Source organism: Gossypium hirsutum, chromosome D04 (assembly GCF_007990345.1).
Source record: "Gossypium hirsutum isolate 1008001.06 chromosome D04, Gossypium_hirsutum_v2.1, whole genome shotgun sequence".
NCBI classification, from domain to species: domain Eukaryota; kingdom Viridiplantae; phylum Streptophyta; class Magnoliopsida; order Malvales; family Malvaceae; genus Gossypium; species Gossypium hirsutum.
Window position 1 is genome coordinate 56,758,673 of NC_053440.1, and position 126,685 is coordinate 56,885,357.

Genomic DNA, 126,685 nt, shown 5'->3' on the forward strand with positions numbered 1-126,685 from the left:
AATAGTTTTTCTTTGCTGATTAGTTTGAATTGGTTTAGAGTCATTTTCTCCTTCTAGACCTCGTATTGGTTTCGAAGTTCATCAACATTTCCTCTCTCTTTTTAGTTCGATTTTTATTGGTGTTTATTTTCTGATTAATTTGAATTGATTTTTAGTTCAATTTCTCGCTCTAGATCTTGCTATTCATTTCAAAGTTCGTCAATATTTCCTTCTTAAAAAATAAAAATTGATTTGTGTTAGTATTTCTTTGCTGATAAATTTGAATTTTTAGTTCAATTTCTCGCTCTAGATCTCGTTATTCATTTCAAAGTTCACCATTATTGTCTTTTTTAAAGTTTGATTTGTGTTAGTATTTCTTTGGTGATTAATTTGAATTGATTTTTAGTTCATTGTGTCCTTCTTGATCTCGCTTTTCATTTTAAAGTTCATCAATGCCATTTTTTTTATTTTGATTTGTATTAGTGTTTCTTTGCTGATAAATTTGAATTTATTTCAGAGCAAATCTTAGAAAAATACTGTTCGGCTTTTAGAATTTCCGGATCTAGTATAAAGTTAGAAGGTCCGGTAGCTTTAACTACTCTTAGTTTTATGAAAATAAAATTCGTTCCAGATCAGGAAGTTTTTTAAATTTGAATATGAATTTAAGATATTGATCTTCCTTGATTCCTTGATTTATGATTATTTTATGAAATTGAACATTGACTAATTTGTTTGGTTGTGTCACTGATTTTAGATCATAGAATCGATTCTATCAGCTTTTAGAATTTCTTGATCCAGAATTAAGTTAGAAGATTGAGTTGCTTTAATTACTCTTAGTTTTATGAAAAGAAAATTTACAGGTCAAGAATTTTTGAAAATTTAATATGAATTTAAGATATTGACCTACCTATTCATTAAATGATTTATAATTATTCTATAGAATTGAACTTTGAGTAATTTATTTGGTTGTGCTGCTGGTTTTAGATTACGGAATCAACTGATTTCAATCAGCTAGTAGAGAAGGAGCCATGGCTTTCGTCACAGAAACTGGTTGTTAAACCTGATATGTTGTTCGGTAAGCGTGGGAAGAGTGGTTTGGTTGGCTTAAATCTGGATTTTGCTCAAGTTATTGCTTTCGTGAAAGAGCGCCTTGGCAAAGAGGTTCACTTTCGGTTTTGTACATTTTAGTCATTAATTTGTCATTATTAAAGGTCAAAGGTTCGATTTTATGCTAACCTCTCGTGAATTACAGGTGGAAATGAGTGGATGCAAGGGACCTGTTACAACTTTCATTGTTGAACCTTTCATCCCTCACAATGAAGAGTTCTACCTTAACATTGTCTCTGAACGACTTGGTTGCAGCATTAGCTTTTCAGAGTGTGGAGGGATTGAAATTGAAGAGAACTGGGATAAGGTACTTTGAGATGATCTAAAACTGGTACTCGGTTAGTTTTTGTTTCTTGTTTCGATTTTACCTTAATAATTTCCTAACTAAGTTGAGGTACCCTTCATATAGGTCAAGACCATATTTGTCCCAACCGGGTTGCTTTTGACATCAGAAACTTGTGCTCCACTTGTTGCAACCCTTCCCTTGGAGGTAATTTTTCCAAATAATTAATGTTTCATTGAGCCGTCTTTGCTTAACTCGAGCATGTTTCTTCGTCTTCATACGGACAACTTCATCAGATAGATTTTCCTACTACATCAGCAAATCAAAACGTATGCATACTGTAACATGCTCTTTCAATCTTTAACTAAATATATGTTGTTTTCATTATAGATCAAAGGAGAAATCGAGGAGTTCATCAAAGTGATCTTTAATCTGTTTCAAGGTATGGCATATATATATCTTTCTTGAATCTAAAACTATTCAAACTGACATTCGGTACTTTGTAATTAACTTTTTTGAGTTCGAAAATGTCAGATCTCGATTTCACTTTCCTCGAGATGAACCCTTTCACGCTGGTTGACGGAAAGCCTTATCCTTTAGACATGAGAGGCGAGCTGGATGACACTGCTGCTTTCAAGAACTTCAAGAAGTATATATACCCCCCCTTTATCAGTAGTTTGATCAATTTATTGTTTCAACATGCTATGTGGAGTATCAATAAAATTCATCTGATGCAATTTCATTTCTTTTGTAGGTGGGGTAATATCGAATTCCCAATGCCTTTTGGAAGAGTTATGAGTGCAACCGAAAGCTATATTCACGGGCTAGACGAGAAGGTATGTTAGATTTAATAGATAGTTCGCCTTGCATGCACAATCTTCTTTTATTTGCTAATCACCCAATTGGACGGGAACCTCGAGCTGTATATGATATAACATATGGACATTTTATCGATCACCCCGAATCCTCTGTTCCGCTTTCCATCTATTTCACAATATATGAACTCTTCTCCGGAAAAAAATGGTTTAAAACATGTTGCAGTTCATTTAATAGCTTCATCCACACGTACGGTATTAACTTAAAAAATATATATTGCAGACCAGTGCATCGTTGAAATTTACGGTGTTGAACCCTAAGGGACGCATTTGGACAATGGTAGCTGGAGGAGGTGCAAGTGTCATCTACGCTGATACGGTGGGTTATTTTCTTTTCACTTTCCGGGTTCTCAATATAGGACTAAAAACCCTGCAATTTTAAGATATCAGTAATGTGTTTGATTTACTTGTGTAATTCATTGCCTGATCAGGTTGGAGATCTTGGTTTTGCTTCTGAGCTCGGAAATTATGCAGAATACAGTGGAGCACCCAACGAAGAGGAAGTATTGCAGTATGCCAGAGTAGTTATTGATGTAAGGAACTCTAGCCCTTCATTCACATCACAATGTTGCTAAAAGTAGAAATCAGGATCTTGTACTTGATCGGTTAATGCTGTCTCTAACTTTTCTTGAAGGCACCACAAAACATTATTTGAGTAATTTCTGATGTAAAACTTACAATGCAATCATAAGCATCTTAAGCATATGATTTTGGCTGTACAAATAATTTCAATTTTCCTTGATAGTGTGCAACCGCAGACCCTGATGGTCGCAAAAGAGCCCTCGTAATTGGCGGAGGAATAGCCAACTTTACTGATGTCGGTGCTACATTTAACGGCATTATCCGAGCCTTGAAGGAGAAGGTAAGCTTCACTATAGTGGTGTTTTCACTGTTTTGCTTCTCTCGTTGTCCGCCTTTACTTACTAATAATAACCGTACGTCCAAATTTATACAGGAATCAAAGCTCAAAGCCGCTCGGATGATGCTATACGTGAGGAGAGGAGGTCCAAATTACCAGAGGGGCCTCGCGAAAATGCGGGCACTTGGAGAGGAAATCGGAATCCCTATCGAGGTATCCATACCATATAGACAAACGATTATTGGTCTACAACATTTTCCAAAATAAAAAAAATTGCTGATATTTTTGTTTCCTATTCGGCGTGTTTCTCTCGTAGGTTTATGGTCCCGAAGCTACGATGACCGGTATTTGCCAGCAAGCTATCCAATATATCAGTGCAGCTGCCTAAGTAGTCGGTTCGGGTTCATGTTCGGTCTCTGTTTTTTTTTTCTCCGTTTCAAGTGGGTCATTTTCATTAGATTTCCCTTTTGCCATGTTACTGAAACATTTGGAATTTATTTGCTGAAAAGTGAACATGAAATCTTAGGCATAAATGGCATTTGTCAGCAATAAAGATCTTAAAAATTTTCTACATCTTTTGTCTCCCCATCTTTATTTTCTTAATGACACTAATAATCCTCGTCTTTCTCAATCTAACTCTAATTTTTTTTTTAAAAAAAATACCCATGCCAAACACATTTTTATATTTAAGTATTTTTAAAAAATTGAACATACTTATGTTAAGCACAATCTTGTATTCGATACTCATTTATGTGGATGCTAATGTAAAGGTCAAAAAGTGAGAGAGAGATCTGGTACGGACATTGTTGTAAATAATTTTGACTTAATCGATAATTTCGATGATTGTTGATAATTATCATATGAGTATAATATAAATTGATAATGGCAATATAATAAAACTCATCTTAATCGAATACATATATATATATAAATGTGCGTGAGACGAACACTCGTATCTACACCTACATCTGAACCCAAGATAGATAAAAATATATATATTTTGGCTATCATGTAGCTTCTCAAAGTCACTTTATCAATTAACCCAATTCTTTCATACCAACCTTCATGGTTTTTTAAAAATATATATTTTTAATAGTATGAATTTTTTTTAAAAAAAATCAACATACTTATCTCGTACAAATATTTATATTCAATACTTACACTCGAATTTATTAAAAAATTCTTTTCTACAAACCAATAAAAAAAACTATTGAAAATACTTATATCATACAAAGAATGAATATATATATCATATTTAACCAAACATTAACTTCTACAAATTTTAAAAGGTTAAATTTTGTTATTAATCTATATACTATATGCAAGTTATGGATTTGATCTCCTTATTTTTATTTGGTCATTTTTAATCATTGTTATTTTCAAATTTTAAAATTTCAGTCTTAATCAATTGATAATTGTTAAATTAATTAAATTAAATTATTTTCAAAATCTTATATGATAAACATAATATCAATTATGTAATGACATTTTCAACTTGCTATTTTCATATATTATTAAAAAAAACCCTCAATCAATGGATTTACCTGCTTATGGTTGCGTTAAGATTGAAATTTTGAAATCTGAAAAGTATAAAAATTAATAATAATTCAATTAGAGAACATGAACTAAATTCACAACGTTTTGCATAATACAAGACTAATATCGAAATTTAACCGAACAGAACTAACAACTACTATTTAGGTTGAGATTAAATTTTAAAATCAAATTTCTTAATTTTAACACTTCTAAGCAGAATTTTAAACACTCCCAAGCTTTTCAAAACAAGATTACATTTCAAAACATCCCTAAAACAACATTACGCCTTTCAAAGCAAAATCCATCACAATCTAATAGTAAAATTTGACAATCACAAAACAAGATTACATTTCAAAACATCCTTTAAAAGAACCCAACAAAAATACCAGAAAAACAAGCATAAAATTATAGCCATGAATAAAGAAGAACTCATAGATGGAGTCCATTGCCTTTGTGTGACTTGCCGGTTTGCCACTGCATTAGCCAAAGCCTCTGCTAGCTAGCTACTCTGTAGGAACCTATCCTCCTCCTCCTCCTCCATGCATGCAGCCATGTGAGTGAAGCACAAGAGAAAAGTGCTTTTAATTCATTGGAGGAAGGTGAATTGAGGAATCCATAGCCCTAAACCCTTTCCATGCTTTTTGTGAAGACCCCATGGTTATGATTGTTTTTTATTCTTTGCTAAAATGATGCTATACCTATGTATCAACTATGATAATCCGATGGGACGTCTCTCACAAGCTAGTGGAGAGAGCTTGGCTCTTGATAGTGGTCTTTAAATAGCTGATAATTTGAGTAAGTGGTTAATGACGTTAGTGTTGGAGAAAAATAGATAGAATATAATTATTATAGTAAAATCAAGTATAAAGATGTTGAAATTAAATAATTTCAGTGAAAATAAAATTATACAAAACTATTAAAACTCACATATGACATCAGCATATAATGGAGTCTTGAAATTTATATATAGTTAAATATCATAAATTTTAAATTTAAATATTCAAGACTCAGGACTTCCACTTTTACTAACAAATCAAGACTTTATCGACAATAAATTGTAAAGATTTGGATACTCGTAAACTTTTGAAAATATTTGATGGCAGATAATATTTAGATCAGATATTATAAAATTAGGTAACGACATCCAAAGGTCATTCTAAAATTAAGTTTGTCCTATTTTGGTTACTTAAAATTTTTTTTCTCAATTTATTCATTCTAACTAAGACAATTGTTCAAACTAGTCGCTGCTATTAAAATTTTGTTAATCTACTAACAAATTACTTACGTGGCATCGACTACAAGTGACATTTTTTAAACTTCTGGCTAAAAATTAGGTTCCAATACACTTTTATAGGCAAAGAGTGGAGGTTGATAGAGTGATAAAAAAAAAGAGGGAGTATAGAGGGGTAGTGGAGGTTGTTATAAAGGCCGGTTCATCTGATTAGGGTGAAGAGCTGAAAGTTATGGAGAATAAAGGTGAAGGGAATATAAGGGTTGAAAGCTAAAAGAGTGTTGACAGAGTGCAGGCTTACTATTCTCGAAGAGTCGGTCCTTTCTTCATCGTTTCTAGAGGTATTTATAGGTGAAAGTTCGTGTACGGTGGTGATAATTACATATTGGATTAGCCATCTGGCCATCATTATAGAGTGCATGGGGGGATGTTTGTGACAAGATAAATTCTGTCATTAACTCTGACTTGATGAGATAAAACAATTGAACCCACGTGATGTTTAGTTACTAACAATTTCATGTTCTCAATGAAAATTAAACCATCCATTGTCCAGGTGATCATCTCGAAAGGGTGAGCTTGCAAATGACCTCTTAACTTACTGGTAACAAGCTTACTGCTCAGACATTTTCTTAACTTACCATATATCGTAACGCGGGTAAAGATCCGTTATTTAACTACACTTTATTTTAATAAATAATGAATTTGATTGTTTATTAGTAAAATGTAAACATTTATAAAACAAGCTTATTGCATTTTTTTTATGTATGCTATGAAAAAGGATGAACAGTGAGAGTGCTTTTGAATGAATGATGGGCTTTACTTTGATTACTGGAATCTCCACTAACTAATGCTAATCTACAATGTGTTTTCAACTTAGATTCGTATCTCCTTGTTTTCCCCCACTAATTCCTTTTTCTCTTTCTTACTTTTATCCATTCGAATCTACTGATTATTTAATTACACAAAAAAAATATTAATATTTATTGAAAGGTTAATATTATTGATAAAACTTGAAACTTTTTGTTTTTAATATCTAAGTTCGAGTCTTATACGCAATTACAATATATGTGTGTCTAGTCTTGTTATGTGTATACGTCAGGTATGAGGTTTGTCCCATTCTTTCTAATATTTGAATCGTTATAAAGTTGCTCAAATATATATATTTGTAATAATTGTCTTGACTTGTATGTACGAGTGGTTAAAGTTTTTGTCAAACACCCGTTTGTAATATTTATAAAAAAATGTATTTATCTTTCAAAGAAAATATTCAATCATACAAATAAATATTGAGTGCATTGATAAAACACGTTATACTCTTGAAGAAAGAATATAAATTCGAGTCATAAAAACAACATTGTTAAAAAGAACAACTACAAATTTCGAAAGTATTGATATTTTAGAAAAATTCTTAAAAAAAAAAACTCATTCCTCTCAACTAAATATTTTATAATTGGTTTTTAACAAATCTTGAGTTGGATCTCTTTGATGTTTGTCTACCATTAACAAATCCTTATAATTTTATAACTTTATCTTGATCCTTCTCGAAGAAATCCTGACTCAATATCTTATAATATACATTGAGGCTAAGCAAGATTTATTTTTTTCTATGGGTGGAATTAAGTTGTATCTTTTTACAATAACAAAAATGTAATTTCACCATTTAATAGTCTATACCTTTATAGTTTTTAAAGGACTAAAACAAAATTTTCTCATTTTTTAGGCCCAAAATACAATCTTACCATAATTAATTTAAAATTTTATAAATAATAAGAGAATTAAAAATGAAAAGTTCCATTTTAAAAAGGGTCGAGGCCCTGACTAGCCCCCAAACTCCGCCCATGAATATGAACAAACATCAATATCGTTGTGAAAGTTTGCGTACCTCTTATCTTGACAAACCAATTTATCTCTCCAACGTTGCTAGCTGGTAATCGATGAAGTGAAATAAGATCTACACTCTACTGACACGATATTTTATTCATCTTATTTAGTTTTAAATTAAAACCCATAATTAGATTTAAGTTTTCTTAGGTTAGGCTTCTAGGTTTTTAGAAGAAACCCTAAATTTTCTTCTGAGTAGGCATGTACTCTTCTTTTGTAGAATCAACTTAGAATATCGAATTAAATTTGTAAGAAATCATTCATTTTCATCTTAATTGAACATGAGCAATTCCAAAGATTAAACCCAATGACTTCATAATAAGCAATAGGTCAATAATTTTGATTTTTTTCAAAATGGTACTTGAATGATCCAATGATTCCATTTCCAATAATTGTTGTTAGGTTTCTGGCAAGGCATGTACATGAGGTTCACATTTTTGGAAAAATATCCAAGAAATGGACCCTGCATTAGTACTAGTTGGAATCATTTCAAGCTAGCTCAATTGATATAAATTAAATTTATATATTTAAAAGATCATATTTCATACGAGAAGTAAAGAAGGGCTTTTCCCTCCCATTAAATCGAATAATATTTTTAAATCCCAAAATTTTATTTTTAGTAAAAAAAATTAATAATTTAATTTTAAATTTTAAATACAATTTTTAAAATTTTGTAACTATTCAAAATTTTATAATTTTATCTCTCAAAAAACAAAATTACTATCTTCCAATCATTTAAAAAATAAAATTCATATACCAAAATTATCAATTTTCCCATATGTAAAAGGACAGTTTCTTTCTATGGGAAATGACTCAATTATAGTGATTAGACCACCCACTCTAGCTTTTATTTCTATTTTCCTTCAGACAAGCAAACAACTTATGTTAACTTTTGTGTTTCTTCCTAATTAAGTAATAAATTTGTCATTATGTGTTTTTGGTAAATTACACCCGATGTCATTAAATTATTAATAGGTTTACATTTTAATTACTCAACTTTAAAAAGTTATAAAATTGAACTATTCAAATGTTTTCATTTAATAAACTAAACTATTTGAAAGTTTTTATTTAAATCACTATGCTCTTAAGTTTTTTTTATTTAAAAAAGTTTTACTAATGAGCTCCAATCAACAATTCAACGATCAGTACAATGGATTAGGACTCATCAACAAGTAGAAGAACATACCTTAGATCCAAGTCGATTTGAGGGTCAGTGTCGAAGATCAAAAAAGAAAACTATTTGGATTTTGGTTCGCAAATTTGTGATGTTCAAAGTTGTTTCATGAAAAAAATTGAATTGTATAAGAGAGGGGAATGAGAGCTTTTTTTTAACAGCATGATTTTGGGCCTAGTCGGAACAGTGGTTTCGGGACCACAAATCTGACGAGGATAAACTTTAGTTTTTATTATATTTTTATGGTCTATGATTTCAAAAAATAATTTCGTGAAAATTTCGTTCGAAAATTTTGACGTTTAGGCACTCAATTTAGTCAAAAGGACTAAATTGTAAAAAATACAAAAGTTGAGATCTACATGTTAGAGGCATCCAATTGTTATGAAATTTTAAATTGGATGTCCTTATATGGTAATTAGACCATTGGTTAAGTTGGTGGACAAAAATGGACTTGGTTAGGCATGTTTCCAAAGTTTTTCATTAAGGGCATTTTGGTCATTTAGTTATTAAAATGAATTAAAAAAATTAAAAGCCAATTTTTGTCCATCTTCAACCCCTAGTCTGAAAATTGCATGGAGAAACCATGGCTAGGGTTTTTCAAGCTTCCAAGCTCGATTGTAAGTCCGTTCTAGCCCCGTTTTTAATAATTTTTACGTTTTTGAAATCCTCGTAACAAGATTTACCTATTTTTACCATTATTTTAAACTAGGGTTCGTGTTTAAAAATTTAACCATGAATGATATGCTTGTATTTTGATGTTTTATGGAAGAATATGAGTGTTTGGAGTGTGATTAACGTCTTTTACTAAGTGATTTTCGATGAAAATGCCTAAAAGGATTAATTTGTAAAAGTTATAAAATATGTTACAAGTGTGTGAATAAGTGAGAATTGTGGACTTCTATAGTTATGAAAATGGTTCGGCTAAGTCTAAAATGCAAGAAAATTGAATAAAAATTATTTTACGAGCCTAGGGGCAAAATCATAATTCTGTGAAACTTTAAGGGTAAAAATGAAATTTTCCAAAGTGTGATTTTTGGACTAAATTGAATAATGTGAGTGTTAAATAAGTTAAATGTGTTATTATAAATCAAGAAAGACGAGAAATTGACTTTGATCAGTTAAAAAAGAAAAGTGAGAAAAAGTGAAATTATGAAAGAGTACATTTAGCAACAAAAACAGTTTAGACAGCAATAGTTGTGTGACTTTGAAAAATCACCAAAAATGGTGGAAACTGAATTAGAGGCTAAATAATATGTGAAATTAAATCTGAATGAGTCTATTTTCACATAAAAGAGACAGAGCAAGCAAAAGAGTTTTATATTACGAGATATTTGAATTTTAGTGAGACGGGGCTAGAATGATTTCGAAATCCCCTGTTTTGACTTTGGAAAATCATTAAAAATTGTAAAAAAATAATTATGAGATAAAATTTTTATGTTTAGAATCCTAAATGAGTCTATTATCAAAAGAAACAAACAAGAACATTACCCGAGTTCTGTACTATGAAATAATTAATTTTTAGTAAAGAAAGGTCAGAACTGTCGAGCTGTGAAATAGGGGAAACTTTAAAGAATAAAATGTACTTATTTGCTAAGAAAAAAATTCTAAAAATTTTATGGTAAGAAGATATGTAAGTATAGTTTCGGGAAAAATTAACGGATCTTAATTTGGAGCTCGGTAGCTCGAGATATAAATAAATTAGTGACTCAGACTCAGACAGATAGTTTGAATTTACATACAGGAAAATAGTGAAAGTATGGATAATGTTGTTTAAGTGTGTTATACACATTAAGGATGTGGAATGCAAAGGGGGAGGAGGAAAATTGGAAAATATATGAATGATTTGTGTATAATTAGTCATATGCTCGATTATGATTGATAAACGATGAAATAGAAATGATACTTATATTTGCGCATGATTGGTCATGGTTTAAGCTCATATGAGAAAATAAAGTTTCATAGTATGTGTGTATGGTATATTTGGAATATGATATGGCTTGAGGTAATGTCATGAATGATTTATGAATTAACACATGTTGGTAAGTTTGATACATGAATAAATGTTGTGCTCATCTATGCTTATAATGCTTATGCTATATTTTTATTTGGTTAACATATTTGGTGTACACGCTTAGGCTTTGGTCAAGATGTGGTTGGATTATGCCACGTTAAACTTATAAGTTATGCATTGAGATGGTAAGTGCCTAAATGGAAATATGCTTGTGATCATGACAGGAGTGGTAAGGTTTAAATTATGTAATCTCTAGTAAAATGGTTTATCACGTGGTTAATTCCAAAAAAAGAATTATGTTTAAATGCATTAACTTGCGACTATGGTTGAATGATATGCTTATGTCTTGTGGAAAGATAATGAAATAGTAAGTTCATATTTGAAGTGAGAAATGACGAAAAAGGGGATGATGAGTTTAATTGTACGTGAATTAAATGGAAATTGCTAGTGATAGGATTTGAATTGTGAGCATGAGAAATTGTGAATTGAATAAAAAGAAATGAAGCATTGAATTGCATGAGTATGTATCAGGTCTCGTAGAACCTATGTATTATAAATATAATATTTTGAGGATAGATTGTGAAGAATTATAAAAGCATATTAATAATTTGAAAGTTTTAATTTAGATGAAATTTTATAACTCGGTTCAATACATTTACAAGTGTATGTGTTCTGGTAATGCCTCGTACCCTATTCCGGTGTCGAATACGGGTAAGGAGTGTTACATTTTCAATTAGTGCATATGATGCAAATAAAGAATGTCATACAATAGCGATTTTAACAATTCAGTGACTTAAACTTTGAAGTAGTTTACTGGCCATATTGTAACTTTTTAAAGTATAGTGACCAAACATTCTAATAATTTAGTGAACATGAAGTGATTTACCCTTTTTTTTCTTCAAAATTTAATATAAATGGTGTACAAATTCATTGTAACTCCAAAGCCTCATTTGCTTTTTATATAATGTTTTTATAAATATAATTTTTCTACCTACAAGCACAAAAAAAATACTTGAACCGATCCAAATATCCATATTTTCCACAACACCTTACTATTCACTTCGTGATTAGATTTGTTTAAGTATAAAATTCTCCTTAAGTTCGGTTTAAGCCAAAATATGAATAATATTTTTTGTCCAAATTCAACCCACATAAATGATATAGTACTCAAAGCTCGACCTCATTTGTCCATATTTTTCTTTCATTTTATTTTTATATTTTAGTACAACGATGATAAATCTTCTTTCATATATATGTTTGTTTTAGGAAATGGAATGCTTTGAGGAGCCTTGAAGACCAAACTTAAAAAGGAAATTGCTTTAAAATCAAGCCCTAAGCTTCTTTCTTTTTTAGGATATTAGAATTGTTGTCAATATAGGAGGATATAAGTTTGAGTGTGGTGAAACGTATTATCCTCCTATTTATGGGTTGGGGAGGGGCTATAAATAGTTTTAACCATTGTATCTAAAAGAATAGATATAACCAGAACCTATAATGAGATTATTCAAAAAAATTTAAATAAAAATTATAATTCTTAATCATTAATGTAAAAAGATTAACTCAAATTGATAAAAAAAAGTAGTTGAGAAGATAAGCCTCACAAAATAGGTTTTGGGTCATGTTTCTGGCTTAATGAATTGATCTTGTTCATATGGGTTGGATGCTTGGGCTAGGTCTTTGGTCTTTTCCAAAGTTACATAATAGTTGGAAAATAGTGGCCAACAATTAATGTGTATCTATTTTAGTTATTCTAAGTTTATTTTTTTTATTTTTGTTATTAAAATTATCAAAATTTAATATATTGAGTTAATAGTTTTTTATTGGTATAACAAAAAATTTAGTCTTTTAATATTTATAGATTTTATCAATTTAGTCCTAAATCTAAAAAAATTAACAAATTTAATCCTCAACTTTACCCATTCTATTAATTTAGTTTTACTTCTTAAAAATTCAAATTTTAAATTTTAAAAAACTTTTAAAATAAAACTTATTTTAAATTTAAATTTTTTATAAGAACACAAAATTTTTTTATAAAAAAATATAAAAAAATGAATATTCATTTTTCTCTTGTTTCTGACATCAACTTTATTTATTAAAATATCGCACTTACAAATAAAATATTAAAAAGAACCTCACAATTAAGCCTTAAACTAGATTTACATTTTTCCTTTCTTTAGCTTATTTTATAAATAATAATTTTCATTATACGTTTTGACCTTGCTCCTTAGTCCTCATCAAATTTGTCAAACATTGGGTATTACTATCACCCACAACCACCAGCATCAATAACCTTTACTCTGAACTTTTTGATTTTCACATCCTTCATCATCATGTCACCTAACTAGGAACTGGGAAACTACCAACATGACCTTCCACCTACTAGGTCTCCAAGACCTCATCTTTAACTATATACCCAATCATGCTATCCTTAAGCACAAACTCAAACACAACAAACTCATTTGGGCAACAGCCTAAAGTCATTGATAATCACCCTTTTCGACCTTTGGCTGTAGTATTCGATCCAATCTGAACATGGGAGTCGTTAATGTTGAAAAAATGGAAAAATTGAATCTGCTTAAGAATTCATGACTTTTCCACTTAATTTTTTTGTTTATAAGATTATTATTTCATTCATAAAATTATTATTTTAATAAATAAATGTCATGTTAGAAAATGAAAAAAATAGTTATTCATTTATTTATAAATATTTTTATAATTTTGTACGTATTTTTATCGAAAATTGAACTTTTAAATATTTTTTTAATTTTTAAAATTATTTAGTTTTTAATTTTTAAGAATCAAGACTAAATCGATAAAATATGTAAAATTGAGGGCTAAATTTGTTGATTTTTTTAGGACTAAATTTATAGAATCTATAAACATTGGAGGGCTAAATTTGTTATTATGCCAATAAAAAAACACAATTAGTGATTTAACGGAAGAGTGACCAAAATATTAAATTTCGATAACGTTAATGACAAAAATAAAAAATTTTAAACTTGAATGACCAAAAATATAATAATTATAATTAATATTTAATTATGTTTTAAGTAAATCATCCACTATTTTTATTTTATTTAATAATAAGTTGGTAGTGCGAAATTGATATTGATTCTTTGCTTAGCGAAAAAATCACGTGATAAAAAATTCTCTACTATTTTATTCCCTACATACTTCGATTATGCAAAGATTCTGGCAATTTACCAATAAAAACTCATTTTTGTAAAAAAATTACCAAAATGGGCCCTCTATTTAATTATTTACCGGAATAGACCATTTTTCGCGAAATTGCGTCCACGTCAGCGCGATATCAAGGTACGCGTCAGGAAATCGCGTCCTTGAGGGAGCGATTTTCTTCCACGTCAGCATTTCGTGCTTACGTGGACGCGATATTGCCGTTTTTCCCACGTTAGGTTTTTTTGGCTTTTAGGGTTTAGGGTTCAGGCTTTTTAGGGTTTTTAGGTCCTGGAAGAAAGAATTTCGACTTGATGTTTCTGATAAAATAGTATAAAATCGCTTTTAGCAGGATGCTTTTTGAGAAGAATTTGTGAAATCGCGGCCTCGTGGGCGCGCTTTTGCTACAGTAGGTCATGTAAGAAATATTTTTTTTTTACTTTTCTGAGCAAATAGTATAAAATCGCTTTTAGCAGGATGCTATTTGAGAAGAATTTGTGAAATCGCGGCCTCGTGGACGCGCTTTTGCTATAGTAGGTCATGTAAGAAATAATTTTTTTTGACTTTTCTGACCAAATAGTATAAAATCGCTTCAAGCAGGATGCTATTTGAGAAGAATTTGTGAAATTGCGGCCTCGTGAGCGCGTTTTTGCTACAGTAGCATGTTTGGGCTGAGGCTATAAATTAGGCATATAATGTTCTCAGAATGCATAAGTCACAGCGGAAACAATTTAGAGAGGCTAAGAAAGTTAGAGTTTCAAATATGAGTGAACGTATTAGTGCTGTTATTTATTACGATGGTGAGGTTTGCCACACCGAGAATGGTGTTATTTTTTTGTTGGAGAATACGGTGCGACTGGTTTTTAACCAGAACATAGATTTGACAGAACTTCGTAAAAGAATTAGGCGTAAAATTTTCGGAACAACGCCAATGAAAGTTCTGTCCATGACGTATCGATTTTGTTCTTCTGTTGATTCGGTGACATATGACTCGTTCGACATAAAAGGTGCTCGTAGCTTGGAGGCAATGGTGCAGACTCATCTTGCTAGTGGAGCACCTTATATTGAGTTATCTGTGCAATTTACATCGCCAACTGATGTACTTAAGATCGGTGTTCGAGATGTATACACGACCCCTGGCCGACAATCGATTAGTGGGTTACAAAATTCGGAACAGCCCATGTTCGGTAGCGGTGTCGAATGCACATCCCTTACGAGACACTCTATCGGTGGCTCGACGTTTGATGCTGGAAATACGTACTGGGGAACGGCATCAAGTTCTAGTGGGTGGCAATCTACATCCAATTGTGGACGTTATGAAATGCCCAGAAGAATGGATGACGTACTCCCTACGACGTCAACCGATGAGGGGACCTCGTACGCTACAGATGATTGTGGGTTAGAAGATGACTCCGATGTGGATCCACCTCGAGAGCCCAGGCCGGATGGTGCAGAAGTTGGCTTATTTTCTGAACCGGAGCCTATTCCAACAGAAGCTGCAGATGCTGAAAGGAGTTCAGATGAGGAAAAAAATCCACGATTCAGAGCATACTCACCTCCAGCCCACATGCATAATGTCGATCTGTCTGCAGATGATGCGTTAGAGTTTCCAGATCTACCACATCAGTCGCATGATGGTACAAGTTCGGGGGTAGATTTCGGTGAACTTGAAGTTGGTAATCAGTTTACCAACAAGGATAGTTTTATTGGTCCTTTGAAACAACATAGCATCAAAAACGGCGTTAACTACCACATCGTTAAATCAAAATCTGATAAGTTTGAGGCGAAGTGTGCGGTGCAAGACGTCACATGTTCATGGAAAATCTACGCCTCGTTAAGAAAAAGGACAGGGTTGTGGGAGATAAAAAAGTACAAAGGTCCACATATATGTGCTACAGGTACAGTATTGACAGTAGCTGAATAATACTTTTATTATGCAATGTTACATTATTTAATGTACTCCATTTATAGGTGTTTCACAAGATCATCCCAAAATGGATTTATCTATGTTAGCTAGCTTGATACTGCCCATAATAAAAGCAGATCCTAGGACTTCAGTGCCGGTGTTAATTGCCAATATCCATAGCCAAATAGGGTACACGCCCTCTTACCACAAGGTTTGGATAGCTAAGCAAAAGGAGTTAGAGAAGATGCATAGTGGGTGGGGCGCCTCATATAATGAAATATGGCAGTGGTGTCAGGTGCTAGAGAGATACGTCCCAGGTGCCAGCACAGACCTTGAAATGGAACATGCGTACTACAACAGCCGATTGCTACGTGGATGCCAAGTGTTCAAACGTCTGTTTTGGACCTTTAAGCAATGCCGAGACTCATTTCCATACTGCAAGCCGTTGGTACAAATTGACGGTACCTCCATGTTCGGTAGGTATACTCATCGGCTATTGCTTGCAGTGGCACAGGATGGTGGTGGGAGAATTCTTTCAATTGTATTTGCAATAACATCGGGGGAGTCATCTGATGACTGGGATTTCTCTCTCTAGGTTAAGGGGGCATGTCTGCCCCCAACCTAATATCTGTGTTATTTCAGATCGGGGCACCGGTATTCTAGCTGCATTTGATCGAGAGGGAAGCTTATGACAGTGCACACACCATAGATATCCATCTAAGAACGAACGACGACAAGTGACCAACATGGGTATTTAGTCTATATCTGTGTTATTTCGTTTGTCAATTTGAATTAGTTTTATTGGTAGAAGTGGTATAAATTATTCGCTATGATCTTATATTGGCAGGTATGAAATAAATAAAGATTGTTTTCACGAGATGTTGGCAATTTTACGTTCAATTAACGCAGAAAGGGCGGACTACATTTGTAACATACGTTTCGAACAGTGGTCACAAGCATACGACGGTGACCTACGATATGGACATATGACATCGAACCTAGCTGAATGCATAAATTCTGTTCTTAAAGGAACACACCATATATCGATAACATCGGTTGTGCGGGAGATATATTTTCGTTTGGCGGCGCTATTTCCAAAGCGAGCAGCAGGGTATGCAGGCCAGATGCAGGGAGGCCATGTATGGTGCAGTAAGGTAGTTCAAGAAATAAACAAGGCCAATGCGAGGGCAAACATCATGCACACAGTGTGTCACGATCGAGACAATTTATGGTTTCGCGTGACAGAGTTTGACAAACCGCACCAAGGTGTTGTTGGCGGGCAATATCGTGTACACTTGCGAAATAGGACTTGTGACTGTGGGAAGTTTGATGCACTTCGTTATCCATGCGCTCATGTTATTGCAGCTTGTCAGAAACTCCATCTGGATCCGATGAGTTATGTGGACGAAGTGTACAAATTAGAAGACATGCATAATGTCTGGAGACACGTTTTCCTACCGGTCCCAGATGAACGTAAGTGGCCGCCCGTAACTCTTGCTCCTTTTAAGCTGTTACCGGATAGAGAATTACGTTGCAAACCAAATGGTCGTCCTTGCTCGACTAGAATACGTAACAATATGAATATCCGAGAAACAGCCAGTCAAACGAAGTTGTGCGGATGGTGTAGGAATCTAGGCCATACAAGTCGATCATGCTCTAATCGTAATTAGTTGAATGTATTTGTAAAAAAATTAACTTTGTACAATTATTCATTGATAAATTGTATTAACTCAAATTATATAAAATTATAAATGGTTACTAAAATTATCAAATTATATAAAATTATTAATGGTTAGTAAAATTATCAAATTATATAAAATTATTAATGGTTAGTAAAATTATCAAATTATATAAAATTATAAATGGTTAGTAAAATTATCAAATTATATAAAATTATAAATGGTTAGTAAAATTATCAAATTATATAAAATTGGGTTAGGGTTAGGGTTTTTAATTAAGTTAGGTTAGGGTTATGGTTTTTAATTAAGTTTGGTTAGGGTTAGGGTTTTTAATTAAGTTTGGTTAGGGTTAGGGTTTTTAATTAAGTTTGGTTAGGGTTAGGGTTTTTAATTGAATTGGGTTAGGGTTAGGGTTTTTAATTAAATTAGGTTAGGGTTAGTGTTTTTAATTAAGTTTGGTTAGGGTTAGGGTTTTTAATTAAATTAGGTTAGGGTTAGAGTTTTTAATTAAGTTTGGTTAGGGTTAGGGTTTTTAATTGAATTGGGTTAGGGTTAGGGTTTTTAATTAAGTTTGGTTAGGGTTAGGGTTTTTAATTAAATTAAGTTAGGGTTAGGATTTTTAATTAAGTTAGGTTAAGGTTAGGGTTTTTAATTAAGTTTGGTTAGGGTTAGGGTTTTAATTGAATTGGGTTAGGGTTAGGGTTTTTAATTGAATTTGGTTAGGGTTAGGGTTTTTAATTGAATTGGGTTAGGGTTAGAGTTAGGGTTTTTAATTGAATTGGGTTAGGGTTAGGGTTTTTAATTGAATTAGGTTAGGGTTAGGGTTTTTAATTAAGTTTGGTTAGGGTTAGGGTTTTTAATTGAATTGGGTTAGGGTTAAGGTTTTTAATTAAATTAGGTTAGGGTTAGGGTTTTTAATTGAATTGGGTTAGGGTTAGGGTTTTAATTGAATTAGGTTAGGGTTAGGGTTTTTAATTAAATTAGGTTAGGGTTAGGGTTTTTAATTGAATTTGGTTAGGGTTAGGGTTTTTAATTAAATTTGGTTAGGGTTAGAAATAAACATCTATTTTATTACATCAAATAATATCAAAATAACTCAAAAAATTTCTATTTTTTTACATAAAAATAATATCAAAATATTCAAAATATTTGTACAAATAAATTTAAATACGACAATCAATGTCTATGCCTAGGGGATTCAGTGCCACATGGCGGCCGTCGACGGTTACGCGCTAGATTCCTCCTTTCTCTAGCTTCTGGCGGCGGTTGTTGTTCTTCCGGCGGGGATTCTGGTTCTTCCGGTACGACATCTGGTTGTCGGACTTGGGACGATGATCCACCTTCAAAGAATAGTGTATGTGGAGGTGTTTGCATTAGGAACGGCGACAGTGTTTGAAACTCATACGTTGGTGGGGATTGGTAAAAAGGAGAGCTCCCCGACGGCCCCCTTTGCGATCCCTCATGCGCCGCTGGCCTATGCATCAGCGATCTGCTCAACATAACAGGAAATGGAGCTGAAACAGGCATTTGGCTCCAACCTGCCATAGGACTCGAAAAAGGATACATATAAGGGTTAGGAAACGTACTTGGCATCATCTGAAAAGGCAGTTGCGTGGGTATCATCGGTTGATTTGCTGCGTCGGGTGACTGACTCGGTGCTCTCGTTGGGCCTGGTGATTGCATGGCCGCTGATGATGAGCCAGGTGAAAGTCTGGGCGTCGTTGAGGGGCTGCCTTCGTCGTCTTGTCGTCTTGGATTTAGAGGCCCGCGCCTTTCCCTTTCGACACGTATTTGCCACTGCCTCTGCTCTAGCGTCAGTAAATATGGTTTGCCATGGATTCTAAACCATGGCATGTATTCTAGAACGCACGCTAACTCCGGAACGATGATTGCTTCCCGAGTAGGTATATATTCATGCCGATCTTCCCACATATCTATGTACCCGGACCAGTATCTCGGCCAATCCGTATTCAATTGCCGAAAGTCGATTTTGTGTTGCTCGTCAAACTCCTCAGGATCCACGAGAATCGGTTGTCTACATCCAAACTGTCGTAGCACTCTGTCTGACTGGTGCGGCTCCACGGTTGCGTAGTTGATCAACATGACTTTCACGTGCCAGACGTTCAGATTTTGTAAGAACTTTTCCGGAATTACTGCTCGAATTGCTGGATCCTCGTATAGTGTCCATTCAAACTATATGAACATGATAGAAATATTAGTTATATACATAATAATACTAAATACTAAATACTAAATACCAATCGACTAACGAATGTATGGAAATATCTATTTGCAATAATACTTACTTCTGCTTCCGACCGTTGGTCCAATAGAAGCTGTACATCTTCAAGAGAGGACGGTAATCTAGCATAACTTGCCGGATGGTTCCACCTAATTAAATAAACTTTTAGCATACTTTTATTTTTAAAAATCTACATAATAATTGTAAAATGTAATATAAAATTTACCTCATTATGAGTGGGAATGTATATGGGTGGTTCAATCGAGGACGTAGAAATGGAAAGCGAAACCGTGCCCATGACTGCAGTAGTGACAGGCAACCTCCGATTTTGGCTCTCCTCGGTCGCTTCGCCCCGCACATCTCCCTATATAATTTAGCCAACACGGTAGACCCCCAACTGAATTCACTGACTGCTCTAAAATCAACGAGTTTCAGCAGCCATCTTAGATGTACGCGGCTCCATGACGTGTCGGACATCAGATAACCTCCAATTATTTAAAGAATGTATGTCCGAGTATATCGGATTCTTTCAATTTCGGTTGAATCTTCATTCGGATCAGCGAATGCATCACGTAACCAGCCCATCTCGACCTTACCTCCCTCCATTTTCTCCGGAATTGCGTCCAAAAGCTCGTAGCACACCGCCTCCCAATTGCTAGATTGGGCAGACCCGGTGACTGGGTGCCCGTCCACCGACAATCCCAATTGCAGATGGACATCTTCTAGAGTGATAGTGCACTCTCCACATAGAAGATGGAATGTGTGCGTCTCGGGTCTCCACCTCTCGATGAACGCACTGATCAGTTTCGGGTACAACTTGCATCCTCGGCCTACCGTCGCCACGTGCCAAAAACCCGCTTCCCGCAGGTAGTTCTCTACCAACGGTGATGGAGGAGTATGCATATTCTGGATATTGCATTCCAATACCCGATCTACCTCCTTTTATAACAAATAATAAATTAATAATTATCTAAAAATGCATAAATAAAAAATTCTTAAATAATATTTAAAAATTAAATTTAACACTTACCATTTTCATTTGTTCCACCGATATGTGATGCTTATCAAGACGAGTCAATGATCCGGCCATTGATGAAATCGGGCAAATTTTTACAATTTATACAAATATAAAAAAATTTAAAATCATTTTAAAAAAGGAAATTGAGAGGAAATTGAAATCAAATATGGATTTGAGAGAATTTTGGAAGGAAATTAAGAGAATTTTGGAAGGAAATTGAGAGGAAATTGAAATTAAATATGGATTTGAGAGAATTTTGGAAGGAAATCGAGAGAATTTTGAAAAGAAATTGAGAGGAAATATGAGAGAGGATTTGTTTGTGAAAAAATAAAAAGGGGTGGGGGTATTTATAGTTTTTTTTTTACCGTTGGGGGGGCAACGATCAAATTTTTGACCGTTGGCTACTGTTCACGCGTGGGAGGAAATCGCGTCCACGTAAGCGCGAGATGCTTACGTGGAAGGAAATTGCATCCTTAAGGGAGCGATTTCCTTCCACATAAGCATCTCGCGCTTACGTGGACGCGATTTCCTGACGCGTACCCTGACATCGCGCTGACGTGGACGCGATTTCGCGGAAAATGGATCATTCCGGTAAATAATAAAATAGATGGCCCATTTCGGTAATTTTTTACAAAAATAGGCTTTTATTGGTAAATTGCCCCAAAGATTCTAAGTATTGTTTTATTTCTTGTTCAAGAGAACAATTGAATTCCCTTTTTCTTTTCTTCTTAGCATTAGTCGAATGCCATGTTTCTCTTATGGCGTTATGGGATTTTTATTTTAAATTTTAGGATTTTTATTAGGATATAATATTTTTTAAGATGAAAATATTGAAATTTAGAATGAAAATATTGATATGATATTAAACTATTAGAAAAGGGATGCAGATGACGTGGCATCACTATTTCATACAATCATTTTCCAAATTATAATTCCTAAATGTTATTTAACATTAATGGCGGAATGTCTTCCTTTTTGGACAAGAGATTCATTCGAAAGTTTGTTTTTGTGTCGGTTAGCTACCACTTGGTGGTTGACGATGTTTTCTTTTTCAACGTTTGTTCACGAAGCAATTGGTCTGCCGACATTTTATTGATAGAGAATGTTTTATGGAGATGTGGTGAAGTTGATTAATTATTTAGTGGTTTGTCGTATTATCATGTTTGCTTTTTACTATGTTAGGAATTTGTTTCTTACCCACTTGGTGGTTGGCGACGTTTTCTTTTTGAACATTTGTCCTCGAAGTGATTGGTATGCCGACATTTTATTGACAGAGAAAGTTTTATGAAGATGTGGTGAAACTGATTAATTATTCAGTGGTCTGTCATTATCATGTTTGCTTTTTACTATGTTAGGAATTTGTTTCCTGCCCTCTTGGTGGTTGGCGAAGTTTTCTTTTTGAACATCTGTTCGCGAAGTGATTGGTATGTCTATATTTTATTGACAGAGAATGTTTTATGAAGACGTGGTGAAATTGATTAATTATTTAGTGGTTTGTCATATTATCATGTTTGCTTTTTACTATGTTAGGAATTTGTTTCCTACCCACTTGGCGATTGGCGACGTTTTCTTTTTGAACATTTGTTCGTGAAGTGATTGGTATGCCGACATTTTATTGACAGAGCATGTTTTTTGAAAACGTGGTGAAATTGATTAATTTTTCAATGGCTCGTTATATTATAATGTTTGCTTCTTACTATGTTAGGAATTTTTTTTCCTGCCCACTTGGTGGTTGATGATGTTCGCAAAGCGATTAGTATATATGCTGACATTTTATGGACAAAGAATGTTTTATGAAGGTCTGGTGAAGTTGATTAATTATTCAGTGGTTTGTTATATTATCATGTTTGCTACTATGTTAGAAATTATTATATATAAGGAGGACATTTGATGAACCGTCGGTGCATCACGCTCGTGCATCATTATAAACCCTAAATAAAAAAATAATGGAGGGCTTATAACAACTTTATTTAAACATAAACTCTAAATCTGAAACCTAAAGCTCTATATAAACCCTAAATCTAAAACTCAATATAAATCCTAACTCAAAACTCGAGAAAAAAATATAATCATTATAATAAATATTTATTTATAAGTCCTCCACTATTTTTTATTGAGTAAACTACACTAGTAGTCACCCAATAATTAGTAAATTTTTTGTTGATCACTCAACTATGAAAGTTATAAAATGGTTACTCAACTATTCAATTTTATCTTTTTAGATCCCCAGTTGGCTAACAGTGACAACTTTTAAAATTGACGTGATAACAACTTTAATCATCAACATTTATAAATTATATCAATTTAGTCTTGATTCTAAAAAATCTAACCTTCAATATTTACACGTGTAAGTTAATCTTTTTAACCTTTTTTTATATTACTGAATGATAAAATATCATAGTATTATTCACCAATAATATATAAAAACAATGCTACGCTCGTTCCATATATTTTAATCTCCTTTTGACTCGTAACGTATATAATCCATATTCAGTCCCCCATGGGTTTACTACTAGTCAAGCACTAAAACCATTGCAATCTTTACATAACGGATGCTCCTTCCTTGTCTTGTTGTATTGCTTGTCTTGGATTCCTTTTCATACGGTACTTATTTCGTGCATGCATTACATGTTTTTCCACTTGTCTTGTTTTCCCTCTTTTTTCATGTTTTTTTCCCTCTTTTTTCATGCATTATCACTTGAAGGTATTATCATTATTTTTTCCTTTATATATCATTCGATGGTTAAGTTTGATGGTTTTTCTAATATCATATTTGAGTTATTTTTTAGTCTAATTTAATGCTTGAACAGAAATTTAAGTTTTGATAATTAATTTTTTAGTATTTAATTTGGATTTTAAAATTGATTAATTGTTAATATTATTATATTTGAATTTTTCATGATTTTACTAATAGAATAAATCTAGTGTTAATTGTGAATTTATTTAATTTTGCGTCCAATGAATCCGATCAACTCTAAAACTCAAATTAAATACTAAAAAGTTAACATCATTACCTTTTGATATTAAAATATATAATTTTGTCAAATATAGATACTAGACAAAAAAATATCACATGTACTATATTTTAAAAAAATCAAATTTAAATATTTATTATTATGTATTTCCACTTAAAGTTATTGTTACCGAATCACAAATAAAAACCCTTTTTATTCGAATAGTTACGACTTTTCAATGAACCAATTCTATTTGATTTTTTTTTCTATTTTCTATTTTTTTCCTTTTTGGGTATTCAACCAAAAACCAAAATTTGTTTTAATTCACTGTATAATCTACTCTAAAGAAACAAATTGCCATTTCCTCTTCCCCTATATATGTATGCATGAATGTACCCATATACCTCATTACACCGACAGTAAACTTATTTGTAGAAAAGTTTGGTTTTAATCTCTTATAAAGAAAAGCCAAGATGGTGGTCGGCTTGGTCGAGACGGCTGTTCCGGCAGCCAAATCCACAGTTTCCTCCGCCGTGAAGAAACCTACTACTCTCTCCTCGGACCCTATCATCAATGTTGCTCGGTTAGTCCACTGCTTCCATTGGTTGCTTTTACGTTAATATTTTGCTTTATTCATTTCATGCAATGTCTTTAAAAGATAACAAAATTTTTACCACCCTTCATGGACTCTAAATCTAGAGTCTAACAATTTTCCCTTGATGCATCCATCCAATGGCAGATATTGAGACTTAAGTTTTGGGGGGTTTAAGTAAAATTTTCAAATAAATTAAAAGACATTATGAAGATTTTCAAAAATTTGGAGGAGCTAAATTAAAATTTTCAACAAGTTTCAAGGGAAAATTGAATTTTTCCAAATAAAATTAGGAGGGGGGCAAGGCCCCCTTTGGCCTCCATTACGGTCCGCCATTGCATGCATGCATTTGCTATGTAATGAATAGTTAAGGGATAATTAAAACCCAAAACTTAACTCAGTTAGTACATTCAGCGGTGATCCTACGATTTACGAGCCGTACTGGAAGAAGATGGGAGATAGGTGTAAAGTGGTTATTGCTGGAGATGAATTCATGAGCTACTTTTGCAATGCGATGAACCTATGTTGGTTTTTGCTGCCGGAGCTCGACAATGCCATTCGGACACTGCATCGTGTCGTTGGGAATGCCATGGTCGATGATGATAGGTTCATCGTTGTGGGGAATGGCTCGACCCAGCTCTTCCATGCTTTGCTATACGCCCTCTCGTCTTCTAATATGCTTGAACCTATTAACGTGGTCGCTGCCGCCCCTTTCTACTCGGTAAGCATACAATTGCAGCCGTTAGTTTATATTATATATATATTTGGTTTTAACGTATTTTTTGAATATATTTTCATATATAATTTTACTTTATTTTCAATTTTTAATAAAATATATATTATATATACAAATAGAAATATCCATGTTTTAATTATGGTCTAATTCTAACCCAGTCCTTGAAGGGTCATTCTGCTTTTTATTTCAGGCTAGAGTCAAATTGATGACGCTATTAATTGATTAAATAGCACGTGCACGGATCGGTGCTGCCAAAACTACGTCGTTTTAACTTTTCTTTACTAACCTCTCTTTACTATTTATTTTACCTTGTAACTTGCAGTCATATCCAGAGGAGACGAAGTTCCTGCGATCGGAGCTGTATAAATGGGCAGGCGATGCAAATTGCTACGATAAAGACGAACCCTACATCGAGGTGGTCACATCGCCGAACAACCCCGATGGGTCGATTCGAGGAACCGTGGTGAATCGTGAAGGTGGTAAAGCCATTCACGACCTAGCCTACTATTGGCCTCAGTACGCACCCATTACTAGCAAAGCTGACCATGATGCTATGCTTTTCACCTTCTCCAAAGCCACTGGACATGCTGGAACTCGCATTGGGTAAGCATCTCCTTTCACATGACATATAAAATCCATCAAACTATTTAGTCTTATGTCACAATTTGGTCCCTAGATTATACTTATCATCCTGGGACAAAAAAAAAGCTTTAAGTATTAAATTCAGGGGTTAAATGATGACATAAGCCATAAGTGCCAAATTAAACATTAAAACAAAACTCAGGTATCAAATTAAATATTAAAACCAAACTCAGGTACCAAATAGTATATTAACCCTAAAAGTATCCACTTTATAATAAGCTCATATTTTTCATCGTAAATGATCTGCTTTTGATAACTCTACAGCTGGGCTATTGTTAAAGACAAAGTGATCGCCGCCAAGATGGTGAAGTTTATAGAGGTGAGCAGCATCGGCGTATCCAGAGAAGCCCAGCTCCGTGCCGCCAAGGTCCTAGGTTTCATCGCCGACGACTGCCGGAATCCCGACGTCAAAGGTGAAAACTTCTTCGAATACGGCCGCCGCCTCATGTCGGAACGATGGGGAAAGCTCCGGGAAATGGGGATGAAAAGCAATGGTGTTTTCAGCCTGCCTAAGTACCTACGAGATTATTGCAAATTCACCGGCGAATACACTGATTCAAACCCTGGTATAATGCTTTCAATAATCTTATGTACTTATTCTAAGTGATGATATAGCATAATCTCATAGTTCTATGTGGTTCATGTCATTACATCTTAATGGAATTTAAATTCATGGATCAAATTAAGAAAAAACTGTAAAGTTTCGAGATTAATGTGGATCGAAAAAGGTTACCAAGATGAGAAAAGTTGACAAATTTAGGGACTAAATTTTAGTTTATTCCTTCATGAAACCTTATTATATTTAACTTTCTTTTCCTTTTTCTGATGCAGCCTTTGCATGGTTGAAGAGCAGGGAGGGTTTGAACTGTGAGAATCTGTTAAGAGATGAAAGCAAAATAATCACAAGGGCCGGGCCGAGTTTTGGTGGTGACTCAACGTACACAAGGGTTAGCATGCTGAGTCGTGATGTCGAGTTTGAGCTTCTGTTGGAAAGGTTGGCGGCCGTCAAAGGAACCGTCAATGGAAATTAGGGTTTATTTATCATATATATATAGAATATGTGCCCTCTTTAATGGAAATTAAGGTTGATCTATAATATAATATGCCCTCGTCAAAGAAGCCATATCAATGGAAATTAGGGTTTATCTATAATAATTGTATTAAAATTTGTAAGTCATGTATGCTAATCTAATTAAGATAAATTTTATTATATTAAACTCCTAAAAATTTAAATTCTATATATCTTCCAAACCCTCAAAAACACCCATCCCTTTTAAAATTTAAAAAATATTTTTAAAGAAACATTTATATGATACACAAATAATATAAATTTATCTTTCTAAAAATATTTTAATATTTTTTATATACTAAAAGATTATATTATATATTTCAAAGTAGGAAAGGGGTTACAAATTTTTTACAAGAGATGAGGTTACATATAAGAATTAAATTTTAGATCTCAAAATATTTTATTTTCACATAAGTTATTATCATTGGACCACAAGCAAATAAAAATTATTCTAATTAATAATAATAATTAAAATAATAATAAAGGAGAGATTCACTTGTATGAAAGTAAATTATAAAATTAAAGTAGTTTTACTTAGTTTTGTTATTTTGTGTATAATTAATATTTTGACAATTTAATCAGTTAATTTATTAATATAATAGTACTTGTTATGTTCGTAAATGTTTTAATCAATCTGATATCACTATTATATAAATTTAAAATACAAAATATATATAAATATTCAACCATTGAAAGCTTTTTCATATAAATTAAATAGTTAAAATTTAAATTTATAATTTGATCTGCATTGAAACATAAAATATAATAGTTAGATTATGATATACATGAGTGAGAAGAAAAATTGATGTAGAAAACAAATAAAGCTTTACTTAAAATAATAAAGTTGGGGTGTTTGAAAATCGTGTATTTTAAATTTAAATATATATTTTAATTCAATATAAAAGACAAACACATTTATAGTAATATTTAGGTTAAAATATGTCATAGGCCCTTACACTTTTCACAAAATTAGAATTTAGTTTCATATTTTTATTTGCAGGAACTTAGTTTATTTACTTTTTAAATTTTAAAATTTGGATCCAATTTGTTAACACTGTTATTTTTTTGGTACTTGGTAGCAGTGTAACTAAAAAAAAAGACTTTGTAATGAATTTAAATTTAACAAAATAATTTCAATAGTATTAACAGTCAGACCTAAATTTCGAAATCTAAAAAGTAGAGGGGTTAAATTTTTAAGAATAAAAGTATAGAGACTGAATTTTAAATTTACGAAGGGTATAGAGACTATCTCATATTTTAACCTAATATTATTACTTTGTAAATAAAATGAATTTTTAGTAATTTCACAACTAAGTTAATCTTAAATCATAGTATAGATCATAATTGTTCGAATCGAACCAGACCGATTGGGATATCAATTTCGAGAGAGGCATCGATCGGCTGATTAACTAATCGAGCTAAAATCGAGTGAATCAATTGAATTAATTATTATTATTTTAAAATATTTTCATAATTTTTTAATTATTTATTTAATTAAACCATTATAACCAATGAAATCAATAACTTGCCCAATTCAACCACTAGTCGGATTCTGAAACCTTAATATAAACTATTTTTTAACCTCATTATAAGTCGGATTCTGAATAATATCTGTCCTTTTTGACATAATGCTTAAAATAGGCATAGTTCCTCTCTAACTAATAAATATAAGGATAACATGCTTCATTACACTCGAACTCAGGTACTCATGCGACAATATATGCTAGAATAAACTAAATTTAGATGATGGTAATAATAAATAAAATAAAATTACCATAAATGCGCCAGCGAGCAACCACGTAGGCGCAATTTTTCAAATTGAGCAAACAGCGTAGTGGATAAAACTCCATTTGTTTCACCTCGTCATCTCCGCAAAACCCACCTTCAACGCCTTAAAAGCCGTTTTTTTTTTTTCCTTACTTTTTTCATTTGCTCCAAAAAAAAAAAAGAGGAAAAGAAAAAACAACGGTCAACAAATTCATCAAAGCAACTCAAAAAAATGCGAGCTCTACTCTCACCAGAATCTTCTTGTCTTTATTTCACTTCAATCAATATCGTTTCTCGAGATCCAAATCCATGCCGATCTCGGACCTCTCTTTATTTCTTGAAAAGAGACGGCGGCTGCCGTTTGATTCGCCGGAAACCACGTTCGACCGCCATGAAGGCGGTGCTTGATTCGGCGACTATAGAGGAGCTAGGTCTTAAAGAATCTGATATGAGAAATCCGGCGATTTCTTCTACTTATCGGAGGTTTATGTTGCCGAAGCCGAATCAAACGGTGTTGGAAGCTCAAGCGAGGATTTGTACTGGACCTACGCAGACTAGACCGCTCTCGGAAGAACAGGCGTTTAAGGTTTTGAATTCCTTTTCATAAGCCACTTATTTCGTGCATGCATTACATGTTTTTCCACTTGTCTTTTTTTCCCTCTTTTTTCATGCATTATCATTTGAAGGTATTATCATTATTTTTTCCTTTATATATCATTCGATGGTTAAGTTTGACAGTTTTTCTAATATGATATTTGAGTTATTTTTTAGTCTAATTTAAAGGTAAACTATTAAAATAGTCACATTTGTTTGCCTCAGGTTACATTTTAGTCATTTATGTTTGAAATGTTACGTTTTAGTCACTTACGTTATCATATTGTAACATTTTTGACACTAAGCCATTAGTTTTTGTTAACAGTGTAACAATAAGCTGATATGGCACATTAAATCATCATTTCAAACGAAAATTTTAGGTTAAATTATAAAATTGGTCCCTATATTTTTTTTATTTTGAGCAATTTAATTCTTTTCTTTTATGTTCTTTTAATTTTCTTTTATTTTCTATTCTTTTTTACTTCTCTCTCTGTTTTCTTCCCTTCTTCATTTCTTTTAATGTAGTTTTTTATTTTTATATTTTCCATTTGTTAAAACTAGTCCCTATACTTTTATTTTTTTCTTGAACAATTTAATTTTTTATTTTTATTTCTTAATTTGTTAAAGCAAATTATCTTTGATTACAAACTTTGTGTGTAAACCCAAAGATCGTTTTTGATCATTGCAAGATGAATAAAATCGATCTTATTGCATTAATCAATACCAATTCTTCTTCAATATATAGTAGAACACCAAGCTAATTTCTACCAAAGACATTAATTTGTTTACCAAATTGGTGCCAAAAACTAGAAATCAAGTTAACTCTAATGGGATCAGAAGGGTTAACCAGTATTATGAGAATCTTGATTGAAATATCAGGTCCAAGCAATTCTATAAAATCACCATAATAATCCATTTTTGGATCCTTTGTATAGCATCAACAATAAGTGTAAAATATCAAAAACCCCAATTCACAATTGTTTACAATAAGCAAAAAAAGATTAAAAAAAATCTTTATTCTGGATTTTCATTGAAGAGCAATACAAAATTGTTACCTAAGTTGAAAAAATATTAAAAACTAATCAAAAGAAAGATTAAATAGAACGTACAAGAAATACACAATACCAAAATAAAAGTATAGAGATTAGTTATAACAAACGGAAAATATAGAAAAACTATGTTAAAAGAAACAGAGAAGGGAGGAAAACAGAGGGAGAAACAGAAGAGAATGAAAAATAAAGAAAAATAGAGAATAAAGATTTTTAATCTTTTTTTTTTGCTGATTATAGACAATTGTGAATAAAAATAAAAAGGAAAAAAATAAATTGTTCAAAAAAATAAAAGTATAGGGACTAATTTTAATAAATGGAAAACATAAAAAACTATGTTAAAAAAATAGAAAAGGGAGGAAAATATAAGGAGAAACAAAAGAGAATGGAAAATAAGAAAAAAAAAGTTAAAAAACATAAAAGAAAAAAAGTTAAAATGATGATTTAATATGCCACGTCAGCTTACCATTATACTGTTAACGGTAATTAACGGCTCAATGACTAAAATGTTACAATACGATAACGTAAGTAACTAAAATATAACATTTCAAACATAAGTGACTAAAATGTAACGTGAGGTAAACAAAAGTGACTATTTTAGTAGTTTACCCCTAATTTAATACTTGAACAGAAATTTAAGTTTTGATAATTAATTTTTTATTGTTTAATTCGGGTTTTAAAATTGATTCAATGAAAATTAATTGTTAATATTATTAGATTTGAATTTTTTATGATTTTGCTAATAGAATAAATTTAGTGTTAATTGTGAATTGTTTAATTTTGATCAACTCTAAAACTCAAATTAAATACTAACTAAAAAGTTAACATCATTACCTTTTGATATTAAAATATATAATTTTTGTCAAATATAAATACCGGACAAAAAAATAACGCATGTACCATCTTTTAAAAAAAATCAAATTTAAATAGTATTAAGCCTAATATTTATTATTATGTATTTCCACTTAAAGTTATTGTTATCGAATCACAAATAAAAACCCTTTTTATTTGAATAGTTACGACTTTTCAATAAACCAATTCTATTTGATTTTTTTTTCTATTTTCTATTTTTTTCCTTTTTGGGTATTCAACCAAAAACCAAAAATTGTTTTAATTCACTGTATAATCTACTCTAAAGAAACAAATTGCCATTTCCTCTTCCCCTATATATATGTATGCATGAATGTACCCATATACCTCATTCAACCGACAGTAAACTTATTTGTAGAAAAGTTTGGTTTTAATCTCTTATAAAGAAAAGCCAAGATGGTGGTCGGCTTGGTCGAGACGGCTGTTCCGGCAGCCAAATCCACAGTTTCCTCCGCCGTGAAGAAACCTACTACTCTCTCCTCGGACCCTATCATCAATGTTGCTCGGTTAGTCCACTGCTTCCATTGGTTGCTTTTACGTTAATATTTTGCTTTATTCATTTCATGCAATGTCTTTAAAAGATAACAAAATTTTTACCACCCTTCATGGACTCTAAATCTAGAGTCTAACAATTTTCCCTTGATGCATCCATCCAATGGCAGATATTGAGACTTAAGTTTTGGGGGGTTTAAGTAAAATTTTCAAATAAATTAAAAGACATTATGAAGATTTTCAAAAATTTGGAGGAGCTAAATTAAAATTTTCAACAAGTTTCAAGGGAAAATTGAATTTTTCCAAATAAAATTAGGAGGGGGGCAAGGCCCCCTTTGGCCTCCATTACGGTCCGCCATTGCATGCATACATTTGCTATGTAATGAATAGTGAAGGGATAATTAAAACCCAAAACTTAACTTAGTTAGTACATGCAGCGGTGATCCTACAATTTACGAGCCGTATTGGAAGAAGATGGGAGATAGGTGTAAAGTGGTTATTGCTGGAGATGAATTCATGAGCTACTTTTACAATGCGATGAACCTATGTTGGTTTTTGCTGCCGGAGCTCGACAATGCCATTCGGACACTGCATCGTGTCGTTGGGAATGCCATGGTCGATGATGATAAGTTCATCGTTGTCGGTAATGGCTCGACCCAGCTCTTCCATGCTTTGTTATACGCCCTCTCGTCTCCTGATATGCCTGAACCTATTAACGTGGTCGCTGCCGCCCCTTTCTACTCGGTAAGCATACAATTGCAGCCGTTAGTGTATATTATATATATATTTGGTTTTAACGTATTTTTTGAATATATTTTCATATATAATTTTCCTTTATTTTCAATTTTTAATAAAATATATATTATATATACAAATATAAATATCCATGTTTTAATTATGGTCTAATTCTAACCCAGTCCTTGAAGGGTCATTCTGCTTTTTATTTCAGCCATCAATTGATTAAATAGATTAAATAGCACGTGCATGGATCGGTGCTGCCAAAACTACGTCGTTTTAACTTTTCTTTACTAACCTCTATTTACTATTTCTTTTACCTTGTAGCTTGCAGTCATATCCAGAGGAGACGAAGTTCCTGCGATCGGAGCTGTATAAATGGGCAGGCGATGCAAATTGCTACGATAGAGACGAACCCTACATCGAGGTGGTCACATCGCCGAACAACCCCGATGGGTCGATTCGAGGAACCGTGGAGAATCGTGAAGGTGGTAAAGCCATTCACGACGTAGCCTACTATTGGCCTCAGTACGCACCCATCACTAGCAAAGCTGACCATGATGCTATGCTTTTCACCTTCTCCAAAGCCACTGGACATGCTGGAACTCGCATTGGGTAAGCATCTCCTTTCACATGACATATAAAATCCATCAAAATATTTAGTCTTACGTCACAATTTGGTCCCTAGATTATACTTATCATCCTGGGACAAAAAAAAGTTTTAAGTATTAAATTCAGGGGTTAAATGATGACATAAGCCATAAGTGCCAAATTAAACATTAAAATAAAATTTAGGTACTAAATTAAATATTAAAACCAAACTCAAGTATCAAATAGTATATTAACCCTAAAAATATCCACTTTATAATTATAAGCTCATACATTTTTCATCATAAATGATCTGTTTTTGATAACTCTACAGCTGGGCTATTGTTAAAGACAAAGTGATCGCCGCCAAGATGGTGAAGTTTATAGAGGTGAGCAGCATCGGCGTATCCAGAGAAGCCCAGCTCCGTGCCGCCAAGGTCCTAGGTTTCATCGCCGACGACTGCCGGAATCCCGACGTCAAAGGTGAAAACTTCTTCGAATACGGCCGCCGCCTCATGTCGGAACGATGGGGAAAGCTCCGGGAAGTGGGGATGAAAAGCAATGGTGTTTTCAGCCTGCCTAAGTACCCACGAGATTATTGCAAATTCACCGGCGAATACACTGATTCAAACCCTGGTATATAAATGCTTTTCTTATTTGCTTGTTATAAATAACACTGATGTTTAGTCCTTTAACTTGCTTTTTCCATATTAGTCTGAAAATTTGGCCCAGTAGTGATGTGTCAGTTTTAAAAAATTGTAAGTGATGATATGGCATAATCTCATAGTACCATGTGATCTATGTTATTACATCTTAATGGAATCTAAATTTATGGATAAATTAAGGAAAACCGTAAAGTTTTGAGATTAATGTGGATCGAAAAAAAGTCAGACACCATGATGAGAAAAGTTGACAAATTTAGGGACTAAATGTTAGTTTATTCCTTCATGAAACCTTATTATATTTAACTTTCTTTTCCTTTTTCTGATGCAGCCTTTGCATGGTTGAAGAGCAAGGAGGGTTTGAACTGTGAGAATCTGTTAAGAGATGAAAGCAAAATAATCTCAAGGGGCGGGCCGAGTTTTGGTGTTGACTCAACATACACAAGGGTTAGCATGCTGAGTCGTGATGTCGAGTTTGAGCTTCTGTTGGAAAGGTTGGCGGCCGTCAAAGGAACCGTCAATGGAAATTAGGGTTTATTTATCATATATATATAGAATATGTGCCCTCTTTAATGGAAATTAAGGTTGATCTATAATAGAATATGCCCTCGTCAAAGGAGCCATATCAATGGAAATTAGGGTTTATCTATAATAATTGTATTAAAATTTACATGAGTTTGTAAGTCATGTATGCTAATCTAATTAAGATAAATTCAATATTTTTCCAAACCCCCAAAAAATACCAGTCCCTTTTAAAATTTAAAAAATATATATAAATATATTTTTAAATAAATATATGATCGATAAATAATATAAATTTATCTCTCTAAATCGTATTTCTGAATTTATCGCTGCACTTATCAATTTTTAATATTTTTATATATAATAAAAGATTATATTATATATTTCAAAGTAGGAAAGGGGTTACAATTTTTTTACAAGAGATAAGGTTACATATAAGAATTAAATTTTAGATCTCAAAATATTTTAATTTCACATAACTCAATCTCACTCATAAACATTTTTAATTCATGTTCTTTTTCTATTGTATTTTCTATTATATTTTATATCAACTAATATTTTAATTTTTATGACACAAACTTCGTGCTTTGACCTTTGATTCTTTTTTCTAATTTTCCATTATTCCATTTGGTACTTAAATAATAATTAAAATAATAATAAAGGAGAGATTCACTTGTATGAAAGTAAATTATAAAATTAAAGTAGTTTTACTTAATTTTATTATTTTCTGTAAATTAATAATTTAATAATTTAATTTATTAATAAAATAATACTTGTTCGTAAATGTTTTAATTATTCTGATATTACTATTATATAAATTTAAAATATAATATATATATAAATATTCAACAATTGAAAGTTTTTTTATATAAATTAAATTGTTAAAATTTAAATTTATACCAAATTTAACATGCATTATCTATGTAAATGAAATATAATATATAATAGTTAGATTATGATATACATGAGTGAGAAAGAAAATTGATGTAGAAAACAAATAAAGCTTTACTTAAAATAATAAAGTTGGGGTGTTTGAAAATCGTGTATTTTAAATTTAAATCCTATCTCGTATATATATTTTTTAATTCAATATAAAAGACAAACACATCTGTAGTAATATTTAGGTTAAAATATGTCATAGGTCCTTACACTTTTCATAAAATTAGAATTTTGTTTCATATTTTCATTTACAAGAATTTAGTTTATTTACTTTTCAAATTTTAAAATTTGGATCTAATTTGTTAACACTGTTATTGTTTTGATACTTGGTAGCGGTGTAACTAAAAAAAAGACTTTGTAATGAATTTAAATTTAACAAAATAATTTTAATAGTATTAACAGTCTGACCTAAATTTTGAAATCTAAAAAGTAGAGGGATTAAACTTTTAGGAATAAAAGTATAGAGACTAAATTTTAAATTTACAAAGGGTATAGAGACTATGTCATATTTTAACCTAATATTATTACTTTATAAAGAAAATGAATTTTTAGTAATTTCACAACTAAGTTAATCTTAAATCATAATATAGATCAAGATTGTTCGAATTGAACCAGACCGATTGGGATATCAATTTCGAGAGAGGCATCAGATCAATTGATTAACTAATCGAGCTAAAAATTGAGTGAATCAATTGAACTAATTATTATTATTTTAAAATATTTTCATAATTTTCATAATTATTTATTTAATTTAACCATTCGAACCAATGAAATCAATAACTTGCCCAATTCAACTACAAGTCGGATTCTAAAACCTAAACTATTTTTTAACCTCATTATAAATTTTGATAATATCTGTACTTTTTGACATAATACTTAAAATACGCATAATTTCCCCCTAAGCTATAAATAAAAAGATAATATGCTTCATTATATTGGAACTCACATACTCATGCGCCAAGATATGCTAGAATAAACTAAATTTAGATGATGATAATAATAATAATATTAAATAAAATAAAATTACCATAAATGCGCCAGCGAGCAACCACGTAGGCGCAATTTTTCAAATTGAGCAAACAGCGTAGTGGATAAAACTCCATATGTTTCACCTCGTCATCTCCGCAAAACCCACCTTCAACGCCTTAAAAGCCGTTTTTTTTTCCCTTACTTTTTTCATTTGCTCCAAAAAAAAAAGAGGAAAAGAAAAAACAACGGCCAACAAATTCATCAAAGAAACTCAAAAAATGCGAGCTCTACTCTCACCAGAATCTTCTTCTCTTTATTTCACTTCAATCAATATCGTTTTTCGAGATCCAAATCCATGCCGATCTCGGACCTCTCTTTATTTCTTGAAAAGAGACGGCTGCTGCCGTTTGATTCGCCGGAAACCTCGTTCGACCGCCGTGAAGGCGGTGCTTGATTCGGCGACTATAGAGGAGCTAGGTCTTAAAGAATCTGATATGAGAAATCCGGCGATTTCTTCTACTTATCGGAGGTCTATGTTGCCGAAGCCGAATCAAACGGTGTTGGAAGCTCAAGCGAGGATTTGTACTGGACCTACGCAGACTAGACCGCTCTCGGAAGAACAGGCGTTTAAGGTTTTGGATACAATTTTGAGATCAGGTTAAGTATTCGTTTGTTTATTTCTCTCTTGGAAATATATGCTTCTGTTGTAGTTTCTCTTAACTTTAGTTATAGAGTTCATGCAATTTATTAGGTTTAATTGTTTTATAGAGCAAGGTTGCTTTGATGGAAGGGATATGGTGTTGGCCTTGTGTTTTTAGTTTTGGAACTTTGGAATTCGGTCTAAAACTATTTATTTGAACTTAGGAATTAGCTCTAGAATGATTTTATAGTTAAAAGCATTTCTCTCTTGGAACTATAACTTCATTTCCTCTCAGAAGTTAGATTATAACGTTAATACTACAATTTTTTGAGGTTTAATTGATTTCTTGAGTAAGGTTGTTTTGATGGGGAGTATGCTTTTGGCCTTTTTCTTTTGGTTCATTTTTGGAACCTAGGAATTTGCTCTAAAATGATTTTTTAGAACTTGAAATGTTTCAAGTGGAGATAGGTTGGTCAAATTTTACCGATTTGGTGTCTTTGTTGAAGCTTTTGAATTCGAAAGAAATTTATTTTTATGGCTTAAGTTAGGTACTGTTTTGTGTATGTTGACAGTTAGGGGGGAATTAAAAGATGAAGAGCAAGTCTCAAAAGCACAGATTGGAGCATTCTTTGCTGGAATGACTATCCGTGCAAATTCCTTTCCGGAAGAGACTCAATGGAGTGAAGGAGAAAGGCGTGCAATGAACTTATTTTGGCCACTTCTCTTACGAGCACTACCGCCTGATGTGATTTTCATTGCTGATCCTGAAGGGTCTATAATGGGATTAGGGAATTCAGTAGGGCCGCAGTTTATTGGGAATGGCACGACAGAAATGAGATTGGTTGGTGCTCTTAGAGAAATTTTGGCAGGAGGTCACCTTGGGTATGAGGAAGTCCAAGGTGTTCTGAAAGATGTTCTTCCATTGAAATTTGAAGATGGAAAATCTACTGGAGTAAGTGAATCATTGCTTTCAGCTTTCTTAATTGGTCAGCGTATGAACAGGGAAACAGATCGCGAACTTAAAGCATACTGCCTTGCATTTGATGATGAACTTGGTATGTGATTTACATGTATTTTATTTCTTGAAACTTGTCACAATGCTGCATTGCAAGTGAATATCAAGCAAATGAAGTTTTATTATATTCTGGCTAATCTGTTGAGTGACCATCAGGTCCTGCTCCAGTTGCTGATGTTAACTCTTTGACCCATTACGGTGAACCTTATGATGGCAACACACGTTTCTTTAGAAGCACGTTGTTTGTTGCTGCGGTTAGATCCTGTTATGGTGAATCTTCCTTGCTTCATGGTGTGGAGTGGATGCCACCGAAGGTAAGTTCTCAGTATCTGTGGCATGTGGATGTTTTTCTTTGTTATGATTTATCCTGGAAAATGGAAATAGATGTTGATTTGTAACTGCTGCAGATTGTCTAAGAACTACATCCTTCTGCTGCTATGAAATTGTTCCTAGTTTCAAATTTTGAAAGTACTATCATAAAGAAGTCTTCCTTTTCTCAGGGAGGTGTAACTGAAGAACAAATGCTGAACTTTATGGGAGCAAACACAAACTTATCCTTGCATCAGGCAAAAAAACTTATTGAGGTTGGCGCACACAACTGTTCTGTCTCTCTCTGCTCCCTCCCTTTTTTTTCCCTCATTGAAACTTTTGAAGTTTTTTTCAGGACGAGGAGGTTGGTTTTGCATACCTAAGTCAACGTGAAGCTCGCCCATCTCTGTATGAATCTAACTGAATATATGTAGTTTAGTTTGTTTTCATCCATATTTTTTGCTCCCATGGTAATCACAAGGGGGGGGGGGACAAGAAGAAATAAATTGTAAATAAAAGTGGTTAAGGATTTCAATATACTTATTAACATTTGAATCCAACTCCAAGTTCAAATAAAATGTCAGTCTTGAAATGGGACTAAAAGCTAGTCTGTTTACGAGTCCATGTTTTCAACTACCGTTGAAATATTCTTCCAGATAATATTTTCTACTTTCAGGTTTTGTGATGATGTGTAATATGTTTAGAAACTTGGTACGTTTTCTGTTACTCTACGTTGGCTCTTTTGAGTAATGCCCTACATATAAATACGATCTTACATCAGTTATATAATCTAGTTCTGAACATCTAAGGCATTGATCTCATTATATGATTGATTGTTCTTGGGGTATAATTCCACATTTTTTCCCCTTCTCCTGTCTCTAAACATTAGATGTAATTATATAATTAATTTAAGAACTGTACTAGTTATGGTCTATTTCTTGATTTTGTCTCCTCTGTATTTTCTATAAATAAATGAGGCTGTTCAGGATCATTTTATGATTTCTGCAGATATTCACTGATTGGATTGAGGGAGCACATAAAGAAACGCCCACCACTAGCAACAACTGAAAAGGTCCAGCAATTTATTAGGGTGAGCACATATATCGACATAAAATTATTTTGTATTAGTTTCATATTATGTATATATTATGCATGTATGTTTGTTTCCAATGGTGCTTAACCTTACTAAAAATTTGCATGACATCTTGCACAAAGAACCTTGTTCTGTACTACTTTTTGTTTTTGCTTGTTAAAACCGTTCCTAAAGTACACTGTGGTGCTTATTCCACAAAGTAAAATGATGATTTTGTAACAGGCTAAAGGGAAGGAATCAATTGTTGCCGGATTTTATCATGAAGGTTACGAGGAGCCTTTGTTAATGCTTATGAAACGAAGAGGTGTACATTCTGGTTTGGTAGTGAAGGTTAGAAATTTACCTTTATGCAGCAACAACAAAACAAAGTGGCCTTTTGGCTTGCCATTGGCGTTATTGACAACTTCATCTTTATAATATGGGTTAAATTTGAAAATATTTTGGTTAAGGAGTAACAAATTTTGCCTTTTACACGATGTTCAAGATACTGTTTAAATTTAACTTAAATTCAGAGTATTCAACAAGTGATCTGATAAAAAACACTTAATATGTGAGACTGGTCTTATTTAAGGGAGAAGAAGGTGCCCTCTCAATGACAACTAGGTTACGATCAGCAAGCACGTCAAAAGGCTTTCCTGTAAACTATTGTTCCGGTTTTTGTTCAGTAGGCACGGAAACAGCTTGCAAAGAGGATGGTTCGTATTTAACTGTGTTGTCTTTACTCCAGTTTAAAAGTAATAAATTCCTTTGTTACTGATAAAATATCCTAATATCGCAGGAGTATCACATCAGAGTTTTAGGCTCGAGGTTAATGCTATGGACTATGGTTTTGAACCAACTGATACACCAAGAACTGATAGATCGGTAAACTTCGAAATTCCTTTTCTATACAATCTCGATCATGATCTTGCATGTCCATTTGTTTCTTGCCTATAGAATGATACAATCGTAGGATGCTCCCAAATCCCATTAGCCTTTTGTTTTATGCGGTATTAAAGTCGCATTGATCTATGTTATCCGGACACCTCATTTTTCTTAAAATACTCGTATCCGACACATATTTGGACCATGATTTCGAACCAGCCGATATGCCAAGAACTGATGAGTCAATAAACTTCAAAATTCCTTTTCTGTATAATCTTTGATCATTATAATCAGACTGTCAATTTATTCCTTGCCTATAGAATGATGCAATTGCAAGATGCTTTCGAATTTGATTCCCATTAGCTTGTTGCTTTATGCAAGCATTACTGTTGCAAAGGTATAAATGAATTATATTCTTTATACTTCCAAATTAACACCCTAAACCATTATGTTATTTAGACTCTTTTTTTTCCTAAAGTACTCGTATTTGAAAATAAATACGGGGCATTGTAAACTTTGAAAAAATTGAGAATATCCATGCCGGACACATACTTATATTTAATGTACATAGTCCGAGCAACTTAGCCATTAAAGTGGTGAAAAGAAAATCCCCCCTCCCCATTTTTTCTTTGTTATTTATATATCCGTACATACATCCATATGTGTGTGTGTGTGTGTGTGTGGATTATTATCCGGTAAACCGGATTTTAACACAAGTGGTGTTAAAGCACTGTCATGTGTCCATTTATTTATTTATATTTTTAAGTATTGATTAAGATCATGTGACAGTTTCTAAACCTTGTTTGTGAAATTAAGAAACTCCACTCGACATTGTATCAAATGATATATATATGTATATAGAAGAACCGATGATCATTTGACCGTGTTTGCTGCAATGGCAGGTATCAAAGAATATAGAGCTGGGTTTGGCTGCTCTGCATGGCCAAAAAGGGCCAGCATACGATCGAATCGTTTTAAATGCCGGAATTGTGGATCATTTACTGGGTTGTGATGGTGCTGAAGACGTGACCATAGCTCTCGATAGGGCCAGGGAAGCCATTGATAGTGGTAAGGCTCTTAAGAAACTCCTAAATTACATTAAAGTGTCTCACAAGTTAAAATGAAACCCATGTGAAACAGTGCTTGCTTCCTGTTAAGCTTCTTTTGTTTTTTATAAATTGGCTTAAGTTACAATTTAGCCTCTAAACTGCATTCAGTTTTTCACTTTGGTATGTAAATTTTTGGTTTCACTTTGGTACCTAAACTATCATATTTATCCTACTTTACCCCAAAATATAAAGTTGCCAATAAGAATATAACATGTGGCACATAAAATAGGACGAAAATAGTTGAAGTACCAAAATGAAAAAAAAAAGTTTAGGTGTCAAAAGTGGGAAAAGAACATAGTTCAGCGGCTAAGTTGTTACTTTCGAGCTTTTCCTTTTTTGGGTGTAGATCTGTGTTGTAAAACTGTTAAAAAAAGGAAATAGAGAGAGAAAAAAAAGGGTGTCTTATAGATTTTCCGTTTATCTGTTTCTTTTTTATTTAAGTTCCCTTTATTTGTTTTTTGAAGTAAAAAGTTTTTTGCTGATGTAAAATTAGTTCCAAAATCCAAAGTTATTGATTAGTTATTTTTGTAATTTTTTTATATACTATCCTGAAAATTAAATTTCTTTTTTTCTTTTTTATTGTCAATCTTGGTGGAATTTCAGGCATGGTTTGAAAATAAGTGGAAACAAAATGTTTAATAAATTTTATATGATAAATGTTTTTATAGAATAGAATTTCGAACTTACACCCACACACGCATTGCACTCACTTAAGCAACCACACAAGCACAACCTTCTCGATTTTAGAGAAGTCTTGACTAATAAAACAAACGTTGGGGTTTTATCTATGATCCGTAAGCTTTATAAAGATTTTACCATTTTTATGTTGACTAGCGAAAAGTTAAATATTCTGGCAAAAAATAAATATAAAAGTTTCTAGTGAGAAAACAATTTTAACATCTGGGTAAAATATAATAATAGAGATAAATATTAAATTTACATGGATTTTGATTTAATAAATTTTGATTGGCTGTAATTATATATACGAAATTTTAATTTTGGCTTAAATATATATATTTAAAAAAAGTAATACATATATTTATTTTTATATTGTATTAATATAATTGTTTGTGTATATAATATATCATCGTTAATAGTATTATTAGGGATCTATAAAAATTAAATAAAATTAAAATATAGGATGATTCGTGTAATTTTGACACTTGTCCTTAAGAAATATAAATTTAATTTTGACATTTCCCTATTAATTTGCTATAATTTATTGATAACTAGGTACCATCAAAATTGTGAGTATGTATTAAAAAATATTCATAATTTTAAAACACAATTATGTGAATCAGCCCGCAAAATATACGAAATTTTGAAACAAATTGAACATAATCTAATAAGATATATATACCCATATTCAACACCAACTCTTAAGTAACATCAAAAAATCATAAAAATAATGCAGGGCGATGGGTATATACCATCTCAGAAGTAATATATATAAAGTATCCGTATTTGATATCGTAACCAACCAAATATTTGAATACAAGTATAAGAATATGACTCACAAATCATATGAAAATTTGAAAATAGAATTGAACATAACTACATAAAATATACCCGTACTCAAGACCAACACCGAGTAACATACCAAAAATTTGTAAAAGTATTGCGATATGCATATAGTATCCGTATTTGATATCGTAACCAACCAAATATTCAAATACAAGTATGAGAACACGACTCACAGATCATACGAAATTTTGAAAAGGAAATTTGAACATAACTAAATAAGATATACCCGTACTCAACATCAACATCCAACTCTGAGTAACATACCCAAAAATCGAAACAAAAAAACCCGAATAACCTAAATAGAAAATTCTGCTGCCGAAGGAGGGTTCTAATCTCATTACATTTTCTTTTCTATAAACAAAACAACTTAAATTCACTCAAAAAATGTAATGAATTGATTTATTAGTAACTTTGAAAGGGTTACTTTTATACCTGAAGAGCAGCTGCAATGGAACCAGAAAGGCTAAGAATTTCAAAAGGACGTTTGCACTTTACCTCTTTCACCGTGTGAGGGCATGAATCAGTGATCCAGAAATAGGTTAGCCCTTTCTCAGGTTGCCCTACATATAATTTTGAGACAACATCAAGATTTAAAGGAATAAAAAAGCTCGAAGTTGATTTGGTAATAATCGAGTTGCTTGACCTATTAGTCAGAGTCGAATTCAATTCGACTCAAATTGACCTTTTCATTTTAATATATTTGTATTTTATATTATAAAATTTTATTTTTATTCTTATTATATTTTAAATTTGTTAACATCGAATTTTTCTAATTTATTGGTGTGACATTTTAAAATAGAAAAGATATTTACTTAGTAGCAATATAACTAAAAAACTAGCATTGTAACGAACTTGAATTTAACAAAATAATTTTAACACTATTAACAGTCCAACTTGAATTTTGAAATCTGAAAAGTAAAAGACTAAATTCCTAGAAATAAAACTACAAAGGATTAAATTTCAATTTTACGAAAAGTATATTGGACTTCTAAAATGCTATTGTAAAGGTGCAAGCAATACCTCCATTATCATGTTCAAAGCGTTGCCACGAGCTTTTAGGGAAAATTCCATGCGTCACATATGCACTTATTTTTGTTGCTCCATTGGCTGCTAATACTTTCTGCAAAACATGGACATTAAGAGATGTTTAGTACACAGACTTGCAGGTTTACAAACCATAAACAATAAAAGGCAAAAGTTCCATGGAAGAACTTGTATTCGAAGTCGGAGTAAATTTATTTTTTTATTAAAAATTTCATCTATTTCTATTATTAAAAGCTGATCGATATATGTCCGTAAGAGGAACACATGGCACAATTATTCTGTTAACCATGCCAATTTTTAACAATAGAAGTGGATGAAATTTTTAATAAAAATTACCAGTTTGTTCTTTGATCTAATAAACATGGACTAATTTTCTTATTTTTTAGTGAAGAAGGGCAAATGCAATTTGCCACAAGAAAATCCGCGTTAGGAGTTTGATTACCTGGCATTCAATCAGAGTGCCACCTGATTGAACCAAATCATCAACAATCACCACATGCCGTCCTGTAGCATCTCCCTCTTTGATGCGTACGATTCGTTGGTCCCCTATCCGAACTTTATTACAAACAATCTGTAATAATTGGAGAATGTTATCCCAGCATTTTTATGCAATAACCGAGTTTTAAGCTGTAAGAATGAGTGAGATATGCACAATTTCATAAAATGAAGCTAAACGGTCCTCTAGAAGATGGATGACTACATCACATCTGTAAAAAGGAAAGGAAAATGCAGCCTCGTGTAATCCCTCTGGAAATGTCCTGTTTAAAGTATACTTCTCGTATCAACTAAATGAGAACTTCCAGATAATATCCATCCATTTTATTTTAGTAAACTGAAACAAGAACATCAGAGAAGGAATGGTAAGGATTACTACCTTTATATGCTGTTTTTATATGAAAATCAGCAGTGCACAACACAGAAACCAAACCATAACATGCAATCTCGTGCACTTATAACCCATATAATTAACAGAAGCCAGAAACATACAATCCTGAGTCTCTTGAACGAATTCTATAAGTTTGCATTTACCATTAACGGACTAACCTGAAAATAAAGCTGGACAGACGGCACACAAGTCTCATTTTGGACTTGAAAAGATACATGCCGAGTAAGAAACACAACTCAAAGATAACCTAAGAGATCACTGGTTTCCAATGTACCATAAAGACTCCTTTATGATTTCTTAAATGTTACGAGCTAAATTACAAGTTTTCAGCTTATTCGGTATCAATGATCTATAGTTACAATTAAGTAAAAGTAGTGTAAAATCTATACAACCACCGATCACTAGTGCAGACAATGAGGTTCAACAGTCATAGGCTGTAGACATGATGATCGATGAAAGACTAAATGTATGCCAAACACAACTACAAATGAAGTAGAGCATCCATGTTATGCAGATGTTACATACAGTTGGAAAATGTTGCAGCTGTTTATGAAATCTTTTCCAAGCACCATCATCGGGAAAAGCAATGGATATCTGGGAAAAGTACGGAAATTATAGCAAAATATTAGAAATTCGAAACTGTTTTAAGTAAATACTCTTCCAACACACAGATTCACAAGTACCATAATCCAAAATAATTTGAATTAAGAACAAAAATATCTAAGAAAATTGATTTTGGTTCAACCATTTTGAATTAGTCTCAATAACCAACAAGATAAATGAAGCTTTGAGAACTTCAAAAGCTTAGAAACCATCAAACACACAATTGACTAGCACACCCGAGGTAGGAGCAAATTATTGCCAACTCTCGCACACTCCACAACACGGCTGCCCTTGTGATTTGAACTCACAATGTAAGTCGTGGAGGTGAACACCCAGGTCACTAGGCCAAGAGCTGGGGTTCAATCCTCCATACTTGAGAATTCTTTATTTAAGGTTTCATTACAACATCAGTCAATCAAAATATGACAAACGTCACAAAAAATAACTATCAATACCCATAAAAATGATATACAAATCAAAAAGGGTATATAAACTTACTTTGTCAGAGTCAGGAAGCTTTTGAAGCCTATTCTTAAGCAAAGGTATCCCACTCTCAAAGCAAGGCAAAATAGTATCACCGAAGTAGAATCTCTCCTAAATACAAAATACATATAAACAGATTAGAAACTTTCTCAAGAAACAATCAGAATAAAACTACATAAAAAACCAAGTCAAAGTCAAAATATGTTGTTGCTCCTTGTACTTTTAAGTTTAAGATCTAATCCTAGTACTCAAAAAGTTAAAAGTTAAATCTTTTTACCTTTTAGATTCAGAAACCATAGGCCGATTGTTTAGACCATTAGTATTTGCAATAGTTGTTGGAACTGGATTGGACCAATTGGACCAGGAACCGGCCAGTATACCGGCCCAGACAAAGGGGTTGAACTGGTATTTTAGCGAATCACTTCCAACGAGTTAAACCAGGACAGAAAACCGATTGAGCAGACAGCTGGACCGGTTTTATAATTTTTTCAATATGTTTATTTTATTTTATAAGTTTTTAAAAATTTATTTAACTAAAATCAGATCGGTCATCAATTTATTTAACTAAAATCAGATCGGTCATCAAAGTCATGGTATTTTCATCAAAATCTGCCAACAATTCTCTCATGCAATCATTTTGACAGTAAGCATCCCTAACATAAAGCATATTTTAACAGAGAATACAAATGGTGTTGACTATTAAAGTAGAAGTTTTAAATTGAAAAAGCATGATACCTGCAAAGCATGGATATCGAATGTTACTAAGCTAGTAGGGCCTCCTCTAGAGGTCGGTATATGGGACAATATCCTAGCAAGAGTGAAAGCCGTGGCAACATCTCCTTCGTCTTCCATTCGCTCCGAAGTTCCAGTTGGGAAAAACGGGAGAACTAGCGTGAACGATGAAACGAACAGTTTCGGCAAAGCATAGATCACCGATAACTGCTCGAAAATCACCGCCGGTGAGCTAAACGAAGCTAGAAAAGCTACATTCTGTCCTCGAATTCCATGTGCATTAGGTATAAACAAGTTCGGAAATCCATCTTCAAATGTCCTAAAAAAAAAAATTTAAATCCAAACCATTAAAATACTTAATTCACAGCGAATTCTCCACAACCTTAACATTGAAATGAAATTGGTTATAAGATTACCGCCAATTTATGCTGCGGAGCTCAATTGCATCTGATTCAGCAGCGATTCTCTTGGCGAGCACCTCGGTCTCGGAGCAATAAAAAAGGCAGACTTTTTTGGCGGGTTTAACGGCGGAACCGGCGACGGAGGCGGCCATTGATATCGACGGAGATGAATTCCGGATCAAATGAACCGATTCTTTTCCGGAGAGGAATTCGACGCTCCAATTCGAATGCTGATTTTCAAAACTCTTGATCTGAGACCGAAACCGACTGCACTTCTTGTCGTTTAACAAACTCGAAAATGATTTAAATGAAGCGAGTTGTGCCGAAATGGCCGCCATAGGCGGGCACACTGTTAATTGATGGTATCTCTTGATAATTTCAGGTTTTAGTATTATCTATTTTTATGTTTTAGAAAATAACCTCTCTCTTTTTTCTTTTTTGATAAAAAAAGGCAGACTTTTTTGAGAAAAGACAAAAGGGTATTAATTGGCATTTATTCTCAAATCCGGAAAAGAAAAAAAAAAGTCGGTCTTTTTTTATCAAAAAAGAAAAGGTAAATTGCACCCATGGTCACTTTTATTTACCTTAGGTTACATTTCAGTCACTTATTTTTGAAATGTTATGTTTTAGTCACTTACGTTATCGTGTTATAACATTTTAGTTACTAAGCCGTTAATTGTCATTAATGGTGTAATGATAAGCTGACGTGGCACGTTAAATCATCATTTCAAACAAAAACTTTAGGTTAAATTATACAATTTGTCCCCATAATTATTCGTTTTGAGCAATTTAATTATTTTATGTTCCTAACTTACTTTCTTTCTTCCTTTTTTTTTTCCATTCTCTTCTACTTCTTCTTCTATTTTTCTACCTTCTTTATTTCTTTTAACATACCAAGAAGTCGAATTGGTAGTGAAGAAAGAAGCATGGTATGGGTTTATGGGTTTTGGATATACGCAAATGATGACAGTCGACTTCCTGCTTCTTTTTCATTGCCAATTCGACTTCCTAATATGTTAAAAGAAATGGAAAATGTATGAAAACAGAGGGAGAAGCAAAAGAGAATGGAAAAAAAGAGGAAAGTTTAAAGAACATAAAAGAAAAAAATTTTAAATTACTTAAAACGAAAAAAATATGGGGATCAATTGTATAATTTAACTTAAAATTTTGTTTGAAATGATGATTTAATGTGCCACGTTAGCTTACCGTTACACCATTAACGACTATTAATGGCTCAGTGACTAAAATGTTATAACATGATAACGTAAATGACTAAAACGTAACATTTCAAACATAAATGACTAAAACGTAACCTAAGGTAAACAAAAATGATCATGGGTGTAGTTTACCTAAAAAGAAAACAAAAGAGATTATTTTCTAAAAGATAAAAATATATAATACTAAAACCTGAAATTATCCAGAGATCCCATCAATTAACAGTGTGACCCCTACCTATGGCGGCAATTTCGGCACAACTCGCTTCCTTTAAATTTTTTTTGAGTTTGTTAAACGACAGGAAGTGCAGTCGGTTCTGCTGTCAGATCAAGAGTTTTGAAAATCAGCATTCGAATTGGAGCGTCGAATTCCTCTCCGGAAAAGAATCGGTTCATTTGATCCGAAAAGAATCAGCATTCGAATAACATGGATGCTCTACTTCATTTGTAGTTGTGTTTGGCATACATTTAGTCTTTCATCGATCATCATGTCTGCAGCCTATGACTGTTGAACCTCATTGTCTGCACTAGTGATCGGTGGTTGTATAGATTTTACACTACTTTTACTTAATTGTAACTATAGATCATTGATACCAAATAAGCTGAAAGCTTGTAATTTAGCTCGTAACATTTAAGAAATCATAAAGGAGTCTTTATGCTATATTGGAAACCAGTGATCTCTTAGGTTATCTTTGAGTTGTGTTTCTTACTCGGCATGTATCTTTTCAAGTCCAAAATGAGACTTGTGTGCCGTCTGTCCAGCTTTATTTTCAGGTTAGTCCGTCAATGGTAAATGCAAACTTATAGAATTCGTTCAAGAGACTCAGCATTGTATGTTTCTGGCTTTTGTTAATTATATGGGTTATAAGTGCACGAGATTGCATGTTATGGTTTGGTTTCTGTGTTGTGCACTGCTGATTTTCATATAAAAACAGCATATAAAGGTAGTAATCCATTACCATTCCTTCTCTGATGTTCTTGTTTCAGTTTACTAAAATAAAATGGATGGATATTATCTGGAAGTTCTCATTTAGTTGATACGAGAAGTACACTTTAAACAGGACATTTCCTGAGGGATTACACGACGCTGCATTTTCCTTTCCTTTTTACAGACGTCATGTAGTCATCCATCTTCTAGAGGACCGTTTAGCTTCATTTTATGAAATTGTGCATATCTCACTCATTCTTACAGCTTAAAACTCGGTTATTGCATAAAGATGCTGGGATAACATTCTCCAATCATAACAGATTGTTTGTAATAAAGTTCGGATAGGGGACCAACGAATCGTACGCATCAAAGAGGGAGATGCTACAGGACGGCATGTGGTGATTGTTGATGATTTGGTTCAATCAGGTGGCACTCTGATTGAATGCCAGGTAATCAAACTCCTAACGAGGATTTTCTTTTTGCCTCCTTCACTCAAAAATAAGAAAATTAGTCTCTGTTTATTAGATCAAAGAACAAACTGGTAATTTTTATTAAAAATTTCATCCACTTCTATTGTTAAAAAGTGGCATGGTTAGCACAATAATTACACCATGTGTTCCTCTTACGGACATACATAGATCGGCTTTTAACACTTGAAATAGATGAAATTTTTAATAAAAATAATTAATTTATTCTTTGATCTAACCTACAGAGACTAATTTGTCTATTTTTTTAACAGATGGGGTAAAGTGTAATACGACTTCGAATACAAGTTCTTACATGGAACTTTTGTCTTTTATTGTATATGGTTTGTAAACCTGCAATTGTGTACTTAACATCTCTCAATGTCCATGTCTTGCAGAAAGTATTAGCAGCCAATGGAGCAACAAAAATAAGTGCATATGTGACGCATGGAACTTTCCCTAAAAGCTCGTGGCAACGCTTTGAACATGATAATGGAGGTATTGCTTGCACCTAAAATGTCCAATATACTTTTCGTAAAATTGAAATTTAATCCTTTGTAGTTTTATTTCTAGGAATTTAGTCTTTTACTTTTCAGATTTCAAAATTCAAGTTGGACTGTTAACAGTATTAAAATTATTTTGTTAAATTGAAGTTCGTTACAATGCCAATTTTTTAGTTATATTGCTACTAAGTAAATATCTTTTCTATTTTAAAATGTCACACCAATAAATTAAAAAAATCAATGTTAACAAATTTAAAATATAATAAAAATAAAAATAAAAATTTATAATATAAAATACAAATATATTAAAATGAAAAGGTCAATTTGAGTCGAATTGAATTTGACTCTGACTAATAGCTCGAGCAACTCGATTATTACCGAACAACGTCGAGCTTTTTTATTCCTTTAAATCTTGATGTTGTCTCAAAATTATATGTAGGGCAACCTGAGAAAGGGCTTACCTATTTCTGGATCACTGATTCATGCCCTCACACGGTGAAAGAGGTAAAGTGCAAACGTCCTTTTGAAATTCTTAGCCTTTCTGGTTCCATTGCAGCTGCTCTTCAGGTATAAAAGTAACCCTTTCAAAGTTACTAATAAATCAATTCATTACATTTTTTAAGTGAAGTTAAGTTGTTTTGTTTATAGAGAAAAAAAATGTAATGAGATTAGAACCCTCCTTCGGCAGCAGAATTTTCTGTTTAGGTTATTCGGGTTTTTTTTGTTTCGATTTTTGGGTATGTTACTCAGAGTTGGATGTTGATGTTGAGTACGGGTATATCTTATTTAGTTATGTTCAAATTTCTTTTTCAAAATTTCGTATGATTTGTGAGTCGTATTCTCATGCTTTTATTTGAATATTTGGTTGGCTACGATATCAAATACGGATACTATATGCATATCGCAATACTTTTACGAATTTTTGGTATGTTACTCGGTGTTGGTCTTGAGTACGGGTACATTTTATTTAGTTATGTTCAATTCATTTTTCAAAATTTCATATGATTTGTGAGTCGTATTCTCATACTTGTTTTCAAATATTTGGTTGGTTATGACATACTTTATATATACTACTTCTGAGATGGTATATACTCATCGCCCTGCATTATTTTTATGATTTTTTGATATGTTACTTAAGAGTTGGTGTTTATATCTTATTAGATTATGTTCAATTTGTTTCAAATTTCATATATTTTGCGAGTTGGCTCACATAATTAAATTTTAATATTTGGCCCGATTACGGTATCGAATTTTTTTTTAATACATACCACAATTTTTTATGGTACCTAGTTATCAATAAATTATAGCAAATTGTAACCCTTCCAAAATAGAGAAATGTTTGAAATTTTGATTCGATAAAATTTGTAAAAAATCAATAACTTCAACTTATGCAAATGAGTCTAGATATAGATGTGAATTTGAGATTAATCCGAAGTCGAACACTTAAAAAATAAATTATATTGCAAGTATTTAATTAAATTTATATTTCTTAAGGACAAGTGTTTACACATGAATCATCCTATATTTTAATTTTATTTAACTTTCATAGATCACTAATAATACTATCGATCAATTAAATATGTATCATTTTACGATGATATATTATATACACAAATAATTATATTAATACAATATAAAAAATAAATGTATTAATTTCTTTAAATATATATATAATTAAACTAAAATTAAAATTTTATATATATAATTACAGCCCATCAAAATTTATATAAATTAAGATTCATATATAAATTTAATATCTATCTCTATTTATTATTATATTTTACCTGGATGTTAAAATTGTTTTCTTACTATAAATTTTTATATTTAATTTTTGCCAGAAAATATTTAACTTTTAGCTAGTCAATATGAAAATGGTAAAATCTTTATAAAGCTTACGGATCATAGATAGAACCCCAACATTTGTTTTATTAGTCAAGACTTCTCTAAAATCGTGAAGGTTGTGCTTGTGTGGTTGCTTAAGTGAGTGTAATATGCGTGTGTGTCTATAGAAAAATTTATCAAATAATGCTTACTAAGCTATTTTAAAATTTATTAAACATTTTGTTTCCACTTATTTTCAAACCATGCCTGAAATTCCACCAAGATTGACAATAAAAAAGAAAAAAAGAAATTTAATTTTCAGGATAGTATATAAAAAATTACAAAAATAACTAATCAATAACTTTGGATTTTGGAACTAATTTTACATCAGCAAAAAACTTTTTACTTTAAAAAACAAATAAAGGGAACTTAAATAAAAAAGAAACAGATAAACGGAAAATCTGTAAGACACCCTTTTTTTTCTCTCTCTATTTCCTTTTTTTAACAGTTTTACAACACAGATCTACACCCAAAAAAGGAAAAGCTCGAAAGTAACAACTTAGCCGCTGAACTATGTTCTTTTCCCACTTTTGACACCTAAACTTTTTTTTTCATTTTGGTACTTCAACTATTTTCGTCCTATTTTTTGTGCCACATGTTATATTCTTATTGGCAACTTTATATTTTGGGGTAAAGTAGGATAAATATGATAGTTTAGGTACCAAAGTGAAACCAAAAATTTCCATACCAAAGTGAAAAACTGAATGCAGTTTAGAGGCTAAATTGTAACTTAAGCCAATTTATAAAAAACAAAAGAAGCTTAACAGGAAGCAAGCACTGTTTCACATGGGTTTCATTGTAACTTGTGAGACACTTTAATGTAATTTAGGAGTTCAGCACCATCACAACCCAGTAAATGATCCACAATTCCGGCATTTAAAACGATTCGATCGTATGCTGGCCTTTTTGGCCACGCATAGCAGCCAAACCCAGCTCTATATCCCTTGATACCTGCCATTGCAGCAAACACGGTCACATGATCATCGGTTCTTATATATATATATCATTTGATACAATGTCGGGTGGAATTTCTTAATTTCACAAACAAAATTTAGAAACTGTCACATGATCTTAATCAATACTTAAAAATATAAATAAATAAATGGACATATGACAATTCTTTAACACCAATTGTGTTAAAATCCGGTTTACCGGATAATAATCCATATATATATATGGCTAAGTCGCTTGGACTATGTACATTAAATATAAGAATGTGCCCGGCATGGATATTCTCAATTTTTTCAAAGTTTACAATGCCCCGTATTTATTTTCAAATACGAGTACTTAAGGGAAAAAAAGAGAGTCTAAATAACATAATGATTTAGGGTGTTAATTTGGAAGTATAAAGAATATAATTCAATTATTCCTTTGCAACTGTAATGCTTGCATAAAGCAACAAGCTAATGGGAATCAAATTCGAAAGCATCTGCATCATTCTATAGGCAAGGAATAAATTGACAGCCTGATTATAATGATCAAAGATTATACATAAAAGGAATTTCAAAGTTTATTGACTCATCAGTTCTTGGCATATCGGTTGGTTCGAAATCATGGTCCACATATGTGTCAGATACGACTATTCTAAAAAAATAAAGTGTCCGAATAATATAGATCAATGCCACTTGAATACCGCATAAAACAAAAGGCTAATGGGATTTGGGAGCATCCGACGATTGTATCATTCTATAGCATCCTACGATTGTATTAAACTTTTTATTTTTTATATTATTAAATTACGTTATTATCTTTAATATATATTATTAACTCTAAACTTAACTATTAAATTAAACTCGATTATATCTCGAGCTTAAAAATAGATGCTTAATTTAGTTTAAATTAATTATCAAGCTCCGAATTTCAAGTCAAATTCACACTTGACAATATTCAAGCTTGATTCAGCTCAGTTTAATTACACCCCTACTCTCATCTCTTCTCTCGCGAAAAACATTCATTGATACCAAATATATATAAATTACATAATTCAAGTACCTCCGCATATAATGTTCTTTTTAAAACCTTTTTAGTTTTAATGTTGAATTTTTATTTTCTTTTTGCAATCTGATACCTTTGCTGGGGTTTCTCACTGTACCCGTATATAAGTACATTTGCTCATGACTTAGATGCTGCTTCTTGCACGATGGAAACTACATGGGTTTAAACATATAAAATTACATCGACGCACTTGAATCCACGCCTTACATTAACAGCTATGTTCATGTCAATCGAGTTAAGACTCAATCGACCTTATTTAATATTAGTTAAGTTAAAAAATCTCTAAAATTTATTACTATTAGCATAACTCTACTAACTCTAGTAGTCTCCCTTTCACCTCGTAAGTTCTATTCTCCCCTCTTTCTCTCTTCTTAATTTATTTTCCCAAATTTTCTCTCTTTGTAAGGAACCTTTGTGCAACTGTGTAAATATATATTAGCACACATAGTTTCAGAGGTAAATATTAAGCAACTTAAAAGAAAAACGGTACCAAAACTTATCATTTTTACAAAATAACAATAAATAACAATTTCACAAAAAATTAAAAAATATATTTTTAAAAAAGTTAGAACTCTCGGATCAGAATCTAATTGACTATGGATTTTCGAGTTCTGATTCAGTGAGTTCATTTTTTAAAAATCAAAGCTGGGTTGATGTCAAGGCAGGGCAACAGAGAATCCGGTCAGGGTCAAGGCAAGCAAAAAACCGCCCCACCCCGTTGCCATCACTAGGCTTGACACACCCGATTACAATGAGTTTCAAGCTTAAGCTTTCTTTAAAACAAATTAAGTACACAACATTTTTAAAGAAGACAACCCCAAAAATCCTACAAACCACTCGAAAAATGTACCTCAAACAAAACGATTTCCCCATTGAATCCCATATCCATTATTCGCATATTAAAAGTTTAACTAGTGTGAACTAAATAGGAGTGTAAATAAAACATCAATGCTCACAAGCTATTTGAGTTATAAATCTAAAAAATTTAAACCGAATTCAATTTAATAATTATTGAGTTGAACTAAATTAAGCTCAAGCCATTGATTAAACTGAATTCAAGCAGCTCACAAACCAGGTCAAGCTTTTCATTTTAATATAACTTATATTATGAAATTACATTTATCTTTGTTTGCTTAATCAAGTTCAAGAGAGCTCCGGTAGCTCGATTATGTTCAGAGTCTAATCAAGCTTAAACTAATTGCTAAAATTGATACACAAACATAATCCAGCTTGGGTAATTCTGAGAAGTTGATGTTCAATCAAGCTCAAATCAAGCATTGAACCTTGAATTTCAAGTCGGGCTTACCAATATTCATGCACGACTCAGCCCAATTACACCCGAAAACAAAAGGCTTATAACACGTACTTAGCGAACCCAATAGTGATTCATTAAACCCATATCCATGGCTTAATTAGTTCTTTATAAAACTTAAATTGCAACAATGCCAAGACACAGCAAAAATAAGCATAAGGCAAAAAACTTATCACATAAAACATATAGTTTGATCCAAAATTAAACGATATTAAAAATCTCATTTCAAGTTTAACTCAAAAAAAAAACGAAACATAACAATAATCTAACAGAAATGTCATTCAGATCCAATAAAACCAAGAACCCTAACCTATGCGGTGAGCACAACAGCACCACCAGCCTCCTTAATTTTCTTCTCAGCGGTCTTCGACACCAACTTAGCCTTGACGACCACCGGTTGGTTCTCCGGCAAAACACCTTTTCCGAGGACTTTAAAGTACCCGAACTGTGTCACGTCGATCATCGGAGCGGCATCCTTGGTGGCCTTGGCTTTCACGTCCTCCGGGATAAGAGACCAGAGCTTGTCGATGTTGACGATGGGGCAATGGAACTTGTTACGTAGCCTGTGGAAGTACCTCATACCAACCTTACCGAAATAACCAGGATGGTACTTGTCGAAGAGGATCCTGTGGTGGTGCATGCCTCCAGCGTTACCGCGACCCCCGGGGTGCTTCCTGTGCTTCCCGATACGACCGTGACCGGCGCTCACATGGCCGCGCTTCTTGCGGTTCTTCTTGAAGCGGGTTGTCATTTTGGGAGGTTGGTGTAGATCTGGGAGAGGCCGAGTGTTCGTAGGCGGCAGAGATGGGAGACAATGAGAGTTAGGGTTTGTGGGGATTATATGGTTGTGGGATAAAATTAGGTTTCCGGTTTTACCCTCTAGGGTTTTTCCATTTTACGGATGTGCCCTTTCGGATTGCTGCGGCTTGTGTGTGTGTCTGTGTGTTTTGCCCTACTAATGAAAGGCCATTTTGGCCTTTGGGTTAATAAATCTCCGTCCTAATAAAATTATCTTATTTTGATTTTTAATAATTAAAATTTTATTTTTTTGTTATTTTAAAAATATTTTTATAAATAATTTAAAAATTACATTTGTTTATAAATTAAGATGAGAAAATGTTGAATGTAGTGTTAATGCATAAGTAATAACATGAAACTTTATCATTAAATAAAACAAAAAATAGTGAAGGGCTTATAAATAAATACTAATAATTTTATTTAAATATGATTAAATAATAATTTATTAAAAATACATGCTTGAACTTTGAAACCTAAATCCAAGATTCTATACCCTAAGTCCAAGACCCCAAACTCTTAAAATTAATATTCTAAATCTGAAAGTTATAATATTTATTTATAATAATTACGATTAATGTTTAAATAAAATTATTAGTATTTATTTACAAGTCATTCATATTTTTTATTTAATTTAATGATAATGTGTTGTGTTATTATTCACTAATGGTACATGAGATTTATACACTGACTGCACATAAAATATTATTCCAATTAATGTATATATTCATTTTTAATCACTTAAGTCATAAACACTTATGTACCAACTCATAGTTGGTAATTTAGTGAGAATTTTTAGGTTTTGCATGTAAAGTCCAAAATTGTCCTTCATTAGTTGAAATGGTTATTGGAGTTGCAATTTGTTTTTTTCTTTTTCTTGGTATGATGATAGGTACTTTAATTCGTTTTATGGTCTGAAATTAATTTTGTTCAGGTTGGTGGTATTATTTAAGTAAAGCTCTCTTAATAATAAGGATTATAATATTTAAATTTAGTCCAAATGTTAAAGAAAGAAATCTACTTCATTTTAGGGGTATGCATAATTCGGGTAAAACCGAAAAAATTCGGTTAACCGACCGAATTCGATTAATCAGTCGGTTAACCGAATTTTTTCGGTCGGGGGTCGGTTAATTTTTTTTATATTTTTCGGTTAACGGTTAAATCGGTTCGAAACCGATCGGTTAACCGATTTTTTTGGTTAAACAAAAAAAATTAATAAACCCAATTACCCAACCCAATTACCATTTACCAACCCAATAAACTAAAGTCTACCCAAACCCAATTACTATTTACCAACCCAATAAACTAAAGTCTATCCAAACCCAATTACCATTTACCAACCCAATAAAACAAACAGCTGAAAATTACTAAAAGTCTAGAACCCTAAAACTAAAACAGAACAGCTAATAGCCTGCTGCCCTGCTTCGGTGCTCCAACTACTGCTCGCTGTTGCTGCCCTGCCATTCGGGATTTCTTGTTGTTCCCTTGCATTAGCCATTAGGATGTTTTTTAATGGTTTTCTTGTTGTTCATTGGGTTGTTTTACGATTCTTAGTTTCAGTATTTCCCTTGGATACTCTCTATCCATGTTATCTGAACTTTTTATTTAGCTTCAAGTATGTGTTAGATACCTGTGTGGAACATATTTAGGCGTGTTGGACTGTTTATTTTACTGATATATATATATCGATCCGTTTTTCGAATCCGTTAAAGATTGAAACTTTTTATTTAGCTATTCGAACTTTTTTATTTTACTTTTCAACTTGGACATTTTCTTTTTAGTGCACTTTTTCTAATTCATTCTTTTCCTAAATTAACCCCAAGTTACTGTCTTTTCTAGAATATTTGTTGGGGTTGAAGATGAAATATGACAATATTTGTGGGGTTAATCGGTTACATCGGTTAATTGGTTAATTTTTAACCAAAAATAGAAATCATATGATTTTCGGTTAATTCGGTTAACCGACCGGTTTAACCGAAAATTTTTCAGTTCGGTTAATGTTTTTTTAAAAAAATCAGTTCGGTTAACGGTTAAAAAATTTTGAAGGTTGGTTAATTCGGTTATAGCTATTTTGGGTCGGTTAACCGAATGCACACCCCTACTTCATTTCTTCCAACCACTTGTTAGTTGTAGTTTAGTTATGCCTAGAGAAGTTTTGTGCTAGCTCCCTTTTGCATTTCATCACTCAGCTACACCTCAACTTTCGACAATTTTTGGGTGTGTAACCCTACATCCTTGTTCTTAGTTTGTAGGGACGACGTCAAGTAGCAAGCAAGAGCCCTTCTCCTCGAAATGGTAATTTATTATTTTAGTCTCTTGAAAATTTTAAATTATAAGTCAGTTTAATGAAAAAAATGCACTTTGGCCCCAAAAATGAAAAAAAAATTCAATTTGATTCCTCTAAAATTCTAAAATAATAAGCATATTCAAATATAAAATTATACTTTGATCTCTTTAAATTTTTAAATTTAATTTTGACCCAGGTATAAACTTTTGGCTAAGTCCCTATTGATTGGGCATATATGAAGCATCATTTAAAAATATCTTTCTAAGAATTATGAGTAGAATAAGGCATACTTTTATGAATAACATAGAACATACCTCAAGCCATCTAAATCTTGATATTTTGAAATATGATTTATGATAATCTTGTTAAAATTCCATTCAAAGCACATGAGCTCTCTAGACTTAAACTTTGAATCAAACTTTATATTCTCTATCATTGCTCTCTTAATGTTTGAATTTAAGTGACAAGAAAAACTCTTAAACTTAATTAAGAGTGGGTTTGGATGGGCAGTACGTTTATATACGGTTAGTGTAAAAATAACGGCGGTGGTGAGATTAAATGTTGTAACGATACTATAGCGTGAGACAAAAAGTAAACTAAATGTGCTGCATCGCACCCCACCGCCCATCCAAACCCACATTAAATAAAAAAAGAGACCAAGAGCCTTTTATACAATACTTTCATAAGACATATCTCATCATAATGTCAATGTATATGCCCTAAGTCTTCCTCCCTTCATATATGAAACATGCATGTACATGAACAAATTATTGTGATTGATTTTGTCAACATTAGGTTAACACAACTTCCATCAATGTACCTTAACAACTTTGATCAATATAAAGATACATGGATTTGGTCAATGTACCTTACATAATTATAAAATGTGTATTTCAGAGTTATAAATTTCATGTGACCATGATCAATACCATAAATTCCAATGATTGTAATAACTCTTAATAAACCAACATTTTTTTCATGACAAAGCTCGTGGCTTTGGCGTTATCATCATTGAATCATCATCGAGGCTATCCACCACATTCACCCTTTCTTCGACAACAATGATAATTATCCAATGTTGATAAACACTCTGCAAAGGATAAAGAATTTTATCTATTTGATAGATGAAAGGTTGCTGGACAATGAAAACGGTGTCGTAAACATTGGTGTTGGTTATCCCCGATGTCATGTTGATGGTGTTTCTTGATGCGGGGACATTGAGAGGAAACCTTTCATCGCTATTTAAAACCTTCTATTTTTTATGGAAAGAAATTAAATTAAAGTGTAATTATTTTATTTTCATTTCTTCAAATGAAAAGAAATTTTAGATTAAAATTGGTAACTTTTCCCAGTTTGGTATCAGACTTGAATTCTATTAAAATATAATGACATGATACTACAATCTTGATCCGGGAGTTCTTAAAATTTCATATAAAATTTAAAAAATACATATTATTTAAACAATTCAATTCAATTGATGATATACCACAATTTTGGAATCTTATCTCATTATAGCTTAATAGAATCAATTTAGAAAAAATCTGCCAAAATTTGGGACTAATGTTGAAAAAAAGTTTAAGGACTAAAATGAGAAAAGTTTTCAAAATTAGGGGCTAAATGCTATTTTATCCCTTCTAAAAATCTTATACCATTTGGGTGTAGAACGGCGCGTGGTGTAGAAAATTTCTTCGATCTATACATGAGAAAAAGTTAGGGTTCATGGGGCATGGGTTCAACCCTCCAAAAAGTAAAAACCAAAAAAATAAATAAAAAGGAAAAAAAAATCCCTTTTTATTCATCTCATAAATCTGATTTTATTTCCTTCAATCAATTCATAAGAAAAAAAATTATTAAAATTTCCACCAAAAATCCCAAACCCTTCCATTAAAATCATCAGAAACGAAAAATCATAATCATACACGCTCTTCAGTTCAAAAAGCAAAATGGATGCGTATCAGCAGCAGCAGCACCGCTACATGCGACCGCCGCCGCCGCCACCTCCGCAAGCATCTCCGGCTGATCCTCACCTCCAACAACAACATTATTACCAGTACCAACCACCGCAACCTCCTCCGAGAGCAGCTGCACCGCCACCACCGGGTTCATGGTACTCTAACCAATTCCAATTCCAGTATCAGCAGCACCACAATCAATCTCATTCTGCGCCGCCACACCACCACTCTCCTTCCCCACAGCAACCGCCGTCTCAGTGGGGTCCGCCTCCTCACCCTGATCATTCTGCTTATCCTCCGCCTCCTCCTCTTCCTTTTCCCCCGCACCACCATAACGGAAGTAACCATTTCGCTCCGCCGCCACCTCCTCCTCCTCCTAGACCTTACATGCCTCCTTCGCAGATTCCCAATACTTTCTCTCATGTCAATCAGGTTATTTGTCTCATTTCCATTTTTTTTCATTTCCCCTATTTTTATTTATATTTCCAAGTAAATAGCTGCTTATTCGGTTCTTTTAATCAAATGACTTTTCTTTGTTGTAACTCTGTTTTCATTCTACAGGAATGGAGCAATCCAAATTGGTCTCATCATCAAGGTGAGTATTAATTTGATTTTCTGGTTTCATTCCCTATTCTCTTGTTATTTTTTTGTCGGCTTCAATAGAATTAGATCGATATATCCATATGTTTAGAGACTGTAGACTGCTCCTTGTGAATGTTAGCATGGTTTTTTTTTTCTCTGAAGGATTCTTATCCCATACATGCTAAGAGTTTATTATTTTATGTTGCTGTATGTTAATTTAAGTACTTATAAACCCGCGGTGAAGCTCAAATGCTGTACTTATAATAGATAGATTGAATGATTAAGGCTTCATTTAAATTGGTTCCATGCACCTCCTTGTTTGTGGTTAAATGGAATGCAAAGCGGTTGTTACCCGTGGTGGCAATTGTTTTAGGGGTTGGCTATTGATTATCCGTATAATATAAGTTGCTGAATGAAATATATAGGATACAAATGTCTGTGTTGCTACCCATATAAGCCATGCGCCCTGGTTGTGGAAGTTAATCTGAACCTGTGCTTGTCTTATTTTATGTTGATGTTGATGGATTTGGCTTGCAATAATTTTCGGTGCCAGCCCACAACAACGTGGAAGATTGGGGAGCCAAAGCTAGAGAATGGGCAAACACTAGGGCTGCCATGCAGGACCAGCCGGTTCAATCACAAATTACTCCAGCTGGCCGGTCGGAGGATCAAAACCATTTTCATGATCCATATTCACAAGCTGTTGATCCTCATTATATGGATGCTCAACAGGCACTGCCAATTTCTAGCTATCAGCAGTTCCCTGTTCCAGCAGCATCTCCTCATGGACCACCAACAACTTATCCGACTGAGACTTTGTCTAACAACTCCAGATCATCTTCATATATTCCTGATGGTTGTCTACCCTACAATGTGAGAGATGGAACTTCAGCAAGGGATCCGAACAGTGGATTTCTTCACCAAGAAAGTTTACCTGCCAGTTCATCTGTTCATCTGCAGGAGGTACCTTCTAGTTATTCTCCAGTTTCAGGTAATAATTTCACCAAGTAAATTGAACTTGCTTGTGAAGCTAGTTCTGAAGGACTGCTTCTATAAACCGCATTTTCTACACCATTCTATACTTTTGAATAGCCTTTTGTACTTCTAAACAGGAACTTTTTAGCAACTATCATTCAGAAAAACTCATGATGTGTAGGGTATGTAGCCTAACTAAAATGATAGCATGGTTGACCGGGATTATTATGACCTGGAAGGGTCTTTTCCTAGTTATTGGATGCTGTTGTGCTCTAAATTTTTATGTCCTTGGTCTGAGTTTAAATTGTCCACAAATATTCAGAAGGAGCTATTCTAAAATACGTACTTGGTTGTTTGAGTGATTGCTTGTTGTTGTGATATCACACTTCAGTGGTCAACCTAATGGCTTTGTTTGTCAGATGAAAAAAATAGAATTCGCGAATGATAGTTAATGTGAAACTAATTCCCTTGTATGATTTATTCTTATCAGTCCACACTGGTTATATAAATGTACCTTGTTATCTGGACTGCTGTCATGTATCAATAATTTTCTTATGTTCAAACACCATGCTCATATTGTTACAAAGTGTTAAATGGATAAAGCAATGAAGAATTTAATGGCATGAAAATGTTGTCTGGAATTACTCTCTTTTTTTATTGGACTTTTAATTACTATTAAATTAGATAACACATATTCTAAATTATGTCAAGATATTATTGTTAGCAGAGAATGAATATTTTTTCTTTCTTTTTCTCTAAACATAGCTACTATATCTATTGAAGTTATTTAATGGCATTTTGTTTTATGGAACATGTCCAAAAGTTTCATTTCTTGGCACTACCATTACTTGTTCACTTATTTAGCTAAAGTAACATGAGTTATAGCTTCTGTTTCTTCTGATCTACCAAATAATTAAAAGTGCCTAGAAATGGCATTTATAATTGTTAACAGAATTGTAAACACGGCACTTCTTGTTGCAGCCTGTTCTGCTCTGGTGGAAACATGCTTATGTTCTTTAATGCATGCCAAAACTAAAAAAAGGCTTTGTTAACATTTGGAAATTGTTGAACTACTTCTTTAGCTCTTACATGCTTGAATGGGTTTGTTCAATTTTTGCTGCTTGCTTTTCTGTTAAGTTATCAAACTACAAGCTTAGTGTTGTGCAATATATCTTACTAAATGAACAGAAATTTTGAGTAATAATTGCACAAGGATGCATATGTTTTACTGGCAATATATCTCTATCACAGTGTGGTTGCTATATCACGTGCTGATGACTTTGATATGATAAATGAATGCTTCAATTTGAAAATCAAAAGGCAACCTATATTTGAATGCCAGAAGATAAAAGGAGGTAAAGTAAATCAGTGGTAATGCAAAGGAAGTAGTACAGAATATGCAATAAGTATTTACCAGTATGCCTCCCAATATGAGATCATTTCTAAAATAAAAATTTGAGGGTAAAAGGCTAAACCATCTGGTTAATAACTACTATACTTTCTCTTGACTTGATGGAACTTCAAATAGGAGAACTTGTAGGGGTTTGAAGTGATTTAATTCATTTCTAAAACTCCCTTCCCCCTTCTAAAAGAACTCACAATTTTTTTTTTTTGGATCACTTTACTATTATGTACTTCCCTCCATCCAAACACACCATTAGAGATTTTCATAAAAAGTAAAATTGAATTGAAAGTGTTCTTTGGCAGGTTATCAGGATTCTGAATTCTGGAAAGCTGACCACTTATGAGATATCTTTTAACTGCATATTGCTGACTAATCTAGTTGTGTAATGTTTCCTTTTTAATGATTGAGTTACGATAATACTAAAGCCTTAAGTTGTCCTTTTTGGTGGAAAGATTTAAGCGGATGATTTTTCTCTGTTAAGCTACTCTTGCTGTCAAAATATCTTCTATAGAGCAGATAGGAGAAGTGCAGCAATTTGGCTTTTCATGTGAATGACAGCCAAGGGCTGCTAGGGATGTTATATGTTGTTTTATTTGCTATTTGACTTCTCTCTAAAATGCCAGGGAAGGAAAAATCTGCAGATCAAAAGGAGCTGTCATATAAGCCATTTCCCTTGCCTATTTCATCAGCTCAAGAGTCGGCATATCATATGCAACCTCCATTGCCTGATACTGGGAGATCAGTGCTCAGTGAGCAATCTCTGTTGTATGGCAATCAGACAGCAGCTCCTGCAGCTGATCTTAGTGATCGCCCTTTAGATTTTGCACCTAGGTTTAATAATGATCATGACCCACAGATGCTGTCCGACTATGCTGCTCATCATGAATCACTTGGAACTGTGAGAGGCGTTGATCCCGTTGCTATTTCATCTTCAATTAATTCCTGGACTCCTCCAGTAGCACCTGATGCAGTTTATCCTCCAGTTCTTCCACCTGGAGCACAGGTCTTCCTTCGAGCATTGTCAGTTATCTTTGATTTATTCCCAGGTTTTAGTATGCTGATATAAAATCCATTTTCCAGCATGACCCGTTGTCAGCGCCTTCCCCTGTTTCTGGACACCCAGCACCTTCATTTCCAAGGTTTCCTGGGCCAAGTTTTCAGCCACACATTCCATCTGCAACTGCTCCTTTTGGTCTTGGTGTGGGAGCTCAACTTCATCCTGCTGCAGCCTTTCCTGGTGATACGTATGGAGCCATTCCTGAACGACCCAAAAAGGTATTGAATACTTTACAGTTGATACTATGTTAAATTTGAAAACTTTCATGATGTCATTGCTGAGTTCTTCTTATGGAATTTTATCCAGGGTCCTGTGCCTAATTGGCTTAAGGAAGAAATATTAAGGAACAAAGCCACTATAGCCAAGTCTTCTCTAGAACAGCCTAAAGAAGAAACAGAATCCATTGAGGATGAAGCTGTTGATAAATCCTTGGCTAAAAATGATCAAGCAGATAGCAAAAGCATTGATTCTTCTAAATCAACTGAAGAAGAGGATGATGATGAGGTTCTACTATTTCTGCCATTAACTCATTGATATCTCAGTATGCCTTAGATGAGTTTTCTTATTATAATTTGATGCCTTTGAGATAAGACCTACTGCTTTTTATTTCTGTAGGATTATGTTGAAGCAGCCAGAACTGCAGCTATTAACCAGGAAATAAAACGTGTTCTAACTGAAGTCCTTTTAAAGGTTTCTGCTTTTTAAGTCCTTATGGTTTATTTTGTGTGTGTGCAAGTGTGCTGTAGATCTAATTCATGCCTTTGATCAGGTCACAGATGAATTGTTTAGTGAAATTGCGACCAAAGTTGTTAATGAAGATGACTCAACAATTGAAGGTAAGCGGATACTGGTGTTTGGATATTTTTTTCCTGGATATTTCTTATGCAAGTACTGAAGTCTGCTAGCTTCGTCTTTAATGCTATATTTTCTTTTCATTTCACCATTTTTTTTTATAACTGCTGAACTACAGTTGACCACAACACTGCTGCTTCAAGTCACAAGGTATCACCATCTTCTTCACTTGCCCCAACTCCTAAGGCTTCTGCAAGGGTACTAGTTCCAGGTAGAGCAAAAGAACCAGACACTGGTGGTGTTACAGAAAAATCTAGTTCAAGCTCCCCTGGCAATGTTCTGGGCCTTGCAAATTATGCTTCTGACGATGAAGATGATGAAATTCAAAGTGCCAAGATACCAGATTCAAGGAGTAATGATGCTGTTCTGCAGTCCAGCATTAGGAAGCTTTCACAGGACATTGATGTAACAGAGAATGGCAGTTCACAGGTCATACTTGATGAGCACAGGGGAGTTGAAAAGAATTTTGGAAGTGATTTGAAGTCTGAAAGCAGAAGAGACACTACTGATGACAGTGCAGATAGGAACTATGAAAATTCATTTTCTTCCAAGTTGATTTCTGGAAATGAAAATAATATTATTAGTCGAAAGCTGCAGGATGGAAATAATGGTTCTAAGATGGATGATATTTTAGGCGAACGGGTTATAAAAAAATCTGATTCTGAGCTGCCTGATGAAGGTGGTGTTAAAAAATCAACAAAATCTGAATCGCAAAGTAGGGAAACAAGAGTAAAATCAGATAAGAATGATCGACATGAAAGTAGAAAGAGTTCTTTCAGTAAAGACCCTGATAGTGGTAGGGAGTTGGAGGCCATTAAGAGTAGGGGAGAGCAGAAGGGAGATGAGAATCATATGAGAGAGGATGAGAGGCATAGAAAACAAAAGATAGAAGATAGAAACAGCTCAAAAGAGAGAGAAAAAGCCAAGGAATCTGATTCAAGAAAAAGATCCAGTCATCATGATGCCAAGGATGACAAGAAAGATGCAGATAGATCTAACAGAGCTAGTGCCAAAGAAGATGTTGGCAGAAAAAGAGAACGGACAAAAGAGGAAGACAGGTCAAGACATAAACGTGGGAGTGACTCAAGCAGGCACAAGAGAAGAAGGTCCTCGTCCATTAGCAGTAGAGGCAGGAAGAGCAAGGATAACTCCAGTGATCATGCTAATGAATCAAGTGATGAAACATCAGATGGTTCTAAAAGGTTCATCATTGACATCTAAAGATTATTTATTCATTCTGTCTTTTGATTGAGTTATTTAGCTTCTAATTTTCTGTTGTGTGCTACAGGAAGTCACGTTCAAGAAAACAACGATCTTCACCTTCTCCTATCAAGTCTAGAAGAAGGTAACCTGTATCAGTACTTTCGCTTCTGTTTATGTTTTGCATATTCTTTTTATGCAGACTGAGCCCTTGGCAGGTTTTGTCTGTTCTATTTGTTTTTGTGCAGATACTGTCATGATAATTATTAGGAACTTAAACTAAAGAAACAATGATGACCTGTTTCAAATGCTACCAAGCACTGAACTATGACTAACTTTCATGTTCTATTTATTGCCTCATAAAGCACCCTGTTCACTTTCTGTTCGATTTGAATTGTACTTCTGATTATTACCTTTTCTGCCTGCTAGTTCTTTTGTACTTTGAGTGAATGGTTTCCACAAGGCTAAGTTTTTAGTTGTGTTGTTAAATTATATGTGTTTGCTGATCAATAGATTGTTGGGTGGTTACTGGCATTATTCTTGTTTGGGTATTTTTCACCATATTCACTTGTCAAGCAGATATTGTATGATCTCGTGACTAAATTGTCTAATGAAGCCTCACTATAAAGATATAATAAAGTGCTTGAATACGTCGTCTATCGTATTTTACCCTGTTAATTGTGGTCCTCTTTATTATTTTAGTGCATTTACTATTGTTGTTCGTACTATATATGGTCTCTTTTGTCATATACTGTACTTTTTTGTTTACAAGTTAACCATGATTAGGGGTGTAATCGAGCTGAGCTGAGTCCGAATGCTGCCAAGCTCGAGCTCGACTCGAAATTCGGAGCTCGATATTGGGCTTGAGCTTGATCGAACATCTGTCTTTAAACTTGAGCTCGACCTCAATTAAAGTTCATTCACCAAGTTTTGTAAGCACAAATTCGAGCTCAAGCTCGGCTCGATTATTGAGTTTAGGGTTAATAATGTAAATTAAGGGCAATAATGTAATTTAATAATATAAAAAATATGAAAAGCTCAATAAGGCTCACGAGCCGTTCGAGTCAAGTATTACTAAGCTTGAATTCAGCTCGATAATTACCAAATCGTGTTCGAATTTTTTTTTAATCGAACTTGAGTAGCTTGTGAGCACCGGTGTCTCATTTATTCCCCCCCCCCCCAACCATGATTTGCTATTCAGACAATTTAACTTTTAATGCTTTCTTATATGAATGTTAGTCTGGTTGTGACTATGGAAATTTTAATCTTCCCTTTTTGTAAGTGAACTATATTTATTCCTTCATATATTTAACTGCTTCTATAGCTACTCCGTTGACTGTCCTCTCTCTCTCACATCCGATTTCATTTTGCATTCTCTAATGCAAATTAGATGGATAATTTGACAACACATTAGTAATGGTGCTATGTTGAATGTTCCAAAGCTCCTTTTTTTAGATTCCCTAAGGGTTTGGTTATTTGCAGTTTCTTAGTTATTGCTTGAAGGTCTTCGGTTTCCATTTTCATTATCACCAAAAGATAAACGATAACGTGTAACTGGCTGGTCATTATCGAGTTTGACTCTGCACAAGGCTGAGTATTTTTCTCGGTTTATATATGTTTTAACTTACCGAATCAGTATGATGTATGTTTTCGTTTCTAGACAAGTTTCGCGGTCACCACATAGCAAGCATTCTCAGCGCAGGCATTCTCCCTACTCTTCTTCTGAGACTACCAGGTATGTTACCACGCATTCTGAAAATTAGATTAAGTGTTTATGAGACATACACAACCATCATCAAATCCGATATAAGAATCAGGTGAAAGCATCCCGGGTTCTGAAATCTTCAACTGTTTAGTTTTTCTCAACTTAGTTTGATTTACAACCTTCTTTTTGCAGGGGAAGGAAGTCAAGGTCGAGGTCACCTGTTCGGCGATAAAAGACGTTCGAAACAACGGGTTTCATTTCGTTTATACAGGTGCACAAGCATATAAGGACATTTCCGTTCTGGGTTGAAATCTGCAATTCACTCGTATCCAGCAACAAATGGGATGCATGATGAAGAGGAAGCCGAGATAGGTATGCCATTATAATATATTTCGACGATTACTGTATCCGTTGCTCATGATTTCAAAATAGTCCTACCAGTAATCCGGTTCCCGAATATTTCCTTCTCATCACCTTGTTCTCGATTTATTATTTTCCCAGTCTGTTCAGCCATATAGGCCATGTAATGTGATTTCTGTTGTAAGTTTTGTACCATCTTCATCTTTTTTCAGTTGCCCCACCCAGTAGCTTAGCTTTATGTAATTTCTCTCTTTGGTGTATAAAAGAGACTTTTTCCTTTTAATGCTAAAACCTAACCTAGCTGTTATATATATTTTTGATAATCTCATTATAAGTTTTGGTCATATTTACTTTTTTGATACAATACTTAGAACTACTCATAGCTTCTCTCTAACCCATAAATAAGATGATAATGCGCTTCAGCGTACTCGAACTTATGTCCTCTTACATTGGTAACAATATCTATGTCAATCGAGTTAAAACTCAATCGGCTAACTTAGTTGTTCTTTGCTTGCCTTCACTTTTGACTATACTGCTTGGTTTCAGTTGTAAACAGGAATCATAAAGCTTAGCTCGGTTTTCGATCATAAACCAGAATAGCAATGCTTATGTTTCATTCAGTGTGTTCCGGTCATTTGTGTTTGAATTCATTTCGGTTAATACAAGTGGGTGTAAGCTTATATTAGTTGGAATAAGATTTTGATATTTTAAATATAATTTTATTAAATAAACTAGAAATCAGATCATAATATATATTTTTAAAAATACCGATAGGTCTGAAACCCTATACTAAACACAGTTATAAGAATGGAACCCATAGCCATCCTAGATTCAAACTCAAGCTCAATTAAATTCGCTAAAATGAGATTAATTTTCACTCTCAACATCATATTCAGATATTTATGATAAGTTCGAGTTTAAAATTGAAATTTTTTAATACTAAATGTATATTAAAAGAAACTCAATTTAGAGTTTGTCAATCAAATATTTTGATTTAGATATTTGAATTAGGATTTAGGATTTATAAGTTAAGTTATTTGAGTTTGAGTAAAAATCTCTTTTCAACTTGAATACAAATAATTTATTTGCAAAAATGTGAGAGGAGTGGCTTGACCACCAATATTTTCCTTCCATTCACACAACATGAAATTGTTTCTGTAATAAAAATAAATTTTAGCAGCATTATTATATAGTAAAAGAGTTTGAGTGCAAGTAAGGTTTTAGATTGGAATATTGTAGATGGAGAAAATAATATGGAGAGTTTTGCCTTTATTTAGATATTCAACTTGATTCTAAATCAACTTGATTGAACTTTAAATTAGGTTTCAATGTGATTATCGAATATTAAAAGATCTCGTATAAAAAAAAGAGAGAGCAAAGAGATTCTTTGAAGAATCCATGTTATCTAAACTCAAGATTTTATAGAAAAAAAAAACAAAATTGGACATGATTTTAATATGTAATTTAAAATTATTTATAGATTAATATTTAATTTTATTGATACAAGTGTCAACAAAGAATGAGATAAGGAGGAGAAGGTGGTGGTGTAAAGAGTGCTACTTCACCTAGACACGCGGAGAGTCGGAGAAAGTAGATAAGGTAGGGAGGTTAAGAGGGTTGAGTGTTGAGAGTATGCAGGGTTGCTTAACGGCTAAAAGTTTGACCACTTCTTTATTGTCGTAAAAGGCATGTATAGGGAAAGAGTGCTTGTTTTCAATTAGAACAGGTCATTAACAAATCTAGGATATGGTGATCATGTGGCCGACCAAGTGGTAAGATCATTGTACGTGGCATGTCCTCATGCATGATACTGCTCTGACATTCTCTTGGCTAAAATAATACAAGGTTGCCAGAGTTTGAACTATAAATTAATATCGTAAAAGGTTTAAGCAAGACAAGTTATTTTTTAATGTTGTTAACTATTTTGATTAAAATATTTATATGAATTTTTTTTAAGGAAGAACATTTTCAACAAGAAAATATTAATGCGAGCATGTAAGTTTAAATAATTGTTTTTACAAAAAAAAATTGTATTACTATTTTAATTAAAATAGTTAAAAATGTTGATTATTTGGATTAACAGATAATAATATAAAAACATAGAGACCAAATCCAATCAATCTAAAATACAAAGACTATTTTAGCTTTTAAAAAAAATGGACTAAATTCAGAAATTAAGCATTATATAGGGACTGAAGCTAGAATTCGACCTATTATGTTTGCGGTCGTATTTATATTGCATGTACGGTTTCCTAAAGCAGGAATTTTCGTCGACTCATTTGGTCCAGTACCAGCTAGGTGTTTCTCTTGGGCTCATATGGCCGATGTTCCCCAAGTGCCTACACTCAGCATCCCGGAGGTGAAACTGAGCTCCTCCTCCGGCGGCCGGAACATGCCGGTGATCGGAATGGGCACGGCGGCCGATCCATTTGATGAAACTGCTTTGAAAGAGGCGATTCTGGAGGCTATCAGTGTCGGTTACCGTCACTTCGACGCTGCATCGCTTTACAAATCGGAGAAGCCATTGGGAGAAGCTATAGCAGAAGCGATTAAGTTCGGTTTTATCGCATCTCGCGATGAACTTTTCATCACTTCCAAGCTATGGTGCACTGATGCTCATCCCGATCTTGTTCTTCCCGCTCTCAAAAATTCTCTCAGGTAAAAAGAATATCTTAATTTGCCATTTGATTCCCTTAATCAAAAGAATTAAAGATTAAATTAGCTCCATCACTGTAAACTTAGCTCTTTTATATACACACAGATCAAGCAGTTAATTAAGGGAGAAAAATTCAAAATTTCAGATTTGAGTTCTTGAAAAGTTCAAGTCACATTCAATTTGGTTATTGTTAGGTTTAAGTTACGGTAGCTTGCATGATTTGAATTAAGTTATTTTTAATTCTTGATTCGAGTGACTCTCAAACACTTCATTTCAGTGTACTTAAGCATTTTTATTGTAAATTGATTTTGAAATATTGATTATTTTAATTCGATATCAATCTTAGATAATTGAGTTTGTAATTGAGCACGAGAATTATATTTATTTTTTACTTGATAATGGAGTTCTAATTAAATAAGATCAATTTTTATTTTGAATTGAGCTTGGGCTTTGATATTAATAATCAATTTATATCTATATAATAATAAATTACGAACCTATATATCTATGGATTAATAATACTCTATATAGATAAATAATAATCTATATAACAAAGTAAAAAGGGGCTTTTTTCAAGCCTCTCTTTTTGCGTGCTGTAACATAGTAATTATCTTTTTATCAATTAGGAGAGATGGCTGAGTGTAATAAAGCGTTGGATTGCTAACCTGTTGTGCGAGTTATTCGTACCGAGGGTTCAAATCCCTCTCTTTCCGTTTCGGTTTTTGGTAGTAGAATAGATCAAATCCTAATACCATTTCTAAAAATGAAGCAAGGAACTCTCCCCTTTCTTATTCTTTGCGTCCAGGATTATGTCCTGGAGCACTAGATAGGAATCTGAAGATGAAGAGAGAAACAAATAATATTACTAGGGTGTAAACAAAGAGTTTAAGAGTGAGCATTTTTTGGAAAAAGAAGAGAATAAATTCCCCCTTTTTATACAACATATCCAAGAGCAAGCGATTTGTTTCTTACATTTATAGAGCTTTTCTGTAGTTAGGGAATTAGAAGCAAGCTTGTTTGAATCTGACTCTTAGATCAGGAATCGGTTGTTGTATCTGTTTGAAGAAGGGCATTGAACCGGTTAATTTAGGAATCGGTATGAACCGGTTGAACTTGGCAGAAAATGGTTGAACCGGATTTTTAATATATTTATTTTTATGATTTTTTTAATGATTTATTTCCTCAAACGAGGCAAACCCATCGGATCGGTAGGAATGGCAAACCGGTGTTCTGACTAGTTCGACCACTATCTAGTTCTGAAACTTTGATTGGAAGTGATAACGATTTGATTCGGAATTAAGGGATTAGAAGTGTTAACGGTTGGTTTCAGTTTGGTTTTGAAAATATTTATGATTAATATGCAATAATTTAATAAAAACAGAACATAAGCAAAATCTGATTTTCGATTTTCTTCACATCTCTAATGGTTTATACAAAGGGTATATATGCAGGATGCTTCAGTTGGAATACTTGGACCTTTATCTCATTCACTGGCCTCTAAGTGCTAAACCTGGGAAAATTGGATTCCCTGTGCCCAAAGATGAACAACTAGCTATGGATTTCAACTCAGTGTGGGCAGCCATGGAAGATTGCCTGAGGTTTGGCCTCACAAAATCCATTGGAGTCAGTAACTTCTCATGCAAGAAACTTGAAAACATACTCTCCTTTGCTACCATTCCTCCATCAGTCAATCAAGTAAGCTTTCTCATTCCCTTCTAATCCTTTTATTATTTTCGGATAAATCTTAGAATGACATTCAAAGTTTGTTTGAATGTACAATATACTATTAGAGATTTGATTCGGTGCAAGTGTACACTTGAAAATAAGTTTTGATTTTGATTCAATTTTCATGTAATATTTGTGATACCAGCATGAAACTGTTTTATGGTTATTTATGGATTTATTTTGTTTTTTTAAAATGTGTTTTTCTTTCTTCAAGTTAAAATTCGTATAATAATGCTTTGTCTAATGAAATTTTAATTTAAAACAAAATATTAAAAATTAGAAAATTTAGACAATATCATATTTTAAAGGTTTAAATGCAAAATTGGCCCTACTATAAATTGAGGTATGATTTTTTTTTTTTTTTTGGTTAAGGTAGTCGCTATCTCACCTACCCCGTGATTGTAGTTAAGCTGTTTTTAAATCTATTGAAGTATGTGAAGTCTTTCCTTTTAGTTTCATGCATCTGAATCAAAATCAAAGATATATGTGTACAATTGCAACAATCCAAAGCCATATTATTTATACTTGGGGCCCGGTGAGTGTCATATATAGGTATACATGTGATATATTTTAAATCATGTATAAGAAGAGTCTTCGGAAGATCATATATCTACACCCGTATCTTAATATAAGTCAGTAGCAGGGATGGCCCCAAGAGGCAAGCAAGGCCCCCCAAAATGGGAAATTATTTTAGTCCCTTGAAGTTTTTAAAATTACAAGTTAGTTTAATGGTAAAAGTACATTTTACTCCCCTCCCAAAAGATAAAAAATTTTCAGTTTAAGTTCTTTAAAATTCTAAAATTACAATCATATATAAAGATAAAATTGTATTTTGACCCATTAAAAATTTATATTTTAATTTTGACTCTCCCAAAGATAAACTTCTGACTTCGTCCCTGATCGGGAGCAAAGGAGGAGTCAAAGTAATATTTAATTTAAGTTTTGGCATTATATTACACGTTAGGTCAAAGTTCCATGCTCGCCTTTTTGAGATTTACTCCTATTATTTTCCATTGATTAGCTTTGGTATGTAAACAAGTGGTTATTTGGTAAATGGAGAGAACAATTTGTTGAATTCAGGTGGAGATTAGCCCTCTATGGCAACAACAGAAGCTAAGAGAGTTCTGCAAATCTAAAAATATTGTGTTAACTGCTTACTCTCCTTTGGGAGCCAAAGGGACTCGTTGGGGAACCAATGAAGTTATGGATAATGAAACACTGAAGGAGATTGCTAATGCTCATAACAAGACTGTTGCTCAGGTTCTTGCTTCTTCTCCAACTAGCTTTCTACAATGCTTTAACTCTGATTTGTTAATTTTTATAGAATTTCTTTTTTCAAAAAAATAACATTTAATCTCTGAATTTGATGACATTTTCATATTAGTCTCGGCATTTGGAAGTTTTTCTCAATTTATTCCCTGAACTTGGATTCTATTATGATGACATGGCACGTTGAGATTGAGCCATGTCATCACTTAGAATTTTTTTGAAGTTTAATTTTTTTTAGATTTCATGTAAAAGAATTTTAAATTTTCGGGATATAATGTGGCATAATCTCAAAGCGTCATATTATCAAACTTTAATGGAATCCAAATTTAAGGGCTAAATTGAAAAAAGTTGCCAAGTTCTAAATTGAATGTGTACTATAAAAAAGTTTAGGGATCAAGTTTAAAAGAAAACAAATTCAGAGACTAAATGCTACTTCATCCCAAGAAAAAACAAGCCATTTGTATGCATTCGAGTCACAAGCATTATGAACTTGAAGATCAATGTTCCCTTTGTAACCTCGGGAACTTCTTAGCAAGCTCGATTGACTACTGAAATATCGTATTTGATTCTTTCTAAACTTGTGATTGATTGACAACCATTTTCGTTTATCCTTCACATAAATTCAGGTTCGAGTTTGGGTTGTCTTTTTTGAAATTGTTTTTCGTTAGTATACTTATTTATAGGACTATCTTGCACTCTTCTCTATAGTTAGGATACAAGTATTCCTTTACCAGTAGTCAACCTATTTCATTTCTCAAGTCATATGCAACTTCAAAGTGACTATTTCATTATATTCTATTTAGATCACCATTCTAATTTTATACCAAAATGAAATGGTCGTATAGTTTTAGAGAAGAGCCATAAACTCCACATCAGTCGTGTACTAGAGCTCGACTAAGATCATGGTAGTTGGCTCTTGGGTACTAGCGATGTGCCATTGAAGACAATGAGCTCTTATTAGAATGGGGAGGATTTTATGATCATGAGAGGAGACATGAGTTTAACAGTGGCTATGAAATAACTTGGTGTTACAATTTTAGAAAAGAGCCATGAATTTTACATCAGCCATTTACTGGAACTCGACTAGGCTCAGTAGCCTGCTATTGGATACTAGTAACGTGCTATTAAAGACAATGGGCTCTAGTTAGACTTGGGAGGATTTCATGGTCATAGAGACGAGTCATGAATTTCGCGTTGACTATGTACTAGAGTTCAAGTGGGTATTTTAGTGTTAAAGACCTTTTTAGACTTGTGATTCGTTTTCGATGACTAAATTCGAAAAATTTAATGGATCAAACTAGACAATACCTTGCTTGGGGTGGATTGTGACCCATGGTCTACATGGACTGAAACATTAAATACCTTTTTTTTTTTTTGGAAAATTGACAGGTTTGTCTAAGATGGGCATTTGAACAAGGGTTAAGTTTTGTGGTTAAGAGCTTCAACAAAGAAAGGATGAGAGAGAACCTGCAGATCTTTGATTGGGGATTATCATTAGATGACCATAAAAAAATCAATGAAATTAAGCAGCGTAGGTTATTTCCTAAACTTGAAATGGTATCACCTAGTGGACCATTCAAGTCCCTTGAAGAACTATGGGATGGGGAGATTTAATCTCCAAAATACATTTTTTTTTGGAGTTGTATTACAACTTCTCTAATTAAAATCTACTTTATTGTGTCATAGTCTCGTTTTTAAGTAATTTTATATCCATGTAAACTTTGATATGTGTAGCCAAGTCTGTGTTGTATTCGTGTTGCATGCCTATGTCAGTGTTTCATAGATAAAAAAAAATTAACCGTTTTTTGTATTTCTGATATGACATAAACTAGATTGCTACGTCAATATTTATTTGATTTTTAAAAATTTTAAAAATATTTTTCCAAATAAAAATTATTAAAATTATTTTTTTTATTTTTAAAAAATTAATTAAATATTAATGTGACAGTTTATGTGTATGCCATATCAATAAAGTTAATAAATATTAACTTTTATATCTATTTTAGAATGATTTAACAAAAAATACAAATTAAAAGGTTAAGATGAAAAAATAAATGAAAAATAAAAATAATTTTTTCTGTAAATTTGGAGTAAAACAAATCTTTATGCCTACAAAAAAAACTAATTATATTTTAATTATATTCAACAATTCAAATAACACTAACTAAAATAATTATAGATATATTATTTCAAAAGCTAATTAAAAATTTAAACAGGTAAAATACTAATTTTTAAAGGTAAAAATAACAGATCTACATTATATGGGAGTAAAGGAAAACGGTTTCATTTTTCTTCTACATTTCACCAATATTTTACACGACGTCGTACTGATGATTGAAGATGTCTTTTGACAAATGAAACATGCCAAAGATTAATAAATAAAGGCACAAGTATTTGGTTAAATTTACCTGTTTTTTTTTTTTTCTTTTAGACAAAACTGCTAGCATTGCTGGCTGGTCCTGGTATTGGCTTCCATCAGACAATACCCTCTACCGTACTCCTTTTTAAAGGTTAAGAACTTTAATCGGTTGCTCTTTTCCCTTGTAGCTTTCAGATACTAAAAGCATCTTCATTTGTTAAATACAGTTTCATTTCGATGAAGCTCAACGTGCATAAACAAGTAACGAGAAGAAAAAAGTGGCTATCAAGCTTTACACATGCAAGGAGTTAAGGGGTTCTCCCAAAGGTCGTAATTAGGGAAGGTTTCTTCTGGTTCGGGTTTGGTGGGTAACGACTACATCTTCTACGAATGTAGCCCATCCCATATAAGGATCCCCAAAAGATTTAGACATAAGTCCTTTGTCAGGTTTTATTGATTTTTGACGATGACCCATGTACCTTCTAGCACCAATAATCAATTTAGCAAAGTTACCTCCGTGGGTCATTACAAACAGATCAGATTTCAGGCAGACCAAGAAGTCGAGTCCAGCTAAGCTTGTTACATGTTTCCGGAAACCAGCCAACTCCTCCTTACTTGCTAACTCTTCCTTGGTAACCTGTTACAAAAGCCTTATGATAAGCATCTTTACTACGTAAAATTGAGATGTATATATATATAGCAAAGACATTCAATTTCTTATGCATCAAGTCGAACTAATCACATTGCAGTGCCTGATATATATCCAGTTTGTTAACTAACAGATCCACGCTACCATCCTATTATACGTAGTATGGCTAAGGATCAGTAGCACAGCAAGAGGTACTCCCCGGAAACTAAATACTAAAACATAAGAAAATGTTACAATTTAAAAGTGGGTTGAATCACTTTTTGTTACAATACTACTCCCACATCGGGGCCTGAACTTTTTTATATACAAGTTAGGCCCTATACTTGGCAATTGTTTCTACATTGGGGCCTAAACTTTTCTTTGTCTAAGTTAGTCCCTGATATTTTCTTGAAAACCTTAAAGTTCAGATTCCAACATGGGAACAATTGCCAGTTCAAAGCATAACTTGTACCAAGAAGTTCAGACCCCAATATTGCCACAGTTGCCTAGTTCAACCCCCAATGTGGAAACAATTATCAAGTTCAGGGATTAACTTAGACAAAAAAAAAGTTCAGGCCCCAAACAGGGAGTTGTTGCCCCAAATAGTGATTTAACTCTTTAAAAGCTGCCTAGAATATTTCAGTTGAATACGGAGAAGTGATTCCAGACAATTTTGTAACATTCATAAATATATATATATATAGAAAAGACTAAAATGAATGTACCAGATTCGGGAACATGTTCCGTAAGGGTGCCATTCGGTTCTGACCACCATAAACCTGGCCAGAAGCAACATAAATCTGTGTTTCCTTGGGATATCCCATTGCCCGAAGAATCACTGCCACTTCGCCAGGTTCAAGAGGACAACGTCCCTCTTTCCGCTTTTGCAGTGCAAGCTGCCAGAGATGAGATCCGTTCTGCATTGCCAGTTACAACAAAGATAAGACATAATCCAGGCCAATTTTTGGTTCTTACCAAGCAAACAAGCAGAAAACATCAAATTGTTGTAGATCACCTTATACCGTCGAGGCCATTCTTTTTGTCTGCATTCCGCCATTTTAGCTTTCTCCTCCCTAGTTCCAATGAAATCACAGAATGATAGGCCTACCATCCCTTTCTCGAATCTAAGATGTAAAGCCCTGAATGAAATAAATTGTTGGTTAACTAGGAGTTAAATATAGTATCAATTCAGCATATTAGTAGAGACTAAACCGAAAATGTTACGAACATGTAAGGATTTGGACTTCCAGTGCGGTTCCTCATCCTTGAGACCAACAAATTTGCCATTTGCTCAATTTCAGGAAGAAATTTAAGAGCATGATAATTGACCCTGCATCTTAGCCTGTTGATTTCTGGAGGGACATTATCGTACCTGAACATTATCCAAGAGAAAAAGGAAAGGAAACACAAAAGAGTAACAATCCAAGTCCTCATTCCTTGTCTGAAAAGAAATTTTTTTTTTTTTTGAAAGTAGTCATCATATACAGATCTATGACATCCATGACTTACCCAAGTCTATCAACGAATGGTTTTAGGGCCATTATTTTCTTCTCTTTGACCCGAGGCAGCACGTTGTCAATATAAAATTGAGCAGGTGCATATTTTGGAATGTTCTTCACGGTTCGTCTATTATACAACACAACTTCTCCAGGTGAAAAAAAATTTCCAGTTGCAAAAAGTTGGAATAAATTTGTATAAAGATATGCTTTGTAAGTTCTTGAATTCTCATATCTTGTTTGAAAATGCAGAGACATAATTACGCAATAAACCTAGGATTTTGTGGCTACAAGTTCCAAACCAGATACGATACTAATTAGCAGAGGTTAAGGTCTACAATGAAAAATATGAACCGAGACATGTGCAACCTCTTTTATCATTTGCATTTAAAAGAGAGCCGGAAAAAGCCAAGAAGTTACCCTTGTTCCCAAAATGAAATAAAGTAAAAGATAAACAAATTCCATCAGTTAATCTAATAATTTAAATTCACAATCACAAAATCTAGGAAATTAATGATGTCAACATGATTGAAGCAAATCCATAGAATCAAATAGCTTTAATTATAATAGTAAACCCAGCATAGAACAGACAACACAAAGAACCATGAAAAAAAAATCACCTTATACTTGTAAATAATTCTGATTTGTCAGTAAACCACCCGGGTATGTCACGGACAATTCGCACATCATCCTTCAAGTAGTCAATGAAATGATCAACATCAAAAATGTCTTCAAATTTCCTACAAATAGTTTTACAAATATATTACAAACCAAAGCAGGAACTGAAGTAGCAGTGAGAAAAACTCAGAATTTCCACCATTCTGTAGTAAGTTTAGAGCTCGAAATTTCAGTTCAATGTAAGAATATATTTTAAGTTTAAGCTAGTGCCATTATGATGAAAATTGACAGCTTCACAATGTTATAAGTCAACCTCAATTAGCTTGAATAACGAAACAATTATGATGCACCAAGAAATTTCAATGTTTACACGTTACATTATTCCAAGTAGAATTTAAGGTAGAACTTTAATATCATAGGATATGAGAGAAACAAAGGCACTATAGTACAAACAAAATATTATTCCAACTTCTGTAGTCTTCGAAAAATAATGTTTAGTATAATATGAATTGTATGTAATAAGATTGGGAAGCTCTGGTTTAATAATTAGCCTTTTTGATAAACTAATTATCTTTAACTTCTTTTTTCTATGCATATAACTTATAACTTAACAATCACTGTAGACAAGACCAGTAGTACGCATAAGGTTGTTGGACAAGAAATCTCACGTTTGATCTTTCCATATCTGATCCTGTTTCAGCACTGGCAAAATAAGCGTGGCATTCATAATTTTGGCCACAGCCACTGCATTACATATCTGCATTGAGTGCGCAATAAGTTCATAAGTTTGTTAATGGCCATTGAAGATGCCAAATAACCAGTATTTTCAGAAATCATTCAGCAATGTTCCGCTTAAGGACGGTTAAAGGGGGCTGGGATATCGTAAAACGAGAATAGAACCAAGCAGCAAAAGAACTTTCAGAAAGAACTTCTTTCGCAGATTTCATCTTAGGCACTGATTTGTTTATAATCATCTTTGTTCTCCATTAATTACTGGTATTTGAATTGAACTCCAAAAGGAGTTTCCATGATACAATAAGCAAGCAAAAGTCAAGTCAATAAAATAATGTAATCTTAGGGTCCGTTCTTCAACCCGGCTGAGATGAGCTTTTAGTTAAAAAAGCGCTTTTCATTAAAAAGCAAAGGAGAACGCATTTCATTTTGAGAGCAAAAGGACAGCTTCTTAAAAGGACTTCTCGGCAGATGAGAAGTAGATTTTTTTAGCTTTTCAGCCAAAAAGTCCTTTTGCCTGGTTACTTTACCATTTTAGCCACACCGACGCTGGTTCCCTCTGCTGCTAAACTTCTAATACAAATGTGTTAAAAACATTAATTAAAAATAAAAAATAATTTTTATAATAATACAATCGTGTCAATATCTAATTATAAATATTTAATTTTTATATTTAAATATTTAAATATAGTTTATATATTCTAATTAAATTTTATAAATAATTAATATTAATTACTTAGAAATATTTAAAATTAATATTATATATTAAAATATTAACAATAAGTTATAATAATTTATTTTTTTATATTTTTGTTAAAATATCATAATATTAACTAATTTGAACATTATTTAAATACATATTTGCTACTTTATAATCTCATGTCTAAAATGGACATTTTATTCTTCAAAAGCACTTTTTGATAGCAATCCCAAACACTCAAAATTCTCAAAAGCACTTCTCAAAAGCACTTCTCAAAAGCAATGAAGAACTGACCCTTAGTCTCTGTATTCATAGGTTTTGATGTTGCAGTCATCAAAGTGACAACACCACAACACTTCCAAGTCAGTGACACCAAACATAAGTATCAGCACATAGACTACTTGGTATCCGTTTAAGACCAAACAGTACTACCCGGTACTAATACAGTGCCAACTACCATGATCAGCAATTTTATGATTCAATAATTCAAAAAAAGACTTCTGACCTCCTACCAACTCCATAAGATGCATTCAAAAAATTATACAAACTCAACTCAGGGTGGGTTTAGATGGGCGGTTGGATGCGGTGCAGTGCATTTAGCTTACTTTTTGTCTCACGCTACAGTGTCGCTATAGTATCTAACCTCACCACCACTGCTGTTTTTACACTAATCGCAGGTAAATGCACCGCCCATCCAAACCCGCCCTCAATCAGGTTGCCATAAAAAGAAAAGAATCTATACCGCAATTCTTTGCTGATTTAGACCACCCTCAGCATGAATAAATATATAACCACTCGTTTCATTCTCGGGAGGAAGGTCTGCACAATAGTTAAAGAGTTAATAACCTAAGCCGTAACAAACATTTCCTAAATGCATTTCACAAAATGCAGGAGATACCAAATACACATCACTAATAAAGGAAGCCATAGACATTGGATACCCGACATTCCACCGTCATGCCGCTCGGCACAAGGCTTCCAAGAAGTAGTTGCAGAGAAAGGATTCTCCCAAAGCGAAGGATTCTCCTTAACCTAGAAACCAGGAAACACGATTTACGAATAGCCAAAGCCATTGTTACAACAAGTAAGAAAAACAATAACAAGATCCATCAGAAAAACTTACACGCGGACAGTGAAGAACAATGCCATCTTTTTTACACAAATACGGAGAATTCTACAATAAAGATTAACAGTGATATTAGAATTAGAACACAAAAATCAAATCCATGAAAAAAAAGTAGACCTCACAGTTTCCATTAAAAAAAATCAGCTAAACTTTAAATTAAACTTAACCAGCTAGAGCTAGTTCACTCCATTTAATTTTTTTCCCCAAATATCAATAATACTATTATTTTTAAAAAATAAGAATAATTTCAATTTCAAATCATAAATTCCTATTCAACATAAAAGAATCTAGAAAAAAAGGTATCGAGTAACTTCAACTACTTAAACACGAAGTGAATCAGTTCCTTACTAATCGTATGCAACATAAAAAAATCTAGAGAAAAAGAAGTGCAGACTAATTGCAACTACTTAAACACAAAGTAAATCAGCTCCTTACTAATCATATGCAACATAAAAGAATCTAGAAAAAAAAATAGTGCCAAGTAATTTCAACTGCCTCAACACAAAGTGAATCAATTCCTTACTAATCGTTGTAAGATCGAGAAAAAGGAAATCAATCCAGCAACGGCGATGAAAAGGAGCAAGAGAAGCGAGATCCTGGAACCGTGTTGAGAAAACCTAGGATCATCATTAAGGAAAGGGAAAAACGAGTAAATTTGTGACCAAAACGAACGGTAACGATCTCGAAATGAATGGCGAGGATGATCGTCATCATCATCTCGAAGGACGTGATCGTTGAAGATGAGAGGGGAAGCATCCTCGTCGCGTTTCATCGGAGAAGAAGAGGCTCGGCTCCCGAGCGAGCTGCCCGAGTGCCTCAGCTCAACCATGGCTCGCTTCGGACTGTAAGCCAGCTTGCGAGCGCTCGGCTTCCGCTTCTTCGACTCGGCTTTTCGCAATTGGTGGCGCTGGTGGTGGTGATGGTAAGTGACTTGAGAGTGGAACGAAAGTCCTTACAAAGTCCACATAATATAATGTGTCCAAAGATTCAACTATACGTGGCTGAAAACAAGGTTTAATTTGGTTTTCGTCCTTCTATTATGCTAAAAATTGATATTTAAATCTATAATTTAATTTTTCATAAGTTGATCCTTTATTTCTAATAATGTTGTTAGTAAATTCAAATTAATAATAGGCTTAATTATAATATTGACCCCGAATTATACATTTGTTCACTTAGATACCTAAAGGTTTTTTTTATCAAAAATTATATCTAAATTATCAATTTTATCTGATTTTATACAAAACTGTATAATATCCCGCATGAATGTGATATGTGTCACATTCTTATTGGTTAATAATTTTGTCTCATTTAATTTTTCAAGTGTACGACATTTGGTGAATATGCCACATGTGATGTTCTTATTGATTAATGTTTTGAATAAAATGAGATGAAATTAATAGTTTAAATATTTTTTTTATTTGAAAGCCATGATCTGAGCCAGATTTAGCAATTGAGATTGATTAAGAGTGAAAGTAAAGAGCGGAAATTTGGGGAAAGCATTGAGATCGATGCAAAGGGCAATGTAACAGAGTTAAACGATTAATCAGTGATCAAGCAATAACTGAGTGTCATCACATTAAAAACTCGGAGAATCAAATCTTGGCATGCAATAATTTGGAGTGTAAGCTTCGATCCATGAAAATTAGGTGCTTCAAAATTCTTTCAGTTTCTATGAAATTATGGATATGTAGATATTTATTTTTGCTCATCTATTTAATCAATAGTAGTTCCAGTAAACATTGTTTATCGTATAAGCACCTTTTAAAAATAGCCTCGTTGGAAACATCACATTGAGAGCAACTTTTTGATAATAACCTTGGAAAGTTGATAGGATTCTTGAGTCATTTCATTTTTGGGATAGTTGAAGAGTATGGCTTGAAAGCTCAGATACAAAAATTATTAAAAATTTGTTCTTAATCTTTCTTTGAAATTTTAAGTGTTCCTCTTTATTCCTTTAATGAATAATCGTTGCATTGGCACTTAAAAAAGACATTTTTTTTGCTAAAATATCACTATCTATTTAAATTAACTTTCATTTTACCACGCTCAAGTAACCACTTAGAATCCTAATTTCATTTTTAGGAGTTTTTTTAAAAAAAAAATTTGGCAAACTTAACTTTTTAAATATTATCTCTGCAACCAAAATAATCACCACAGTTCTTGTTCTTTTCAACAAAGCCTATCGAGTTGGACAGGTTATTCGGGCCATGGACAACTCAAAAATTTTTAAACCCAAACCCGTTTTTAAATTGACTCAACCTAGCATATCAAACCTATATTATTATTTTAAAAATTTTATATTTAAAATTTTATTGTTTAAATTGAAATCAAGTTGAATCGTGTTGGTCTGAAATATAATTTTTTTTTAGAGCTCAAATCAACTAAGCCTATCGAGCTAGACAGATTGTTCGGGCTATGGACAACTTTATATTAGATCAATAATAAACCCAAAGAACGCTTTGGGCCCCAAAATTGTAGACACACCGGGCTTAGACGTGAAATAGCTGCACTCTTTCGGCCCTCCTTTGTAGCCGAAAAAACCATTAGCAGCAGCAGCATTTCTCATTTTCTTCTTCTTTTTGTTACCCAAATGCTCCTCTCATGTCGATTCTGATCGGGTCCCAACCCTCTCAAACCCATTTGATATGCATTTGTGTCTGATATGTATCACGCTCTGGGCACGACCCGCCTAATATACCGTGCCCGCATCTCAAGATTCGTTAAAACTGGCCTCATCGACCAAGCCGTCCACCTGTTCGACGAAATGACTCAATCAGATTGCCGAGTCTTTGGCATCGACTACAACCGATTCATCGGCGTCCTTATTCGTCATTCCCTTTTCGAATTAGCTGAACGCTACTACTTCCAAATGTTCCCTCAGGGTTTCTCTCTGACCCCATTTACTTACTCTCGATTTATCTCTGGTTTATGCACTGTCAAAAACTTTAGTCTCATTGAGCTTCTTTTAGATGATATGGATAAATTGAATTATGTTCCTGATATTTGGGCTTTTAACATTTATTTGAATCTTTTGTTTAAAGAGAAAAAGGTAGAGATAGCTTTAGAGGTTTTTTATAGCGTAGCTGAGAAAGGGAGAGACCCAGATGTTGTAACGTATACGATAATGATTGATGGGATGTGTAAAGCTGGGAAGCTTGATAATGCTGTTGAGTTTTGGAAGGAAATGGTGGGTAAAGGTTTAAAACCAGATAAGAAAGCCTGTTGTGCGCTTGTCATTTGGTTGTGCGAAGGTGGGAAGGTTGATTTGGCGTATGAGCTTGTTATTGAGGTGATTAAGGGTGGAGATGTAGAGTTTAGTTCATTGCTCTTTAATGCACTGATTAATGGGTTTTGTAAAATGAGGAGAATAGATAAGGCGCAAGCAATAAAGTCGTTTATGACAAAAAATGGGTGTCAGCCGGATTTGGTTACTTATAATATTCTGTTGAATTATTGTTGTAATGAGCTTATGTTGGAGGAGGCAGAGAAGTTGATGAAGAAGATGGAGAGGAACGGAATGGGACCCGATGTTTATAGTTATAACCAGATGATTAAGGGGCTTTGTAATGCTGATAGGTTGGACAAAGCATACTTCTTGATGGTTAATAAGATGGAGCCGAAAGGGTTGGCTGATGCTGTTTCTTATAATACCATTATCAAAGCATTTTGCAAAGGTGGTCATGTTCGAAAAGCTTACAAACTTTTTGAGGAAATGGGTAGGAAGGGGATTTCACCCGATGTTGCGACGTACACAACTCTTATAAAAGCTTGTCTTAATGAAGGTAGTTCCGATGTAGCTAAAGCACTTATCGATCATATGTCAGGGATGCGTCTGTTGCCTGATCAGATTTTCTATACTACGATTATTGACCACCTATGCAAAAGTGGGAAAGTTGAAAGGGCTTGTGGAATTTTTAATGACATGATAATGCAGGGATTTAACCCTGATGTGATTTCATACAATGCCCTCATCAATGGGTTTTGCAAGTCTAACAGAGTAAATGAAGCGTTACAACTATACGAGGAAATGCAGACTAAAGGGTTCTCTCCAGATGAAACAACTTACAAATTGATAATTGGAGGGCTTGTACGGGAAAGGAAACTTGCTAAGGCTTGCAAAGTATGGGATCAAATGATGGAGAAGGGTTTTACTCTTGATGGAGCTCTTTCGGAGACACTGATCAATGCTATCCAATCAACAGACTCTGCATAAAAGTGGTAGTAGTTTGCATTTCAAATTCCATTACTTACATTTATATGTGTCTTTTGGATGGTTTCTTCTTCTGTTTTTATGGAAATACTTGGTTTGCTCTAAGACCAGCACAAGGTGTTAATGATTTTTTGACACTACTAGTACAACCCAATGCATCTTCTTGCTATTCTACCCTAGCCTTGTTTGCAAGACTTCTGTAAACTTAAAAACTAGATGCCGGACACTCTAAACTTAATATGAAGCAGCTAGAAGACTTAAGATTTTGCATTGAATGTAGCATTCCAGTTGATCATGACTGTTGCAGTGGTATGACATATGATGGAAGTTATCATATGGCATTTTTTATTATAATCCACTATATTACAACATTCATGGTAATGTGCATCAATCTAATCCAGTGCTTGCACATTGGGTTGAAAGTTCACTTAACTGATTTGTTCAAAGAGTAGCTTAAATGTGCCTGGTTCGTGGAGCATGAGCGTGAAGTTGATTCTTTTGCAATTTCATAGCTCTTATGTTTTCTTAGGCAAGTGATCTTGCCTCGGATTTAAATATTAAAATTTGTTTATTTTGATAAATTCAGGTGAACTATTTGTTTTGGTATTGAATAGCCATATGGATGGATTGTTTGCTGCTCTTCTTATGATCCTTTATTCTTGCCACTATTTTGCCCTTTCTGCAGACTCTTAGAAAATAAATCTCAGGTTTGAGTTGTTTCTCTCTTGAATATATTTATAGATGGGTTAAATAACTATTTAGGGTTTGAACTTGGCAACTATTCCCACATTGGGACCTGAACTTGATAATTGTTCCCATATTGTGGCCTGAACTAGGCAATTGTTCTTACATTGGGGCTTGAACTTTTTTTGTCCAAGTTAGTCCCTGAACTTTAGGGTTTTCAAGGAAATATCAGTGACTAACTTGGACAAAAAAAAAAGTTCAAGCCCCAATGGGAGAATACTTGCAAAGTTCAAGGGCTAGCTTGGACCCAAAAAAAGTTTAGGCTCCAATGTGAGAATAGTTGCCAAGTTCAGGCCCCAGAAGTGATTTAATCTTTTATAGATGAAGGCAGGCAAATTCCCACCAGTTTTATACGAAAAAGAATATTGCTGTTAGGAAAAAATGATATGTAGCCTACCATAGGGGGAAGGTCCCTATTTTTGAAAGATCATCGGTTGTATCATGACAATTATCGCATAGTACTGATTTCTCTGTTGATACTCTTATTTTTCTGTTCATTTAACCTGTCAGTATACTCCTGTGTGCTTGTATATTGCAGGGGGAGCTTCGCCATGCTATGCTTGAAATTGGACAGGGTGATTCCAAGCGCTGTGAGCTCAAAACCGTACGTTGCTCTTAAATCAATAAATACTTTCTTCATGTTTATGGTAAGTTCTTTTAACTTTATTTACCTATTACTTCTTTTGCCTCCTTTACTCATCAAAGATTACTTGCCTCCCTCACTAGTTTATGTTTGATTCTTTGCCTTTACTTGAAGTTCTCATGAAGTCAAATGCTTTTTTGCATTTATTACTTAGGATAGTACCTTTGCTTTACTTAGTTTCAGTTTATTTTCATTACCAGAATGGCTTATCAACATGTTGAAACCAACCCACATTTTATCGAAGATCCTGACAGAATAACGCCCGAGCAACAGCATGATCTACCTGCTACCTTGCTGCCGCAACGTGGTCGCGACCAGCGTGTCCCACGACGAGGTCCTATAGACCAAGACTTACATCCTCATCCACTTGGCCCGTCGCAGCCGGAGCCACATCATGACAGCCAACCTCACCTGCCACTTCATGTTTGGGTGCCGCCACCAGTACATCATGAAGATCGACGCCCCCAATTACGATCACGACCTTCACAGTTTCAAGGTCCAACTCCAGAAGAAGTAATGCTACAACCCCATCTTCATGGCCAACATCCTAGCTCATCATCGGTAAGACCGCAGCATGAAATCAACGAAGGTGACCAGCACCAACGCTGGCATCCCCAACAGCACCGTCCTCACTCTGGTGTTTTCCTCCCAAGTGTCCGTCAAACCGACCCTCTAACATTATCTACGGCAACTTCCTGTGTAATTTTTTGGCTGATCGTGATACTTGCAGGCCTACTTGTTCTTGTGGTCTATCTCATCTTTCGACCACATAGACCACTCTTCGATCTCAACGGCTTCACCTTGAACGCGGCCACCCTCGACACAGGTTACCTGCTGGATGCAGATGTCACTCTACTGGTTAACTTCACAAATCCGAACAAGAAAGTGAGCATTGATTTCAATCACTTGTCTCTTGATCTTTACTTCGACGAAACCTTGATTGCTACTCAATACATAGAACCTTTCTCAGCTGCAAAAGGTCAGACCATGTTTGCAAGTATTCATATGATAGCCAGTCAGGTTAGTCTTTCAATGAAAGAAGCACTGCTGTTTGAGAACCAGATCAAGAACAATCAAGTTCTATTTTCGGTCAAAGGGGCATTTCGAGCTCGATCCAAACTCGGAGGGTTTATGAAATATTCGTATTGGTTGCATAGTTATTGTGGCATCATAGTTTCAAGCCCTCCAACTGGGGTCTTGAGAGAAAAAATTTGCAGAAATAAACACTGATGAAGAATCCATTTGTAATTGTCTTATTACTTTTTGTCCCTTTGTATCTTTGTGTTTAAAATTGATGATAATATAATCATAAATTAGGCTTTGATTAGTTTTTGAAAATATTTCTTATTTTTATATTTCAATTTCATCTTTAGAAAACAATTTTGGTAATTATTTTTCTATAATAAAAATATGATAAATAAGATAACTTTTTGAATTTATATGGATTCAAACCAAGATAGTAGATTTAACATTCGAAAATTTATTGAAAAACAATAATATTTTTAGGTCAATTTATTTTCATCATTTTTATTTTTACAAAATATTTTTAGTGCAAACAATGAAAATATTTTCTTTTATTTTCTAATTTTAACATATTTTCATTTTTATTTTTCAAATATCGTTTTAACATAGCCTTAATTTTGCTTTTCTTTTAAACAAGATCTCTTTGCCAAAATGAAAATAACTAAAACATCAGAGGAAATGAATATATAAATATTATACGAATGTGTCAAATTTTATACTATTGTATAGAATTTGTTATGTAAGCATAAACCTTAAACTTCTTCGTCCCCAAAACATTTGGGTATATAATGAAAAGAATATACGAGGATCAGAGATTAGCTTCGTACTCGTTTGTGCTTCTGAGCAACTCCTTACAAATGATTTCTCCATTCGATTGGTTTAGTAGAAATGCCTACTTTGTTGATGATACGGACCATGGTAATCCGACTCTGGCGCCATGTTATTTGATAACAAAGAACTATGCAAAGTCCTACCCTCTGGTTCTTGAAGGAATAACTTGTCTTCCAAGTAACATTGAATCTTGGACGTAATCGGCCTCAGGTCCGGATCATCTTGGGACCTCAAGGCATTTAGAAAGTTCTCTGAGATGAAGTTCAGCATTTTCATGAACTGAGATCGGTATTTTCTGAAGAGAGCAAACCCTGCCATCTGTGAAAACGAATATCTATGTTAATCTGAAAGAAATTTATATCTCAGTGAGTATGTTGGCTCCATACTAGTTTATAGTTTACGAATTCAGAATTTTGGCCCTTTCCCGATTCTAGTAACCTTTTTGCCAACAAGTAATTAGGGATGGCAAAATCTAAATAGCTCGATAAATTTTGAATCAATCTACTCTGAATGGAGCAAATGTTTTTTACAAAAAAAATGCGAGGAGGGACAGGGTGGATTTTTTCTTTTGAATAATGGGTATAGAGCTGTTATGGTTATTGCTTGTCCCACCATGCTTCGCTCCATTATATGAAATTATCATTTATCCTTGTATTTGTATTAAAAGAGTAAAAATGTAACAAAGTATTATAGAAAAAATCAATATAAAATTTTCACTTGACTTTAAAAAGATTGAAAATATTAAAGACAAGTAGCAAAAATTAAATTGAAGCAGGGCAAGCTCGGGTAAGGTGAGAATGGATACCTCCAACATCAATGGAGGTGGTAGCGGTTTTTAAGATTCTACATCCTTAGTGAAGTGGGGCAGGTGGTGGATTTAGCAACATCCACCCCCATCCCGCTCTATTGCCATCCCCAGGCATGTTTGTGTTTTCAGCAATTGCTGGTATGATGTAAAAGAGTAGACTGAGAAATCCAACTTACTTGCAGGAATGCGTACAAAGCCACAGCGGTATACATATTGGCAGGGAGTGCATTTAGAAACCTAGCAAGCCAAGCCCAACCTTCCTTTAGACCATGAACATTTTGGCAACCAGCAACCTCAGTCTGCCATTAATGAAAAAAATCTCGTTTAGTAGGGTTTGTTTTTGATGAATTATATGATGCTACATGTATAGAGGGCAAAAACATCCATATGCTTAACTAGGAAAGAGACGTCACTTCCTTTATTATTTAACCATTAACATACCTGAACCAGTGCCCCATACAGCTTCATGTAAGATTCCAACCGTACCAAATAATCCGTAGTACTTTCAATCTTCCCATCATCCTCTTTGTATCCAATAACCTTCCAATAAGCTTCTTTGGATTCAAATGCTGACTGGAATAGCAAATTACAACTCAGAAGCCATATACCAGCGAAAGGAACAGAGGCACACTAGCATGATTCCGTTTATCCATGTTTAGCTTTTCTAGAGCAAGTTGAGTGATTTCACATATCAAAAAAGCATAGCTACATGTTTAACAAATGCAAACACTTGAGAAACCCGGGTGAGTTTGAGTGCTAGCTTTTTATTCATCTAGATAGGCTTACATAAGATATAAAAATGTTACCTTGGTGTATGATATATGCTTTGGGACAGTGTAAATGCAAGCTCTATGTATCTCAGCAAGAACAAGATCCATCGCTTGTGGAAACTGGTAAACAAGAATATTTCTACGTTAAAATACAGTTTCTGATGCTAAGATCAGAAAGCACTCCCCCCCCCCCAACAAAACAAAAAGAAACAGCTTGGATGAGGGGAGTCTCAAACCTTCAAATAGTGGAGGTATTGTGCCCGGGGTGTCTATGCTCGGTTTTATCCCCGAGTTTTGTCCCTCGACTCTACAGAGAGCCCCAACGGGTTCACAGAGTGGGAGCGCCTCACCCACCAAGGAAATATGAGCACTTGGCCGTGGTGAGGTTCAAACCCATGCTCTTCTTACCCGCTAATGCCATATAAGGGCATGAGTTTGAACCCCACCAAGGCTAAGTTCTCACATTTGCTTGGTGGGTGAGACACTCCCACTCCATGAACCCGTTGGAGCTCTCCGCGGAGTCAAGAGACAAAACTAGGGGATAAAACCATGCGTAGACACGCCAGGCACAAATCCATTGTTTGAGGGTTTGAGACTCCGACCTCCCCTCAACAAAAACTATAGAATGTACTATAAGTATTGCAACCTATCATTTACTTATTTTACAAATAAGCTCTAGTTGTTTCACCTTCTTATCCACCTACCAGTAGGATATTATGGTTCAAGACTTTGTCCTAAGTTCATTACCCAACCACTAAATTAGTCATGAACCAAACACATCTAAACAACCTAGGAAATCAAGGCTTCTGAGAAAGTAATCAGAAATATTTTTTATTTTCGGGGCATGTTAAAATTTATAGCAGTCCCATGCCTAGTCAAACTTTAATACCGAAATGATCTTAGTATCTAAGACAGCCTGTGAAGAGGAAAAGGCCATTTTTTATGGTTATTGTGATTAATTTGCTCCCTTTACACCCCCATCCTCCCATACCCAAGAAAAGGAACCGTAAAAGATGTACCTGTGATGTTACAAGGACGATGACATGTGCACAGGCAAAGGCAGAATGACTAGGGCTTTCGCAGTTAGAAACAACCTGAAGTATCAACAACAGAAATGCACCGCCATAAACTTAAGGAATTTCAAAATACATGCATCACTGACAGATAACATATAGAATAGAGACCTCAGATTGTTTTAGTTCCATGCATGGCCACATTACTTGGTCATTTTCATTAGAGAGTAGGGAACTTTCTCAAGGTATGCATATTTGGTTTCATTGTGAAAAATTCTATTGCTTTCAATGCGGAACCAGATTTCCAACTTTGCATTTTGAATGGTTAGACTTTTTGTACATTTGTTGAAAATAACACATTGTTTTGTGATGAGCAACTGTGACTACCTTCTGAGCAAAATATGCGATGCTTATGGTTTGAGGGCAATGCGGATTGTTGAAAATCTTTACAAGCTCACTAGCTTGTGTGCTGCAAAAGATTGTTTACATATAGAATTATCAATCTAACAGCATCATGAAAGTTTGGATGTTAAACTTCTAGTTGAAGCAAACATAAATCATAATGCAGAAAATATAATAAACTTTACAAAACTACCTCAACACAAAAATGAACACATCCATCTTACCTAACCTTGTCCTTGTTACCACTAATTTGCCTTATTAATCTACCAATAAGCCTTCCAGTCCTGTCAAAATTCTAAAAACAAACAACATTGCTTAACCAAATAAGATGCATACAAATAAACCAAGCCAATGAAAAGAAAATTCAGTGCCAAATGCTAAATACAAATAGAGAACATATGGTAACAAAGCTAAAGCACTTTCCAATAATATAATACATAACCCACACATCTACATAACGACCCCCTTTTTTTAATTTGCTTTTTACCTTTTGGACAAGTACGGAAATAATAAACTTTAATCAAATAGGGTCACATTCTGATATTTACCACCCAATTTTATAAGCAATACATATCCTAAATGTAAGTAGATATAAGACATACCTGATTTGAACTTGATCTCAGTGATTGGTTTATTTCTTCCAACTCTTTTAATTTTTGTAGCCTTTCCCTCTCTAGCTTTAAAGCACTCTCAGCAGCCCTGAGCATATTACCTGCCACATTGAAAGAGAGACACATTAATGTACCGCCTTGAACAAAAATCTTGTTTACCAGAACAAAGGAACACACACATATCTGCATTTGCATGCTGCTGATGAATCTATCAAGTGCAAAAACTCAAACAAAATACGGACAACATTAAGAATATGCCTAGCAACTAGCAAGCAGTCTTTAGAAACATAGACAGCAATGAAGTGACAAGAACTGAGGTCATGTATGTCCCCGTGTATTTAGGTTTAGGGTCCTGTATGTATGTTCATACGCGAATATGCATGAGTATGTTTTTAAACTGAAAATAAATGAATATACCTGCCAATTCTGATTTATTTGTTTTATCGTTCTCAACTCTCGAACTAGTAGCATTTGGGCCTCCTGAAGCTTCTGTTTGTGGCACTTCAGAAGTATTAGCTTTTGAGGATTTAGCTGCTTCCTTTTCTGCTGCTTCTTTTGCTGCTATCCTCTCAGCTTCCAAAGCAGCTCTATTTGCTTCCTCAGCTTTAAGTTTAGCCTGCAACTAATACATAAATTTCTTAATCATAAAGCAAATATCCTTTAATTTCCCTATAAAATGAACATGTTTTCGAAAAGGATTTGAGTAACAAAAAAATATGTTGCTAAAAATAAAATGCATCTACAGATATAAGGTTTCATTTTTTTCAGAGTTCAAATCTAGAAAAGGACTCACAAAGTGGAGCAGGGACCTCCTATCAGAAAGCATACACACACACAAAAAAATGCAAAATATTAAGAAAACTATCTTGAACTATTGCAATATCCCAATTCTTTAAAGCTCAATAAAGAAAAAACAGAATAGACTCCAACTTTATTCTCTCAATTCCAATGGTAAATGATAAAGGCCTTTTCCATGGAGCATGAACGAATTGATGAGGCCACTTAGTTGTGTGGCTTTGTAATTGAAACCTGTGGTGTCTAAGTGTGGAGCCTTTGTGGCACTAACAAGCCCAATCATCATACTGTTATTATTCTTAAGTACTTTTGTCAAACTAAAGTGATCTTGAGATCTCAAGATTTAAAAGATTATGACAGGAGATTGTGTTCTCTTTTTCTCTAAATCCATCTTTACATGGAAGAATGTCAATGAACTGAACCATGTAATTCGTCCTAGTTCTCTTTTATTCCTTGCTACCACTATGAAGCATAGCTCTCGTGTAAAGTACAAAAAAAAAAAACAAGCAAAGTATCAAGCAACACTTTTAGAACTCTACAATAGCAAAGTCCTTAAGTTCAATCAGAAAAGTTTTCTTAAAAATTGAGTTATATGCATGACAACCTAGCAAAAGAGAACTTCCGCAGCTTAAAAAAACATCCAGTCAGTTCACAAATGGAAAATTGCACAAAGTAACAGCCCTAGTTAGATGAACAAAAGATACAGTGAGGTGCAGTGCCACATATGACGCAGGTCTAATATACTACATCTAAGGGTTGGACAAACTAACCTCTGCCTCTGCTTTGGCCTTTTCTTGGCGTAGTCTTTCTTCCTGAAGAGCCTTTTCCCTTCTCTTGGCTTCTTCATGTGCTGCATCACTTCGTATTTTCCTTTCCTCTATTTGTGATTTGAGTTCATGGTCCCGCTGGACAGCAGTCAAATGATTATCAAGTCCTTCTGCACTGTAGTAAATTCATGTATTTTTAAAAATTGTTTCCAGAACAGCAAGCACCATGTAATTGTGGAAGACAACTTCAACAAATTCATCCATTGTACCATAATTCAAAAGTATTAAATCTTACTTTAATTCCTTTCAATAATCGAACTACTCTCTTCACCCTATTTGCATATTAAGAAAGAAGCTTTGACTTTTACATGTTTATTATCATCCATCTATTTTTTATAACATTGATTTGCCATACTTATTGTCAAAAAGTAAAATAATTTGAAAAATAAATCCTAAATATAGAAGAAAAAGAAAGAGCTAAGGTGTTCAAAACTTGAAAAAAAATAACTTCATTTTGGTACACCAAAAAAAGGACAGGTGAAAAATGAAAATAAAACGAGAGAGTGGTAGTTAACTATGAACTATGAGGAGTTTGAGAATATGATCCTCCAAGAACTCTCCAAATACATGAAAAAACTTAGAGTGAACTCGTAAACATACCCATGTCAGATACATACACAAATCTAACAGTCACACTCAAGTCTGAGTGACATAGACTATAAGGATCAGTTAGAACGCAAATAATAAAGCATCATGCAGCATCAATAGAAAAATGGAAAAAGGACGAAAGAGCCAGCAACAAGATCCAGTTCTGGAAACTGTATTCCAAAACTGAATATGTTAGTAAATAACTATGAGAAACAAAAGATGCCTACTTACACTCTGCGTTGGTACTGAACATCAAATTTCCTCTCCACTTCTCGCCTTGCTTCTCTATATTTCTCAACTTTAGTATGTGCAGAGGAAGACTTTTCGCTCTCATTCATCAAATCTGTCTCTAATGCAGAGATTGTGTTTCTAATTTCCTCCTGTACTTGAGTACATTGCAATGCTACATCATAATCCATATATGAAGGATAGCAAACAATAAAATACACATGAAATAAAAAGATCCGAGTTCATAACCAACATGATATAATAACACAAAACTTAAGCTCTCTTCAGCAGAAGTTAATCCAACAAACCTTAACTCCAAGTTGATGCTCATGAGTTAACTCATATAAAGCACTCTCCACCAATCCCACCTCATTCATCAAGGTTTGAACGTCAAGACATGGCTGATCATCAGAATCATCATCGCTACTACTGAAAATTAAGAATTTCACAACAAAACCACGAAAACAAATCACCTTGAGCATGCACACTAAATAAAGACTTCATATTTAACAAAAATAAACAATGGGTTAACATAATCCATACCTAAAATAAAATTCATTGCAATTGAATCGTGCAGCTTTCACTAAATCTCGATCACGAACTTTCTCATTCTCACCTTCACTATCCTCAAACTCCTCATCAGATACTCTCATTACAAATGCATTTGAGCTTCTCTTGGTGCCTTTTTCCCCATAAATTTCTCTATTTCATATATTAAAATTAAAAAATATACATCTTAATTTAACTGATACAAGTACAGAAAATACAAAGATGAAATACACACACACCTTGATTTGGTTTTTGCAAAGGGCAAAGAAACCGAAGAAGAGAGATTGAGCTTCTTTTCCAAGGAATCAAGCTCCAATAACAAAGATTTGAAGCTCCAATCCGGGTCGGGTTCAAGACCGATTCCATTAACCATTTGAGGACACCGAATTTCCAACTTAACAGCTTCCCTACAATATCATGCATTTTTTATAAGTCAAATTAACCAAAAACAAAATCAAGAAGAAAAAAACACAAGAGAATAAATTTGAACTTACATTGTGGTCTTGAGGACTTACAAATTTAAAACCCTAATGATTCAATTGGGAAATGAAAATCAGAGTAAAACCCTAAACCCCCAAATCTTTTTTTCTTTTCGAATTCTAAACACCAAAGCGCCAAAACTTTATTAAGACATTTCCACCATTTTCACTCAGCCTGATTATAACAGAGTTTTATTTCATCTTCCTTTATTGTATATGGGTCGGATCCGGATGATCCGTGGATTCACTTGGGTCCATTGGGCTTTCAGGTCCGAACTCTTTTCGTCATTGAAGTCTGAAGAGCTATTCAGTTGAAAAATATTAAAAAATATATTTTTTATAAAAAATTATATTATTATAAGGGTATTTTTATTTTTTATAAAATAATTAATAAAATTAAATTTATTGTTTTTTATTATAGGGACAAGATTAAATTAGTCTCATTATTATTAAATATATTAATTTAGTCCTCTGTACTATCAACATGAATCAAATAAGTCTTAATTTTAATAAAGTTAGCCTTTATTGTTTAAAAATTATCATTTACGGTTAGCTGAGTTAATATTTTCGAAAAAAATTTATGATTTTGTAAATGACATTTTTTGTTTGGAGTTGAATTGTAAATAAAAAATACTCTTGATGTCAATTTTTTAATGTTAAATGTTAAATTTGTTACAATTTGAACTTATTTGATTTTTTTAATAATAGCACATAAATCACATTGATACTTTTTTTTAGTAGAAAGACTTGATTGATTTAATTTCTATAATAAAGGGACTTATCATGTAATTACACCGTAAATAAGACATACACGAGTGGACATCTCCAACTTGCTTTGGACAAAGTTGTTACAATTTGGGCTGACTCGGCCCCCAAATTTTTTTCCTCATAATAAACAAAATAATTTGATTAAAATTCAAAACAAACTCACTAAATTATCAATAAGTTTACGTTTTGATTATTTAATTTTAAAATTTTATAAAAACAGTCATTTAGTTTTATGAAAAATTTAAGTCATTGAACTATTCGAAAGTTTTTATTAAGTCACTAAGCTATTAAGTTTGTTTTTTTAAGTTCGGGTAGTGAGCTCTAAGCAACGATTCAATGATTGATATGATGGATCAGTACCCTTCAGCAAATAAAATGATATACTTAAACACAACTCGATCTGACAGCTAGTGTTGGAGATTGGTTGTTTAAATTTTAGTTCATAGATTCACGACGTTCAAAGCTATTTCATAAAAAAATTTTAATTGATAAGAGAAGGGGAATAAGAGCTTTGGATTTATGTAGGTAGCGTGCACACAGAAGGCCATATAACAACGATGTCAATAACCCAGTGACTTACATGAAAACTTTCAAATAGTTTAACGACCATTTTATAACTTTTTAAAGTTGAGTGACAAAAACATAAACTTACTTACAGTTTAGTGACATTGGATAATTTACCCTAAATTTAATTAGAAAATTAGAAAAAATTATCAATACAAAAAATATTTTTTATCCACCCTTCACTAAAAAAACATGGGGAAGTTCACTTGATTCTTTTATCCTCAACGTCATTCAACATGCCAAGCCATCCCACATCTCTCCCTACTTAGATATTATAAAAATTTGAAGGATTAAAATTAAATTTTTTTATTAAAAAAGACTTAAATTGAATAATTTATAGTTAAGATGAACCAAAATTGATATTATTCCAATTATGTTCTATTTAAGAATATTATGCACATATAGTTTTGATTAAATTAAAATTTTTTGACTCTCTGTTGGATGTGAAAAATCTTTTAATTATTAAATATATATATCGAAAATAAGTAATATCCTCCATTGATGTAATTAAAATGTTGCATTAAATAAAAAAATTTATTTACACAATGAGTATCATTAAATTGATAAATTTAATGGACGATTTATTAAAGTAAAAATACATCTTTAGTCTCTTTTAATTTTGATATTAAGTAAATTGGTCCCTCTAAAAAAATATAAGTAATTTAATCTCTATTAATTTCGAAAATAAGCAACTAAGAACATTAATCACGACAATTGATATTTTTCATCAATTATACATAATTTTTATTGATATAATAATAAATTAAGCTCTTAATATCTACATATTTTATCATTTTGGTATTTATTCTAAAAAGAATCATATGAAAATATGTATAAAATTTTAAGAAAATCTAAAAGATTCATATATATATTTGGCTTCAAATATATATAAATATACAAAATATGTTCAAATTGATAAAAACATTAATGTTATGATTAATTGTCATTATATTCTCACTTTCAAAATTGATAGAGATTAAAGTGCTCCTATTTTTTTTAAGAGGGACTAATTTGCTCAATATCAAGATTAAGAGGGACCAAAGATATAGTTGTACCATTCATTAATATATGTAAATTAAATAAAAAAATACAAATAGATCCTTCATATGTATATAACCACACAAGCTATTCAATGCAATAATCCCACCTTCCTTTGAAAAGAACACTCTCAAAAACCATGGCAAGGTTAGCTATTTTGCTACTCATTCTCATCGCCGTTGACCACGTTAATCCAACCACATCCCTCCCTTTGTCAACGAACTCCCGTTGGATCGTCGACGACCAAACCGATCGGCGAGTGAAGCTAGCTTGCGTGAACTGGCCGTCGCACCTCGAGCCAGTGTTCGCCGAAGGACTGAGCAAGAGATCGATGGATTCGATCGCCGAACAGATCGTGTCGATGGGATTCAACTGCGTTAGGCTCACTTGGCCTTTGTATTTGGTCACCAATGACTCTTTAAGTTCCCTCACCGTCCGGCGATCATTTCAAAATCTCGGGTTGATGGAACCCATTGCTGGAATCCAAGCTAATAACCCATCCGTTATTGATGTGTCGCTGATACAAGCTTTCCAGGTATGAAATTTCAATTTTGTATTACCTTTTTTTTTTTTGGCACAAAGGAAGATTAGGTTTCCACGTGAGACTAATAGGATAAGTACAAAGGGAAAATGCCACTTAAGGTAACAAAATTATTAATAATTTTATGTTTTAGTCACTTAATTTTAAAAAGTTATAAAATGGTTACTAAATTATTAAAAAAATTATTTAAGTCATTGGACTGTTAAGATCTCTGCTATATGACATTTTATTCGAACCACCTGCACTAATTAAAAGCTCTTATTCCCCTATTCTTCTACCGTTTTTTTTTTTGTGAATCTGCTTTAAATCTCATGAATCTGTGAATAAAAAACGAAACAACTTTTTTCTCTGATATCTGACATTAATCATCAAATTGACTTGGATCTAAGATATATTATTTCACTTGTTGATAGGTACTAATCATCAAATCATCGTTGAAATTAAAATAAAAACTTTCAAATAATTCAATGAAATATTAAGTGGCCAAAATATTAATTTATTAATAATTTAATCATTTGAGTACAGTTTATCCTTTAATTTTTTTGACACTAAGGAAAAGGAAATGGAAAAATAAGAAAAAAAAATATTTTTTTGTGGAGACCCCACTGGCGAAACAACTTAGAAAACAATGATTTGTTTTCCGACATTACTTAGGCTTAAAATCCACTAAGGTCCTTACTATTACGATAATTAGGTCAACGTGAGTTCCAACACATTTTAAACATATATATATATATATTTAAAGGTTAGGAAAAGGTTATAGACAAGATTTTTAAAATTAGATTGGTAGTCGAAACTATGCTATTAGTTTGTTGATTCAATAAATCCGTACTGATTTTCGGATTAATTAGTTCAATGCTCTTCTTCTAATCAGTACCTCAGTTAGTTCTTAATCTAATCAGTTTGATTTAAACAACCTTAATTATGGATAAAACTAAACATTGTATTAACATATATCCAACTTGGAATACAAAAAATAATAATAGCCCGGGTGACCCACTGCCTTGATTGAAGAGGGATTTAAATTAAACTATTTTAAATACTTTTATTTAATTTTAATTATAATATATATAAATATTAATATATATTTTTAAATTTTTTAAATTGTAATATGAACTTTTCGGATAGGTCAAGTTGGGCTCAAGCTCAAGCTTGAAATTTTTTAAAATTACGCCTTGATTTGACTCGGCTCGGCTTGTGCACTTAGTGCGTAATATCCTTTAATTTAAGAGTTTGGGGGTTATAGGTAGTTTACTAATTGTATCAAAAAAAAATTATAGGTTAAATTTTATGTAGTGTCCTTGAATAATGTGTTTTTTTTATATTTAATCTCATTACTATGATTTGATCATTTCTAATCTCCTTACTTTTCAAAATATGGATTTTCAATCTCGAAGTCTATTCTTTTATCTTTTTTTAATTCGGTCAAATAGTTTATCATGAATTTCTTTTAAAATATTTATTAGCGCCCATAAAATGACAAATTTCTCTTTTAAGCCCTTTATAATTTATAAAGTTTTAAATTACTAATAGTAAAATTACACTTTAACTCCCATAAATGATCGGAATTTGATTTAATCTTTTAAAAATTATAAATATATAGATTACTAAAGTGGTAAAATTACATTTTTACTGTCGTAAAAATATACAACTTAATCTTTATCCCTAAAAAAATTATTTGGCTCCACCCCTACTTATCATATACACCTTAGCAATATTTTTCATATAGTTGGGCACATTTTGTACACTTTTTAAAAAGATAAAAAAAAATTGCCTTACTATTTGACTTTGTTATCATTTTCGAGTTAAGTTTGATAGTTTGGAGATATTGTGTGAGACAATTCAGAATATCTTAATATTTATCTTAAGCAGCTTATTAATTTATTTATTTTAATATATAATAATTTTTTTTTGTTTTAACTCCAACTTGTGGTCAAGCATAGACAAATAATAATCGAAGTCATTCATTTACTACTTTTCTATTTAACTAAAGGGATAATAGGATTTAATTTGAATTATTAATTTTTAGTAAGAACTAAAAGAAAATTTCTATTAACCAAGGGTCCAAAAGGGGCTAAAGTTGAATTATTATTACCAAAAGACAAAAAAAAATCATTTAATTAAGGGACCAAACCTTCTACTTGTCCTTAGTTTTGTTCTTAATTTTATTGAAATTTTAATTGACATGACTTATTTAGCTTTTTTAACTTTATAGAAAAAGTTATTGTAGTCCTGAAGTTAATTTTTTATTTTTTTTAGCTCTTAAATTTGTATTGTTTGTCAAATTATCCAAGAATGGATGGAAAGTTAATATTTGTTAACTTTCTTGGCATGGTCTATGAGTATGCCATGCCAACAATTAACTAAATTTTAGAAAATAATATATATAAATTCTGAAAAAAATAAAAAATATATAAATTATTAAAATAATATTTTAAAAATTTTAAAAATTTTAATTAATTGTTGATATGGCGTACACATGGACTGTCATGTCAGCAAAGCTAATTTTTTCATATATTTCAGAGTTAGTTTAAGGGCTAAAAAGACGAAAAATTAAATGAAAAACTAAAATGATTTTTTTAATAAAATTGGAGGACCAAATAAATTATTATGACATTTAATTCAAACCCTTTACTAATCATATCTTTAAATAATCGAATTTACTTGTGGAGTTTAAAAAACTTCATCTACACCGAATAATTTATTATTATCGTTTAATTTTTCCGAATTTATTTGTGGAGTTTAAAAAGTTTCATCTACACCAATTAATTTATTATTATAGTTTAATTTTTCTTAGTCAATCATGTGGTAGTTTATTAATTTATTCATAATCACAATACTCAAGTGGGAAAAGTTGACAAAAAAGACAATGATAATTACAATGTAACAAATGTTGTTGACATTGATTAAATTATTAAACTTAGCCCCATTGTTTTTATTTTAATTTTATTTTTTATGCTTCTTGATTTAAATATATATCAACTTACATTTCTAAACTAGGTATATATTTGTTTGTTTTTAGTAATATTAAAAATAATATGAATACGACATAAAAGATTGGGTAAACTATATTTATGGTCATTTTAAAATAGGGTTTATCTTTTTTTTTTTTAATTTAGTCACTCTAAATAAAATAATTGTGTGAATTAGCCGCTGTCGTTAAAATTTTCGTTTTCTTTTAATAGATTACGGATGTGGCACATTAACACATTGAATAATTGACATGTGACAATTTTGTTGGCTTTTGACTAAAGTTTAGGGACTTTTATAGTCCAAAACCTTTTACTCTGTACTTTATAGAGAAATCTTATTTTATTGAGAAATCCTATTTTTATAGAAATTTTAGTTGGACACTTTAAACAATTCAATTCTAATTATTAAATTAAGAGTGAAAAATCCGAATTAATTTCACCTTTGGTTCAATTCAATTTTTCATTTTTTGATCTATATAACATAAATTCTCAAATGCGTCAAAATTTATAGACACCCACATATATATAATATTCTAAATACAAATATAATAAAGGGCGAAGCCAGAACAATTTTTTAGGGGACGAATGAAATTTTAACTTTTTATAGTCTATATCTTTATTATTTTTAAAGGATTAAATTAATTTTTTTATAATTTTAGAGGATCCAAAATATAATTTTACCTTTACTAATTTAAAAATTTTTAAAAATTTTAAAGGCCTAAATACCAATTTTACATTTTAGGACCCAATGCCCCTACTATCCCCTAAATTCGCCATTGAATACAATATAACAAAATATGCGAAATAGTCAAATATATTGAGAAAGTGTCCATGGGTCAAACTAAAGACTGATTCTAAAAAAAAAAAAACTCTGGCTCATCTAGACTTATCCAAAAGCTTATGTTATTGTTTTAAAATTTAAAATTATATAATATATTATTCTATATTAATAGTTATTTTTTATAATTAAATTTAAATAACACTTTTAAAAATTACTTAATTTAAAATTAAATTGGCATAACCGACCCAGTTCAATATTATAAAAATCTTTGTTATAAGTCCGACCCAAATCAGGTCGGGCCAATTGGCCCAAGAGGTCAACCGATCTATGTATATGTATATTTATATATATCAACCCTCAAATTATGGTATTTTCGTTTAGCTTATTATCGGATGAATTTGAAATGACAGGCAGTGGTGTCTAGCCTTGGGAAAAACAATGTAATGGTGATACTCGATAATCACCTGAGCAAACCCGGGTGGTGCTGCGGTTACTTCGATGGCGATGGTTTCTTCGGTGACCCGTATTTTAACCCGGATCTATGGGTCACGGGTCTGACCCGGATGGCCACCCTTTTCAATGGTGTCACCAATGTGGTTGGTATGAGCTTGAGAAATGAACTTAGAGGTCCCAAACAAAACATAAATGATTGGTACAGGTAATTTTTCTAATTCTACCCCTATATATATAATATAACCCGAAAAAATTCGGGTTTGATTTAATCGATTTATACGGTTTTAAGTAGATAGTCGAAATCAGAGGTAGATAAGAGCATCGACCTCCTTTCAATCTAATTATAGGTTCTGATCATATATGTTTTTTTTTACACAATGTCTAGAACTACTAATAACCCCTCTCCAACCTATAAATAGAATGATAATGTGTTTCAGCACACTCAAACTCATGTCTTCCTACATTAACAATAATGCTCATGCTAATCGAGTTAAGACTCAATCGACAATTAATTATTCAATTTAAATCATTTTAACATTAAATTTTTTTATCTCCAACCATATAGGGAGCGTATGAATTCTAGTATATACGAACATCATACATTTACACTAATGTTTTATATATACATATACTATCTTTAAAGTCTTTAATTAAGTTGGTGTCACGAGTCAACTGAGCACCAGCTTAATTAGGAAATGATTAAAAAACTAATTTTTTACAAAGTAAAGTATATTATTATTAGAGTGTTTTTATCCTTTAATAATTTATGTAAAAATCAATAAAAACTCACATATGGCCAGACTTAATTCTAAGATATCTTCTTCTTATTCTTTTTTGCTCAGTAATATTATGATATTTAAATATTCGAATTTAACATTTCAACTAAAATTTCTTTTGGTTTTTATATAAATTCTTTTGCATAAAAATTTTCCATTCATATTTCGGGTGTGCCATAATCTAGTATGCTTCAAATGTATGTGTATTATTCATATAGACGAAAATAGAAAATTTTCTATTGAGGTTTTTTAAAAAGGTTTTTTGCAGTTTGGCCTCCTTAAAAATATAAAAATTTAATTTAATCTTTTAAAATTTATAAAGATATAGGCTATTAAAATGGTGAAATTACATTTTTATTATCATAAAAAGTACAATTTAATTTCAACTTTAAAATTTAGAATTTTTTTAAAGAAAAAAATAATTATATTTAATAAAATAATGATTATTTGTAAATTATAAATGATATTTATAATACTATAATAACAATAATGGATGCTTATGAAGCAATTATAGATATAACCGACATCCATAGAAACATATACCTTCAACATACATACAAGGGTAAAGTGGAGGAGAATAAAGCAATCCCCACCCCAATTCCATCATTATCCATTGTCATCCCTATATGTGGTCCAAGGTGAAAGTTGGGTAGGTTGGAACGTACCGAATGGTAAAATTATCATTTAATCCTTTAAAATTTATAGAATTATAAATTAATATAATATTAAAATGTAATTCAAATTTTTTTTAAAAAAAAATGTATTTTAACCCTTCAAAAAATTATAATTCAATTATGATCCTCTAAAATTATTTTCTAACTTTGCCCCAAATGTATTGCTAAAGAATTCGAGATTCATTGCCATAATGTTGATGAATTGGGTTATATAGGTACATGCAAAAAGGAGCTGAAGCAGTGCACGCAGCCAACCCAAATGTGCTCATTATCCTTTCGGGACTAAGCTTCGATAAAGACTTATCGTTCATCAAAAACCGACCCCTGATTCTCACGTTTAGTCGAAAACTAGTGTTCGAAATGCATTGGTACGGGTTCAGTGATGGCCAGGCATGGGTGACCGGCAACCCAAATCGGGTGTGTGGCAGAGTGACGAACGATATCAAGAGGATGTCAGGGTTTTTGGTCGATAAAGGTTATCCATTGTTCGTGAGCGAGTTTGGGGTGGACCTACGAGGGACCAATGTGAATGATAATAGGTACTTGAATTGCTTTTTGGGTATGGTGGCTGAACTCGACCTAGATTGGGCATTATGGACACTGGTTGGGAGCTATTATTTGAGGGAAGGGGTCATTGGGTTTAATGAATATTATGGGATATTGGATTGGAATTGGATTGATATGAGGAATTCAAGCTTTGTTGAGAGAATTTCAGCACTTCAATCTCCTTTTCGAGGTAAGCAAACTTTAATTTCCATAAAAATCTTGGATATTTTATTTTTAATTCAACTGATTCGACTGTAAATATGTTACATTTAAAAATCCAAAAACTCAATCTATCAACCCTAATGAAACCTATTGGCTTATAAAAACCTACAACTTCAACTCAAAATTTTTTCGAAACTAAAATTGATCCATCCAAAATGATTTAAACCTGGAATAACACAACCTCAAAATGATCAGAAACCAAAATGATTAGACTCGAGAAACCAAAATGAATGGCCCAAACTTAAAACGACCAAAGCTTGAAAGTATCTGAACTTGAAATTGACTTGAACCAAATGATCCTAATTGTTTGAAACTCAAATTACCTGATTGAGATTGATCCAATCTAAAACCAATCTAACCTCCCCAACAAAGGTTTAAATTTCATCAATTTAAAAAAGATTGAGAAAATATTTAAAATATATACTAAAACTATTTTTATCAAGTTTTTTCATATTAATTACATTAATTCTCTTAAATGATAAATCTGATAATATTAAACACGATTCAATTATAATAAAATATTAAAAGAATATTAAAAAACGACTTGAATACACATGTTGATAAGTTGACCTAGATTGAGTTCGGTTACAAAAATTTCTAAGCCAAGACCCAAATAACTTGGCTTGTCTCAACTCATTTTACCGACCATAAATTATAAAATATTAAAAAAAATTTGATACTAATATTTATGTATTTATATTATTTAATTTAAATTTGGTTCTAGATAACTTGGCCTGAGATCAAAAGTCTTTGTTCAAGCTCGCCTGACTTTCAAGCACATCATCTATTTTTTCCACAATCTCATGCAGGACTAGGCTTATTGGAAACCGAACTACACAAAGTGATCTTTCACCCTTTAACCGGGCTTTGTGTTTTAAGGAAACCATCGGGTAGCTCTTTGAGTTTGGGTCCATGTACTGACTCAGAGGCTTGGAATTACTCACCCCAAAAGACCTTGGAGTTGAAGGGAACTCAGTTGTGCTTACAAGCTGATGAACCGGGGACGATGGTGAAGCTCGGAACCATCTGCGGTGGCTCGAACTCGAGATGGGAAACAATATCAGATTCAAAGATGCACTTATCATTGAAGCTCGGAAATGTCACGTCAGTTTGCATGGACATAGATTCGAACAACGATATTGTTGTAGCCGGTTGCAAATGCTTGAATGATGATAGTCAGTGCGACCCTAAAAGTCAGTGGTTCAAACTTGTGAATAGCACGAGGAGTGGAAATGGGGGGAACTCCTTTGTAGATTTTGATTCGATCACTGACTTCGGGAAAAGAGTTTTTATAGAATCTTTTGGGTGGTTCGATATAAAAATCAGTCTTGATCGCTTCAGGGCTAGTTTAGTATTATTGTTGGGGTTAAAAGGTACATTTTAAAAGCTTGGTTTGGAAAAAAATAATGCTTTTAAAAAAAATTTATTTCTTAATTTTAAGTGTTTAGCATTGCTGTAAAAAAATGTTATGAAAAGTTTCTTAAAATCCTCATCATAGGTACATATATAAAGAGGATTTTCACTTACACTAATATAAAATTAAGTTTTCTAAGCACATGTATAACATTTTATATGTTTTATATTTTAACAAATCAAATTCGGAATGTTTTAAAATATAATTGTATTTGTCTAACTTGCAAAACTTTCAATAATTTGAAATCTTTATGAGCACATTAGATTAAGAATATAAGTCCCTGAACTTTGACAAAAAAATCAATAAAGCCCTTACGCGAAAAGCGCACTCAATTAAACCCTCAAACTCTCAAATTACATCAATTAAACATTTTAACCAACTTTTTTTTGTCTTGACCAGTACCTCGCTAAAACTTTGGTGAATGCTTTTTTTTTTATATTGAACAAATATTTAGGCATTTTCAATTTATTAAAAACTTTTATGCACATGATCAATCTTAAAGGTAGCATTTGACAAATTCAATTTCAAATTTTGGATTTGGATTTCAAAAATGATGTAAATTAAGTGATACACATACAAATATAACATTAATGATTATTTATCAAATCTATTGATTTATTGGATGTTTGTTTAATAGTGGTTTTGAAATTCTAAGGAATTTATGGATTTAACAAATTCATGCTTTTTATACTATTAAAATATATATTACATTAAAACCCGATTAATTTGGTACTTAAGTTTTTTTGGCTCAATTTGAAACCTGATTTTAGTCTTAATATTTAAATTGGTACCTGAGTTTTTCAATTTGATACTTGCGTTTTTTTTTGTCCCAAATAAGTACCTTTTTTTTTACTAGAGCACGTGTGTCAAATATTTATTGGGCCGCATAATGTCAAGTATTAAATTGAACATTGAAGCCAAACTCATATATTAAATTGACATTAAAACCAAACTCAATTACTGAATAGTATATTAACCCATATATATATATGAGTTAATTCCACCAAACATCCCCAAACTATGACCCTCATTTAAATTGGTCCTCAAACTTTAAAACATTCTAATTACATCCTTGAACTACATATGTTATATCAATAAGGTTCTTCAATTACTAAAATCATTAATTTAATCGTTAAATATGATGTCAGGTCTTATGTGACATAATTTAAAATAAAATTTTTAAAGAAGAACAAATATTGTAAAAATGAATGTTTTGAAGTTTTCGAAACATTTACAAAAACTATAGTCTACTATCTCTCCTGTTTTTTAGTTTTACTTTATTTTAAAAATTATGCGATAATATTTTACTTTTTTTTAATTTTCATTTTAAATTAAGTCACATGATATTTTACGTGTCATTTAATGGTTAAATTAATAATTTTAATAATTGAAATATCTTATTGATATAACATCGATAGTTTGAAGATGTAATTAGAATATTTTAAAATTTGAGTACTAATTTAAAACGAAAGTTATAGTTTAAGGGTGTTTGTGCAATTATATATATATAAGCTTGCTTTGTATAACAAGTCCTAAAACGTTGTGTGAATACAAAGCAAAGAAAAATATATTCTATAACTTGAAGCTTGAGAATGTCATCGTCGGCGGTGACAAGATGCATGCATCTTTGTCCCTAAGATTTGTCTACATGATCAACTATTTCATATATATATATATTGCTTTGAACATGCTCGAACATGATCTTTAGATACTTAACAAAATAATTTATTATTTTGATCAAAAAAAATTTTGGGTTCATGAATGAATGTCAGTAAAAAGAACCAAAGATTCTACCTTATCCCGACATTAGGTTTCCTGTCTGAAAAACTTTTGCTAATCATTAGGTTTTTTTCCATCGAATTGGATTTGGGTTTTTGAAGTTTTATGTTTGATTTGAATTTAATCGGATTTTTATTTTTAAAAGTGTTTGTCATTTTATTGTATAAAATTGGAGATTTGATCCTTATATTTTAAAAATTAAATTTTTTTATTTTTATTTTTTATTAATTTAAAAATTTTAGTTCAATTATTATTGTCGTTGATAATTTTTGTTAAAATTTGTCAATTTTAATATAGTCAAAAACATGTCACATCATTTGAGGTCTGTCTAGTCAAAATTTTAAGTTAACATATTTTGATAGACAATACTTACTATCTTAATCACCGGGCTAAGATTTTTAAATAAAAAAAGTATGACTTAAATTTTAACTTTTCAAGTACAGTGACTAACAACATATTTTAACTATTTTCAAATTTTGAGTTAAATTTGAGATGATAATAAAATTACGTACTTGAACTTGTTTTGATTTGTTTTGATTAAGTTTGTGCATTTAGTAAAAGACAAATTCAATTTTCATACTTGACTTCAAGTTCGATTTAGTAAAAGAACGAGTGTTTGCTCCCAATTGGGTCATGAGGGAAGGCTCATATATAGCGGCGAAGTTAGAAAATTACTTTATAGAGGAGTCAGAGATGAATCATAATTATCATGGAGGAGTTAAGCGTAATTTTACCATTATATTAACTTATAATTTCATAACTTCAAATAGACTAGACTAAAAAGCATGTTTAGCATTTTTGGAAGGTCAGCGTTAATATTGAGTTGGTTCGTGACACCAATTCAATTAATCAATCATTATTATTATTATTATTATTATTATTATTATTAGCAACGTGGTGGAAAGCCAGTGTTTTTTTTTTCCTTATGTTCTTTGAAAGCCGATGTTGATAGAGCTGGTGGCCAAAGAAAATGTCGAGGAGCTGAAATGAGAGAATTAAGGAACATGATTTACATAATAATAAAAAAACTATATGTGCACTGAATTTGGAAAAGTTTATGGGAGGAATAATCCAGGGTGTTTTGGATAAGGGTTTGAGGGGATGAAAAAAAGTGGTGGTGGTTAAGAAGGTGGGCGGCGGCAGCGGTGGGGTGGCGTTGGGTGGTGGTGTGGAAGTGGAATCATGTGGTTGCGCCCCATGTGCATTGCATATATTGAGTAACATACACCCAAAGCAACAAACATATGTGACACCACTAGGTTTTAACACTTGGCTTTTCCTTATTCATTCATCCTATTCTCATAAAATCATTCCATGAAATCCGTACAATCATGTCGGATTATAACAGTTTGGTTGGTAAAATTGCTATGACGGCCCTTGAATTCGTAGTTAAATTGCATTTTGCCCCTTTACTGTTAAAATATAGAATTTTTTACTGTTAAAAACAGGCCCCCATGTACGTTAGCATGAGGTACACATGGCACGCATTGTGTAACTGTTTGGTTATTTTATCAATCACATTAGTTTTTCATGGTAGAAATATATGGGATTTTTTAACAAAAATGATCGGTTAGCTTTTTGATCTAACATACAGAGACTAATTTGCTCATTTTTTGAGTAAAAAGAGTAAAAATGCCATTTGACTCGTAGTATAGGGGTCTTTATTATACTTTTACCCCAAAAATATTAGTATGCTCTTTTATCTAATGTAGAGTGATTAGTTTGTCCATTTTTTAATAAAGGGGTAAAATGCTCTTAATATAATATTTTTTTGACTATCTCATTATAAGTTTTAATCATATTATCAATAATCCCTCCCCAACCCATAAATAGAAGGATAATATACTTCAGCACATTCGAACCCAGGTCCTCTTATATTGGCAACAATGCCCATGCCAACGGAACTAAGACTCAATCGACTTAATATTTTTGACTTTAATCTTATTGATAATTGACACTTTTATCTCAATTTCTAAATATAAAACTTTTTATCTCACCATTTCCATTATTTTTGTAGAGTTTATAAATACAAATACAATACAACGCCACAAGTATAATATAATCACAAATATATGTTCGATAAAAAATAGAACTAAATCAATACAAAACACGAAAGGGCAAAATTGACACATATCAACTACACATGGTGGAACTAAAAACTCACACAAGACAATTGCTCGTTGTGGGACTCAACCCCCATTCCACTAAGTTGTCATTAAATTCTGAGATAAAATGACATATAATCCTTGAACTTGATAACTTTTTCCAATTTAGTCATTAAACATTTTTTATCCACACTATTCCTAGAACTTTGTAACTTTCCCAACCTGGTCATTGAATTTGTTTTCCATGTTTGATGACCTGGGACTAGACCTGTCTATGGGCCAGGCTGGGCCGGGTTCAGGCCGGGCCCACAAAAAATTTTCAGCCCGTTTACTAGGCCCGGGCCCGGCCCGGCCTGAAATATGGGCCTAATATTTTGCCCAGGCCCGACCTGAAGAAAAATATGGGGCCCGGCCTGGCCCGGCCCGTTTTTAATTAAAATTAAAATTATTTTTTAAATAAAATTAAAACTAATTGTTATTAAAATTAATTGTTAGTAAAATTATCAAATTATTAATTGTTAATTGTATTAATTGTTGTAATAAAATCTAACATTTGATTAGTAAATTTATCAAATTATTAATTGTATTAATTGTTGTAATAAAATTTATCACTTGATTAGTAAATTTATCAAATTATTAATTGTATTAATTGTTGTAACAAAATCTAACATTTGATTAGTAAAACAAACTTGATGTTTTATTATTATTATTTTGTAACACTAGTCAAGGAAATGAAAGTAAATAAACTTAAAATAAAAAACTATTATATTTTAAAAATAAAAAATATATATTTAATATTTTTCGGGCCGGGCCCGGGCCCGGGCCAAAAAATCTTGCCCGAGGCCCGGCCCATTTTTTAAACGGGCCTAAATTTTTGCCCAAGCCCATATTTCGGGCCTATATTTTTACCCAAACCCTCCCATATTTCGGGCGGGCCGTCGGCCGGGCCGGGCCGCCCGGCCCATGGACAGGTCTACCTGGGACTCTTCACATAAAATATAAAAAAAGAAATAAATAAAGTATAAAGAATTTATAATTTTAAAAAATTAACTGATGATGTGGCACAATCTCAAATTTTCATGTCATTACACTTTAACGGAGTCAAAATTTAGGGACCAAACTGAGAAAAGCTGTCAAATTCTGAACTGATATGAACAAAAAAGTTTAGGGATTAAATTGAAAAAAAAATACCAAAATTAGGGACATAAATGTTAGTTTATCCCTTAAATTATTTGAAGTATCCTCGTTGCCCACCAAATGCTATATATAAAACCTCTCAAGTCCCACCAAGTCCTGCAAAATACAACAAAAGCTTTTCAAATTTGAAGTTTCTCTCAGAAAATCAGCTACTATAAGACGCTTTGAAAAAAGAAAAATCATGGAAATTCCTTCAGTTCCCCACCTTTCAGTAACCAATCCCAAGAGCAAACAAAGCAATTATCAAATTCCAAATTCTAATGGAAGATCAAAAGTTAATAAGCGAAGAAGAATCATTAGGAAAAAGCAAATCAAATGCAGAAAACCCAGAACGACGGTTCGACGATGCCGTGGAAACCGACCGAGCTCCATCGGAACGAAGCTAAGAACGCTAAGGAAGTTAATTTCCGGCGGCAACGGATCAGTGGGATTCGAAGGGCTTTTCAATGAGACGGCTCGATATATATTGTTTATGCAGATGAAGATTAAAGCCATGGAGATTATGGTGAGAGTTTTAACGGATTCTAATGGAGTGAAATAATGATGATGACGATGATGATTTGTAAAGGCTAAGGTTATGTTATTTTCTTCTTCTTTGGTTAAAATTTGTCATAAGTCTCTCTACTATTTTGTAAATTTAAAATTTAGTCCCTATAAATTCAAGTTTATTCCAACGTCATTTTTCTAGTTACGTTTCTATCAAGTGAATTTCTTTTTTTATATTTCAAAATGCCACGCCCACCAGTTAAAAGAAAACAATGTTAATATTTAGGTTTAAATTTTGAAAAATGAAAAAAGTAAATGGATTAAATTCTAAAAATAAAACATAATGATTAAATTTTAATTTGTGAAAAGTAAATGGACCTATGACATATTTTATTTTTTAGCTTGTTATTTATTGTTGTTTTATCCGCCACAGAGGGTGTCTGGTAGAGGTGCTCATGGGCCGGGCGGCCCGCCCGAAATATGGGAGGGTTTGGGTAAAAATATAGGCCCGAAATATGGGCTTGGGCAAAAAAATGAGGCCCGTTTAGAAAACGGGCCGGGCCTCGTGCACCACTTTTTTGGCTCGGGCCCGGCCCGGCCCGGCCTGGCCCGATATAATAAATATATTTATTTTTTTAATTGTAAAATATTTTTACATACTTTTTTAAAATTTTTTTAATTTTAAAATACTTTTTTTAAATTTTTTTTAATTTTAAAATATTTTTAAAATACTTTTTTAAATTTTTTAAAATAAAAATGGGCCGGGCCGGGCTGGGCCCAGACTTATGATTTTTTTCCGGGCCGGGCCGGGCCTGGGCAAAATCTTAGGCCTATATTTCGGGCCCGGCCCGGGCCTAGGACCCGGATCGAAATTTTTTATGGGCCTGGCCCGAACCCGGCCCGGCCCGGCCCATGAGCACCTCTAGTGTCTGGTTTATTATAAACCTAGACATATATATATATAAATATTTGGCTTGATTTGGTAAAAGTACTAGACTAGACTCTGTATTATTAGGCAGAGTTCATTTTAGTCCTAGTACTTTCACAACGAGCACAAAGTCCCTGTAAAATTATATTTTTTAGCAGATAAAGAAAAAGTGTTGGTCTTATGAGGTGGACTTAATTGAATGATGTGGCATTAGTTTAATATACCACGAGATATGATCATGACTCATTATATCTTAAAAAACTCGAATCATTGTATTTAAATGATTAATAAAAAGATTAAATTATAGCACACCTATAAAAAAATTAATATAAAAATCAAATATAATTTTAGTTGAAATATTTAAGTAATTCGAATTTTCTCAATTTTTAAATAATAATTTTATTTTATTTAATACACGTGCTCCCAGCCTCCCACTATAAAATAATAAAAAGAAACATAAACTTCAAATTTTAATCTTTATTTAATTTCAATGCATGATTTTTATATTTTATTTAATACCCAAGTTTTTTTAACAATGAATTAGATTGGACTAGACCTGTCCATGGGCTGGGCCGGCCCGAAAAAAATTTTTGGCCCGCCTCCTAGGCCCGGGCCTGGCCAGAAATATGGGCCTTAAATTTTTCCCAGGCTCGGCCCGGGAAAAATATCATAAGCACGAGACCGGCCCGGCCCGGCCCATTTTTTAATAAACATTAAAAATTTATTTTAAAAATAAAAAATAAAAAATATATTTATTATATTCTGGCCGGGCTGGGTACGGGCCAAAAAAGGTGCCCGTGGCTCGGCCCGTTTTTTAAACGGGCCTTGTTTTTTTACCGAAGCCCATATTTCGGACATATATTTTTACCCAAACCCTCCCATATTTCGGGCGGGCCGTCGGCCCGGGCCAGGCCACCCGGCCCATGGGCAGGTCTAGACTGGACTAAGCACAATCCAAAGTGGGCCAATTCAACCTATCCGTAAATACTTTTATCCAAAAGTTCGAAGCAAGAAACTTCAACTTTTTGGATTGGTTTAAAAGCTTAGTTTGATAAGAACTTTTGACTTATGATTTGAAAAGTTAGTTCGACTTGAAAAATATTATTAAAAAATAATGTACTAAAACACCCCCAACCGAAATTTAATTAATTCGAAAGGTTAATATCATTTGTATAATCATAAAAATATGTTGAACCATTGAGAACCAAATACAAAACCGAAACTTGATATTAATTAAGTCACTAGCATGGTGACAAAAAAAAATACTTAATATCAAAATTTCTGTCTATGTTAATTTCGTATTCAACTCGTGAGTAATTCTTTCTCTCCCTTTATATACACACTAGAGGTGTTTATGAATCAAGTGACCCAGTTTGCTTCGAATTGAAAAAACTTCAAGCTGGTCTGGTCTAAAATTTTAATGTTTGTACATTGAATTAAGTCAGCCCAAGGTTTAAAAAACAAAACCCAAACTCGACCTAACTCGGCCTAGATCACCTCCACCCAGAAGCTTGAAACTAAAAATTTTAACTTTTTTGGATTGGCTTAAATCCCAAATTAAAATGATGCTATCGATTTATGATTTGAAAATTACTTTTGAAAAATAATGCTAAAATCACACCCCTAATCGAAATTTAAGAGATTCGACTGGTTAATATCACTTTTACAATCATAAGTATGTTGAACTATTAAGATCTAGATAGAAATTAAAAATTAATGTTAATTAAGTCGTTACCATACCGACAAAATTGATATTTGTTCGGATTCAGACCATGAATAACCCTTCCTCTTTCCTTATGAAAAAAAGATAAATTCTAAAATTATATATGAATTTTGGTCTAATATATAATTTAATACATAAATTTTGATTTTGTGTAATTTTATATATGAAATTTAGGTCAGATTAAATTCCCACAAACTACTAACACAATTATAAATTTAACATCATTTTATGTTTAAATTGTATATACAAATAATTACATTTATCCAATATAAAAATGATTTGATGTGTTTATTTATTTAAATTTGCATGATTGAATCAAAGTTAAAGTTTCATGTATATATTTGAACCATAATCAAAGTTTCATATGTATAATTGTACCAATAACTAATTGAACGCTAAAAAATTAAAGGTTAAATTATGATAGTAGCCATTGTACTTTGCAAAAATTATGGATTTAGTCCATGTACTTTAATTTGATCAACTGTAGTCCCTGTACTTTTTTCAAATTGAAATTTTAGTCTTGACCCAAACAGCAGCAATTAAATTCATTTTGTTAATTTTAATTACTAATAATGTACTATGTGTATAGCTGTAGATTTAGTCCATATCATCCACTTGGATCATTCCAAGTCCCTATACTTTCCGAATTTTAGAAATTCAATCTTGATGTAAATAACAATTATTCATTAACTAGATATTCAACGAGTAATATGTGAAAATAATAAGTTGACATTGAATTTCACACATTATAATATATTTTTTTGCATCAGATTTTAGAAATAGTGACTAATAATAGAATTTAACAAAAAAAACCCTACTAAATTAGAGGTGTTCATGGGCCAAATGACACAACCCAATTTGAGTCGGGCTTGGACCTAAAAATTTTAACTCCAACTCGATCCAACCCAGCCTGATATACCATTTAAAATAAAAAATGTATAAAATAACTTAAATTCAAATAGTAATAAAATTAATTTTTTAAATAGTAAAACAAGTCATTTGGGTTGACATAAATGGGCCAGGCTCAGATTTGAAATTTTTTAAAACCAAACCTCTACCGATCCAACCCGGCCCAAATGATAAATATAATATTTAGTTTTATTATTATTATTTTTTTAAACTTAGCCCAACAGGTAAAAGTATAGAAAGGTCTAAAAATTATCCACTAGGCATTTTAGGCCTTGAGGGGGGAGCTTTTCACTTACAGCACGCCATTTTTTCGACCTTAGTGCTTTTTTTTTCTTTCTTTTTTTGCTTAGGGCATTATTTCCTTGGATCAGGATCAGGCTCAGGCAATCAGCTTGCGCTTAGTTTTTTTTTTTCCCTTCATAGACGGCCACAGGCGTCTCTGTTCCCTCAGCTGTTCTTCATTCAGAGATTAAGGTTAGATTCTTGTTTTTACCCCAAAATTATCTATATACATACCCATATATAAATTATGGTTTATTAATGGGAAAATTGTTAATTTTATGTTGGCCAAATTCAAATTCGTTGTATGATTTTGTAGATGAATGAAAAGATGCATCTTTATGATTGATGAAACTTACGGTGTTGGTACTATTATTGTTGTTATGAATTATTTTGTTTTTCTGTTATTCTTGAAAAATTATGTTATTGTATTTAGTTGGATGTAGGAAGCTGTTGAATCGGAAACCGGTGGCTCGACCGATTCGACTTTCGATTTTTATTTATTTATTCTTTGGTAATAGGCCAAAGACAAAGCACAAGAGAAGGGAAGTGGTGGAGGAGTGAGATAAATAAATATGTTAATAGATCATGATGACCCATAGTTGATTACTGGTGTGTCTTCTTTAGATTTTCTTTCCCTTTGCTGATTTTATTTCTATTTCTTTCCTTTTTTTTTTATCATGGTTGGCTCATTTGACTTTTAGAACTGGATAATTGAAATTTACCTGTTCTACAAAATTTTACAACTTGGGTTTTTCCCCCCCTCTCGATTTATCAAGTTGGATTTTTTTGGCTTGTAGCGGGATATTTGGATAGAATACGTTGCTAAAGTTTACGTTTTGATGCTTATTTTATTGTGTGAATTTTAATCCTTTGCTTTGATGTTTGGCTGCTAGGTCTTTCTCTATTTTGCATCTCTCTGGTGTTTTTCTTTTACTTCGAGTTTTAATTACTTGAATTTCCTTCTTGTAGATATGCATAAGATATATGGTTAGGGAAATATGTTACTAAAATGATCCTTACTAAGAGGCTTATTATTATTAAAAATTTGTTCTGGAATTCTTGCATTCTTGACATGATTGACATAGATCTATACAGTAGCATTTTTTTCTTATGGTTTCAGTTTCATAATGTTGAAGCTAGGAATAACCTTGTTTTTCTTCATTATTTTCTTCTTCTTCTTCTTCTTTTTTTTATTTTCACTTTTGGTTTGTTAGAGGTTATCTGGGTATGGCTGAAGAACAAATAGATTTTGGAGATGAGGAGTATGGAGGGGTACAAAAGACACAGTATCAAGGGAGTGGAACCATACCTGCCCTTGCAGATGTAGAGATGATTGGGGAGGATGACGAATATGATGACCTTTACAATGATGTTAATGTTGGAGAAGGTTTTCTTCAATTGCAACGATCTGAGCCACCAGTGCAACCAGGCACGGGCGGTACTGGGCTTCAAGCTCATAAAAATGAGGCTCCTGAACCCAGAGGTGAAGCTGGGGGTTCACAAGGACCAAACATCTCAGGAATTTCAGTTCAAGGGAAGTACCCCAATGTTAGTGCTGGTTATCGTGAAGCAGATGTGCAACCAACTGTTAACAGACCAGAAATAGGATCTGGAAATTATCCATCTGGGTCTGCCAGTTCACAAGGGGGCAGTGTTATGGAGACAAACTTTGATACCCAAGTAAAAAACATGGGTTTTCAGGGATTAACTTCAGCATCCTCTAAGGTTGGGACTGGTCCTTCTGTTGTGCCTCAAAAGATTGCTAACAATCCTGCTCAATCCCTAAATTCAGGTACTGGTGGTCCTCAAGGAGCTTCACAGGTTCCGCCTAATCAAATGGGTATGAATGTAAATCATCCTATGATGAATGAAAATCAGGTTCGGCCACCTATAGAGAATGGTCCAACAATGCTGTTTGTTGGTGAGTTACATTGGTGGACAACTGATGCAGAGCTTGAGAGCGTTTTATCTCAATATGGAAGGGTGAAGGAGATTAAGTTCTTTGATGAGAGAGCTAGTGGCAAATCCAAAGGGTATTGTCAAGTTGAGTTCTATGATTCAGCATCTGCAGCTGCATGTAAAGAGGGAATGAATGGTTATATGTTCAATGGTCGAGCTTGCGTTGTGGCTTTTGCTTCACCACAAACGTTGAAGCAGATGGGAGCGTCTTACATGAACAAAGACCAAGGCCAGCCTCAAGTACAGCCTCAAGGAAGGAGGCCAAATGAAGGTTTTGGGAAAGGTGGTAATATGAATTACCAAGGTGGGGATGCAGGTAGGAACTATGGAAGGGGTGGCTGGGGACGGGGAGGTCAAGCTGGCAACCGAGGTGGGGGTGGAGGACCAATGAGAGGAAGGGGAGGTGTAGGTGTAAAGAACATGGTTGGGAGCTCAGCTGGAGTTGGGAATGGTGCTTATGGTGCTGGGGCCTATGGACCAGGACCGGGAGGCCCTGCATTTGCTGGTCCTGCTGGTGGCATGATGCATCCACAGGGTATGATGGGGGCTGGGTTTGATCCAACATATATGGGTCGAGGAGGTGGTTATGGAGGTTTTCCAGGACCTGGTTTTCCGGGCATGCTTCCATCATTTCCAGCTGTTAATACAATGGGACTAGCTGGCGTTGCTCCTCACGTCAATCCTGCTTTCTTTGGTCGTGGAATGGCACCTAATGGGTTGGGAATGATGGGTGTAGCTGGAATGGATGGGCCTCATTCTGGAATGTGGACTGACACAAACATGGGTGGGTGGGGAGGAGATGAGCATGATCGCAGGACTAGAGAGTCTAGTTATGGTGGTGAAGATGGTGCTTCAGAGTATGGGTATGGGGATGCGAATCATGAAAAAGGAAGGTCTGGCGGTGCCACTCGGGAAAAAGATCGGGCTTCTGAGCGTGAGTGGTCAGGCAACTCTGAAAGGAGGCATCATGATGAGAAGGAACGGGAATCGGACAGGCCTGAGAGGGAGCACAGGGAACACCGTTACAGGGAAGAGAAAGACAGCTATAGAGAGCATCGACATCGCGGACGTGACGTGGATTATGATGATGACTGGGATAGGGGACAGTCTTCTTCAAGATCTCGGAACAGGTCCCATGCAACACGAGAAGAAGAGCACAGGTCTCGATCAAGGGATGTGGACTATGGGAAGAAGAGACGCCTACCATCAGAGTGACAAACTATGCTGTGCATGCTTCTTTACACTTTCTTATGAGACCTTTAATTAAGTTTTCACTCTCAGTATCTCTTCCCTTGGTTGTTATATCATTTCAGCATTCTCTGTGATGATTGTTGGTCCAGGTGCCAAACGTCGCTTCTTAAAGGGAGAAGTAAGTGCTACTTGCGTGGGTGGTGGGGAAGAATAGACTTCCCTTTTTGTTTCTTACTGCACTCTAAAGAGCCACTATTAGATGAAAAACTTGGTATTCCTATGTTGGAACTTGGAAAAACATAGTATTTTATTCAATGTGGATATTCTTTGTGGGGTTGGAATCCTAACATCCTACATCTGAATATCAACATTGGGTTTATAATTATCTGCAAAACACTATATTCGAGGGAATGCTTACTTGGCTTGTGATCATGATACTTAGAAAATGTTGTTGTTCATATGATTGTTGTGATTTACGCTTTAAAAATATTCTTGTGATATGTTTATTCCTGATTGATAAGAAATATTTCTAGCCTGTGGTCTATCTGAACATCTTTTTATAGGGGTTAGAAGTGAGGAGGGTTCATAGGTCAGGAAGTTTGCTTGGCATAAACCTTAGATGGTGTGAGAATGAAGTTCATCTCCTTTTTCACTTTCATCTTGCTCTGTCAATCTTGCATAATGATTTTTTCTGGTTACGTCCTCATTTTGTTCTTTAGTTGTTCATTTTCTTTATGCACACTATCTTCTTTTTCAGTTGACCTTTGATGAACATTGTAATACATGTTATACATTATCAATATCATCGCATGATTTTCCCTTTGCCTCTTTCATATGTTTGAAACTTGACTTTTGGTGGGTTATGCTATATTTTAGAGAGTTTTACTTCTTCCCCATACAGAGTCATTCTGTTGCAATCTAGTCTTGTGTATGTTTTTGAATGTTTAGCTCAGAAGGCATTTGTGTTAGAGCACCAATAATGAAGGATTGCCTGAGTATACCATTTTCCTCTAACTCATCATTTTCCTGTCGTCCCTTTTCTCCTTTTCTTTGTCATTTTTTAGTTCTGAAGTTTTGAACTGTATGGTAAAGTTATCCTCTGAGACGGCTGATTTCAAAACAATATTTTACCTAGAATGCTATAATTTCCAGTTTTAGTGCCCGATTCTTAAAGAGGTTCTACATGCTCATATTTATTGTGAGCCGTACCTATGTGACTCATCATCTATTTCAACTGGTTGTCTCATAGATACGAGGGTCATGCCTGTAGGACTACTAGTCTCATTAGGCTTTATTTACTATTAAAATGTGATGCGATGCTCGTACTGTTAGTGAGTAATGCGGGTAGCTTCTGGGTGGTGTCTGCCTTTTTCATTTTCTTTTCTTCTTTTCCTCTTTAATGTCTATTGACATAGGGGTTTCTTTTTATCATCACATCCAGGGAGTCAAATGGGGAAACTCTTTGTTGAGGAAGATGTGTTAGAATGCTGGCTTCGTTGGCTTCCCTTTCAAGTGTGCAAAAAATATATATTTTATGAGCACTGCTAAGAAACTGTAACATCTGGAAAGAAAGTAAATCCAACTGAATCCATGAACTGGAATGTTGGTGTTGTGTGCATTAGAATCACTACTTACAATACAGTCTACTTGTAAAGCATTTTTGTCTTGTAAAGTTCGATCTGTTTATTAGGTCCATATCTTGTAATGTGGCCTCTTTCATTGTTTGTATGATTAAATTCGGCTTTCTAATTAGTCTTAGAGGAGTTTTGTACAGAATCGAGGCCAACACTTGTTCGTGCTATGTATACACTTGTAATTGATTTGTTAGCGTAGAATAGGCATAGATGAACTAAATGCAAATTGTAACATAGGATCACCTATCCAACCGTAACCATTGATGTAACATGCATACTCCCTGGTTTCTGTTTAAGCACTTGTTTATGCTTGTATACACTTGTAATCAATATGTTAGCTTAGAATAGGCATAGATGAGCTTAGATGCAAATTGTAGCATAGTTTCGCTGTTGATGTAACATACATACTTCCCAGTTTTTCTGTAAGCACTTGTTCATGCTTGTATATACTTGTAATTAATTTGTTAATTTATAATAGGCATAGATGAGCTAGATACAAATTGTAACATAGTGTTTCTGATCCAGCTGTAACCATGGATGTAACATAAATGCTCCCCAGCACTTGTTCATGCTTGTATATACTTGTAATCGATATGTTAGTTTGTAATAGGGGCATAGATGAGCTTGATGCGAATTGTAACATAGGTTTGCTGATCCTTGTAACCGTTGATGTAGCATACATGCTCCCTTTTTCTGTAAGCACTTGTTTATGCTTGTATATTGTAATCGATATGTTCGCTATGTTCTCCAGGTTTTGTGTAAGCACTTGTTCATGCTTGTGTATACTTGTAATATGATATGTTTGCTTAGAATAGGTATAGATGGTCTAGATGGAATTTGTAACATAATGTTAGTGTCGCTGATCCAGTGGTAACAATCGATGTAAGATACATGCTCTCCAGTTTCTGTGTAAGCACTTGTTCATGCTTTGTATATACTTGTAATATATATGTTAGCATAGTAGTCATAGATGAGCTATATGCAAATTGTAACATAGTGTCACTGATCCAGCTGTAACCATTGATACATGCTCCCCAGTTTCTGTGTAAGCACTTGTTCATGCTTTGTATATACATGTAATATGTATGTTAGCATAGTCATTGATGAGCTATATGCAAATTGTAACATAGGATCGCCGATTCAACTGTAACCGACTATGTAACATACATGCTTGTTCATGCTTGTTCATGCTTGTATACGCTTGTAATTGATATGTTTACTTAGAATAGACATTGATCAGCTATATGCAAATTGTAACATCATGTTGAATTGACATGCATGTTCCCCAGTTTTCTGTTTAAGCACTTTACATCCATCAAATTGTGAAGGGTTGGAGTTTTTTCTTTTGTTCTTATTCTTGAAGTTATGGCTGGCTGCTGCATTCTGTATTGAGCTAGGCAGAGAATTTTGGGTTGATTCGGGTTTTGTATTGTTGGCAACGATGTCTTTTTGTCGTATTTATGTTGGAATTAAGCTTGGGAAGGCCAATATTTTGATGTATTAATGTAATGATTCTCACTTGTATAGATAATGTTTTCTGTCTTTTCCCTATTTTTTAAGTAAAACAATGTAGCATATTGGATCTATTGGGTTTTCTTATCCGTGTATATGTATTTGCATTGATGAGAAAGGGCTCTTCATTATATATATAATCATTCTTGTATCTAATTATGTCTATGCTTGAAGTTATTATACTTGGTGTTATTTTTCTTGGGAAATTGGTTTTTTTTTTTTAATATTGTTTTATGATATTTTGATAAAAATCTTACTTTTAGGAGGTATTAAGAATGTAAATCCTAGTAATTTGTCCTAGTAATGTCTCTTTTTTTGTACTTGGTGATTTTATTCAAGTTTTTTTTATTTATTATTTGATTGTTTCTACCTAATGTTTGAAATATATTGCATGGATTATATATAGGCAAGGATTTACTTATCCAAATTGTCCAATGTAATCATCATTGACATGTATAATTTGGTAATTAGTATTCCCAATTTTGATATACTTTGAGATGCAAATATTGGAAAAATTGCGAGTGGACTTTTTTCTATGTTACTAGGAATCAATTCAGTGCTTCTCGAATTTTTTTAGTATTCTTTTCATGTATTTAAATTTTATGATGAGCTTATGTGTGGAAGCCCATATATAATAAGTAATGAAATGTATTGTTTGAAATTAATAATAACATATATGTAATATACGTAAATTTTAATAATATCAGATTAAGAATATTATTTCTATTTTAATTATTTATATGATATTTTCATTTTTCTTGAGTATTTGATTTGACATAATCTTAATCGACAACTTTATCTATATAAATATCAACAAAGTGGGGGAAGCCTTTTTTGTTATAGCATTGAAATGTATAAAAATGTTATACTAAATTTTTGGTTGAAGTGGTAAAGAAGTTTAATATTTGATTTTTTTATTAATTTATTTAATTAAAAAAGAAAGAAGTATCATTGTATTAATATAATTTATTTTAGATATGAAAGGATATTTTAATAATTTTTTTGTTTAGTTGCTTGTGACATTATCTAGGAGTTAGGGATTTAAATTACAATATAGATAAAAATAATAATGTTTCATTTTCAATATTTTAAAATGCATATCTCTAGTTAGAATATTCAAAATTTGCCCATTTCAAAAATTAAGAATCAGTAGAAATTTTTTATATTAAAATTTTTAAGAAAATATTATCATTAATAGGAATAATAAAATATAGTAATTTATAGACATGATATATAATACAAACGATAAATAAAATACTATAAATTTTTGTTTAAATACTATTATCTGCAAAATTCAATAGAGAGTGATAAATTGAAAGCAACCGTAATACTAGTAAGCTTATAAATAAATAAAAAATGCATCACTTTAATGGACCATCAAAAGCTGCATTTGAGCTCCGTCATCATTAGACTAACCTGACGACAAATTCGAATAATCAATAAACGACTACTAAAAGCTCGAAAGACAAATGATCAATCATCTTCCTCATCTCATAGTCCTATCTTATGAATACTATCACAACGCTTTATCATGATGAATTCTTCCAATAATCGTTCTTAATAAATATGGAGGCACCCTTACTTCTACAAATTCTATGTATATGCCTAAAAACTAAACCCACTATTGTTTTAAAAAAGGAAAGCTGAATTTTTTTTGAACATTAATCTCGTTGTAGGTTTTTATCATATATACTCTTTTTGATGCAATACCTAAAATTACTCATAACCCCTCCTCAACCTTTAAATAGGAGGATAATGTGCTTTAACGCACTCGAATTGACGACCTCCTACACTGACAACAATGTCAATACCAATCGAGTTAAACTTATTTATTTACAAACTTTAACTAAGCAGAAAACTGTTATAAATTTCCAACTTCAAATATATTTCTGTTTATTTTCTTTTACTATATTCAGTATTTCGTTGAAATTAAAATTATTTTTTAAGGTATAAAATAATTATTATATATTATACATTTAATTAAATTAAATTCAACCTTTTCAATAATTCGCTCTTGGTCTATATCATGAGTGAGAGCAACTGTTAATGTTTCAAATTAAATAGTCATCTGCACTACCATGCACTATGACAAAGTGCAAGCTTATGGTGCAAATTTAATTCCATTTATAATATCCATTTTATTTTAAATAAATATTAAAAATTAAATTTAAGGGCCGATTAAGTCTTAGCTCGAGCCTCGATTGGCATCGGCATTGTTGTCAATATAGGAGGTCATGGGTTCAAGACTTCGAGTGCGTTGAAACGCATTATCCTCCTATTTAAGAGTTAAGAAAAAGATATGGGTAATTATTTGAAAGGATTATATAGAGATATATTCATTTTTAGCGTCTCTGCTATGATGAATTTTGACAACAAATTTTGGAGAGCTTAATTAAAAAGTTTTGGGTAGCCATTAAATTCATTAACTAAAATGACTGTGTAGAAGTAGCAACTGTTGACACAACATTACAGAAGTAATGATATATTTACCATATAAAATTTTAGAAATAGTAGAATTCAATTAACGGATTTAACTACTACAATTTGAATTAAGACTAAACTTTCAAATTTAAAATACAAGGAATAAATATGCAACTTAAGTATTGAATAAGGACTAGTAGCAAAATTTCACCAATTATTATCATCCAAAAAATTGTCAAAAAATTGGGTTAATATAACTTTTAGTCATTGAACTTGGAAATTAGGTCCATGTTGGTATTTGTACTATTTTTTTTATCCACTTTGGTATTTGAACTTGGCTATCATGCCTATTTCGATCCCTGAACTTGACAAATGAAAATTTTGATGAAATCTATGTTTAAGGACCAAAAAGGACCTAATGGACAAAAAAATGCAACTGTCAAAATGGACTTAATTGCCAACTTCAAGGAAATGTACATTAACTCAAAAAAATCCCATTAAAGTTTGGATTAAGGCAACATTTAGTCCTTGAACTTGACAAATTTTCCTAACTTAGTCATTGAGTTTTTTTTGTCCATGTTAATCCCTGTGTTATAATAAACATCAATAATGGCGGTAGAACGATCGTAAAGCAATAAGAAAAGAAAAAATAATAACATAACATATTTTACGTGAAAACCCTTTTGGGAAAAAACTATGGGCAGATGAGAAGAAATTCACTAATGTTGAAAAACTAAATGATACAAAAGGAATTTCGACTATATCTGTTTAAAGGTTAAAAAACCATGTTCTAATCAAAGTCAAATAAAGGAAGAATAGTTCTATATGGATTCAACTTGTGATGTATGGTCTGTACCGCAGGAGCTCTACCCCCACACCCCCGATCACAACCCTAGTTCCAATTTTGTGCTTAATGGGGACCTGTGACGGACTACAACCTTTCATCCCCACAGATTTCCTTAATTTGCCACTGTATTTATTTCTTCAACAAGTGACAGAATTCGTGTCACATAATCTTTTACATCCCTGAATTTAGTAATTTTTTTTTCAATTTTAATTCATGCGATGACATAACACTCTAAGATTGTACCATATTACCTAACAATTTTTAGTGAAAAATTATAATTTTTTAAGTAATGACGTGAGAAAATATTAAAATGCTATATCTCAAGGACTAAAACTGAAAAAAGTACCAAATTCAGACACTAATAAATTGGAGACGTCTCCTCACCGAAAACAAAGTACAAATCTTTTCCATTTTGAGAATTTTTTATAAAAAAAATTAGAAACTTAATAAAAAAAGTCAGCTTTTTTTCTTTCTTTTGAATTTTTTTTCATGCAAAAATGGAAACAGCTAAAACAAAGCATTCTACATTCAAATACTTAATCCTTTCCCTCTCCCTTTCGTTTCTCCTCCTTTTTCTCTTCATTTCCCTCCACCCTAACCGCTTCCAAGCACTCCTCACCACCACCGTCACGGAAAACCGTCCTCCTCATTCCGCCTTCGTATCATCCACCGAAGACCTCAAAATCCGACCAGGTTACACCTCCTACGACACTTACATCCAACGCCAACTCAACAAAACTCTTAACCCTAAACTACGTGAAATATGGACGACAAGAGATTGGGACCGTAAGATCCAAGTCTTCTCTCGATTTTTTGCCGATTTGA

The 126,685-nt window shown here is 33.0% G+C and overlaps 15 protein-coding genes and 1 long non-coding RNA gene across 35 annotated transcripts in view; 12 read left to right on the forward strand and 4 right to left on the reverse strand.

The window, feature by feature from the left end:
• LOC107898661 (ATP-citrate synthase alpha chain protein 1) overlaps nucleotides 1-3,674 on the forward strand; it is a 4,621-nt gene extending 947 nt beyond the window's left edge. For both annotated transcript variants that reach the window (XM_016824179.2, XM_041091031.1), the window contains 11 exons: nucleotides 964-1,140; nucleotides 1,232-1,393; nucleotides 1,496-1,576; nucleotides 1,760-1,811; nucleotides 1,904-2,018; nucleotides 2,124-2,205; nucleotides 2,468-2,563; nucleotides 2,676-2,777; nucleotides 2,990-3,106; nucleotides 3,200-3,316; nucleotides 3,420-3,674. In XM_016824179.2, the coding sequence (XP_016679668.1) occupies nucleotides 964-1,140; nucleotides 1,232-1,393; nucleotides 1,496-1,576; nucleotides 1,760-1,811; nucleotides 1,904-2,018; nucleotides 2,124-2,205; nucleotides 2,468-2,563; nucleotides 2,676-2,777; nucleotides 2,990-3,106; nucleotides 3,200-3,316; nucleotides 3,420-3,491 (1,173 nt within the window). In that variant the 3' untranslated portion in view covers nucleotides 3,492-3,674. The remainder of the gene's footprint in view (nucleotides 1-963; nucleotides 1,141-1,231; nucleotides 1,394-1,495; nucleotides 1,577-1,759; nucleotides 1,812-1,903; nucleotides 2,019-2,123; nucleotides 2,206-2,467; nucleotides 2,564-2,675; nucleotides 2,778-2,989; nucleotides 3,107-3,199; nucleotides 3,317-3,419) is intronic.
• Nucleotides 3,675-24,257: 20,583 nt separating this feature from the next.
• On the forward strand, nucleotides 24,258-26,975 carry LOC107898658 (L-tryptophan--pyruvate aminotransferase 1). Its single transcript, XM_016824175.2, has 5 exons — nucleotides 24,258-24,492; nucleotides 24,916-25,222; nucleotides 25,560-25,840; nucleotides 26,144-26,445; nucleotides 26,711-26,975. Exons 1-5 carry the CDS (start codon nucleotides 24,383-24,385, stop codon nucleotides 26,908-26,910), a joined length of 1,200 nt encoding a protein of 399 aa, XP_016679664.2. The 5' UTR covers nucleotides 24,258-24,382; the 3' UTR covers nucleotides 26,911-26,975.
• A 4,181-nt stretch (nucleotides 26,976-31,156) lies between these two features.
• Nucleotides 31,157-34,301, forward strand: LOC107898660 (L-tryptophan--pyruvate aminotransferase 1). Its single transcript, XM_041091461.1, has 5 exons — nucleotides 31,157-31,734; nucleotides 32,158-32,484; nucleotides 32,783-33,070; nucleotides 33,378-33,679; nucleotides 34,037-34,301. The coding sequence occupies exons 1-5, from the start codon at nucleotides 31,625-31,627 to the stop codon at nucleotides 34,234-34,236; spliced, it is 1,227 nt and encodes a 408-aa protein (XP_040947395.1). The 5' UTR covers nucleotides 31,157-31,624; the 3' UTR covers nucleotides 34,237-34,301.
• Nucleotides 34,302-36,224: 1,923 nt separating this feature from the next.
• On the forward strand, nucleotides 36,225-44,363 carry LOC107898657 (anthranilate phosphoribosyltransferase). 3 transcript variants are annotated; one of them, XM_016824173.2, is made up of 11 exons: nucleotides 36,276-36,792; nucleotides 37,348-37,830; nucleotides 37,947-38,104; nucleotides 38,291-38,374; nucleotides 38,455-38,507; nucleotides 39,108-39,189; nucleotides 39,415-39,522; nucleotides 39,764-39,887; nucleotides 39,971-40,056; nucleotides 40,959-41,124; nucleotides 44,120-44,363. In XM_016824173.2, the coding sequence occupies exons 1-11, from the start codon at nucleotides 36,414-36,416 to the stop codon at nucleotides 44,161-44,163; spliced, it is 1,767 nt and encodes a 588-aa protein (XP_016679662.1). In that variant the 5' UTR covers nucleotides 36,276-36,413; the 3' UTR covers nucleotides 44,164-44,363. The 3 variants fall into 3 exon arrangements, with proteins under 3 accessions (XP_016679659.2, XP_016679662.1, XP_016679660.1); XM_016824171.2 differs by having other exon boundaries at nucleotides 44,125-44,363; XM_016824170.2 differs by lacking the exon at nucleotides 44,120-44,363 and having other exon boundaries at nucleotides 36,225-36,792; nucleotides 40,959-41,585.
• Nucleotides 42,792-47,306, reverse strand: LOC107898659 (ribose-phosphate pyrophosphokinase 4). 2 transcript variants are annotated; one of them, XM_016824176.2, is made up of 7 exons: nucleotides 46,854-47,306; nucleotides 46,441-46,756; nucleotides 45,721-45,816; nucleotides 45,145-45,213; nucleotides 44,176-44,304; nucleotides 43,710-43,809; nucleotides 42,792-43,249 (listed from the first exon to the last, which is right to left on the reverse strand). In XM_016824176.2, exons 1-7 carry the CDS (start codon nucleotides 47,174-47,176, stop codon nucleotides 43,116-43,118), a joined length of 1,167 nt encoding a protein of 388 aa, XP_016679665.1. In that variant the 5' UTR covers nucleotides 47,177-47,306; the 3' UTR covers nucleotides 42,792-43,115. The 2 variants fall into 2 exon arrangements, with proteins under 2 accessions (XP_016679665.1, XP_016679666.1); XM_016824177.2 differs by lacking the exon at nucleotides 45,145-45,213.
• Nucleotides 47,307-49,165: 1,859 nt separating this feature from the next.
• Nucleotides 49,166-50,762, forward strand: LOC107898329 (uncharacterized). The gene is made up of 3 exons (XR_001684367.2): nucleotides 49,166-49,429; nucleotides 49,843-49,942; nucleotides 50,387-50,762. It is a non-coding gene; the product is annotated as an uncharacterized lncRNA (long non-coding RNA).
• Nucleotides 50,763-55,285: 4,523 nt separating this feature from the next.
• On the reverse strand, nucleotides 55,286-56,084 carry LOC107898656 (60S ribosomal protein L27a-3). Its single transcript, XM_016824169.2, has one exon. The coding sequence runs from the start codon at nucleotides 55,884-55,886 to the stop codon at nucleotides 55,446-55,448; it is 441 nt and encodes a 146-aa protein (XP_016679658.1). The 5' UTR covers nucleotides 55,887-56,084; the 3' UTR covers nucleotides 55,286-55,445.
• A 3,811-nt stretch (nucleotides 56,085-59,895) lies between these two features.
• LOC107898654 (microtubule-associated protein futsch) lies at nucleotides 59,896-68,616 on the forward strand. Its single transcript, XM_016824167.2, has 12 exons — nucleotides 59,896-60,601; nucleotides 60,731-60,764; nucleotides 61,305-61,742; nucleotides 63,755-64,134; nucleotides 64,212-64,406; nucleotides 64,495-64,692; nucleotides 64,804-64,878; nucleotides 64,958-65,024; nucleotides 65,159-66,242; nucleotides 66,329-66,385; nucleotides 67,901-67,975; nucleotides 68,138-68,616. The coding sequence occupies exons 1-12, from the start codon at nucleotides 60,161-60,163 to the stop codon at nucleotides 68,175-68,177; spliced, it is 3,084 nt and encodes a 1,027-aa protein (XP_016679656.2). The 5' UTR covers nucleotides 59,896-60,160; the 3' UTR covers nucleotides 68,178-68,616.
• Nucleotides 68,617-70,525: 1,909 nt separating this feature from the next.
• On the forward strand, nucleotides 70,526-77,034 carry LOC107898653 (non-functional NADPH-dependent codeinone reductase 2). 3 transcript variants are annotated; one of them, XM_041091032.1, is made up of 5 exons: nucleotides 70,565-70,963; nucleotides 72,413-72,656; nucleotides 73,767-73,946; nucleotides 76,387-76,465; nucleotides 76,542-77,034. In XM_041091032.1, exons 1-5 carry the CDS (start codon nucleotides 70,623-70,625, stop codon nucleotides 76,553-76,555), a joined length of 858 nt encoding a protein of 285 aa, XP_040946966.1. In that variant the 5' UTR covers nucleotides 70,565-70,622; the 3' UTR covers nucleotides 76,556-77,034. The 3 variants fall into 3 exon arrangements, with proteins under 3 accessions (XP_016679655.1, XP_040946966.1, XP_040946967.1); XM_016824166.2 differs by lacking the exons at nucleotides 76,387-76,465; nucleotides 76,542-77,034 and adding an exon at nucleotides 75,345-75,638 and having other exon boundaries at nucleotides 70,526-70,963; XM_041091033.1 differs by lacking the exon at nucleotides 76,387-76,465.
• Nucleotides 76,224-82,574, reverse strand: LOC107898651 (protein PECTIC ARABINOGALACTAN SYNTHESIS-RELATED). Its single transcript, XM_016824165.2, has 11 exons — nucleotides 82,138-82,574; nucleotides 81,612-81,662; nucleotides 81,430-81,520; nucleotides 81,231-81,307; nucleotides 79,725-79,813; nucleotides 79,059-79,178; nucleotides 78,452-78,568; nucleotides 78,171-78,314; nucleotides 77,958-78,081; nucleotides 77,668-77,859; nucleotides 76,224-76,951 (listed from the first exon to the last, which is right to left on the reverse strand). Exons 1-11 carry the CDS (start codon nucleotides 82,441-82,443, stop codon nucleotides 76,649-76,651), a joined length of 1,614 nt encoding a protein of 537 aa, XP_016679654.1. The 5' UTR covers nucleotides 82,444-82,574; the 3' UTR covers nucleotides 76,224-76,648.
• Nucleotides 82,575-84,083: 1,509 nt separating this feature from the next.
• On the forward strand, nucleotides 84,084-88,536 carry LOC107898650 (pentatricopeptide repeat-containing protein At1g13040, mitochondrial). 6 transcript variants are annotated; one of them, XM_041091035.1, is made up of 4 exons: nucleotides 84,085-85,832; nucleotides 86,414-86,534; nucleotides 87,110-87,218; nucleotides 87,415-88,536. In XM_041091035.1, exon 1 carries the CDS (start codon nucleotides 84,280-84,282, stop codon nucleotides 85,828-85,830), a length of 1,551 nt encoding a protein of 516 aa, XP_040946969.1. In that variant the 5' UTR covers nucleotides 84,085-84,279; the 3' UTR covers nucleotides 85,831-85,832; nucleotides 86,414-86,534; nucleotides 87,110-87,218; nucleotides 87,415-88,536. The 6 variants fall into 6 exon arrangements, with proteins under 6 accessions (XP_016679653.1, XP_040946969.1, XP_040946968.1 ...); XM_016824164.2 differs by lacking the exon at nucleotides 86,414-86,534 and having other exon boundaries at nucleotides 84,084-85,832; XM_041091034.1 differs by having other exon boundaries at nucleotides 84,085-86,534.
• LOC107898028 (uncharacterized) lies at nucleotides 87,225-88,536 on the forward strand. The gene has a single exon (XM_016823587.2). The coding sequence runs from the start codon at nucleotides 87,416-87,418 to the stop codon at nucleotides 88,442-88,444; it is 1,029 nt and encodes a 342-aa protein (XP_016679076.1). The 5' UTR covers nucleotides 87,225-87,415; the 3' UTR covers nucleotides 88,445-88,536.
• Nucleotides 88,537-88,895: 359 nt separating this feature from the next.
• On the reverse strand, nucleotides 88,896-96,317 carry LOC107898649 (protein GLE1). Of its 8 annotated transcripts, none has more exons than XM_041091045.1 (15): nucleotides 96,154-96,317; nucleotides 95,899-96,066; nucleotides 95,654-95,812; nucleotides 95,419-95,536; nucleotides 95,114-95,262; nucleotides 94,238-94,409; nucleotides 93,090-93,288; nucleotides 92,664-92,773; nucleotides 92,286-92,356; nucleotides 92,047-92,128; nucleotides 91,666-91,740; nucleotides 90,683-90,766; nucleotides 90,318-90,449; nucleotides 90,053-90,175; nucleotides 88,896-89,386 (listed from the first exon to the last, which is right to left on the reverse strand). In XM_041091045.1, coding segments are annotated over exons 1-15 (1,914 nt in total). In that variant the 5' UTR covers nucleotides 96,156-96,317; the 3' UTR covers nucleotides 88,896-89,116. The 8 variants fall into 8 exon arrangements, with proteins under 8 accessions (XP_040946979.1, XP_040946977.1, XP_040946976.1 ...); XM_041091043.1 differs by having other exon boundaries at nucleotides 90,053-90,181; XM_041091042.1 differs by having other exon boundaries at nucleotides 93,090-93,294.
• A 2,187-nt stretch (nucleotides 96,318-98,504) lies between these two features.
• On the forward strand, nucleotides 98,505-107,028 carry LOC107898648 (glycosyl hydrolase 5 family protein). Its single transcript, XM_016824159.2, has 4 exons — nucleotides 98,505-99,043; nucleotides 103,213-103,460; nucleotides 104,921-105,441; nucleotides 106,283-107,028. Exons 1-4 carry the CDS (start codon nucleotides 98,648-98,650, stop codon nucleotides 106,855-106,857), a joined length of 1,740 nt encoding a protein of 579 aa, XP_016679648.1. The 5' UTR covers nucleotides 98,505-98,647; the 3' UTR covers nucleotides 106,858-107,028.
• Nucleotides 107,029-116,242: 9,214 nt separating this feature from the next.
• Nucleotides 116,243-121,689, forward strand: LOC107898647 (cleavage and polyadenylation specificity factor subunit 6). Of its 2 annotated transcripts, XR_005911964.1 has the most exons (3): nucleotides 116,243-116,488; nucleotides 117,511-119,624; nucleotides 120,888-121,689. XR_005911964.1 is itself a non-coding variant. In XM_041091046.1 (2 exons), exon 2 carries the CDS (start codon nucleotides 117,524-117,526, stop codon nucleotides 119,468-119,470), a length of 1,947 nt encoding a protein of 648 aa, XP_040946980.1. In that variant the 5' UTR covers nucleotides 116,243-116,488; nucleotides 117,511-117,523; the 3' UTR covers nucleotides 119,471-119,952. The 2 variants fall into 2 exon arrangements, 1 of the variants encoding a protein (XP_040946980.1); XM_041091046.1 differs by lacking the exon at nucleotides 120,888-121,689 and having other exon boundaries at nucleotides 117,511-119,952.
• A 4,593-nt stretch (nucleotides 121,690-126,282) lies between these two features.
• The window catches only part of LOC107898328 (uncharacterized), a 1,083-nt gene continuing 680 nt past the window's right edge, over nucleotides 126,283-126,685 (forward strand). Inside the window, exon 1 of the mRNA XM_016823843.2 lies at nucleotides 126,283-126,685. This exon is cut by the window's right edge and continues 680 nt beyond it. Coding sequence (XP_016679332.1) covers nucleotides 126,358-126,685 — 328 coding nt within the window. The 5' untranslated portion in view covers nucleotides 126,283-126,357.

Excerpts from the sequence above, each read along its gene's own strand:
- LOC107898658 (XM_016824175.2), top strand. The coding sequence starts at position 24,383 with ATGGTGGTCGGCTTGGTCGAGACGGCTGTTCCGGCAGCCAAATCCACA. Across the intron at positions 25,841-26,143 it reads CATGCTGGAACTCGCATTGG|CTGGGCTATTGTTAAAGACA; the intron begins GTAAGCATCTCC and ends ATAACTCTACAG. Across the intron at positions 26,446-26,710 it reads ATACACTGATTCAAACCCTG|CCTTTGCATGGTTGAAGAGC; the intron begins GTATAATGCTTT and ends TTTCTGATGCAG.
- LOC107898660 (XM_041091461.1), top strand. The coding sequence starts at position 31,625 with ATGGTGGTCGGCTTGGTCGAGACGGCTGTTCCGGCAGCCAAATCCACA. Across the intron at positions 32,485-32,782 it reads GTAAGCATACAATTGCAGCC|CTTGCAGTCATATCCAGAGG; the intron begins GTTAGTGTATAT and ends TTTACCTTGTAG. Across the intron at positions 33,071-33,377 it reads CATGCTGGAACTCGCATTGG|CTGGGCTATTGTTAAAGACA; the intron begins GTAAGCATCTCC and ends ATAACTCTACAG.
- LOC107898657 (XM_016824170.2), top strand. The coding sequence starts at position 36,270 with ATGTTTCACCTCGTCATCTCCGCAAAACCCACCTTCAACGCCTTAAAA. Across the intron at positions 37,831-37,946 it reads TGCATTTGATGATGAACTTG|GTCCTGCTCCAGTTGCTGAT; the intron begins GTATGTGATTTA and ends AGTGACCATCAG. Across the intron at positions 39,888-39,970 it reads AACAGCTTGCAAAGAGGATG|GAGTATCACATCAGAGTTTT; the intron begins GTTCGTATTTAA and ends CTAATATCGCAG.
- LOC107898659 (XM_016824176.2), bottom strand. The coding sequence starts at position 47,176 with ATGGCGGCCATTTCGGCACAACTCGCTTCATTTAAATCATTTTCGAGT. Across the intron at positions 44,305-45,144 it reads AGCTGCAACATTTTCCAACT|ATTGTTTGTAATAAAGTTCG; the intron begins GTATGTAACATC and ends CAATTATTACAG. Across the intron at positions 43,250-43,709 it reads CTTTGAACATGATAATGGAG|GGCAACCTGAGAAAGGGCTA; the intron begins GTATTGCTTGCA and ends AATTATATGTAG.
- LOC107898656 (XM_016824169.2), bottom strand. The coding sequence starts at position 55,886 with ATGACAACCCGCTTCAAGAAGAACCGCAAGAAGCGCGGCCATGTGAGC.
- LOC107898654 (XM_016824167.2), top strand. The coding sequence starts at position 60,161 with ATGGATGCGTATCAGCAGCAGCAGCACCGCTACATGCGACCGCCGCCG. Across the intron at positions 61,743-63,754 it reads TAGTTATTCTCCAGTTTCAG|GGAAGGAAAAATCTGCAGAT; the intron begins GTAATAATTTCA and ends CTAAAATGCCAG. Across the intron at positions 64,693-64,803 it reads AAGAAGAGGATGATGATGAG|GATTATGTTGAAGCAGCCAG; the intron begins GTTCTACTATTT and ends TTATTTCTGTAG.
- LOC107898653 (XM_016824166.2), top strand. The coding sequence starts at position 70,623 with ATGGCCGATGTTCCCCAAGTGCCTACACTCAGCATCCCGGAGGTGAAA. Across the intron at positions 72,657-73,766 it reads TTCCTCCATCAGTCAATCAA|GTGGAGATTAGCCCTCTATG; the intron begins GTAAGCTTTCTC and ends TGTTGAATTCAG. Across the intron at positions 73,947-75,344 it reads ATAACAAGACTGTTGCTCAG|GTTTGTCTAAGATGGGCATT; the intron begins GTTCTTGCTTCT and ends GAAAATTGACAG.
- LOC107898651 (XM_016824165.2), bottom strand. The coding sequence starts at position 82,443 with ATGGTTGAGCTGAGGCACTCGGGCAGCTCGCTCGGGAGCCGAGCCTCT. Across the intron at positions 81,308-81,429 it reads GCATGACGGTGGAATGTCGG|ACCTTCCTCCCGAGAATGAA; the intron begins GTATCCAATGTC and ends ACTATTGTGCAG. Across the intron at positions 78,569-79,058 it reads GAATTATTTACAAGTATAAG|ACGAACCGTGAAGAACATTC; the intron begins GTGATTTTTTTT and ends GTTGTATAATAG.
- LOC107898650 (XM_016824164.2), top strand. The coding sequence starts at position 84,280 with ATGTATCACGCTCTGGGCACGACCCGCCTAATATACCGTGCCCGCATC.
- LOC107898028 (XM_016823587.2), top strand. The coding sequence starts at position 87,416 with ATGGCTTATCAACATGTTGAAACCAACCCACATTTTATCGAAGATCCT.
- LOC107898649 (XM_041091038.1), bottom strand. Across the intron at positions 95,813-95,898 it reads TTTGCAAAAACCAAATCAAG|AGAAATTTATGGGGAAAAAG; the intron begins GTGTGTGTGTAT and ends TATATGAAATAG. Across the intron at positions 90,182-90,317 it reads TGTATGGGGCACTGGTTCAG|TGGCAGACTGAGGTTGCTGG; the intron begins GTATGTTAATGG and ends TTTTTTCATTAA.
- LOC107898648 (XM_016824159.2), top strand. The coding sequence starts at position 98,648 with ATGGCAAGGTTAGCTATTTTGCTACTCATTCTCATCGCCGTTGACCAC. Across the intron at positions 103,461-104,920 it reads AACATAAATGATTGGTACAG|GTACATGCAAAAAGGAGCTG; the intron begins GTAATTTTTCTA and ends TGGGTTATATAG. Across the intron at positions 105,442-106,282 it reads ACTTCAATCTCCTTTTCGAG|GACTAGGCTTATTGGAAACC; the intron begins GTAAGCAAACTT and ends AATCTCATGCAG.
- LOC107898647 (XM_041091046.1), top strand. The coding sequence starts at position 117,524 with ATGGCTGAAGAACAAATAGATTTTGGAGATGAGGAGTATGGAGGGGTA.